Genomic DNA, 123960 nt, shown 5'->3' with positions numbered 1-123960 from the left:
AAAACCTGAGACAGCTATGAAAGGGGGGTACTGATGTGACCTTTGGCATGTGGAGGGGGGCGTAGTCGAGGAAGGCGGAAGTGAGAAGGGCTAGACATGCTAATCTGTTTGTGCTCAACTGCTCTGTTTTGCTGCCACGTTATAAATAAAAGCTTGCCTGAAGCAAGAGGAAAGTTTATTTCCTTCTTGAAGAGCTGTGCTGTGTTTTCCCTCTGACACGCATGATTCATAATATTACGACTATTTGTCTCGTAAATTTACAACTTTATTCTCAAGGTAACACTTAACAATAAGGTTCACAAAATTACAGTAGTTAATGAGGAACTAACTTACCTAACCCTAACCACTACTCATTAGTTACTCATTAGTTCTTCATTAGTTCCTCAGTAACTAGTCTACATTTATGTGCCTTAGTCATTTGTTCCTCATTAGTTCTTCATTAGTTCCTCAGTAACTAGTCTACATTATGTGCCTTAGTCATTAGTTCCTCATTAGTTCTTCATTAGTTCCTCAGTAACTAGTCTACATTTATGTGCCTTAGTCATTAGTTCCTCATTTGTTCTTTATTAGTTCCTCAGTAACTAGTCTACATTTATGTGCCTTAGTCATTAGTTCTTCATTAGTTCCTCAGTAACTAGTCTACATTTATGTGCCTTAGTCATTAGTTCCTCATTAGTTCTTCATTAGTTCCTCAGTAACTAGTCTACATTTATGTGCCATAGTCATTAGCTCCTCATTGGTTCTTCATTAGTTCCTCAGTAACTAGTCTAAATTTATGTGCCTTAGTCATTAGTTCCTCATTAGTTCTTCATTAGTTCCTCAGTAACTAGTCTACATTTATGTGCCATAGTCATTAGTTCCTCATTGGTTCTTCATTAGTTCCTCAGTAACTAGTCTAAATTTATGTGCCTTAGTCATTTGTTCCTCATTAGTTCTTCATTAGTTCCTCAGTAACCACTGTATTTTTGTGTACCTTATTGTAAAGTGTGACCATTCTCAAAATCTCAGGTTACGGTATTTTTTTTTCAATGTGGCCGTAATGCTCTGTGGTATAATACAAATACAAATATTAATACAAATGATAAAATATGATTAAAGAAGACAATATGGTTTGGTTTGGTTTGGTTTAGTTTATTTGAACATGAAGGTTACAATGGAATACATCTCATGAATCATTCTTTGACAGTTCCACATGTCCAAAAGGAGTAGGAAGAAGCAAAGCTTTTTAAATGTATACAAAGAAGTCAAATATTATTTTAGAAACAGTATATTACATTGAAAAAAAGTATATTTATACATGCATTTTGCTCGTGTCCTCCTGTAGAATACATATTGTCATTGCAATACACTTAAATGTACAGTGAAACAAAATCATTTAGATGTGTTGGATGCATAACAATAATAATAATAAGAAGAAGAAGAAGCGTAAAGTAAAATTACAAAAAAAAGTTAAAAAATACAGAACATACAGGTGCATCTCTGCACATTACAATATCTTTATTTCAGTAGTTGAATTCAAAAAGTGAAACTCTTCTACACTCATTCACTAAACACAGTGAAATATTTCAAGATCATGAACTATGTGGAGAAAGAGAAATGTGGACAAACAGTGGCAAAACTTGCAAATAGTCACATAATTTGTGCTGTTTTTCAAGAACGTGTGCACAAAAGTGGTGTGCCAAGGCTAATAAATGCTGTCCATTTTTCTTGTCAGATTGTGAAATGTTTAGCCGCACTTCAACGAAAACCGTATCTGTAGAAAGGATTAGCTTCCAAGACACAGCTAGTACGTCACCTGGAAGAGGTGCAATCTATTCACAGGTAACTGCAGTATTTGGGATTAGATTAGATGTCACTTCAGAAGGTGGTCATGCTCTTTTGTGTGGTTTATCTCATTTTATACACGTGTGTATTAAAACTTAACATGTCAGAATGTGACAAACATACGACAGCAGGTAGGGTCTATGCTAATCATTGAAGTTATATTCTTGGCTTTTTAGGAGAGGAGCATGGGAAATCAGTTTAGGCTCTTATCTGTTTATGGATTATCATTAATTCAGTCTTTGTTTCATTTTCACCAAAACTGTGTATCCAGCATATTTTCATCCAGATAATAATTAAGTGTTTTTTCACTCTGCAGATAATCTAAAAAACATTCTTAGTTTTATATACTGTAGGTAAAATGCATTTTTAGTTTTAAACCTGTCTAACATCGGTGTTGGGAGGTGTTAACCTGTAATTATGCCCATTGTGATATACTTTCACAGGCTATGAAATGTGCTATCCTGTATAGGATGTTTCCCGAGAAAGAATAACCCAAATTTGCAAACTGGATTAAAATGTCTAATTCAGTCATTCATTTTCTATGCCACTTGTCCTCATTAATGTAATGCTGGAGCCTATCTCAGCTAACTTCAGGCGAGAGGCGGGGTACACCCTGGGCTGGTCGCCAGCCGGTGGCAGGGCACATATAGACAAACAACCATTCACACTCACATTCATACCTATGGACAATTTAGAGTGGCCAACTGGCTGGTGACCAGTCCAGGTTGTACCCTGCCTCTCACCCGAAGTCAGCTGGGATAGGCTCCAGCATACTCCCGCGACCCTAATGAGGATAAGCAGCATAGAAAAGAAATGGATGGATATGGAGGTTTATGTCAGTATGCCTGTGCAAGGATGTGTTTCTTGTTGGTCACCAGCTCCACAGTGTCTATACGAGTGTGTATCTTTTTCCACTCAGGGCCGCATACTGAAAAATCAAGGAATGTCAGTGCAATTTGGATATTTTGCCTTTTATAAAAAAAAAAAGAAAAAAAAAAAGGCTAAAACCAATTAAATCTGCCGAAAAGTTAAATTAGACAAAAATAAAAACAAAAATCAAAAGTTATTGAAAAAAGGATTAGAGCCAACATTTCCTCCTCATATTACACCGTTTCCTCTTCTTTTCCCTCCTGTACTGTATTTTTACAATTTGCCACTGACCAATAAAAAATGAGCTGCAGGCCACAAAAGGCCGCCGGGCTGCACTTTGGACACCCTTGCACTATATGGACAAAGGTTTTGTTTTGTCATTCAAATGTCAAAGGTGTGGCCAGGACGGCAACAATTTTGTCTATTCATGAAGCATATTTGTGAGGTCAGAGGTCGGAGATGTTGAATGAGAGGAAACCCTTCCGCACTAACTAAATTGGAACTTTGGCATGTCTCACTCTCTACAGTTGCACTCAAAATGAGTCAACCTTCATTGTAAACTGGATTCAGTTGCAATAGCTTGCAATCAACCAACAAAACCAAAACAATTTAAATAGCTCAACACATATAATATTCTTTTGTTAATTGGTTGGACATTTCCACATTTCAAATGGGTTTGAGTCATTTTGAGTGTAGCTGTATATCTGGAGATTTGGTCAGCTGTAGCACGAAACCAAGTGAGTCATTTCAGCAGAACAATACCTAACCCCCAGTGTGAACACCGCTTTGATTTAAGGACCTGGTTTGGTGATATTTTATAGAAGACTAAATCTGCCAGCGCTCATTTGTAAAGCGCCTGCCTGCAGTAAAGCCTTGAGTCGGTGTTGAGGAGCAAATCCATGGAAACGAGGCTGGAGCCTGCCATGTTTGCCCTGCGAGGGAGAAGGGGCGAGGTCGCGCTTCATTCACTGGATGGATGAGAGGGATGATGAAGGACAAAAGAAGGAATGTCTCATGAGCCGCTTCAAACCCCAAAAGTCATTTGGGTATGTTTATTTAGTGCAGTGCTGTCACCCTCTACTTAAGCATGAAATAGACCCCCCAGGATTTCATGATCACACCAGCTAGAGAGATGAATCTTGGATATAATTTAGAGTAGTCAGTGTACAGCTTGGATATTTTTGGTGTTGAGTATAGAAAACCTGTTTATGACCTAAATATGGTTTTTACCATTATTTGAGCCATGCAGGCATGAAATAACACCCCTGTACTCGCATTACCTAATATAGTAGATATAAAAAGAGATAAGACATTACTCACACGTTAGCATTGAAAGTTCCGTGTTGTGTTGTGAACATAATGTGGGTTGATTGCACGGCATACAACACTTGATTAGCACTACTGCTATCTTTGTTTCCACCACATTGTGCAACTCCATTGCGCAGGCTACGGGATTTCCGCAGGGACATAAGAGACGACCGCCGCTCATAGCATATAGCAAGCTAAGTAGTTAGCCTCTAATTTATTTGTTCTCAACATAAAGTGTTTGAAACTCAGCAGGGAAGATCAAAGTAAGAAATAAAAAATGTACCACTTCTTGCAGTGCAAGTTAATATAGTGTAATCTGTCTCATGAATGTAACATTACTGACACCTAGTGGCCAGAATACCACATATGACTTGTCTTTCAATATTTTTGACTAACAATAGGCCATAGTCAACAATGAAACGGAGCTCATTTATTAATTCATTTTTGAAAAACCGCAATAGAGTGAGGGAGCGATGTTTGAAACGCAAAGTGGCAAAAGATGACTTATTTTTTGTGTGCTTTATCCCAGTGGTGTCCAAAGTGCAGCCCGGGGGCAGTTGTGGCCTACATTTCATTTTTTATTGGCCTGTGGAAAATTGTAGAAATAAAATAAAACAAAAAAAAACATGGGAGAAATAGTGTACAAAGGCACAATACAAAGAGAAAAAGTTGAAATGTTGACACTTATGATGCACACACAACATACTGCACATAATAACATACTATATATGCACTGCTCATCCAAATTTGATGTTGTGAAATTGCAAGAAATTACATTTTGCACTGTTGGATCTTAATGAGGTTCTAAGTAGAGCTTGAAAATGCAAAAGAAGAAATGGGAGTGAGACAAATTCATTGCAATTCATTGCAAACAAACAAAGGTATATTGCAATACATTACATTTACATTTCTACCAGGTTACAGTCTACTGCACTCATGTATAAATGAGAGGCAAAAACAGTGCTAGAAGTGCAGAAAAAAATTTTTTAAGGCAGGACAACAATCTTCTTCTCCAACGTTTGCTTCGGGAAGATGAGGCTTCTCATAACGCCGTCTAGCTCCTCCAGAGCGAGCTGGGCATGGAGTACCGCAACCTCATCTGGGTCGGAGCGAACCACCCACTTTAGAGCTCGGTACAGGTCCAACAAAACATCACTGAGGACCTGGTGGGGGCACAGAGCACAGATAATACTGTAGCTCCACTGCTGGAGTGACACTGAAGATTGGCTGCAAACGGATTAATACAAGCAAACAACTGTACGCACGCACAAGTCTGGATTTCCGAGCCAGGAAAGTGCATTGTGGTTTATAAACATACTGCCGTAACTATAGCACGAGTAGAAAGAAATGTAAATACTAGTAGAAAGAAACACTTTTTTCACACAGTATGCGAAAATCCTCCCTCACGTGACCCTTGAACCTCCACTCAGACCCCTACCTAACCTGTGTGATGTGTTCTGCCAGTGTGTGTTCTCATGTCAGCAGGTATCATTAAACTCTGCACAGCTGGTGCACTGCTGCCCTTCTGCAGCTGTTTAGTAATGACAGGCCCTGGTCTGAGATCAGCAGATGGCTGACTTTACAGGCACACCTAAGCCACTGGGTCGCAACACCATCTTTGGACCGCAAGACTTACTTGCCAGTGATTACAAAATAAAAAAAAATCCCAAGGACATCACCAACATTTTGAGGTTCCTCCCTGGAGATGCTTTGTCTGGCCTTCCATGCTCACCTTGAGCCAAATGCTACAAAGCTGATAGGACAGCACTTCACAACGCAGATGAATAAGGATCCGAAACATATTGCAACAGCAATGTGTTGTGAAAATAAAACTGGAATATTCTTCAATGCCCAAATAGAGCATGCTTTTCACTTTATGAGGACAAAAGTCAAGCTTCCACTAAGTGACTGTGGCAGCAATGAAGCCCTACGCATACATGAAATGGTTAGAATTCCTAACTAATAAATGCTACAGTATATTCAATCACATCTTGATGTTTTATTTCAAATCCATTGTGCTGGTCTCAAAACAAAACCATATAAAACTGCCATTCTCCATATACTGTACTTTTTGACCTAACTACTGTATGTCTGTGGAGAGTGTTTTGTTTGTGGGAGGGTTTTTGTACACAGTACTGTGCAAAAGTGTTCAGCTTAGTCTTAGGCCATTAGATTTGTTGTTTTAGCAATACTTAAATGACCATACTGGTAATGTATGGTCAAAGATGGCCACATTGTACCCCATCAGTTGTTGCTTTCCAAATGAAAAACGTGCTGTATGTACCATAGTCCCCACCCATCAATCACCAATACAACAGTCGTCTTGGTTACATACTATGCAGTATAATGAGTATAATCACTTGTAATACATACATATACTGTAGTTCGTTGAGTTGTGTTTTTTGTGATGACACTGTAAGCAAAGGACTGATGCAAACTGTGTTCTTTGCACAAATAAAACTCTACGGCTGACGACAATCAACCCCTGGTTTCCCCCTGTGGGATAGAACTAGAATGCCACTAAATAGAGTGCAGGCATCTACCAAGGGCTGTTAGCAATACCATCCATCCATTTTCTAAGCCGCTTATCCTCACTAGGGTGCCTGTTAGCAATTGTAGAGTGAATTTGTGTTCACTTGTCCATATGTTATTTAGTCAAAGATGGGGCGCACGATTATGACCTTTCCTTTGATGCCAGAGTGACTCAACTGTAATAAATTCACGTATAAATCATCTTTATCCAGATCCTCAACAAAATTAAATTGATGAGTCCTTGGCCACTATGCCACGTCTCTACAAAGTGACGCTGAAATTTTTTTTTTGTGTTTTTAGTGTAGTCTTACTGTGTTACTGTATCAAAATAACTGCTGTGGGAAAAAAAGGCCAATAAATCGATTAAACTAGTGGTGACCTAAAACATTTGATCAGTACTGTATAGTGGAGTTTCTATTTCAGGAGAGCAAAAATACAACGGGCCAGGATCAGAGGCCAAACAACTATCTGTGAATAACAGTCATTTTCAACGGCCAGTGAGAAAGAAGGAGAAGCAGAGTAATTGTAAAACAGGGTGGGAGTATCCCACCCGTCTTTTGTTCGGTGAGAAGCTGACATTAAGTCAAACCTTCCCAGGAGAGACCACAGGGACGTTGGGGTTAGATGAAAGGACCTGTCACTCTGATGGCCTCTCACTCTCCAAAGCACAACCCTTAGAGCTCTGTTCTGCTTCTAGTGCGAGCACACCAGATCAATAAGAAGTCATTTTGGTTATCTCACTAATTCTAATTAAGTGAAGAAAGCAGCAATAGGATATATTTGATGAGCTCTCTTGGACAGACATTCAACTATTCTGCATTTTTGATCAAAAACACCCTAACAAATATCAACGTGAAAATGTGCAAAATAAAAACAGGTAAATTGCCTATTAATCTTTTATTGTGTGCTTTTTGGCACAAAAAAATTAAACACCTAAATAAATGTTCTGAACTAATATTAATATAACTAAACTTTATCTTTGTCGTTTTTTTTTTAAGCACAGCATTATCTGTTTATCCACCTGTATCCTGTCACTCACTCACACACACATACGCACGCAAGTTATGTGTTTATCGTAAACATGTACCCTGTCACTCACACGCATGCACGCACGCTAACATGCTCAACTTGCCACACGCTGTGGGTTTCTGTACATGGTTGTATGTGTTACCTGAGTGGTCTTGTGACGAAGGCCTTGGATCAGCACTGTAATAACATGAACAGCAGCTCGCCTCACCTCTGCCTCCTTCTCGGTCTTTATCAGAGCCGTCAGACAGGAGCTCAGCTGCGCAACACACAAGGGTGAAATCACTGCAATGGATATTTGCAAAAGTAGCTATGCCAATGTCAGACCTTACTCAAAACAGACGCAAAAGTACCTTCGATGCATGTCTTATCATTATGTTTAATAGTGTCTATCGATGTGTTTCCACTCACCTCTTGAGCCAGTGGACCGAGAGCATAGTCCAATCTCTGGCAGAGTTCCCCCAGGTTGGACAGACTGCTGGCACGGACACTTTGGTCAGAGTCTCTGGTTCCTCTCAGGAACGCAGTCACCAGGGGATGACCCAAGTGGGGCGCTAAATCACCTACAGGAAGAGAGGCGAGAAAGATGAGGTTTATGTCAAATACTGTCAGAGAAAGAGAGTGCATACGCTGTTTCCCATACATTCATTTATTTGTGGTGGCCCATCATACATGAATTTGGACCGACACAGAAAGATTTGGCACTACTGAAAACATTTTTTTTTTTTTAGATTTGGCGCAGCCTGTTAACCCTTGCTCACAAATAAATGCATTACAATGGGACTGTACGTGTAGCTTTTCCTTACAACTCTGCACAGTAAATTGCACAACTGCTTCTTAACATGCCTCATATGCACATACCAAAACTATCTTGGTTGAGCATTGTAGCATATCTGTTCATCAATGTAGTGAGATATTAGATGTACAATGACGTGTACTGTACGTTATCTTTAAAACAGACACAACAAACAGCAAACACTTATACGGAGCCCAGGACGCATGCACATCTATCTCTGCAAGAAATGAAACCAACAGCTGTAAGTCAATAACGTCATTTTCTGTTGTTAAACGTGACATAATGTTGCACATTTGACACAAAACAAAAAGTTGTTTTTATCTGTCCACACAAACACCGAGTCTGAGTTAAAAAAAAAAAATCATCATTAATCCATTATGCAAATTAGACAATGATGCCACCACCCGTCAACTCAACACCACAGATAGATTGCAGTCCTGTGAGAAACAGCCGCATGTATATTCCCTGCAAAGCAATGATGGACAGGCGATGAGAAGAATGGATGAAAATTGCAATTAGAGCGATGACAAACGCTGAACATACAGTGTAGGATATGACCTGTGACCACAGCTATTTGCACGTGCCCTCCAGCACAATGAAGAATTCACAGAAGTTAGACAATAACGGCTGTGTGTTGAGTTATTCCAGTATATCTATAAAAGCTGTACACTGACTGCTCTAAGTTATAGCCAAGTCCCTTGAGAAGATATGATTAAATTGTTGCTTTTGTGTGATACTGTACATATTTAATAACTTAAGAACAAAAATTGGGTGCACAAGTTTGACTGTATTTGATTCATTTCGATCAAAAATGATGTGTATATAAACTGCTGACAGCTGTATGTCTGTTGTTGTGAAATATAGAAGAACAATGAGCCCCAAAAAATGAAGATGGCTTAAAAATTAATCCTGATAGTGTGTGTTTGTAGGTTCAACAAAGCAATGATTTCAAATGAAATAAGAACGCTACCCATGGTGTCAAGTTGTTTCCTGGCAACATGAGCTTTTCTGATGCTCCATTTGAGCTCACAGCAGCTGTGGCGTTCTACTGGCCAAATAATTCGTTATGAATGTTTCTCATTTTCTCTTCTCCAATTTGATTAGGAACCTCCGATTTGTTTCTTTGTCCCTCTTCAACATCCGGACATGGAAATATTAAGTTTCTAGTGCCATGAAGCATCACAGAATGCTTGCTGGTTTCCTCCAGATCACATAAAGACACATGGTGCAAGAAGAGGTTGTGTGAGAAGGAGACCCATTAACTAATCAGTGTACCACAAAACTGTTCTGAATGTTATTTTGTAGCAAAACTATCAAGCAGGAACTCTATTCCTCCATCGTGTACATCTGACACTTGACTACAGTGCCAATCCAAGCTGCCTGCCAAGACAGTTTCAGTCTTTATTTTGTACACGAGCTATAAATCTAAGTCCTTTTCAACAGGCTGTGATTGTTGTTACAATGGAAAAAAAAAAAAAAAAAAGAGAGAGTTGGCTATTGAGCCAATGATTGCCTCACAGTCATAGGATCTTTTAAATGTGTCTATAAATTACAATTAAATTGGCCCACTGATCTATTTATCCAAGATCACAAACAAGAATCAAACCAAAGACACAAGAATTTCATGTTTCATTGTGCTTAATGTTTACATGATGACAAAATGAAGGTCTACTCAACCTCCAGGCAAATAAGAAAATGACCCTCCCAGGGAAGCCAAACGATCTGGAAGATAAAACCCAGAAAAGGCAAGGGAGCTGAACAAAGGTTTTCGACACGCAGGGTCGCTTTTGTTATATGAATAAAAAGAACTAGAAATAATCCACAATTCAAAAAAGGTGCATGAATGTAGTTATGTATTACAAAGTGATCAGACACTCAAACGTGCAGAGAGGTATGAGTGCCGGCCAGTGAGGGACATACAGTAGGAGTAACCATGCCGAGGCCTCATGTGACTGTCCCCAGAACGTGACTTCCTTAAACACATCTGCAAGACTGCCTTGATTACAGTGGACTTGTGAGCAACAAAGTATTGGTTAGGTTACATGAAACAAAAAGCCCTCATCATTGGATTTGCCTCCGGTAGTGTCACAATGCATGCATGATTCTGAAGCTCACCCATAGCTCTGCTTGCCCTCATTAGGACTTCGCCAATTTTTAGGCGAAACTCCAAGGAGTGATCCGTGTTGGTGGTAGAGTGTGAAGGACCATCTTGAAAGTCTCTTAGGAGTCTTTCCAGGATCCTCTCAGGGTAGGAATCAGCCAATGAAGCAAGGCCTGCAGAGAGAATACTTTCAGTTCTCTGATCCTCAAGAATTATTAGTATAAAAAGCCTGGTATTCATTACAACAATATGCGCAATTGCACTCAAAATGACTCCACCTTCATTTAAAATTCAATTTTCAATTTGCTTTTAGCAGTAGAAAAGAATTTAAATAGCTCAACATGCATAATATTACAGTCACTATATTTTTTTGTAATTGGTCATCTATTGAAGGTTTGTACATTTTGAAAATAAATATACTTTACAATGAGGGTGGAATCATTTTAAGCAAGAAAAATGACATTCACAGCCAAACAGCTGCATTGTAATACCTTGAATAGCTGACAGGTAGATGAAGGAGTCCTCATTTTCCAGGTTTTCAAGGAAGAGCTGGAGTACATATTAGAGCTTTATTAATGATATCACACTGTGCAGTAAGTGATTTAAACAATTACAGTAGATTACGGGGGAATTACGGGGGTTTCGTCTGGGGACTGCCAACGAATGGCGAAAATCTGCGGGTATTTGAAACGCCGATAAAAATGTCTATTTTTGACACACGGCTCTTTTCCCCTCCAAACCCTCCTGCTAGCTTAACGTTGACATTCACCTCCGATTTCAGATTAACATTTTCAATAAAAGTGACTGTTGTCTTTCTTCAGTATGGCTCACACACTTATTAAACGCATTTTAAATGATAAAATATAGGTACTCACCACTAATGAACAGACGCAATCAGAGTCACGGTGCAGAAATTCTATACGTTGTACGTTCTATAAGCTTCACTTTTGTATCTCACAGCAACTATGGTGTGCTCAAGGATCGCCGAACAAAGTGCAAAATCTCAACGTTTGACAAAAAAACATCCGCAGTGAAGCATAAAGACATTAGTATGTGAAAATTGTGGGATTTTTTTTTAACAGCAGAACATGTATGCTGTGCATTTTACCAGTATTATCACCTATTTATGAATTATTACCAACTTGGGGTGAATTTTCAAAGAAACAAGAACATTTTTTGACCAAAAATCGGCAAATTTGTGGGGCTGTGAATGCTAAATTGCGAATATGCGGGGCTCCACTGTATTTATATTTTACTTTGTTGCATGACAGACATCTAAATCAAAGACATCAATACTGGTATGAACACATTAAAAACACTACCCAAGACTATCAAAGGGAATAATTCAAAATGTACCCCCAAGTACAAAGGGACCCTTAGGTAATGATATGGAAAAAAACATCCCCAAAATATGACAGACAAGAAAAATCAATACAGGGGGCTTCTACTGTGCTAACAAATGGTGGACAGCTTTTCAATGTGCAGACAGAGAGGGCACAGAGAATACTAAATGAGTTATTCTTTTTATGCTCAAGCCACCTAACAAGTCCCTAGATAACCCCACTGCTTCCCTTGGCGGGGCAGTTTCAAGCATGTCATTTATTATACACGTGTTCCAGTAGGCCCTGTCTTATCATGCCATACCAAACATATAACACGTTCCTGCCGCTTCCACCTTGCGATACTGCTGCATGCTGGATCCGATGTGGATATTTTGTGGGGAAAGGCAGCATGTCCCTCAACATGATGACGTCAGTAAGAGTAGTAGTGGATCCTTTTCCGCAAAGTCCACATGAGAAATTCGCCACTGCTAATACTATTAGCACAATGTCCCACAAGTAACTCATTGCATGAAAGTCAATTGAGAGCTCTGACGCTTTTAAGAGTTGATTGTTGAAGAAAACAATACCACACCACCACAAAAACCTACTCCACTCCAATGGATGCAAGATCACTTACTTGCAATTGAACTAGTACATTTACATAATCAGGGGCAAATCTGTAAAAATTATCCAATACGCAAATTTCTCCCTGATCATCACTTCTTTCCACTCCAGAGGTCATACCACTCATGGCCTCCAGAACCTCCTGTAGACCCTACCCATTCCACAATACAGCAGGTTTAAAATCCCCATTCTCACCTACATATTCTTCCATATTCAGGTCCATTATATTTCACAGACCTGCTTCACCACCACACATCTTCACTCTGTAACCACCAACCTATTATATCCACCTCATAGGACCAAGCATAAAACCGGGGGAGACAGAGTTCAGGCAAGAGGTGGGTTACACTCTGGACTGGTCAGCAGTCATTGACAGGGCACATTTAGACAGTCAATGACATCTATGGGAAATGTAGGTTCTCCAATGAACTTAAAATGCATGTTTTTGATCTACAGTATGGGAGGCACTGCAGTAGCTGGAGTAAAACCATACAAGCACAGAAAGCTCAAGCAAACCCCAAGTCTGGGACAAGATTCAAACCCAGAACAACCTGGCTCTGAGGCAGATGTTCTAAACCAAATTTCCACAATACCATTATTCAAATAAAATCATATAATCATTATCATTATTAATGATAACATTACAAAGATAATTATCTTATAGACAAGTATCTTAACATATTCAGAGCGAAATGTGTGTACTGTATATGCTGTATATACATAAGAAAATGTTGGTCTATGCTACACACAAACACAACTATTTAAAGAGTGGATGCTTCCCTTAAATGAACAATCTTTGAATCTGTTCTTACAATTCTGCAGTGCATTACTCTAACAAAATGGCAGAAAACCAACAACAAAAAACTTACAATAAGTACTTTCTCCAGGTCATGTAGAGTCTCTGGGTCTTTGCTTTGCACCTTTTGGGTCAAAGTCCTTAGAGCAAATGCTTTAGTTGGAATGTCAGGGTCACATGCCTCAAGAAGCCAATCTGAAAAGCCCTTAGAGGGAAGTGAAGTTTCACTTGTCACTGAGCCCTGAAAGGATGCTGGTTGTCTAATATGGGAATTTACATGATTGTTGTTGACCAACAAAGGTGTATGAGGACAAGTCTGAGATTCCTTTGTTACTTTGTTTTGGTTCTTACAGGGTACATAGCTCTTGGGTGACATCTCACTGTCTTTGGTGCCTGGAGCAGCAATGTTTGAGAGGTTATCTGGTCGGTAAGCACCCTGGGTAGCAATGACAGCTCTTAAGTTTGAGGCTAGCTCTTGGATGAGCACATCTGGGTGTTTCTGGGATAGAGTCCCTAGTGGCTGGAGCAGTCTTGACATAGAGGAGTAGACCTCCACAGTGAGCTGTAGATAGCATTGGAAAAAGGAAGGTGTTAGGTAAAGTAAGTTCCATGCTATCTAATGTATATTTTACCAATTTTATTACACATAAATAATTTCAAATAAAACTGCACATGTCATGAAAACAGCAATTTATAAAACAACATTCCTTTTCAATAAAATGTGAAATAAGATAAATGTAAAATTGAGTACCTGGGGTTCAGAGAGCAGAGTAGCCAACAGGCCGATCCCCATAGTCAGTGTTTGGCTCTCTATCGGATTTCCAATACTGAGACCATTGGCCTGATCCAGACCCACGCAAGCCCTCTGAAGCAGAGATACTATAAATCCAACCACCTGGAGATAAACACATTGACACACAAAGAAACAACTCAAACGTGTCATTTGTAAAAGGTAAAAAAAAACAAACTCTTAAATGCCACACCAAACTACACAAACCTGAATGTTTTTTCTCATCAGTACAGTATGCTGCAGGGATTCCACCATTACAGCCAGAACCTGAAGCAAAGCCAGCATGTGGCCTTGCCTTGTGACACGGCCATGCTGCTGCTCCACCTCCAGGAGTGTCATTGCCGATATGTCTAACTGCTGTCCGTCTTCCTCCTCTTCTTCAGCATCTGCTGTCGTCCACCTGGTTAATTCCTGAACACAAACACCATCTCTTATAAACAGCAACCTAAAAATGTCACAGTATTGATTAAAAACACTGTACATTTCAAGCTTTCTTATGAAAACATGACAAAGTCAGCAAAAGAATATTTCATGAACACATTTTGAAAATGGTTGGAGATGGTTTTGATATAGTAACATATTCATCTCGATAGACTTTAATCCTAATAGAATAGTGCCATAAATAGTGAGTAACGTCTATTTACAAATTTGGGGATTTCACAATCTTATCAGTTTGTCCTTGAGTCAGAGCTTTCAAAATAAATCTCAATGTGGTATTTAAAAAAATTGTTTTAGGGAACAAATGACGAGAGCTTGATTGCTCACCTGTAACAAGTCCAGGAAGAAGTCTCCTGGCAGATCATTGTCTTTGAGTTGAGATAACAGGTGCATTAGACACTCCAGCCGCCACTGCTCCCCAGACAGCTTCTCATATAGTGTGTTGTCTTCATCACTGGCCAAAGAAGGACAAACTATTGTTAAGCTTGTGATAAAGGTTTTTAGCAAAGACCACATTGTGAAGTGGATCTAGCACCTGCAGCCGTCTCTGCAACTGAGTTGGACACCACCACTGCTGCCAGGAGTGAAATGGAAGCCTGCTGCAACATCAGCATGCACCTGAAGACCTGACAGTTGCCTGAGTACTGATAGGGCTGCTGAAGCCTCTGTGTGGCTCAGATACCAGAGCAAAATTTCACAACATGGCGTTCTGTGGAGAAACAGAAGACAACATTTTTACTGTCCCATAACCCCCCATAATTGCTCTCTAGGGACTACATGGTATGGTTACGCAGGGAAAAGCTGGCCTTTGTCTGTAACTTTATTTATTATATGGACAAATCAACCAGACTAAGTAAACCATAGTTTAATTATTGTGCTCATGCCTGAACAAACCAACCACACCATTGGTGCAATCGAAGTAGTAGATGTCACTATGACTGAGCCACAGTGGCTCCATATCTTGTATAGGATTAGATGTCAACGATGGTTAGATTTGAGAGTGTTTCTCTCATTAAAATAAACTTCACACACACGCACTCAAGTTTATCTGCCTGTTGTGAAGAAGGCTGACCTTCATGCAGCCAGCACGGGGTCGATTCCCCCCTGTGACTGTAGCTACTTCTACTTGGTGTACTGTATACTCACTACGTGCAGCAGTTTAAACTGAAGCGGTGTAAAATTTTACAACAACTAAAGTTCACAAAATAAAACATACATACATTTATAAATATTATTAAAGTGCAATGCAAACCCATCCTCATTGGTTGAAAAAAATACAGTGTATTTACTGAAGAATAAAATGGATTTTCGCTTAATTTTTGTTCAAATGAACATCAAAATACAGACAAGAAAGGCATATTTGCAAGGTACCGATAGAAGGTAGCAGTAGCAAAGTGAAACCCCACAAATGTGGAGATACAGGTGATACAATGCATGTGACCAAAGTTGACAATCCTTGCTGATACGACAGAAAAGTACCGTAGGTTGGAGACATTCTGCTTGGTGAAACAGTAGAGTGTGAAGACAACAGGAAGAACCTCTTCTAACGCTTTGAGGAGGAGAGCAGACGACCTGTTTCCCACCACCCAGATCTGACCACAAGAAAAGAAGACACTGGGAAATTCACCTGGTTTGAATCAACTAATAAAGTTTTCATCCCCCAACGGGAGTGTGTCATAAAATTTTTTGAAATTGAAATATTAAAATAAGAAAGGTACAGTATATTTGTTTAAATACACAATTTCATCTGTACACACCTTGTTGATGTCCTCCACACATTGCATCAGTTCCCATTCCTCCACAACAACTTGGCAGTTAATATCTGGAAACACACATGAATCACCAGTGATGTGCGGTCAGGGGAGTCAGAGTCTTTGCTTTGCACCTTTTGGGTCAAAGTCCTTAGAGCAAATGAGTCAGAGTCAATAATAACATCAAGTAAATATTAATATTTGTCAATTTAACTGTATTATAAATGTATTTTTGGAAGATTTCAATCACTTTAAACATTTACTTAAGTAAAAGTCGCTGAATTTGCACGTTTCCTGATCAACTACAGCGTGGCTTCAAGGCTTAGTGCGCAAGCCTCGCCTGTCGTTTGAGTGCACATTGTTGAGTTGGCTCATGGTGCCTGTAGGTTTGTCTTTGTCAGCATGTCGCCAATAATATGATGTTGCAGAAACATTCATTGTGCACCATGACTTTCTACAGCCTGTGTAATGTCTTTAATGTAAGTATGACATCATTATTCTTGCTAATCGGACAATAAAATACACAGAAATGTCATATGGGAGGCACTTGCAGTACAGATGCATCCTGAAGGGGTCAGTAATGCATGAGCTGGAAGGTGCTTGTCATTGCCTTTTTTTCCCTGAGGAAAAGCCAGCAAATTTTTTTTAACTTTATTGAAATACACAAACAAGAGTGCCGGCTACAGCTAGATTTACAAACAAGTCAAATGCAAAATATTTTTATGCTCTGCTGAACGAATGAATGAATGAGACTGCCAAGATGGAGGATTATATACCCAAGCTCACCAGGGGGTCAGACTTTTAGAACAAAGTATCAGAACTTTTCCTGAAGAAGGACATGGTGTATGTACTCCATATACAGATAAAAGGTAAGAAGACAAATGTTTTTCACTTAATAAATAGTACGTATATACATGAGTCTAAGGAGTATCTGAAAATAATATGAATACATTTTTTTAACCAAACTGCCTCATTATCCCCTTTTTTGTTGTTATCCTCATAATGAGCATCATGTATTAACAAGCCTCCAAAAGAGTTAGTGCCTCACCAGCCATGAACCTCACCACACCTCACTGTGCATCACTCTTCTGTCTTATTGGCATCTTACTTCTTCAAAAGATGACAACTCCATTCTGTTCTCATGAAAAAAGCTTTTTCCTTAATGCGGGTCCCCCGTATTTCAAGACATACTGTACTGTTTTTTTCCTCTTTATTGTGTATCTATGAATGAACTACAAAAACGTACCACAGACAAACGTGAGAAACCTGTGTCTGGTCGAGTGTGGCAGAGCAACCTTAAGCATCTTGCATGTCCTTTCCGCAAGAAATGAATAGGCTTGGTTGCAGATACATAATGTATCCTATCAACCATCAAACAATTATAAAGTTTAAAACTCCCTCTATCCCAACTTATTCTAATAAAAGTCCTCTTTACAAACAGTACATAATTATTAAACACCTCATATGGGTCATAGAAGAAACACTAAAATCTCTTGATTCTTTGGGGGTTTTTTCATGTGTTGCACATTTAGTTTGTGTGCAACTGAACCCAACCCACACCACCCCACCACTGGTATAAAATTAACTCTGCAACTCTGGACAGAAACCCTCCATCCATCCATTTTCTATGCCGCTTATCCTCACTAGGGTCGGGGTGGTATGCTGGAGCCTATCCCAACTGACTTCAGGCAAGAGGCGGGGTACACCCTGGACTGGTCGCCAGCCAATGGCAGGGCACATATAGACAAACAACCATTCACACTCACATTCATACCTATGGACAATTTAGAGTCTCCAATTAACCCAACGTGGCCGAGTGGTTAGAATGTTGGCCACACAGTTAGGAGATTGGTTAAAGACCTGGGCTCGAGTACTCCGGTTTCCTCCCACATTCCAAAAAAAATATGCATGTTAGGTTAACTGACGACTCTAAATTGCCCATAGGTATGAATGTGAGCATGAATGATTGTTTGTCTATATGTGCCCTGCGATTATGTACCCTGCCTCTGGCCCAAAGTCAGCTGGGATAGGCTCCAGCATACACCTATGACCGTAATGAGGATAGACGGCATAGAGAATGGATGTATGGATGGAAAGTAACCATGCATGTTTTTGGAACAGAAAACAGCCTTGTAAAAATAATGTTGCACACAATGATTCTACCTTGAAAATAAGATACTGTATATTACATCCAAATGTGTTGTGGTGATTACTAACCAGCAGCAGTGATGCAGTGGTGGAGAGGAGCCAACAGAGGAACCAGCAAGTATAGCTGAGCATAATTGGGCTTCTCTTGCACCAAGTACAGAGTCGTGCTGGTGGCCACACGCTGAAACTGTTGCGCTGTGAGCTTGTCTTTAAGGTGAAGGAGCTCAAGGATCTGCACCAAAATAGACCAATGAGATTCAAGCAATGAGACCCAACGAACATATTTAACAAAAATATATGACAGTTGACCCAAAATTATGAGGTAATTGGATTCTAAACAGTTAAACAACAATTTTGTTCAATGACAAATTCTTTCAGTCACATAATGGGAGCTTCAAATGATTTTATGTGTGTGCCACCGACCTGAGAACAGATTTGCTTATAGTAAGTGTCTGCTGAAGCAGACTGCTGGGGGCATGCTGCCAGGATCCTGGCTATACCATCACATTTCTTCCAGTCTGACTCACCCCCTAGAAGGCATGACAAATATCACAGCTAACATGTAGAACCATTTATCCTGTCCTCCCTTGTCTCCATGGTCACCCAGTCCCGATCTTGCTCACCTGTTCCTCCCTCTAGGATGGCTCTAACTACAGCTCGAACCCCATTCGGCTGCATCAAACGCTCAGAAAGCAAATGACCACATAGTCTCCTCAGCCAGCTGGAAGCTGTCCTGTCTTTGGAAGCATTGGACCTTCCTACTGGACCGGGCTGGAGGGGAGAAGTAGACCTTTTAACATTACACGGCAAATATCTGGACTGACATGTTCTGCTAGTTTAACACACATTTGGACAGATTTTTGATAACAATATTTGAGCGAGATGGGCCTTTTGTGTACAGTTCAGTTCATGAAAAATGGGTTGCCTTTATATTTTTGTTGACTGTATTATGAGCATCAGCTCAATGTTTGGCTTGTGCGCCTGCATCTTTATCGTTTTGGTTGATTTGGGCCACTCTTGGTTGTGATATTGTCTCAAGGCAGGCAGAAATTACAGTGTAAACAACACTCCACAAAAAAAAATCTTATCATTGACAAATGAAACTGAGAAATAATACTACTAATAATAGTTAAAAGCCTACTGAGCAAACACGAAAAATTAAACATACATGAATATACTGTATATAAGAACATAGATAATTGGGGAAAAAACATTCAGCTGAAATATATAATTTTCCAAGTACAAAATGTTGTACTGACAACATAAAATTAATGGTAATATTTAACCTCAAGTTGAGAATTAAATGCTTATTGTAACTTTTGTTTGCATTCTTAACTTTTTCTTTTATTGAACACTAGATATGATTTTTTTGTTTGCAGAGGTAATTTTTAAGACGAACTTACAAATTGTATGTATCTAACAAAAGAAACCTCTACAGTACAGCCATACTATCTCACTGAGGTAATGAACAATATCGCATATCAGACATGAACACACACCTGTTTGGTTCCACCTTGTAAGATAAGGAGCTCCTTGATGACAACTGGCTGATAGACTTTTCCCAATAGATGTCTGAGAGCCTCCTGGCAGTTTCCACGTTCCTCTTCACTGAGGTCCTACAATCAAACAACTATCAACATGCACCTGGACATTATAATACATTATAATACTACAAAATATGACATATTAATTACTGGCCTTGAAGCTATTTCAGATTTTTTTTTTTAATTGAAGTACTCTTCAAACAAGATAATAAGAGGCCATGGGTGTCCTACCTTAACATCCTTTGAGGTGCTACCCTCAGACTGTTGTGGCTGGTAACCAAGCTGACAGAGCGCTGCCATCACATCTCCAAGGTGCCGGGTGAATACCAATGTGGCAAGAGATGACAGTTCAGCCAAGTGCAACAATACATTGGTTGTGGTTAGAAGCCGGTGATGCGCCACACAAGATGTTTGACCACAAACCATTTTCTCCACCATTGCACCAAATGCTGACCTGTGACCAAGTGGTACACCCACTCCAGGAGCCAAGTATGGGCAGAGCCCCAGGGAAACCACAAACTGAAGCGCTGAGCCAAGTGTTTTCTGCTGGGTGACACTGAGGACATCTGGGGGTAACGGTGGAGCCATCTCAGGGGTGTGTAGTCTGGCTGTAGAGGTAGGTGTCAGCTTGAAAAGCTCAAGTTCAACGGAAAGGTGGCGTGCTAAGGTGAGGAGCATAAGAAGACACTCCTGGACAAAGCCCCACATCACATCCTCTGTGTCATTTAAAAACCAGCTTGCCCCTGTCATCACATCCTCTCTAAGCCTCCTCACATCCTTTAAGCTGCTGTCATTGTACAGCTGCTCCAGGAGAGCATCTCTGTTGGTCAGCAGTGCTGCTTGAAACGCCTCCTCCTTTGAGGACGTTGCATCACGCCCAGATACCTCTGCAGACATTGAAACATGAAAAAGTTATTCTTTTCATTACACCCAGCTAAGCAGAATGTCTACAGATATTAGCAACTGAATAAAGTATAAGCTACTAACTAATGGACGTCATACTATAGGCTGCAACACAACTCCCATTACACTTGAAGGAATACACAAAGAAAAGAATTACTTCATTGTCACTCTGAAAGTGTTTCACTAAATTATGGAAACTACTGCAACATTCTTCTAATGTGCCCCTGTCACAATCTGCGTACATTGTTCATTACTTACCACCAATAGGCTTCGTGAGAACATTCAAAAGCGAAATTATTGCTGTAGTCATCCCTTACACCCCTAATTAGTGAACCAGTCTGTACATAATTTGGAGTTTTCTGCCTGACCGTGTTACACGGAACTAATTCGCAGCGGAAATGCTACGGCAACGCAAGTGTGACGCTCCAGCGGAAGTGACATCAGTCAGGACCTCATTTGTTTAAATGAAACCGCTATGAAATGGAACCAAACGAATTGAAACAGGAATCTATATTTTTTTTAGCCATGTCATTGCAAATAGACTTACAAATGAGCACAATAATTAAGTGATAAGCCTAAGTTTACCGTGTCACTTCAGCGTTAAAATACAAGAATCACTGTTTTATTATTTATATGCAGTATTTGTGTTACAATAATCTACGTAGAAATATCCACAGTCATGGAACCGCTGATAAAATACAGATGGTGTAAAGAGTATCTGGAGAAAAGTGACGTGCGGTGAGGTCCATGGCTGGTGAGGCAAGAACTACTTTGGATTTTTTTTTGTAACAGAAAATTCTTGCGCTGTAATCAATGTTTATGAATGACAAAAAGAGTAATCTACTTCTCTTAAAAATGTTTTCAAATATTTTTAGTCCCATTTAATTACTTTTTGTAAAACTGACTTTCCTGATCATCTTCTAAAGGTATGCGTTGCATTAAACTTTGATACTACGTAGATCCTTATCATAACAAATACCTTATGAACACTGAAATTGAGTTGTTGTGCATTGTAATTTCACACCATAGAGGTAGGAAAAACCTTAAACTTGAGGGAAATTTTAAGATTTGGGTCTAGTAAATTTACTGTTTCAATTGAATTTTTGTTAATTCGTGTTAATTTTTATACCGAAACATAAATGTAGTGAATGAAGATACATGTATGTCTATGCGTGTGTGCTTTTTTGGGTGAAGCAAGATGGCCGACCAATGGCTTCATGCGGTCAGCAGGGACGCCCCTTCCAGTAGTAGAGTTCAGTGGTCACAACGCACTCAACAACTAATGGGAAATTGCATTTCCAGGATAAACTTGACTGAACGCAGCGATGGTGAGCTTCATACAAAATAATTTCAGACAAAATCATTACTTTGTGGTTTTCTGTCATATATACCAAAACAAACGAAAAACATGTATAACCACTTTGTAATGGGACAGTGACTGCAAGTGCTCGGTTTTCCATGAAAGGGACCTTTCCCTGAAAGGCGAATTGTGAATAGTGTTTAGCACAACTGCAGTAAAATTAGTGACTATTTTAAAATGCTGTATTCACTTGTCCATAAACTTTCTGAAATGTCACAATCGTCACCTGATCCCATGATAGTTGGAACATACTGTACCCTTAATAGAAATAAGTACAATAACTATAAGGGTTTGACCCTTGTTCATAGATTATAACACACACACACACACACACACTAAGAAAAGACAAATTCACAAACAAGCTATAAATAATGCTTTACAAGACAAATGGATTTGTAAAATAAGACTTGTAAAAGAGAGTGGGTTTAAATCTTTTATGTACAAATTCTGATACAGTATATGGGGGGGGGGGGTGAACACACCCTTTTCTCTACATTCAATTGACCACTCAAACACCAGGGTGTGGTAAATATTTAAACTGGACCCAACTTCATCTACTATATATCTATATTGTATATACAGTGGGGAAATAATTATTTGATCCCCTGCTCATTTATTAAAGTTTACTCCCTTACAAAGACACGTCCTGATTTTTTTTTAATGCTAGGTTTATTCGAACAGAGAGAGACAAAATGTATTTTTTAAACCATTAAATGAAGGTTAAAAATTAATTTGTATTTGAGGGGAGTAAGTATTTGATCCCCTAATAAAACCTGATTTAGTACATGGGGAGAAATTCTTGATTTGCAAAGCACGGAGGCCCGATGTTTGTTATTGGTCACCACGGTTGGAGGAAGTTTGTCTCTTTACTCCTTACAGATACATTTAAATCCTGAAGGTTTTGAGGCTGTGACTTGGTACCTTTAAGATTACGCCACAGATGTTCTATGGATAACAGACTTGAGATTAGGTAGACCATTACAGGATTTTAATGCACTTCTTGAGCCGCTCCTTCATTTCCCTGTCCGTATGTTTTGGGTCATTGCTATGCTGGAAGACCAATCCACGACCCATCTTCAATGTTTTGGCTAAGGTCAGAAGGTTCTCATCCAAGATTCCACGGAGCATGGCCCTGTTCATCAGCCTTGGGAAGTCCTCTTGTACCCTTAGCAGAGCAACAGCCCCAATACAAAAATGTTTGCATCGCCATGCTTGACAGTAGGGATGCCGTTATTGGTGTCATATTCAGCAATTTAGATCATGTTAGATCATTAACCAGCTCCTCCATTGTATTCTGGGCCGATCCCTGATGTCAGAATTATTCATTCCTCACAGGGTGAGATTTTGCATGGAAATCCAGAGCGACAGTGACTCGTACCATGTAGTTCTTCCATTTTCAGATTCCAACAATAACAAAGGTCTCTAACTCTCTAGGCTTTTTGCTGTAGGGAGAGAACTAATTTGTGTGCTTCATGAGCACATTACCAGTCTGTGGGGTCACAATTGTTGTTGTTTGGTGGGTGATCAAATACTTTTTTAATTAAATCAATTACAAAATAATGTATTTAAAAAAATTATACAAATATGGTTTGGTCCTGTCTTTGTATGAGTTTAAACTTACAAAATCAGCAGATCAAATACTTATTTTCTTCACTGTAAACGTGTGCCACCAAAAAAAGTGCACTCTACACTGACAGACCTACGATGTAATGTAGAACTTACTGCATTTCATTTCCCTCCTCAAGCAGCCTTTGGTCTGCCTCAGTTTTGAGTTTTGGCCTGACTGCAATGTAGACAACAACCCGTTTGACAATCTGGGGCTATTCAGTATCAAATATAATTACAGAACAAGTTAAAAATACAGTTTTAAATTGTCAGTTATTTAAAATTGTCACCCCTTAATGTAATAAACATTACTGAACTGATAATTCAGGTCATACTGTGGTGTCTGGTTTTCTATGGAGATGTTCATAAAAGCAAGAGGGCGAAGGGAGGGGCTTCACAAAGGTTGTACTGTATTGTATTGTTAAACAAGGCAATGCTGGGGATTTGTGTGAATATCCATCCCTGAATTATGATTTACTTAACTCATTTACAGTCATCCAAACTTGTTTTGGGGTATGACATGACATGACAATGGATGATTTATATCCAAGCAACTAAAACGGTTTTACTGCTTCCACTTTCAGCTATACAAACTCACCAGACACTTCATTAGGTACAGCTGCACAATCAGGCTATGAATTAATGGCTGAAGCTTGCAGTGGTGTACAACTGCACTCCATCATACTGAGAGCTGTATGCATGTATAGGTAATTTATAGAATTTTGGTTACCTTCTTTTCTACACGAGAGGCTAAATAAGTAACTCTCAGTATGAACATGCAGTTCTATGCCACAGTAAACTACAACTGAAACAATTAACTACCATATTTGTAAAGTAAGACATTTGGATCCGGTTCTTGTTCTTATCCTGTTCAGAGTCACAGGTGAGCAACCAAGTAAACATTTACATTTACATTATGGCTCTTATATTACCGGTAGATATCATTAGATTGTGCACTTGTTCCATGCGTCCGGTGAGTGTCTGAATGAGAAATTTTCCAGGATGAACATTTGGAACTCTTCCTGGGAAAACGATACAACACTGACCACTAACGTTTGCTCACTCAAGCGAGACACCCATAAAAACTCATTAGCAGCATTACATCATTTGTTAATATATAAAAGAATAATGAATAGAATGGGACATTTCTCCAAAATGTAATATCATGCTTTGTTTCCTCCAGCAATGAAGGTACTCTTGTACTGTATATTACTGCGCATGTCCTGCATAAGTCTCCTCCTCCATTCTCTCCTCGTCCATCTCTAGACCTTCTTCCATCTTCTCATCCCCTCCTGCTATCTCTGTCTCTCCCTCATCAGCTCTTTTTTCTCCCTCTCTGGGCCCTCTAGGGCAGTTCTGTCGCCCTCGTTGTCTCTGGCCACGGTGCACTTTACGAGTAAAGCTTTTTCTTCTTGACCCCAAAGAAGAGGTATGAGTTTGGACTAGAGCTGGACTTGGGGACGGGGGTATTATGGAACATGATGAGGAAGGTGAGGTTGTTTTGGACCTTGACATGGGGGGGCTCTGGGCCTGTGTCAAACCTGGTGAAGGAGGGGACCCTACCGCAGCTGAATAGCCTGCACATGTTGATGTTATGGCTGCAAAAGGATGCGTGTGAGAATCTAATGAATTAACGTGTGCCTGTGATTGGCAACTCATTCCATCTCCTTCCACTCCTTCCAGTTCTTGGTCTGGAACGGTGTTGGAAGGTGCACAGACAGTGGATGAATCAGGGGCTGTAGAGCAGCGAGCTGCATCATCATCAATAACTCTGGATGGCGAGTCTAGAAATACAAAAGTAAAAATTATAAGCACACAGTGTTTGTTTAATGAAACCCATAAAGATTGCATTGTAGTTTTTCTCAATGAGCAAGAATAGTGTTTCCTCCCACCAGGGCCACTGCTGGTCTGAGACTCATCAGTCATTGGTGGCTCGGCCTCCTCTTGGATTGTTGGTACTGATGCGAGCAGACCTGACAGACACAGAAACTCACTACTGGTTTCTATATTTTACTTAATATTGCAAACAAAAGCACAGGTAAACAAAGCTCTCTGCCAAGAGATGGTGGTCTTCCTCCTGGCTTAGAAGGTTTACATGGGACTGCAAACTTATGAAAATAGATCTTGAAGTGCTCATGACACCAAAACACCTTAATCTTGTTATTTTCGCCACGGTGAAAAATAACATTGAAAAGTTTATTTCTTGTGTTGCATGCGTGCCTGAATGTTGACATATTTACCCTTTTCTACATTGTGAGCCACTGAAACCAGTCTCCAGTAGAAGACTGGAGAATAAGGAGGAAGTGAGGTCACTTCCTCTCGGAGCTACCCATGGAATACATTCATATAATTGTGGTGCATTTTTTGTTGATTTTCTGTTGTTGTTACAGTATATTATGATATTATGCCCACTCGTTCTTTGGCAGGCTTTTGCTGGAACACTCGAGCAGACAGAGTAAGCCTGTTCATATTTCCAAGACGCCATTCGCAGCGTCAAATTATGCCGTATTATATTCGGTACATTTTGAGGACAGTTTTGATAATGTGCCTCAGGTAAAGGAATCTTTGGGACTTAATCTGTAGTACAGTCGAGTGGTTAGCATGTTGGCCACAGAGTCAGGAGAATGGGAAGACCTGGGTTCAAATCTCCGCTTGGGCATCTCTGTGTGGAGTTTCCATGTTCTCCCCGTGTGTGGGTTTTCTCCGGGTACTGTGATTTCCTCCCGCATTCCAAAAACATGCATGTTAGGTTAATTGGAGACTCTAAATTGTCCATAGGTATGAATGTGAGTGTGAATGGTTGTTTGTCTATATGTGCCCTGCGATTGGCTGGCGACCAGTCCAGGGTGTACCCCGCCTCTCCCCCGAAGTGATCTGGGATAGGCTCCAGCATACCCCCGCGGCTCTAATTAGGATAAGCGGCAAATGAATGGACAAACACAACTGAACACACAATGCAGTTTTTAAATGAAACTTGTATTATTAAAAGGAGAAAAAAATCCAAACCTACATGGCCCTGAAAAAGAGATTGCCCCTAAACCTAATCACTGGTTGGGCCACCCTTAGCCGCAACAACTGCAATCAAGCGTTTGCGATGACTAGCAATGAGTGTCTTACAGCGCTGTGGAGGAATTTTGGCCCACTCATCTTTGCAGAATTGTTGTAATTCAGCCACATTGGCGGGTTTTCCAGGATGAAGCGCCTTTTTAAGGTCATGCCACAGCATCTCAATAGGATTCAGGTCAGGACTTTGACTAGGCCACTCCAAAGTCTTCATTTTGTTTTTCTTCAGCCATTCAGAGTTGGTCTTGCTGGTTTTTACTGTTGGTATGTGGCATTACTTTTACGCCAGATGTAATGGGACACACACCAGAGAATTTTCTTAAAGTACCACAGAGTATTTTCCCAAAGGTCTTGGGGATCATCATTTTATGGCAAAATTAAGACGAGCCTTAATGTTCTTTTTGTTCAGCAGTGGTTTTCATCTTGGAACTCTGCCATGCAGGCCGTTTTTTATGGTGGAGTCATGAACACTGACCTTAACTGAGGCAAGTGAGGCCTGCAGTTCTTTGGATGTTGTTGTGGGGTCTTTTGTGATCTTTTGGATGAGTCGTCGCTGCGCTCTTGGAGTAATTTTGGTTGGCCAACCACACCTGGGTAGGATCACCACCATTTGTGGATAATCGCTCTCACTGTGGTTTGCTGGAGTCCCAAAGCTTTAGAAATGGCTTTATATCCTTTTCCAGACTGATAGATCTCTGCTTTCTTTCTCATTTGTTCCTGAATTTCTGTAGATCTCAAAATGATGTCTAGCTTTTGAGGATCTTTTGGTCTACTTCGCTGTGTCAGACAGGTCTTAAGTGATTTTTTTCCATTGAGAACTGGTGTGGCAGTAATCAGTCTTGGGTGTGGCTGGAGGAACTGAACTCAGGTGTGATAAAACCACAGTTAAGTTTTACCACGGCGGCGGCGGCGTGTTTGCTGGGATAGGGGCAATCGCTTTTTCACACGGGGTCATGTAGGCTTGGATTTTTTTTTTTTAACTCCATTTTGTGTTCAGTTGTATTTAAATTTGATGATCTGAAACATTTAAAACAAACATGTAAAAAAAAAATGAAAACAAAAATGTTAAAAATAAAAAAAAAAAAAAAAACAGGAAGGGAGCAAACACTTTTTCACACAACTGTATTTGAACGTGTACATATCACTTTCCCCCTGTGTAAATTTGGCAAAATTCAAACTAGCGCATCTAATTTTTGTTTTAAAAGTCATTCCACACCAGAACTGGAAATAAGATGTGTGCTTTGAAGTACTAACTGGTAATTAGTTGGTATACATTGATTTAGTATATAGTGCACGTTTAAAAAAATAATAATTCAAGCACTCCATATTGAAGTGCTCATGACACCAAAAAAATGTTTGAAAAACAACAATAAAACAAAAAACAATAACAAAATTAAAGTACTCACTGAAAACATTTTTGTTATACAGCTGTCATAAATACACAACTATAAAATACAATCGCAATGAAGTTGTGATTTTCACACGATTTTGACATACCCCTCCCCAGCAAGCTTTCTGAAACACGGCCATCTTAGCTGTGACGTCATGACGAGAACACGTTCCGGGAACCAGATATGCTATCAAGCTGACAGGTATCGGCAGTCCAAGCGGTTTGCGGCTGTGGCAGTCAACGAAGCAAAAACTCGCATAGAGTGGCCATACTTATTTGCGGTTGTATATAAATTTCGCTTTGGTCCAATTTCATCACGTGGATAAACTTACTTAAATATGTCCCACTGCTTCAGTCTTTACTAATTCTCAGGTGTCACAACCATTTAATCTTCACCGCAGAACTAGACAAGGGTGTCCCTTAAGCCCCTTATTGTTTCACTTGGCCATAGAACCCCTTGCTTTAGCAATTCACAGCTGTGAGAATATCTCTAGCATCTGAAGGAACAGAGTAGAGCACAAGGTGACTTTATATGCAGATGACTTACTAGGCTTCATTTCACATCCGGACACCTGCTTTTCCTACTTCAGGATTTCGGTCAGTGTTCAGGGTATAAATTAAATCTGAATAAATCTGAAACTTTACCCGTCAACGAGGGGGCGCCGGCATCAGTGTACACAGCGTTTCCATTTAAGATTGTGGAAAATAAATGTACTTATTTGGGCATTACAGTTACAAAAAAAGCACAATCCTCCCAGACTGTGTGTGGCTTACTTTGTGGGTTTTTTGTTTTGTTTGGGTGTTTTTTTGTTTGTTTTTAAGTTATTTTGGATTTTTCTTGCTCTCTGCCCAAACGTCCAATCAAACATTGTGTACACTTGTTTTTGACTTTGTTAACATTTAATAAAAATATTTTTGATAAAAAAAAAAGATAGCTGTGTGTCTTGTTAGCTGACTTACTGAGTCCTCTGTAATGTGAGAGTTGCTGGTAAACTTGTTTCATCCTCTCAATGTTGAGTCTGCTGCCCTCGGCATGGTTGATCATTGGTTTTGGATAATCCACTCCCACCACACAGTTTGCCGCCTTCTGGACTGACTCAGGGGCGTTCCATGGCTCATAGATGTACCGGTTCGGGTAGTCCTTCAAGATGGGAACGTAACGCCTGCAGGATGATCGTTTAACTTAAATGCTGCTGTTGTCATTTTTAAACCACAGCCTTTATTGTAGCCTTTATTGTGAAACAAGCATCCAAGTAACATGCAGGAATTAAATATGGAAAAAATGGTCAATGTTGATGACTACCACTCCATTCCCCCACCTGATGTAATCTCCTGTAGGGTCAGTTCTTTTTCCAAAGCCAACAGGACAGTAGCAGTGGAAGAACTGTTGGAAGAAGGCACTACATGACAGCCACATCCAGCTGCCAGCATTTACACTCCAGTCTGCATCTAGTAGCAGCTCCTCAAACACCTGAAGGAAGAGAAGGCCATGCCATAAGAGTCTCTCCATGTGGACTTGTCGCGTATGCCACAGTGAACTCATTGTACAGTAACTGGTAGACACATGTATTTCATTAAATTTTTTTGTCCTACCTTCATGCCACTTTCCCAGCTGATCCACAGGTCCCCCCTGGTGAGGAAACAAGCCACAGCGTGCCGGGCCAAGTGGTGGATCCAGCCCTCCTGTCTGAGTTGTGTCATGATGGCGTCGATCCAGGGGAAACCAGTCCGGCCCTCAGCCCATTTGGCGAGTGCTTCTGGATTCTGGTCCCATGGAATCTAGCGAAAAATGTATTTGTTATAATTTTAACCCTTGTCCGGCTTAATTTTTTAGCAATGGACCTAACATCTTTGCACGTTGCTGTTAAACAACTGACATAATTAGCACAAAGACATATGCTTATGGCATATGGGGCTGAACGATATTGGAAAATAATCTAATTGCAGTCTATTTCCTCAATACCGTCGTCCCTCATTTATCGCAGTTAATTGGTTCCAGCCCTGACGATAGGTGAATTTCCGTGAAGTAGGATTAAATAATAATTAATGAAATATTTTCAGAGTTAGAGCACAGAAATCCTTTTTTTCCAACTAGTGTTTTGAAGCCAAGACATTATTATAATGATAACAAGAGAGCAAAGTTGTTAAATGACACTTTAAAAAACAAGTTAGCACATATCTCATAAACGTGATACCCACTTGTAGCTTCCCCCGAACAAAAATGAGCTCTGGACTAACCGCATTGCTTTTATCTTTTAAAGGCAAAATGTAATTATGGTTAAAAAAAAAGAAGTCACATTTGGAGTCCTAAGACCAGAAGCTAGGCGGAAAACTAGTAACTTCCGCCAATGTGAGAGTGACAGCCAGGCAAGTGTGTAAACAAAGATGCCAGAAAAGTCTATCGGCAATGAGACTGAAAGGAGATCGTTCACACGTGCTGGCATTGATAGGCTTAAAGCTGTCGTCAAAGGACTCTACCTTTTACAGACTGTTTTTAATTCTCACGGTAATAAGAAACAAAGTGCGTCCCTTGTCAACGTAATACAGGACGCATACTTTAATTTATTAAATACGAGGAGATTGTGTTTTTTAAGGGTTGGTAACACTAGCTGCGATGCTAATGTCATTGTAGTGTGTAATACGAGCCTCAAGGTGTCACACCAGGTATGTGTTTATTAATGATTTTGAAATATATATATATATATATATATATATATATATTCTAATGTTTTATTGTATTTTGCTGCTTGCTGTCAATCATTGCGACACCCGCAAACTCAAATTACTCATCTCTATTTTTTTGTTCCTCTCCTGCCTCAGCCTCTGACTTGGTGCTCTATGCCTCATTATATCACACTGTTGATCCACATATTCACATTGCTAATGACAGGCTCATAACATTCCACTATGCCCACCTGAACACAAATGGGGTTTCCTTCCATGCGGTCAAAGTTTGGATTATTAGTGGCAGCAGTGTAGAAGAATTCCCTCCATAAGAGTTGCCCAAACAGGGACAAAGGAGGACTGCAACGCTTCCGGAGCTAATAGCAAAACACAAGAGATGAGCAACAGCAATTGTGAATTGAATGTTCCAGAAAGCACAATGAACAAACACCAGGTACACGTCCAAACAAAATCTTAAACCCAGAGGAAAATTTGTATTTAGCAAATTAATATTTTGCACTGCTTGAATGTAGCCAGACTGTAAGGAGAGCATCAATATGTAAAAAGAGGAGCAATAGATTCAATAGATAGATAGTCATCTATTTATTATTATTTACCATTTACATTTACACAATCTTAAACGAAAACGCTGTGTACACTGATGCCGGTGCCCCCTCGTTGACGGGTAAAATTTCAGATTTATTCAGATTTAATTTATATCCTGAACACTGACCGAAATCCTTAAGTAGGAAAAGCAGAGCAGGTAGGGAGGTGTCCGGATGTGAAATGAAGCCTAGTAAGTCATCTGCATATAAAGTCACCTTGTGCTCTACTCTGTTCCTTCAGATGCTAGAGATATTCTCACAGCTGCGAATTGCTAAAGCAAGGGGTTCTTACATTTATAAGCCAGAGGATACGACAGGCTGTACACAACGACGCCGATCCTCAACCGACCCAAATTAAGCCCTGACTGATGCTGCCTGCAGCACAATAACCATCTGTGCGAGAAGGGCTAAAACTGGTACCCATTGCGTAAATCACGAGCTACCAGTCGATAGCAAAGGCAGTGTGGGTCGATTGCATAAAAGTCACTTTGTAGATGTCATATGACATCAGTCAGCTGACATTAAGCTCCCCTCCTGATTGGCTGTGGCTCCACCCGCGGAAAAGATTCAGTGGTCAACAGACGACTCAAGCTACACATGGAGATGCAAATTTCATCTTTATTATTCTGATTACGGATAAACTAACTCAGCAGTAGGACGCCTATATCTATCACAAAAGCTATCCGTTCACTTGTAGCATCGTTTTATGTCGAAAAACAGTGAATTGTTGCTTTACTTTTCGTGTCCATTGCTGAAACCCTTCTAAACTACTGCAATGACTTCAGCTGAATTGTCTTTTACATTATCATCTCATTTCTTTTACTGTCTATTTGTAATGTTTGACAGCAAACGCTAACTGGACTTATACATGAACTGTGTGTCTAATGAATGCTACAGTAGTTAGCTATTCTGACTGACATATTACCGTACTCAGGTTATATACACAACTATTGAGGATTTATGTGTAATTATCTTTATTGCCATATTGAATTGAATTGTGAATTATGGAATGCTATCAACTACTTTGATTACCTGTAAACTTCAGAACTGAATGTGAAATACTAATTATTAGTATTAGTATAGTAGTTTCAAAGTTTACTGGTTAGAGTTTATATATGTTACATGTTTTATAGTAAGAGATAGCTCATGTTGACTTGTAGCTTGCATGTTGAAAGTGAATGCTGAAAGTGTGTGCACCCCTGATATACAGTACATGTACAATGTCCATAAATTCTCATATTTATAAATATATATATATTCTATGTTTATAGTAGGAGGTAGATGTTTGGGACTTGGTACGTACAATTACTGACTTACAAATGTACTTACAATCTGGTTACAATCCACCAGCCCAAAATATGAATGCTTGCAATTTCGTTATTAAGATTTTGTTAATGAGTGTATATCGGTGGTACCTTCATGTAGAGTTCCCTGAGGTTGTAGTAGAGGACCCTACAGGACAGGCAGCCAAAACGCAAATATGGGCTCAGGCCGGTTGGACTGGCATACAAAGAACACATGTTGCCCCGAGGGTGCTCAAGATTAGCCACCCACACCTACACAAACAGAAACGTGCACACACACACACACATTAGCCAGTAGATGGGTATTACAAATGTGGTTGATTGCATGGAATTGATTGTTGATTAATCATGTCTGAAAGCCACTGAGGCAAAATTGAGTGGACTAATTGGCTGCAACCAGCAGAGGTGTTTATACATGTCATTTCAAAAAATAAATAGGGAAAGTTGAGCCACAACCACGCAGACTTCCAGTATGGCATCGACAAAGAAGTTCAGAACATTCAGAGAGTGTTCTCCCACCCCATTAAAAATAATGTTTAAAAAAACCTAAATAGATTATTAATTTAATAACTGTTTAATAATGTTTCCCCATCAAGGAAATGAAGTCAAATTGCCACCCTGATAATATATTACAGCAATATGCTTGTAATTGACTGTATCTAAGCTACCTTTTTATCCAGGTGTTTGTTTAGTCTGTCCAATGCCTCAGACTCTCCTCCACGCCACACTGCTTGAGGCAAACCCTCAGTCCTGAAACCTGGACATATAGTTTCACACATCAGTTCCAACACAGTGCATTTATCTGTCCTTGTAGCCGCCTCCACTCAACCACTCAAAGATATCAAACTATTTTGATGTGAACTTGCATATTAACATGACTTAAAACCAACATCCCAAAGAATGACTTAGCACTAGGGTTGGGGGGTATATCAAATTTTTAAGACATACACTCCTGATCAAAATTTGAAGACCAGTTGAAAAATTGCAATAATTTACATTTTGCACTGTTAGATCTTAAGGAGGTTCTATGTAGAGCTTCAAAATGCAAAAAGATGAAAAAGGAGTGAGACAAAATAAATGTGTGAGCAATTTAAGTTAAGTAGACTGTTCAACTGATCCAAAGTTGAAGACAAGTTTTTACAAGCCAAAATCGTAGCAAAAATGTGGATTCAATGTCATTTTCTGTCGGGTATTCACACTGTCAAGAACTCTTGGTGACAAACAAAAAAGCTTTCTCTCTTTCAATGCGCTTTCAATGATTGTTGAGCTGCATAATGAAGGCCTCTCACAGAACAGCATTTCTGCTGGACACACTAAGACAGTCGTTTTAAACGTCATATAAGATCTTGAGGGTTGTGAAACAAAAAGTCAAGTGGTAGACCCCCAAAAAAATGTCATCAGCCCTTAGCCGGATGATCCAATTGGCTGTCCGTCAAGACACGGGACGATCCTCGGTCCAAATGAAGCTTGTTACTGGTGCCGAGTACATTCCAATAGCCATCAGAAGGAATCTGAAGGGTGTTAAGAACAAAAACTGTTTCAAAAGGCCTTGACTCCTTCCAACACCACAAAATTGCCCATACATGAGACACTGAAAGATGAAAGAAAGTTTTATTCTTTGATGAGAATTTTTTTTTAACCTTGATGGTACTGCTGGCTTCCAATGTAACTGGCATGACAAAAAGAGCCCACCTGAGACACCATCATGATCTGGGGTGCTTTTCCTTCAGTGGAATTATGACGCTTCAGGTTGTGCAGGGGCGTCATACGGCAGCTGGCTATGTGGAGATGTTGCAGGGGGACATCCCTTATGAATGAAGGCCCTGGTCTGTGTAGTAATGACTGGGTTTTTCCAACAGGATAAGGGTGCAGTTCACAACGCCCGCATGACAAAGGACTTCTTCCAGAGGAATAACATCACTCTTCTAGACCATCCTGTATGTTCCCTGATCTAAATCCAATTGAGAACATTTGGGAATGGATGGCAAGGGAAGTTTACAAAAATGGACATCAGTTCCAGACAGTGGATGCCGTCCATGAAGCAATCTTCACCACCTGAAGCAACATTCTCACTAGCCTCCTGACAACACTGGCATCAAGCATGACCAATCCAATTTTTGAGGCGATTAACAAGAATGCCGCCGCTCCTCGTTTTTGGGGCTGGGCATCAGTCTCAAGCATCGATGTGAACCGGGACTAACATTCCCACTAAAAATGTTTTGGTCTCACTCCTATTTCTTCTTTTTGCACTTTGAAGTTCTACTTATAACCTCCTTAAGATCCAACATTGCACAATGGAAATTCTTGCAATTTTTCAGCTGGCCTTAGAATTTTCATCAGGAGTGTATTTATTTTTTTTAGATTTGTGAATTATGTCTGGTACAGTACAAAAGAACATTCAATTTAATCAATAAAGTAAAATTTCTGTGTACCTAATTCTTCCAGAGAAGGTATACTGTATAGCTGATCATGGTTGTCAGCTATTTTAGTATGACATTTGTCCATCTGCTGTTGGGTGATGGGAGGCAGGGGTCGCCTGGGCAACTCCAGTCTGCTTACAATTGTCTGAAAACGCTTAAAGGTCAGTGGAGGACTGTTGTTGTTCATCTCTATTATCCTGCAGGGAAAGAGGAAAAAATATAAATATACTTTTTGTCAATGGAAAAATTTCATACTGTGAAGTATGGGTGTCGCAAGATCTCGTGAGATTAAAACGTGACAAGATTTCTCGTTCAGAAAAAAAAAAAAGGCTCGGAAGCACTTTGCCTGGGAGAATAATAAAATAACGAATTAATCACACCATACATGAAAATGAACTCTAGAAGTTTTCTGAACTCTTTGTCACTATTCACTCTTCAGAAAATTTTCCAGCCTCAATATATTCCCATTTTCATGTCTGTCTTTTTCCTTGTCTCGCGCCCCTAAACAGGCAGGAAGAGAGTTCACCTCAAACTAATAAAAAAAAAAGTTTTTAAACTATCGGCATGCTCTCACAGCATGTTGTCTGCTTCACAAATAGATAAGGTTTTGAGTTGATCTACACAACTGGTTACTGATACTAATTTATATATCGAATATAAATTTTATAAAATATATATACTGTATATATATAATTAATTTTCTTTTTCTTTTTTTGAACTTTTATTTCATATATTCAAATTTCAGGATATTTAGAATAATTGTTTTAAAGGTCCTTTAGTCTGCACGACTATGAAAAATTCCCCAGTTTTATCAATCTGATGCATCAAAATTGGTAAACGTATTCTAAAAATGTCTAAAGTGTGGTTTATATAAGGTGTTATTTGCATTTCAGCATGCCTGGCTTATTTCTGTCTTGCCACTAGGGCTGAGAGTGACGCTCTGTATTTTTAGTTTCTATCTTATACAACCTGTGTGTATAACTGCCAGAACTGGATCCAGGGTTGGTGGATTTGCAGCAGACACGGTTTCCTATTGGTTACTTCACCGTGAGAGCTCTGAACGAATGGAGTAAGCACATGTCCACAAACGCCAGAGTAAAATCCTCCAACTCAGTAAGCACACACCAATGATAAGCTTCCTTCTGCCTCATCCACAAGTCCAGTAGTATATTCCAAATCATTATGCAATACAGAGCTGAATTGAGTTCTCTCCGTGTCACACACCAGACATGGGGAAAACCCTTGCATAAGTGTCATTTTCTTACTCTGCACTCTCGCTCTGTAATCTAGTCTAAGCATTTTAAGAGCAAGTTGACCTAACGGCAGCATGACATGCATTTCTTTTGGGTGTTTTAGCCTTGTATCTCTTCAGAATGTTGTGTGGGTACCAAAGCCAACACCTAAATTGTGCTCTTGGTCTTGGATATGAAGTGACAAAAAAAAGAAGAAGAGTGTAACTGTACTGTATGAGTATGTGTGTGTGTGTGTGTGTGTGTGCATATCACACACCTGTCCAGGTTATAGAGGGTATGAGAGTTTCTGACAACAGTCTCCACGCCAAACTCTTGGGCCATTTTGATAATGGCATTGTCCCTCTCCTTCCCATACGGCTCCGGGTCGTACTCAAACGTCAACCTTGTCATTTTCCATTCCTAGAGAGAGACAGCAACAATTATATTATTGCAATTAAATTGAATTTCTCAACAGGATTAAGTCAGCTTCAGGTAATATATTTTGTTCTAGGTGTACGTTTAATGTGAAGACACCTGAATATCTACCTCTATGTGGAAAAACACACTTTGTTCGGTATTTTCTGCCATCAGGAGAAATGCAACCTCAGGGCAAAATGTATTTAAAACACTTGTATCGCCCCACAACACAAAAAATGTTAAGCACATCAGCATGTGGAGTATAATTATGGAACAGTTTGGCAAGGAGCTGAAATAATGAACCAATATTTACCAATTCGAGTAACAGTATAAACAATGTACGTACATATGTCAAGTGAGGGACAGTCTGCCTAAAAGCAGACAAAAATGCGAGGCATTCGGTGAGAGGAAATATCGGTGACAGCAGCCTTGCGGCCCTGCCCATCTGTGTCTGCGATGTGCAGAGGTGATTCGGACCCGGCTGATCATCTCAGCTAAGTGCCCGCCGGGCCCCCCCACCTCCTGGCCCCAGCGTTGAGGTGCGGTGAAGATGAAAGCAACATTCTGTCATTGTTCAGTAGCGATGAGAATGGCTCTGCATTCTGCAACTATTAACTCTGCACTTCAGGTAAGGAACTTTATTACTAATAAAATAACCATCACCCGGTTGTTCAAACTCTTACTGTTGCACTTGCACCTTCCTAAAAAGAAAGACTGGAAACCCGTGTCCAAATTGTGGCCCAGAAGCCATTTTTGGCCCCCAAATTGTTTTTTTGTTCTTTAAATATTATTCGATATTAAACAAATTTGGTTTGTCACCTATCACACAAAGCTTAAATAGCTTATAGTCCAATATACTACAATGGATTGGTTTTAGCATCTTTAATGTAGTAAGAGTTTTCATGTCACAAAATGACGCGCAAATGGGCTGAGATTGACATCAGATCATGTTTTATACGTACACAACGGGCACAAAGGATCGTGTAGCACACGATACACACAGCTATCAAGAACTGCAGTCGCGACTGAAGAGACTGAATGTCTGACAGGAGGGTTCACTCACTCCATTCATTTCGCCATACAACCAATGCGCCAAATTGTTGAGACAGATGCACAGAGTGAAACCTCTTGTCATCCAGCTTGTTTTGTAGAGAGAGAGAGAGAAGGAAATCAAACATGCGTGCACATGTCAATATATCGAGGCTGGCAAAATAATCGAGTTTGTTTTTATTTATTGTGCAATTCATTGATTTATTGATTAGTGTGACAGGCCTAAATATAAGATTCAACTTACACCAAAACTGGATATACATCACAGTCGAGGAATGGAAGTCGTACGTAACCCGAGGATCACGTGTATTTAATAAAGTATTATCTGTCATACATTCTATACTTATTCATTGTGCAATGTATGAGTCAGTTTTTACTCCTTTGCTTATTATTTTCATTCCTGTATAGGCTATCTACTATTAATTCTACTATTACACATATTATCCTTTTCCTTTCCTCTTAGAAAATGGTAATATGGAAAATGTTAAACACAGGAAGTGAACAGACAGTCAGGAATTTTTCAGTTATTGCTGGGATGCGGAGAAAGGGCAGAATTGAATAAGCTCTGCTGTTTCCTACTCCTTTCCTACTCCTTTTCGGACATCGAATTGCACAGGTGTGAACCTGTATTCTTTAATGTAATCATCAGTTCAAATTGCAAGTCAGTGCAACTTATGTGGATGCGCTGCCACTTTGCCAGAGTCCACAAGTAGACACGTACTGCCACACTATGCTTAAAATCTTGGTCCAACCAATGTAAATGAACTCCACCCATTTTGAACTGTATGTAGAATTTTGACCCTGTTTAAAATAGAAAAAATGCCAAAAACATTCAAACTTGTGAATAAAATTCTTGCTTTTAAAAATCACTGAATATGTAGGTTGTCTAATTATGGTATTCCACCTGAGAAAAACAACAGTTCAAATAAATCATCAAGGGCCCAAAAGTGATACCACATATCTTCTGACATGTTAAGAAACCCAGTCTGTCAAATTCAATAAAGCTGCATTTCATTTGTTCAACATGGACCTCATGGGGCAGGCTGGGAGAGGGTGAAAAGGTCATTCAGTGCCTGCAGCGCAAATTCTTTCCCATTCTTGCTTAATATACAAGCTCTCTTTTATCTGTTGAACAGATGACATAGATTTTCTAAATCTTGAAGAGTGTTTACCTCTGACCACTTTTACATACATACGTAATCTAATGCAGAATAGAAGAGAATTTGGAATATTTCATTGTCACGTCAGTGCAAAAAGCTCCTAAGGTCTCTTTTCTAATGAGTCAAATGAACAGCTGCACAGCATTTAAGTTTGAGTAGTAGGTGGGCGAGCGGCACGGTAGCCTATTGGTTAGCATGTTGGCCACACAGTCAGCTTGGGAAGATCTGGGTTCAAATCTCAGTTAGGCATTTCTGTGTGGAGTTTGCTTGTTCTCCCCGTGCGTGTGTAGGTTTTCTGAGGGTACTCCGGTTTCCTCCCACATTCCAAAAACATGCATGTTAGGTTAATTGCCGACTTTAAATTGTCCATAGCTGTTTGTCTATATGTGCCCTGCGATTGGCTGGCCACCAGCCTGAAGTCAGCTGGGATAGGCTCCAGCATACCCACGACCCTTGTGAGGATAAGCATAGAAGATGGATGGATAGAGAGAAAAGGTGGTCTGCAGTTGTTAATTGCCGAAGTCATCCTTTTTACGGCAAAGAGTTTTCCAATTCATGAACCCAAAACCTTGTAACAATAAATGCAAACAAATGAAGGGAGGAGGAGGACAGAGAGAAATAAATTAAGATTATGGGAACTAGCTGCAGAACCTAAAGCTACTGAAAAGTAGGTCCATCTTTTGACATCAGAGTTATTCACACACCCCTTCTTGCTGCCTTGGAATGAAAATAATAATTAGTAGAAAATAAATATCAATGAATAGTAGAAAATAGTTAATAATATAATTAACATTGCGGCTAAATCAAAGTTCTCCTCATCATAATATACCATTATTGTCTCTACATTTCATTAAAATGATTTCATCAACAAATGAACCAACACGTTGGCGCTCATGGTTCAACTGAACCGCAACATTTTGTGCAGTGCAATATTTGCTAGTTTGACCACAATATGATCAGTCAGTTGCTAAAGTCATCATTGTATGCTCTTACAAGGCAGTAGATGGCTATGAATGGCCTTTATTCAGAAACACAAAAGACAGGGATCTGTGTGCTGGAAGCCAGTTAATTTCTGGTGCAACATAAAATACCGTCATTAAAGCAGTGTGGGGCTGTACCATTTTTAATTCTATTATGGAAATTGCTCTCATAGTTTGTGTATAATGCTGCTAAATAAGAATTTCTGAAGGTAACTAGTTAAGAAAGAAATTTGTATGTGTACATTTCAAGACTGTCAGCAAGTAATGCGAACATTCAGCAACCATTCAACCACAGTGAGTTCTAATGCTACCGACCTTAAACAGCCTTGGAAAAACCTCTGCAGGCTGCCCTCTGACTACAAACAATCGGGAGTTGAGCATCTTCAGACTGCAGTCCAAGTCCTCCAGCGCCTCCAGCAGAAACCTGCAGGCATATAAGTAAGAACTGTGCTTTAGAGACAAATTACAAAGAATGGTGACAAAGTGAATACAGTCATGTCTGCACCTATGCACTATGCTTTGATGTTTCAACTACACTGTATTGTGCATACCTTTTTACACTTACCATTCACTTTTTTATGAGTTTATTATTGCATTTGACCTTAAACAAACCAAAAATTATTGTGGTTTACTGAGAGCCAAGTAGCTCAGGTTAAGGATATGTAAATGTTAAACACAAATATACCTAACATCTGGAGGAATCACCATCTCTACTATTGTGCTTGCTTCAACGCCGATTCAATCAAACTGCGAATTGTCAAAGGTAAAAGAAGTGAAATGCTAGGTTTCGGTTTTGCTTATACATCTTTGGAGCATTTCCGCAGCGAGAATTACCAGTACTGCTGTCTTTTATTTATTCTGATTGCAAAAAATTGCCTGGCACAGCTGACATTTTCGCAGTTTACATAGCAAATATATTTCTATACTGAGATAACATTTTGATAAAAGAGCTGCAATAAATGTTTGCCAAAGGCTGCAAAGAAAAGCAACTATGCCAATAATTACACTGTGCTTGAAATTGTGTCAGTGGTCCATTGTTCCAAGATTTTTTTTTGTAATTAAAATCACATACATACATAACATATTTATAACATCATAACACATTTTTATTTTACATCTAAGTAATACAACAAATTGTACATTTTGAAAGCATCAGTGCCAACGCCTTCCAAAATTATGAAACCACCATTTTATGTGTTTACAGTACAGTATATTCTCTATGGACAATCGTGACGCAACAACCCCTAGTGGTATCATTTATTTAATTTCCTCTGATGATAGTACTTCCTCCGATGATAGTATTTTATTAGCTACTCAAGTAACACTGAGTTCCAACCATCTACCCGGCCCTGTGAGAAGTATAACTTATTCAGCAAGACCTAGTCAAGTAAAATATCATTACAAAACCCTGCCGAATCGGTAGTATTGCTTCAAACAGAACTAGCACCAACTACCATCTTAACAAATTGAGCGTTTATAAACGCTCAGTGCGATCTGTAACTTAAGACAGTTTTAACGATAACCATTTTTGGGTTTTATTCTTCAATTCAGGTAACAGAGTGGAAAGTAGGAATTTAATGATTAAATATATTCGAAGCACTAATGAAAAGCCGATTAATACAGACAACGTCAAATTACTTTTAGAAGTACTGACTAAGCTAGCGTTAGCTAACCGACGTTAGAAGGAGGCCCAAGTCCTAAACACTAGGTGCCGCGTATCTAGAACGCAGTGAGTGAATCATACTAATTCCTTATAGTTTGTAGGAATATTGGCATTACAATCAACAAATGTAAAGACAAAAAAAAGACACACAAAAAAATGAGCGTAGCAAACCTCCATCGGTTGATTCCCACGTTGGCGGCGCCAGCGAACCACGGGTCCAGGATATAAACACAACGCACTGTATTCGCTCCATTGAGGGCCTCCTGCAACGCCGGATTATCGTGTAAACGAAGACATTTGCGAAACCAGTACACTGAATTAACCACCATCATTGCTTTTCACTTCATCATAAGCGTAAAATCCAGGGCGGTCGGTCGAAACGATACCAAAAGAAGGGAAATTAATGGGAAACTACTGCTTTACAGTTTTGTAGCTGTCAAAATAGAAGCGACACTGAAGGAGGCGGGGACGTAGGAGGGGTAATGTCTCTCCCGGCTTCGCTGGTTGGCTGGCCGTAAATCATCAACAAAAATGTGAAAAATTGATTGGTTTGTCGGAATGCATCGGTGAACTGTTGAAAAAGCAATGTTATGCCTTAAAATGTCGGAAGATTTCCATAAACTACAGTATATTACTGTATATTACACACGCTTGTTGCCATCTATTTTTAATATATTACATTTTTAAGGGTATAGGTTTTTCAGTGGCGGAGCACGTAGTGGTGAAACTGATGGTCCTAAACTGGTGTGTAAAGACATGCAGTAGCCTACAGTATCCCCAAAGTCAAGTGGTGGCCATTTGCGGCCCACTGTTCATTTTTTTGTTGACCCTTGGCATATTTTCTTTAAATATACTTAAGTGCATTGCATATTTTGAATGAATGAATGAATTAGTTTTAGCATGTAATTAAGCGAACAGAAGGTGAAGAATATCACTGAAGTTGGCTCCGGTGTTAAAAACCAAGCAACAGCGTAGTACAACAAAAGCCCTCCGGACGCCCCACACCCGCACCTTAAACTTTCCCCAGTCCACTGAGCCAGTACACTCTTGATCAAAATTTTAAGACCAGTTAAAAAATTGCAAGAATTAACATTTTGCACTGTTGGATCTGAAGGAGGTTCTTAGCATAGCTTCAAAATGCAAAAAGAAATGGGAGTGAAACAAAACATTTGTAAGCAATTAACTGTCATCCCTTGCTACATCGCGGTTCGAACATTGCTCCCTCTCTCTATCGCGTTTTTTCAATAATTAATTAATCAATAAATGATTGCTGTTTCGTGGTTGACTATGGCCTATTATTAGTCCAAAACATTGAAAGACAAGTCATACTGTATGTAGTATTCTGTTCACAAGCCGTCAGTAATGTTACATTGATGAGACATTTCTTTACATTACAGTACCTTAGCTTGCAGCCATACATCCTTGCAGTCCGACATGACATTGTGAAAAAAAGTTCTCCTCTCATTCCGTGTGGAAGTGGTACGTTTTTGGCCCTTCTCCTCCACTCTGTGAATGGATGATAGACTGATGTCGATTTTTTTTTTTTAATGCCATGCGATTGACCCACATTACGTTTGAGATACTACAACAACATGGAACTTTCCCAATGCTAACGGTGAGTTATTATGTCTTATTGCTTATCATGTCTATTACAATAGGTAATGCAAGTATAAATGTGACCATAGGGGTGTTATTTCATGTGTACAAGGCTCTAATAATGTTAAAAACAATTTTTAGGTATAAAAAGATTTCCTATGCTCTAATTATTAAAAATACTGCATTTATTAATATTGAAGCCTACTTCGCAGAAATTGGCAGAAACCAATTAACCGCGATAAATGAGGGACAACTCTATTGCAAACAGCCATTAAAGTGAAATAGGCTGTTCATTAGCTGATGAAAAGTTCAAGTCCACAGCCTTTAAAAGCCTTTAAAATCTATGTAAAAATGTGGATTCAATGTCATTTTCTGTCAGGTATTCACACTGTAATGATCTCTTTATAGCAAAGGCAAAAAGGTTTTCTGTCTTCGAACGCGGTGGGATTGTTGAGCTGCATAAGCAAGGACTGTCTTGCTGCTGAAGTTGGGTGCAGTAAGACAGTCATTTTAAACTTCTTATAAGATCCTGAAGGTTATGCTTAGGGTTATGTTTTTTATGTCACCGACACTGAGCCATAGATTCCGATTGGCTGTCTGTCAAGGCGTGGAACGATCCTTGGCCCAAATAAAGGTTGTTACTAGCTAAAACACAGCTTAGAAACAGCTGACCAGACAGAGGAACAGAGTGAAGACCTACCATCATGGAGGGCCTCCATGGTGATTGCCAACAGCTGTTTTAAGTTAACAATCAATTAACATGTGCTTGAATCCTTTAAAAGAAGTTCTCTGGGCCTACAAAGGTATTGCAGACAGGCTGCCGTGGAAGTTTCTTGGTGGTCTCCCAGCCGGTAAGTGATAAAGCGCTTTTTTTTTTTTTAAATTGTATTTTTTTTTTTAATAAGCTGTGTACTCATGCTAGTCCATGCATACCGTGCTGGACTTGTGATTTCCCCTTCCCTACAGTATATTATACTTTGTGGTTAATCTTATTTCAAGATGTTCTGATTCATTATGTCATGGAATCAAATGTGAGGAACAATTGCATTGAAGTTATTCAATGATGTGATTAAACCAGTCAAACCTTGCTTGGCCCACTTCACACACTACTTCACCACTTCTGGCACATTTGGCAAGTGTGAGTACTCTGAGCCGTGCCCCTTTCCAGTACATTCCCCACTCCCCCCGACACGTGTGGCATCTGTGAGCTGTGGCTTTTGGTACAGTAGTCAAGTGATCTTGACATTTGTGTGCCTAATAAAGGTATTTAATGTAATTGCTTCTCTTGCAAGTAATAGCCACCATCTTCCACAATAGAACTAGTTGGGCAAATTGCTGTAATACAGCAGTATAGCCATGATGGAACAAGCAAATGGGCTTAAGCGCAAATGCTCAGTGTGAGCACATGGTACGAATGGCTTTGTGTATGATTTTTAAGTCTCACTGGGGCTGCTTTTGTTCAGATTTTTATGGTGTGCCTTTTGCAGGCATATCCTGATAACATCTCGTGAACCAACATGTGAGTAACTTGTCTGCTACAATGAATCACATTAACATTGGACTAAATGCAGTTTTTCCTTTTTGTCTGCAGGATGTGGGTTTCATGTTTGCTGATTGGAAGCATATTCTGTAATCTTTTACAAAAGGGTATGCTGTAAATCTTCAAATGTCATTGCTGCTGCCTTGTACTAAATGCAGTTTCATTCCAGATTATGGCTCTTATGCTGGTGCTGCTCCAGTAGCCCACCGGTCTTCCTCGGGACATTGGAGAAGAGGCTTTTCTGATCCACCTCAGTTTTATGCGCCAAGTGTTCTTTCATATGATGATGATACTGGCAGTTATGGGAGTCAAAACATGGATGATGGAAAGGAGTTTCAAAATGGCAATGGTGGTGTGGGGGATGTGCATTACTGGAGCCCTGATGTCTTTGGATATGATGGCTTCCCGGCTTACTCAAATGGGTACAACAAATTTCCAGCTGGTGGCAGTGATGGCTCAGATGGTTTTGTGCAACCTTCTGTTGAACAATGGCATGCTGCCAGCTATGGTTCCAATGATGAGGGCTCACATCCAGTCTTCAGTGACGTGTCAGATCTGAAGCCAGTCTATTCCTTTGACTCTCGCTCAAGATACCAGAGAGGAAGAGCTGTGTTTGCGCAAACGCATTACATCCCTGGGGAGCCCACACTTCCCTTTTGGCCAGTATCAAAGCGTGCCCGCAAACTTAATAGGAGGAGTCCTAAAGTCTCAAGCCCTGCTGACCTCTGAAAAGATTCTGCAGGTAGGCCTTAAACTAACTTCACCTAGTGTATATGGTATTGAATCGTGATTTGTTTTGCAGGTGTGGTGGTCAGAGGACGAACTGCAGCTTCTGTTAAGGTCTTTCTTGGAATACCAGTACATATACCCTAATAAAAACTTTAAAATTGAAATTTATTTTTGTTGACCGCCTTTTAAACTGGCTTTAAATCTCGTGACAAAACTTGGTCCTAAATGTGTTAAAGGGTGACCTGAGTAGTGGTGGCCTCAAAACACCCACCCTTGAGTGAACTATGCATGTACAGTATAGCATTTGTGCTGGACACAGGAACTGCATAAGATTCAGCAGTCTTGTCAATTCACCATATATCAAAATGACATGCCCTTCACAGTGCTGTGTGTGTATACAGAATTTTAAAGCAAGAGTGGACAAATGGTATACAGTATGCACTATCTACAAATGACGACGGTGTAAGTAATTGAAAATGAGGTACAATTGACAGTGGCGTGCAAAGGAGAATACAACAGTACAATGTTGTCCAGTCAGGTATTGTACCATGTATTACATGTTCATAGTTGATTTGCTACATACAGGCCAAAAGGAAGCAAAGTGCTGCACACGAAAACTTCTCTTGCATGCGAGGTGCAGCAACTCATACTTTTGTCCAAGTGCGTTGCCGTACCACTTCCGCTGATCGTCTGGTAGGGATGCAAATCAGGGAACCAACCAGTCAGCATTCCCAACAGCGTGTGAAGTCCTGCATCGCCCTCTAGTGGTGTACGACCCTTTCTCCTGTGTGACGCAAAAATGAGTCTCGAAAAGCCTAAAACACGCAGTTAAACATGATAGGTGTGCATCAAGAGTACATTTTTTTTTTTTTTTTTTTTTTTTAGTGACACAAAGCAAGATGAACAAAAATGAAACACTGTCGCTTTTGGTGAGTTTCCCACACATCTGGAAAGTGCCCATAAAATAGGAGCCACATGGCTTGAAAAACAGCTTAGCAGCCTAATTTATTGGATAAAATCCACAGTTGGGATATAATTTGGCGTAACAGTCTTACCCGTTTTAAATGATATGTTGGTTGTTACGTGATATTTAAGAAGCTGCTGGCACAAGTTGCACTTGATGAGCTTGGAATCATCTTTTAAACTTTTCAAAATACTTCCACATTTTGTATGTTATTTTAGTAGCAATTTTGAGCCACAGTGACTTGATGCGTAGTATTGGTCTTCTGCGTAAAGTTAAACAAGTCATTTTCAATTCTTTTTCAACCCCTTTGAACTGAATCATCGAATAGTCAGTTATTGCTCACACTAATTTACAGTGGATGCATCACATGCATTTGATGGCAAACAAAACGCTGCTTTGCGGCACAGCACGTCACTGTTATACCGCCGTATGCTACAAACATCTATGATCTTGTGATCTAACACCGTCATCTCTTTCCCACCACACAATAGTTAAAGGCGTTCACCAAGAGGTATTTCTAGTTTACACGTGCATGCAGACTGTGCCGTAGCTGACGTGTTTTCTTAAGTGCAGGATGAATTGTTGATCTAATGCCTTTAAAGTCATGACTGCAACCCGTCATTAAACCAAAAGAAAAGGCGATTCAATGCATCTTTGACTCGAATGAATGCTGATTAGTCTTTTTTTTTTAAGGTGCTTCCTTTGGTGTGAAGCATCTGCTGTCATTGACAACACATTGAGTTCTTTCTTGAATTCAGTGGTTCAAATTGCTATTAATCTCAACTTTCTTTGGCCCCATGGGGTGTTATTTAGCAGTATCACTCAATAAAAATGCATGGACAGTGAGTCAGCAATGCATAGGGTGCTTTGGTTTGGGGACTCGATTCTGCGAAATGATACAGTATAGGGGAAACGGACTAGTTTGTTACAATGTTGTATGATAACCGAGACAGTGAGCGAAAAACGTATATACATATTAATCCAAAATCGATCATTTGAAAACTGAGTTTCCACTGTATTACAATCATTTGCTTTGCCACCTTTAACACAAAGCTAAGATGTGGATGCTTTGTTCAGATAACATAACATATATTGATGTACACTGTATTGGTTTTAGCATCTTTAATTCACACAAAACGTATCAAAGGGGCCCCTTTGATACATTTTTCCAGATGTGGCCCTCGGTGGAAAAATAGTGGACAGCCCTGCTGTAATGGTAGTGACATATTGTAATTGCATGACAATTAGGCGGGGGTAATTAAGGTAAGTAGTGACCATTTGGAGGGCAGGTGAAGCCTGGGACTGTTTGTTTCCTATAAACATCTACATTGACACCTTTGTAGCTTTGCAGTGATGCCAAGAAACATCCTTTTCCGGTCATTCCAGTAGCATCTTTTTTGTGAAGATATTAAGTTGCCTTTGTTTCTAGAAGACATGATGATTTGTTGAATTGGTCAACCAGTGTACACTCTGCTTTCTCTTACAGGATGCAGCATAAGGAGGAGCTGGTGATGTCATACCTCGTGATGATTGGTTGGTGATGACTATCTATCCTCCCCCCTGCCTGCCTTCTTCTAGCTGTCCACCCTCATTCACCCCATCTCTCTCCAACATCACCCACCCCTCTCTGTCTACAGTATCTCCCATCTTCCTGCCGTCTCTATCTCCCCTCTCTGCTCTGTTCCTGCCATGAAGATGATGGTGACGATGATGATGTGAAAATGAGGCTGGCCAATGATCAGGCATGAAGGGCGTACAAGGGGCGTGCCCACAGTCCTAGCTTGGGGCTAATTCAGCAGTCAGAGAAGGAGGAGGAGGAGGAAAGAGTGAGGCAACGGAGAAGGACCATCTACACAGGCTTAAAAAAAGGAGGAGAGGAGGAGGAGGGAGGGTGGAGGCTGTCACCTCTCCACGGGGGTTCAATCTGTGTTGTCATGGACAAATATCGACCAAAGAGACCCACCACGCTAGCTCTTATGCCACAGCGAGCACAAGCCGGCACCCAGGTAGGAAGCGGGGAATGGGTCCACCCTGGTGATTTGTATGTTATTGAAATGAGCTGAGTAAATGTGTGTGTTCGTGTGTGTGTGTGAGCGAGAGAGAGGATGGGTGGCTCCTGTGCTTAGAAGCAGGCAGCATTAGCTCAATCTGTGTGTGTGTGTGTGTGTGTGTGTGTGTGTGTGTGTGTGTGTGTGTGTGTGTGAGTGAGTGAGTGAACCTGCCTTCAGCATGATACAGCAATGTGTGTGTGTCCGGGTCAGGTGTATATACACAGTTTCTGAAAGCCATATAACATGGGATACCAGTCCTGATATTGTATCATTTTTCTAGATGTGTTTATGTAAAAATCACACACAAATGCACACCATATTGTCTAGCACATGAACAGCAGATCAGTTGCAAGGGCTTTTAAAGTCAGGGCACAATGGATGGATGGCTTAATACTGACTGGGCCGTTTTCTCATCCTCAGCGCTCAAGAAATGGACATAGTACAATTCATACTACACTACATACGTGCATGTAAGTCAAGCCAGATGGTACATAGTTTCTGAAACGAATGCATGAATGTTAACAAACTTATGCCCTTTATGTGGTATTTATTAGTTTTAAATGATGAGTGGTGTCAGACTGGATGTAGCAGGAGTAGTATCCCTTTAAATGAGCTGCATCCTGTTTACTGTGTCAGTTCCTATCAGAGCGAGTCATCTCATATGAACCGCAGCATCCCTTTAGCATCAACATTTAAATCACATACTAGAAAGGAATTCACACAAATGCTAGATACAACAATAGCAATACTAGACAGATTGTTTCATGAATATGAAATATGTGATGGTGGTAGTTTAGTCTGTTAGGACATGACTGAGACCATAGGGCCTAAACCTGACACGTTTAATCGACTTTTTGTTGTCAGAGAACACAGAAAGGCTATTATTAGGTCAACAGTTGGAGACTAAAAAGTGTAGATTACATGCAAGCTTGACATTTTCAACAGCAGATGTGGCAATAGATGCAGAGGTGGACCATTGTATGTCAGGGTATTTCCACACCAAGACAGATATTCCAAAACCACCAATTTTTCTGTGTTTTTTGGCCTTTCGTCCGCACGCAAATGTAGGTTTTTATTCTTAAAGCTGGGGAAAAACTTGGAAAAACTCCGGCCAGGTTGAAAATTTTCAAAAACTCTTTGCAGCATGTGTGTGTGGGCAGACAAAACAGAGCTTTTTAGGTTGGGTCGTAAGACATTAAATCATGTATTTGAACCATATTTAATACAGAACACGTGTGCGACTTAAAAGTCAGGTGATTAAAAATGGGCATTATTGTGGTCATTCCAGTAGAAGTCATTATTGATGTTTCCTCCCACATTCCAAAAACATGCATGTTAGGTTAATTGACGACTCTAAATTGTCCATAGGTATGAAAGTGAGTGTGAATGGTTGTTTGTCTATATGTGCCCTTTGATTGGCTGGCTGGCAGTCCAGGGTGTACCCCACCTCTCGGCCAAAGTCAGATGGGATAGGCTTCCGGAATACCAGCTTTGAAAATGGATGGGTGGATGATTTGACAATGACATACACTTATGCAATGCTTCTTGTGTGTGACTGAAAATTCATCATAACAAAGGAAAAAAGCTGCGAGGCGGTACAGTTGCAGAACAAATAGACGTGCAAAGTCTCTGTAAAGAATATTGGTTGAAATTTGAAGCTGGCATACTGCTGACAAAAGCAAAATCTTCAGCCATTTTAAGCATCTTGGATCAGATATCTTCTTTTCATGGGTTCATATCATTCAAAATCAATTTGGTTTTTGGACTGATATAGAACAACAGTCCCAGGAAGGTTAGGTTTAAAATATGGTTGAGGTTTGTCAATGGTAGTGTGGTGATGAGAAATAGTTGAGTTGACCTGTGACCTGAGCCACCTCAGGCATCTTGTGTCATTGGGTGTCATTCCAAATCAATATAGTCCTTGTTGATTTGCCAACTGCATTTGACATGGCGCTGACTAAATGAATATGTATGTACCCTATCTGCCTAAGAAGCTTAAATATATACCTAAATTAGAAATGTTAGGTTTCACTTTGATACAAAGATCAAACCCTGTATTGTATGTTAAACTTCTAGGTTTAACTATCTGGAATAAATAATATATTTTCTAATATAAAAGCAACACTACCAGCACTATTCCCTTTTACAAGTAAAATACATATTTCAAAGGAATAAAATAGTGTTGACATGCACAGGCTACTTCATCACGGACATATTTATATATAACCAAATTAATGTGTAATTGACATCATCGTCCTGCATGGTCAAGATGTTTGACTGGCTGCTGTAAACTGAGTTCTTTCCAACCTACCAAACAGCCAGCTGGACTCACCCCAGGACCTGCATTAGCCAGATCACATGCACCAGTACTTATCATTGCTTTAATACTGCACTGACTTCTTTGGAGTCTGAGAGCATAAACATGTATATGTGCAGCCACTGACTTGTGGCTGTGAATGAATCTACTAATTCTGAGCTGTAAAAGCAGTGAGTAGAACAATGCTAAGACATGCTGGTGGTTGAATCCCCGTTGTAAAATGTATTGAAATTTTGTCAGGAAAGACGTGCACACACATAAACAGAACAGATCATAGATACACGTCATACACGTTCTGACAATATTTTGTTAGCACTGTTAGGCATATTTGGAAATGATATGCTGTGGATGCATTAGAATGAATTGTCATTTTATGTTTTCCACTCTCACACCGCTGCTGTCGTGCATCTCTCTCTAGGACACCATCAACAACAACTCTTTAGGTAAGAAAGACAGCTGGAAGGACTCCCGATCTTCATCACCACACATTACAGGTATGGACAGGTGTGGAAAAAGGTAAAGGATAGAACGTTATTGAACATTAGACATAAATATTACAAGAACTGTGCTAAACATCATCTTTCATCATCATTCACAGGGATGCGTACTGATACATTTTAGAAATTAAAATGTCTTTAATATTTTGTTAAATATATGTTGTTATATTGTATTTTGCCATTTGCTCTGGGCAATGCAATGCAAGGGGGCACCAGATAAAAGTTTGCCTTGGGCAGCAAATCAGATCAGCACTGAACAATTACGAACATGAATCTAAAGTTAGTTCATTATCAATGCATGCGCAACGCTACATCAGAGGAGTTCCCTCCATTACAAAAGTGATACAGTATGTCACAAAAGTGAGTACACCCCTTGCATTTCTGCAAATATTTTATTATATTTTTTCATGGGACAACATTGAACAATTGACGCTTTGATACAATGTAAAGTATTCAGTGTAGTTTGTATGACAGTGTAAATTTATTGTCCCCTCAAAATAAGTCAACACACAGCCATCAATGTGTAAAAAGCGCGTACACACCTAAGAAATGTTGAAATTAGGCCCAATTTGCAATTTTCCCTCTCCGATGTCAAGCGACTCATGTTACAAGGTCTCAGGTGTGAATGGGGAGGTACTGTAAATTATTATCTCTTTACTTACTAAAAAGTAAGTAAGGAACTTAAGGAAAGGGTGAAAATCTGAGTATTTGTCTCTTTTTGAAATATTTAGAATCCCTGTTGCATCCACATACTGTACATTCAATCCACATACAGTATATATAATAAATAATCAGATGCCTTTCTTTGTATTTTAAGGGGATCGAACGCAACCTGATAGTCAACCAAAAGCAGAGGACAAAGTCAGACCTTGTACCCGCCGCCCTGCCCCTAAAGCACCAACCAGCAATGGGTCCAACAGCAGAGCCAGCTCCCAAGCGGCAGCTGGCGGAACGCATGTCCGTCCACGGGAAAGAGAGCCAACAGGGGCCACACACACACAGTCCTTTAGCACACCGAGCAGCCAACGGAGAGGGGGCGCGGTGGGAGGAGGCAGAGGGAGAGGAGGAGGAAGAGGAGCAGGTGCGATGAGGGAGAGAAACTTGGGGGAAATCAGAGGAAAGGATGGGGTGACATCAGGGAAGGAAGAAAGAAGAGGAGGAAGACTGTGCGATGAGTCCAAGGGCAAGGAGAAAGAGCGAACATTAAACCACAGAGCTAAAGAAACAAATCGACTAAAAAGCTCAGGGGCAGATGGAAAGGGAAAGCTATGTGCTAAAGGGGAAAACAAAGGAGGGCGGGGGAAACTCAACCACTCGCTTTCTAACCAGGTTTACTTGACAGCCATGGTGGTCCCACGCACACCTGTAGCACCAAGAAAAGAGGACAAGACCAAGGTTCAAGGTAATAAACCATCTTTGGATGGTGCAATGGTAGAAAACTGTGTTTCAAAGTGGGGATCTGCTTGGCTGACGTGTCCTTGAGCCACGGAGCTGTTGACACACGACCATCTGTAGTACAGGGAACTTTTAAAAAATGCAAAACTACCATTATTGCTTGAAAATACAGACCATTATACTTAATCTTTTCAGAAATTCCCACTAGAATAGTAACTGATCATAGTAGAAAGTGTTGCTAACTTGTTTTGAGTCAGCATTTGTTACTCTACAATTAATTGCAGATATGTGTAAATATTTAATTTTATCTGAAAAAATAAGAATATTTGTCAGTAACATGAATAATGAATGGTCCTTATGCAGTATATTTTATTTTCACGACACCCAAAGATATTGAACGGGTTGAGAAAGAAAAAAACACATTTTGGGCAACTCAGTGCAATGCCTACAAATCAGTGTAGTTGCTGATATGGTTTATGATAAATGATGCTGTTGACTGGCCTGCTCCTAGTGACATAGAATAGAATTGACTTCAGCTTGACAAAGGCACTTATTCCTTTGCTGACAAGCCAAGTGATTGTCAACAAAAAATGTGTGCCACTGTAACAATGGTTTCTTCAAGTACCAAGTCATGTTTTGCTTGAGGAGCTAACACAGGGATGTCCAAAGTACGGCACGGGGGCTATTTGTGAGCTGCAAGTTGTTTCCTATTGTTCCGTGGCGTACTCTGAAAATTCAATGAATTCATTATTCAGTGAATGCATTATTAAATTACACTAATAATCATTTGGTTTGTCATCTATATCAGTGGTACCTAGTGTTTACTTATGTTACATGTTGTGCTGTCATTTTTGTGTTGGCACCGTGATTGTAGTTAGTGTTAATTCCACTGCGTGACAAGTTCACTGCGAGTTTTGTGTTGGCTTGTGCTTACCCAATTAAGTAGCCTCTTCCTTTAAGCAAGCTGAGGTGTCTCCGTCCAGCTCCTGTGCCCCACTAAACTGATGGCAAGTAGGAGGCCAAAATATTTGGTCCTGCAAGTTTGAGACACCTGTTATTGACCTACATGGGACTGGTTTTGTCATATTTAATGCCCCACATCCTTGACTTTGTCACATCTGGACACTCCTAATTTAATATGTATTTCCTTCAAGCAAATACAGATTGTTTTATAATTATGTAATTTTTTTCAGTTTTTTTGTTGATATGGTCGCTCTCTGTTACGATAGACCTACCATAAAAATTAAAGAGTGTTCAATGGGGGGGGTAAATATTTATTTTTCCACTGTAAAGACAAATAACCATTCACATGATCATTGAGGTATAACAAGAGTGTTGTGTTAACGTAAACATTTACATGTATCTACAGTCGTATTGTAAATCCTTTAGCACATAAACTTAGTGAGTATTTGTCTGTGAGCATCTCCATTGGTTACAGGGTTATTGTAAGGCTCCGTTTCTGTTACAAAAGTTTGGCTATGAAAGTGTGACGCACATGAACTAATACTTCTGTTCATTTGTGTTCCTAGGCCAAAACCATGACAGGAAAAGTTCCCAATCCAATAGCGAGGGGGGGTCCAACAGAATGTCCATTAGCTCAGACACAGAGGGACCCCCACCAGAACCCCTGCATCCCCCTCTATCCCACCGAGCTAACCCTGACATCAGAGAAGAAGAGGGAGAAGGAGCTCTATCTTCCACTGGGAAAGCCCATGATAGTCCAGAATCTTTCCTTGAAGGTGAAACTAAATCAGAGATAGACTGTCCCCCGTCAGAGGCTGAGCCAAGGCAAGGAAAGGGTGATGATAAGAGTGAGAGCACTGAAAGTACCAAATCTATCTGTACGAGCGATCCGTTAGCTCCACAGACTATACCAAAGAGTGAAGCCTCTGCATTGTTAAATTATGACTCTGTTAAATACACTATGGTGGTTGATGAACACGCCCAATTGGAACTGGTCAGCCTCAAGGACTGCTTGCACAGTAAGAGCGGACACAAGGAAGATAGTGATACAGAGACGGTCTATCAGTCAGCCAATGAGGAGGAAGACCCAGAGTATAAGGAGGAGAGGAAGAGAAAAGAGGAAGCAAAGAAGCAAGGTGAGACATTTTAATGCAAATTTTCCTAGAGGAAGGATTTCCTGATTCTGTAGCATAAATATTCTTTAGGAGATCACAAGAGCGTGAGGGTGGTGCAGGCCCCATGTTATCACAGAAACTACCATTTATCCAAAAATGTAGACACAAAGTCATTCTGTCATTTATTGCAATTTGGTTGGTCACTTTTTGTTGAGGCTGTTCAGAACTCAAACTGAAAGTCAATTTTTTTTTTTTTGCTTAAGAGTGGAGGAAAGAAGAAGAAATGAGAAGAAAGGAGGAGGAGAAGAAGATGAAAGAAGACTTGAAGCGGCGGAGGGATGAGGAGGTGAAGAGGAGGCGGGAAGTGGTGGCAAGGGTCTGTAAGCACCCCAAGGCAATACCAGCCAAAACATCGGAGGAAGAGGAATCTAATGGAGGAAAAGCAAGTGCACCCAGAAGCAAGAAGTTTCTAAACCTGTTCTCTACTGACAGCGACTACAGTTCTACTGGTTTGTCACTCCTGTATTTTAATAATTACTACAAAGTAGAGTAACACGTTACAACATTTTGTTCTTTGATTTGATGGGAATCCACTATAATGATGAGTATAGGAATACGTCAGAGTGACTGATCCATCAGGGTTTCTCCCAAGATTTTTTGAAGCTGTGGTGGTGGGCTGCATGGGAGGTGGAGTGCCACCATCTTTTTTTTTATATGTACATTTTTTAATATGTAAATTTACGGTAATAATGTCAACATTAGGGTTGTTTTCACAGGCTTGAACAAGAAATGCATAATTTAAATTTAAATACCTTTCTCTCTGTCTTTTCATCCTCTCCTTATCAGTCAAGTGCCAACAGGGCAGACAGCCTTACTCTTACTTACTACGCAGACATTCTGGTGCATGTTTTTCAAAAAAAAGCATGGTGAAACGTTTTTATGATATTCGATATTGATATTTGAGATTTGATTTTAAACTAATTGTGGTCAATATGTAAATAATAGGCTATACATGTATCTCTATAGCACAGGTGTGCTCACACTTTTTCAGTCTGCGGGCTACTTTTAATGTCCCAAAGATCTACCTCCTACTATAAACATTTAGAATATATATTTATATATATGATATATTTTTAAATATGAGTATTTATGTACATTGTACATATATGTATATCAGGGGTGCACACACTTTTTCAGCATACAATTTACAAATCAAAATGATCTACCTCTTACTATAAAAAAATCTAACACAAACAAATTGTAACCGTAAACTTTGAAACTACTATACTAAATACTATTATCAAAATAGTTGATATCATTCAATAATTCACAATTCAAATAAATGCGGCAATAAATGTAATTGCACGTAATTCCTCAATAGTTGTGTACATAACCTGAGTACGGGTCAAAATACCTACGTAGCGTTTATTATATACCCAGTTAGCATTTGCTATCAACCATTACAGATACTGTATACGAGAAATGAAAAAGATTATGCAAAAGAGAATGCAGCCGAAGTCAAGGCAACATATTAAAAAGCTTTCAGCAATGGGTACATTTTCCAATTCATCATTAAATAGTACTTTGACAAACAAACAAGTACAAAACATACATTTCTACAGTGGAGTTCATGATGCGAAGCGCAGCCATGAAACAACTGACTTTTTTTTTTCTACATAACTCGCTGCTGCAAGTGAACAGATAACTTTTCTTATAGCTATAGGCATGTTACCGCGGAGTTAGTTTATCTGTAATTGGAATAGTAAAGATAAAAGTTACAATATTCTTGTGTCACTGTCGCTGTTCTTTTTTGCTGCGGAGGCACAAGAGCGAATCAGGAGGGGGCTTAAATGTCAGCTGACTGATGTCATATGACATGTACAAAATGACCTTTATGATGTGGGTGACACGAGCTCGTCCCACACTACCTTCCCGATCGTCATAACGGGCACACCTGATATAGCATTAACACTGTTTTCACAAAAAAAACAACTCATTTTCAAGGTGTGGCGGCTTTTATTTTGCCTTGTGGTATGCCACGATCAGTTGCATGTGTCGAAAACCCTGTCCTTATTTTTCAGGTGCTGGCTCTTTTAGTATGTTTTCCTGTGTGTTGGATGGAGTGGAGAGACAGCAGAGCCACAGAGCTGTATACAGGTCAGCACATTTGAACAGGTTAACAATTTAACCGATGACGAGTGTCAACCGAGACTGAAATGTATCACTTTACCTGTGTTTAGGTTTGTTCCCCGCCATGCTGATGAGTTGTACCTGGAGACAGATGACCCAGTCTTAATTCTCAAGCAGTCTGAGGACCTGTGGTGTCAGGGTTACAACATGAGGACTGGGGCTACTGGAATCTTCCCTGCCTTCTATGCCGTCAGGGTGTCCAAAAATACCAACAAAGGTGAAATAATCAGATTGATAGGATATGTTTGATGTAAGTTTTTGAGAACTTTTAATCAGACATTGACCAGCCCGGTCAGTAGTATAATTTAGGTACAATCAGCAGTACAGTGCCTCGCAGCAAGTAGGTACAAGGTGAGAATGTTTTGTGTGGAGTTTAATGTTCTCCCTGTGGTTGTGGCTGCACAATGCTAACCATGCATATTACTGTAGGTTCATAGAACTAAATTGCCCATATGTGAACGTGATTGGGACTGTCTAATGCAGTGGTAACAGAATACCTGGCATTTATTTGCCTGTCTTGCAGGGCAAAAGGATGGTTGGATTGAACAGTTCCTGGTGCGATTCCTGGGTTCCGTTCAAGTCCCCAGTCATAAAGGCAACGATGTGCTGTGTGCTGCCATGAGGAAGGTAAACAAACATAATAGGACAAACTGTAATACCACCATCTTTGTCAGTTTTACAATCGTCCCTCGTTTATCACGGTTAATTGGTTCCAGACCCGACTGCGATAAAGTGAATTTCCGCAAAGTGGGATTCAATATTAATAAACAGAATATTTTCATAGTTAGAGCATAGAAAATCTGTTTATGGCTTTCTAAATATGGGTTTTCATAATGTTAGAGCCCCATAGTCACCTTTACACTACTATTATTCTTTGTTTACACCACATTGCTAACACGCAGGCTACGGGATCACTGCAGGGACATAAGAGACGGCCACTGCAAGCATAGCAAGCTACCAAGCTAACTAGTTAGCCTCTCCAATTTACTTATTGTAAACTTAGGAACATGTTTCAAACAGAGTGGGGAAGAATGCCAAAGTAGGAAGCCAACAACTTCCTACTTCCACGCGGAATGGGAGGAGAACTTTTTTTCACTCTGTCATGTCCGACATGCCATGGCTGACTCCATGCAGTGTGAGGGTAATGTAACATAATGTCATGTCTCATCAATGTAACATTACTGACGCCTACTGACCAGAATATTACATATAACTTGTCGTTCAATATTTTTGGCTGATTATAGGCCATAGTCAACCATGAAAAAACAAATAATTAATTTTTAAAAAACGTGATAGGGTAAGGAACTTATGTTTGAAGGGTGATGTAGCGATGGACGAATGTACTCTCATTAATGTTGCATTACATCAAAATAAAATAAAATCGGAAAAATGTATTGATGCTTATGTTTATTGTAAGCAGCTGTGACTTCTAGGGATTGCACTTGGTAGTTGACCTATTGGTCAAAGAGAGGTTTCGTTTTGGATTTGTGTAAATACATGTGTCTGCTTTTAATACTGTTCCTTTTGAATTGCAATTGGCCTAATTCACATTGAAAGAGAGGATTTTATTGTGCTTCTCAACTTTTAGCCTAAATGTTAACAAATAACACATTGGATATTCAGTATTACAACATCGTGACATTTCCTGATAATTTTACAGGAATTCATACACAGTATTATGGTTTGCTGCTTAGCTTTTTGATATAGCATAATTTAGCGGAAATGATTTCAGTTGAAAGTGTTAATGCTGCTGCTGAATGATTGCTTTAACAATGAACTCATGTGCCAACAGGTTGCATACAATAGGCGGCTAGCGGGACAGCCTCCCTCAGCCTGTGTGCTTGAGGTCAGTGTGAGAGGTGTGAAGATCAGTGTCCAGGACCAGTGTCACTCTGCTCACAGGGTAACTACATCTACGTACACACCTTGTCTGCATATTTCTTAACCTCAAAACGGTGTTTATGATTCAGGTGTTACAAAACTAACACAATACAGTACTGTATTCATTTTTGCTGTAGCTATATAAACTCCAACTCCTTGTGACGCTTACCATGATAAGAGATAGAAAATGGGTGGATAGACGAATAAGGCATGATAATAACATGGATCCATCCATCCATCCATTTTTTTCTGCTTATCTGGGTCCGGGTCACAGGTCTCAGTAGGGAAGCCCAGATTTCCTGGTCTTGGGGCCAACTCCGTGGGGACACAGAGGCGTTCCCAGGCGAGCTGCGAGACATAATCCCTCCAGAGTTTCCTAGGTCTACCCCGGGGCATTCTCTTGGCCGGGCATGCCCAAAACACCTCACCAGGGAGGCATTCAGGAGGCATCCGGACTATATGCCTAGCCACCTCAAGTGGCTGGATGTGAAGGAGCAGTGGCTCTACTCTGAGTTCCTCATGAATAACCGAGCTCCTAAGACACAAGACACCCTTTTCTGGCTGAGAACCATGGCCTCAGATTTGGAGGTGCTAAATCTCATCCCAGAATGTTTACACTTTGCTGTGAACCACACAGTGAATGCTCAATGTCACGACTTGATGAGGCTATCAGGATGAGATCCCAAGGCCCTCAAATTGGACACCTTGGCTGTGCCTAGAAATTCTGTCCTTTTGAATTCAGTCCATGTTTAATGTGGAAAAAAAAGTCACAGCAGGCCTTCACAAATGTGAGTGCAATTTGAAGCATTTACATATTTCTTTTTCTTCCTTCTCTGTCAGGGAGAACAGTGTTTCCATTTCTTCCATTTGAAGAACATCTCATTCTGTGGCTGCCATCCAAAACACAGCAAGTGAGTTGTAACACAACACAAGTACTTATTGTCACAGTCTATAAAGTGTAATTTCATGTCTCTGATGACTACAAGTGACCCTGATTATTGTGCTGCAGGTATTTTGGTTTCATCACCAAACATCCTGACCAACATCGCTTTGCCTGCCATGTGATGATGGCAGAAACAAGTTTACATCCTCTGGCCAAGTCAGTGGGGTAAGCTCTCTTCTACTCTGCTCTGACTTTCACTATTTTAGTCATTTTGATGGTGATGGACCAACGTATACACAGATTAAACAGATGGGATGCGTATTTATTATTCAGTCAAACTAAAATATCAACAAATAGTTTTTTATAATGAAATGAACCAGGGCGAAATGCCTCACTGGTTGCAACCTACTTGTTTATAAGCATAGCACTGTTTAAATAATGAGCTGGTAGTGGTCTTGAAAGCATCGATACAGGACTGTCAATTCATGTGCTAGGAAATCAGAATATTTCTTTCAATCCTCTTGTATGTCACATACCTGAACTCTTGTAAATCTTACAGGAAGGCCTTCCAGCAGTATTACAAGGAACACATTGGCTACTCTTGTCCTACCGAAGACATCTTCATTGAATAGCTCAGCTTTTCCTGTTTAGTGACACAATGTCCTAAATATTGGTGATGTGCATGTCGAAAACATCTGTTCGTGTAGCTTCATCATCCAGGTCATGGTAATTCACAAAGGCTGATTCAAAGGCAAGTGGACAAAAACAACAGACATAGCAATCGTTTGTTTCCGTACATAGCCAGCGTGTCACAGATCGGCAAGCACAGAATCCAGATGCACTGCAAACCTTGCAGCACCCTTGGTACTAACTGCTCTACCCTAGAAAGAAGAGCTCAGTCATGATGTAAATGTCAAGAAGCATCTGAGTGAGCATATGGCACAAAAGGGTAGCAGTTTTTATAGATACACAAGTACGTTTATGGAGCAGCAAACAAACTGCACTAGTCTCACCCACAGTCTAAGGTCCTCTTTATTCTCAAGTTCCCTTTTAGCAAGCTAACAGACACAGCAACATTAATTCATGCTGAATTTTTTTTCTTGGTCATGTTGGTGGGTAGAGTTCATAAGGTTTACACAGGAAGACTTTTGTCAGTGATGATACCAAAATATTAATTCTACTGATACCAAGGTTTCTGATACTGGTATCGATCCTCATTGTGTAATTCAATATAATTTTAACACGGCTACAGAGTCTTAATTGTACACTGGTACCGAAACCCAAAACAAGGCCATTTTTTCCATAGGAAATGATGTAAATCCAACGAATCCTTTCCAGACACCGAAAATATTAACATAAAATACATTTTTATAGAGAATAATAGTTTTTTATGCCGATAACAATACAAAATAATTATAAATGACAAACAGATGGCGAGATTGAATTCTATTGTGTTTTTCACCTTTGTCAAATTGCTCGCATCCTTTTTTGTCCCATTGCGGGTTATTTAGCAGTCGCATGCTATAAAAAAAATGTGGCAATGAGTCAGCAACGCATAAGGAGTAAGCGCAAACGGACTCATTTGTTACGTGCAGCACTGTACAAAAATTGGGACAGTGTATGAAAACTGAGGCAACATTTTTGAAGAAAACCGAATCATACAAAAACTGGGGCATACTAAAACCGAGGTTTGACTGTATCATGTTGATATGATATCATCTAGTGCTTCAGTGGTAAATGGGCAAAATTTTAACTTTATAGTGTCATAGAAACCCTGTGTGTCAACATCCCAATGGAAACAAAACATAAGCATCGTAAATTTGTATAAAAAAACGAAGTCAGAGTTTGTAATCAATATAGTACAGGCCAAATACACTTAAATATATGTATACTTACTGGCCAAATTTTATTTATTATACCCGCATTACTGATAAGTAAAAAAGTAACTACTGTATAAGCATCTATTTTTGCATAAAAAACCCTAATTAAATCGTTAGTGGTGGGTGTTGCATTTAGTATAAGCATTGGTGTCGGTATTAGCGATACCAAGCTCTCTTTTACATGAAAAATGCTACATACTGTTACATACTAACATGTATAGAGTAGTTTCCCCTCAACTGAGGTTTGTGTCATAACAATCGTCTCAAACTAACGAGACTCTCATGATTTTTGAATGAAAGGTCTTCAACTGCGAAGAAGTCCAATTGCCTTTGAGTCAACCTCTGTGTGTATGCAGCCATCTGCTCTCCAATTTCTCCCATAGAAATGTCTTGATGGATGATTGGGACCACATGTCAACATGTCCAATTGTAGCATACAGCACAACTGCCCTGGAACATGCATATGTGATACATATGCACTTTCTTACACCTATAATGTTCAGAAGAAAACAGTCATGTTTTGAATATCAACACAGACACAATTTAGTGACAGAAAGGTGGGTTAGCGCACCAATTTGTGAACTTGGCAAGCTGTATAGAATCATCTGTCAAAAAATACTCTAAACCGTAAATTCCGGTGTATAAGCCGCACTCACTAAATTTAGAGGAAAAAACAGATATGCAGATATACATATACATAGATATACTTATGTCTATAAGCCGCACATGTCCACGTCATAAAATGGCATACTGTGGCATGCACGACGGCATGTCTGTGAGGACCAGGCAGCTCTTTATTTGACAGTAGCCAACCATGAGCTATGAAAAAACTCACGACGAGCTCCGACCCATTGGAAAGTGCAGGAGGTCATTACTCAATATAATAGTCTCACAGGACTCGCAGTCATCTTACAAAGAATGCTAAAATCATCAAACAGCAGCTTAACACTTAAAAGGTATACCTAATAAATAAATGGATGGATGGCACTGCAAGACTGCCTCTGTCCAGCAGAGGGAGCCAGAGGAGCCAAGAGGGAGGCTGATGTCTTTACAGCGCCCAAGCAGGCACCAATGAATGCGTTCCTCAGATGCAATACATTATTGGTAAACAAAATTTTTTTTTTCATTTTAAACTTCTATTGGTACATGCTTGTATATTTCTCATTCATACCTTTGAGTGTTAAGTTGCTGTGTGATGAGTTTAGTGTTCTTTGGATGACACAGTGAGTCAGACTGTTATATTGTGATACTGATAATGACCTCCTGCGATTTCCAATGGGTTGGCATGAGTGCACTGATAGGCTCCTGCTAAAGAAAGAGCTACCGCTTCCTCACTGACTCACGAGCGGCACAGTATTTAAACAATTAGTGGTAGTTTTGAAGTAAAGGAAATGTCACGAGATTAGAATTTAGCCATAAATAGGCAGCACCGTTTTTATAAGCCGCAGGGTACAAAGTTGAAGAAAAAGGTAGCGGCTTATACCTCGGAAAATATGGTACTGTACTGTGCTGTATGTTCCTTTACTTTCCCATGTATTAACATAAGCTCCAATTTGCCATTGGTGCAATGCTTATACATTTCATTTTTGCATCATCAAAAAGGCACATAGTGTATACATAAGTGAGAAATGCAATCAAGAAATAAAGGAAAGCAAAGATATGAAATGTGCAGAGCAGCAGAACAAGAGGAAGGATGGGCAAAGAGCTGTCACGTCCTGACATAAATAAGTATCCCTGTATAATGCGTTTCAAGATGAGCACATTGTCCCTGTAATACGTAGGGATTATTGAGCAAATGTCAAACTAGCACATCCCTACGACAGCAGGAATAGATGATTCTTCAAGGAATGAGCTGTTGCACACTGTTCTTCATGGACTAAAATGGCCGTTGCAAAACAACTTTTGCAGGAGTAGTTTATCCAAAGGAAAGATACAAGAGGATCTTTGCTTGAAAGCAAAGTTAGTTTCAAATTTGATTAGAAGGGGCATGAAGCTTATCCTCCCGCAGGTTGCATTATTTTTCGTGGGTTTTCAGAAAAGTCAGGTTAACTGCTTCGACTGCAGCTTGCACGACAATTCTTCCAGTTGTCGTCGCTCTTCTGTCATTAAATTGTCTCTGTCATCGCCTCTATTGTTGAAAGACGTTAGTGCTTTTATTCATAAGGTACAAGGGTCCTGTTTGTTTCTTTGCTCGTATGAGAACAGTGTTTTAAAAAAAATCCATATATAAAAGTACATCTCTTCACCTTACAACTCCCAAGACAATCTACTGTCGTTCAAATGTCGCCAAATGACATTTGATTTTTAAGTTGTGTTCCTTACATGACCATTTTTCTTTAAGGCCCAGGTGACTCAGTGCAATCTAGTGTGATGTTCAACACTGCAACCTTTCTGCATCATCCTTAACACACACTTTATTTCGGTGTTGCCTGCTCAAATCTGATGATGCCAGGGTTACCCCATGAAGCACTCCCTATATGTAACCCATAAGAACCCATGTCGCTAACACTTTAAATGTCCTAAAAATCATCCCTGAACTGCACAGCTTTGGACTTAACTCATTTGTTCCAAAAAGTTTGACGAAAACCAGCACAATTTATTTTCATAGAAAATAATGCAGTTCATCCGTTCCAGACACCGAAAAATATTAACAAAAAATAATTTCATATATGACACTAGTTTTACATGCAGAAAACAATAATGACAAATGACAAACGATGGATGTTATTGGATTAGATGGAGGTTGTTGTTGATGCAGACTTCCCGTATATCTTCAAATTCAGTAGTGTTTCTCACCTTCTTTACCAAATTGCTGGCACTCACAACTATCTCTGGCCCCGTGGCATTGCACTAAATTAAAAAAAATGCAGGGACAGTGAGTCATCAAAGTGTAGGGTGCTGAATTTGGCCACTCGACTTCATGGAACGACACAGTACAGGGCAAACGGACTAGTTTGTTACGTGCAATATTGTACGAAAACTGAGACAAAATATTGGTGGAAATTTTAGATGAAATCGTGTGAAAATTGGGGCGTACCAAAAACGATATTTGACGGTGTACTAAACATTTTATAGTGGTTGTCATGTGACTATCCCAGGAATCGGGTATCAGGTAAACCAGGGGCGTATTAGTCATTTGGGGGCCCAAGTTACACCCAGTCATTGGGGCCCTCCACATCCTGGTACTGCACTGCCAAACGTTTTATTCTCACCACAACACAACATCTTCAATGTGGGCAGCAGCTAGATACATAGCCATGTTTATATACCCTTCCGAAAATGATTTTAAATATTCATGTTTAGCATCTACTAAGTTAGTTGTAGATTATTTCCTAAAGCTTATTTTTCATCACAAATATTAAACCCATTTAATATTTCTGAATGCTTTGATGGGGTGCCAGATATTACAAGTCAACTGTTATTCCTCTATTTCTTGAGTAAATTCTTAAATATTATTATATACATGATTATAGAATGAAATATCACTGTGATTGTATATGTCACGTGGGGCTATGGAAAGCCTCATGTGACATATTTGTCACAATAAACATGGTGGTAAACCACTCAATATATTTCATTGTTCAAATATTATGTTCTTTTGTGTAATTCAAAGGGCATTTATGGTAGTGAGCTGTCAAGTAGACTTATTTGCAAATGAGAAATAACATGTATATGTGCATGGCTCAGATCAAGGGTACCCAAGTGTTACATTTAAAATTTTAAACTCGTGGATAGACCTTGGTAATGTTCTCAACACAAACTTCAAACATTGCAAAACACACACCCAACATACCAGAGCTCGAGACATCTTCCATTTCCCATAGCAACACTCCGAAGTTCACGCTTTCTTAAATGTAAAGTACATAACTCGGTGTCCACTCGGTGTTAGACCTTTGTTCAAATCTTATTTTATACTCTTTTATACACAAAAAAATCACTTTAGTTGCAGAGTTGAGTAATTATTCCACGAATATATACCATTTTAATCATCATGGTGTTTGTTTTTCCATGGAATTATGTTCTTCAAAATTTTCATCGGCAGGCGGACACGAAGGTTATGTACTTTTCACTAATGATTACACAAGAGTTATTTTTTTTTACACTGAGAATATTTGAATAAAACACATTAGAAACCAATTTCGGACATCATTCTTTAATTCTAAGTACAAATCATGACAAAATTATCAAAGAAAATATTGTTTATTTCACAACAAAAGTAGACATGCTTTACATGTAACATTTCAATGTCCATATATAGACACTTTTTTAGAACATAGCCGTGCTAGCGCAAAATAAAAACATGAACAGGCTTAATTTATGGTTTGGTAAGCTTCCTCACTCTATAAACGTCAGAGTGATAGGGGTAGTACACAATGTTAGAACAACAATTTCTAATACTACTCAAGTGAAGTTGAAGACAGCAAAGGGTACCAGTATTTTACAAAATGTGTTCCACTTTTTGGGACATCCCCCATTATTTTCCTTTAAGCAGAGTCTGGATTCTTATGGGTTAAAGTTGAAATATTGACTGGAATGGAATATAAATTCATATCAGTGTATGAAAAATAACAGTGTAGTTTGGCCCTGTAGTTTTGGCCCTGTGGCGTGGCGTGGCTCAGGTGGAAGAGTGGTTGCCTCCCCACCTGAAGTGTTGGTGGTGAGATTCTCTGTCCTCCTGTGACCATGTCAAAGTATGCTTGGGCAAGATACCGAATCCCCAGTTGCTTCTGATGCTGCGTCATCAGTAGGTAAACGTGGTAACAGTGTCAAAGCCGCTTGAGTACTTGGAAGGTAGAAAAACACTAAAAAAAACATTTCCAAGGTACGTAAGTATTTATCATCAGATTTAAGCATGTAATACTACTAATAATCATGTTTTATACTAAATAGTGCCTAACTATTTTTCTTTGTATGATTATTTCTGATGTGTGTAAATTGTTGTGTTCTTGCAGGTTGATTACTTTGTACATTTAAGGTGACTGACAAGAATATTTATTTCCATGAATGATAAAAAAAAAAAAAAAATCCAGAGCTTTTCACAGTTGATCTATTTCCATGCCAGTCATTCCAGATTGGTTGTTGTGTGCACCAGAAAGTGGCTTTTTAATTTCACCTCTTTGATTTCAACATCTTAGGGATCTAATGTACATAATTAATATACATCATGTATAGAGGCTGTATGTATGTACGTATAGAAGCTATAAAATCTGGAGGAAACACTGCATGATATAGATGTTGATGATGCACAGAGTGGTGTTGATGATGGTTATTCTTGTCAATAAATCACATTTACAACAGCATATATTGAAATTATTTATTCTCTTACTGTATATAAACCATACAAGCATGGTAACCATCACAAGGCCCCATTTTTAAGCATACATGAGAAAACTCAATATCAGATTCACTGTTGCATTTTTAATAATCAAAGTGTAAGTGATGATCTATTTGTGTCATATACGCTGGCGTACGTCGAAAAAGTTATGGGTAAGTTTTGTATAAATTAAGAGCACGCTGAAGCACGCCGGCATACGTCGTACTACGTCCAAGTAGTCCAAAAATTTTGTGCATGCAAAAAAACTTTTCGACGTATGTCAACGTATGATTCATACGTCCCACATACGCGGGCAATAAGTTATGCATCATTGACGCCCGTTCACACACGTTATTTGTAAGTTACGCACAAGTCGTAATACTTCAACATACGTTGAGACAAAACTGTGTCTTGTTGGCTCTCTTCTTGGCAAGGGTTGGCTGAGAGGAGATGGAGGCTGTTGTGTTTGCAGATACATTATGCTATGCCTTGTAGGAAATCCATATTTATACTGCTACATGCTTGACCAGTAGAGGGCACTGTGACACTGGGAATGGAACCAATAGGGAAAGAGGCATTATAATCTGCGTCATCTCCATCAGAGCGAGAGTGTGAGGCTGTGGGAGGTGATGGATCCCTCCGTCACTGCCCTGATACGTCTTGGCAGCGGTCTTCAAAATTTTCTTCGGCATGATGGTGATGTTGACCCGGTGATGTCTAGTGAGGTGAGTCATCAAGCACTCAGCACTCACTTGCAGAGTTGTAATCACGAATTGTGATCACAAATTGTAGTCACCAAAAGTCACAAAAAGTTTAAAACTCCGGTAATAGTAGACGGAGCTTTTCCGTGAGCATCCTTTCCATACAACAGGAAGTGACGTAATAACCGGTTGTAACAGAATAATGTGTATTTTGTGTTTTGTTAATTTATGTTTTGGTTGGGTTTTTTTTCAACAAAACTAGGTAAAAGTGATTTTAAATGTTTAGTTGTCGTTTCATTTGTCATTATTTTTGCATCATTTTGTGCATGTAACACTATAATTGTCTATAACAGCCATCACCAAATGGCGGACATCAACTTCCTGTTGTGATTACAGTTGGTCAGTATGCACATACTGTACATTTTATTTATTTTATATATAAAGTATTTATGCATTTCTATACAGTAGTCCCTCGCCACTTGCCGCTTTCAATTTTGCGGCTTCACCCTATCGGGTTTTTTCAAAAATTATTTAATTAATAAATAGAGCTGTCACAAAAATACGTTAATGGAGGTAAGTCATTTATTTAATTAATTAAATGGAAATGTTTTAGTGGAATCAACACATGCACACCAAAGCAAGCATTCCTCTCTGTTATGGCAGACGGTAGCACAGGGCTGACTCTGGGTCAGTTGGGGGGCGTTCCTTTAGTTCTAAATAGAGCATCTGGCAACGCAAGTGAGTACACCTCACAGTGAAAATGTCCAAAATGTCAATAAGTGTGAGCACCATTGCTATCTAGCACAGCCTTGATGACTGACACCATAGATCCGGGAACCAGATCTAATTTAGCTGTAAAATGATTTACCCTTTTCAGGAGTCAACTGGGGTATTCCACCCACAAAAAGCTTGATTCTGATATTCCATCCTGAGCTTCATCAATATTTTGAAAGACAGGAAAATATGTAATGTTTTTCTCTCATTAAAAGTCATAACTCAGTTAAAACATTAAGACGTAAGAAATGCTTTCAAAATAAAGATGAGGATCGGAATCCCTTTAATGGGTAAAGGATGCTTATTAGTACCTGTAAAGGTGTCAGGGTCGGGATGTGGCGGCAAGGCAAGGTGGACCCAACTGCAGGGAAGCAAAGAAAGCAACAACACAATGCTGCTCAAAAAAGGCTTAATGCCCGGTACTGGGAAACTGGGGATCCAAAAATACAGAGATACAAAGTTCCAGTTTGTCCATCTATAATTTTCTTTTGCTTATCCAAGGTCGGGTCGCAGGGGCAGCAGCCTAAGTAGGGAAACTACTTTGACTTTGTCCGGCTCCTCACGGCAGCTCCCGAGGCGATTCCAGACCAGTTGAGAGACATAACCTCTCCAAGGTGTCCTGGGTCTTTTCTGAGCCCCACTACCGGTCAGATGCGCCCTGAACACCTCCCCAAGGAGGCATTCATCTGGCTCCTCTCAATTCGAAGGAGCAGCGGTTCTCGTCCGAGTTTCTCATGGGTGACATTGCTTCTCACCTTATCTCTAAGGGAGAGCCCAGCCAGCCTTATCTTTCCTTACTGGAAACGAGTCTGACTTATTGCTGGCAATGTTAACCAAGCTCTATCACCAGTCATACAGGGAGCAAATCGCCTGAATTAGGTGGTCTGGTACCCCATACTCCTGGAGTACTCCCCGCAGGATTCCTCGAGGAACACAGTCAAATGCCTTCTCCAAGTCTACAAAAGATATGTGGACTGGTTGGGCAAACTGCTATACAGTCTCAAAGACCCTGCCGAGAGTGTAAAGTTGGTCCACAGTTCCTTTTCTGTAATAAGGCCTCTTTCACTCTCTCTGCCAAACATACTCTGGTGAAGATGACCATACTCCCTATGTGCCATCAGCTTGCTGCCGTTGGAGTCGTAGAAGCCTCACAGCGAACTGGTAAAGCTATTTGGGGAGATGCTGCAGGCATGCTGATGGCAAGGAGGCTGACGGCGTTGTGGACGACAGCAATCATGCCGGTGGCATATGCTGGGTCCATTTTTGGTCGGCTCGTACTCTCACGGTTGGAATGTGAAGGCAAGGCATGGTGGACCCAAGTGCATGGATGCAAAGAAGGCAACAGCTGAATGCTGCTCAGAAAAGGTTTAATGACAGGTACTGGGCAACTGAGGATCCAAAAATACAAAGACGTTCCAGTTTGTGAAGTCTAAAATATGCAATAAACAAACATAGGGCAGATAGCAGACTCACCACAAATGACATAAGCCGAGCTGAGAAAGACAAGACCGAAAACTGGGAACTAAAAACTACACAAACGATATTGGATTATATCGGCCTACATCTAAGATCTCTGATATTGGAACTCCGATACAAGCAGTCCATTCTAGACTCCACGGCAGCACTTCTGTTCAGCATGCAGAGCCCACGCGATCACAACAGCATTTGCTAGCGTGTTTGGCAAAGGGCAGGAGTGAGTCGTGTGTCTGTGTTTTTTGTTAAAGTCCACAAAAAGACATTGCCGCTGAGTGCTACACTTCTGATGTACAATTTTCCCGTTGTGGCACAGAACAGGGGAAATTTAATACGACCAATCTCATCGCGCATTTGAAGAAGGATTTTCACAACACCACAGCTTCTTGAAACATCCACCACTGTTTTAAATATTTGCAAAGCGTGAGAAACTTCTGCAGGACGGCAAAAGGTCATTGACTGTAGGAGAAAAGAGCCAGCCCCTGTTGGTGATAATGTTGGGTTTAAATGCTTCATTGAGCACATCAAGCATCGCTACAGTATGCCTATGATTGATAAAACTATCCACCAGATGCATCAAGAAGTAAATGGGTCGGTTTTTCTCATATCTGCTGTTGCTGACTATTATTCTCTGTTTGAGTAATATCACTTGATCAATCTTTTTCTAACATCCCAGGCTATTAAACAAGTCGTACAAGTATATACAGTATGATCTGTACTAATATCGGATCGATATCGGCCGATATTCAAGCCTGCAATATCAGAATCTGATCGGAAGTGAAAAAGTTGTATTGGGATACCCCTACTAATTACACAATAAGACACACCTGGGCTATACACAAGAGGGAGGAAACACAGAGGTCAGGGCAAGGACAAAGAATCCAATCACGACACAAACAAAGTCACACAAAACACAGACAGCACCAACTACAGCACAAACAGAACGTGACAATAGACATACAGTACAAAGCAAAGAAATATACCAACAATTAAATATATTACAGATAATGATATAGAAATTAGCTCAGGTTAATAGGTCACACAGGTTAATATATCTTGTAACACTCTGCACTAATAGTACAATATTCCAATTATTGCAATAAATGTCATGTAAAGGGTTAAATAAAGCAGTGTTTTGATGAGTTAAGGTAAACAACTAACTCAGCTTCCAGCTTTGCCTCAAAATAAATGTAAACATAGTCCTATTAGGTATCAGACAATGACCACAGCCTTGCTTGACATGTTCATGCAACGTATGCCTTCGGACATGACATACAGTATGTAGCAACAACTAATAGAAGCTGTATCGTCATGCATGCATTAGAGCGCTCATTAAAGTAAATGGCAGTAGACATCTTGGTTGTCACGCTGGTTTTTCTGTGTCTCACCATGGATATTTCTGCACATATCATGCAGGAAACACTGCATGATATAGATGTTGATGATGGTTATTCTTGTCAATAAATCACATTTACAACAGCATCTATTGAAATTATTTATTCTCTTACTGTATATAAACCATACAAGCATGGTAACCATCACAAGGCCCCATTTTTAAGCATATATGAGAAATCTCAATATCAGATTCACTGTTACATCTTTAATAATCAAAGTATAAGCGATGATCTCTATTTGTGTCATATGCTATTGTAGGGGTGTCCAAACTTTTTCCGTCGAGGGCCATATCTTGAAAACCCATGTAGACATGCTAAGTTTTATATATATATATATATATATATATATATATATACATATATATATATATATATATATATATATATATACACACATACTGTATATGAACAAAAACTGCATTTCAGCTTTGTGATATAGGTGAAATTCTACTGAAATGACTTTTTACGAGTTTATTCTAATAAAACTGTGACTTTTTTACCTTAATATTTTGAATTGATTCTAGTAAAATTACAGCTGTTTATTCTTTGTTAAAATTCAGCCTTTTTCTATTACTATTTTTACTTCATTCTCATAAAATGTCTGCTGTTGCTTTTTTAAAATGGAATTTTCCAAATATTTGAACCTTCTTTTTGTAAATTTTCTTCCCTTGATATCATGTCTTTATTCCCATAATATTGTAACTGTTTCCTGAACAGAATTTTCAAAAAAATTATAACTTCATTGTTTCTCATATTACATCCTTTTCAAATTTATAGTACTAAAATTACATTATTTTATCCTCAAAATATTGTGAAATTTTGACTTTTTTTTCTTCATATTTTGACTTCATTCATGTAAAATTACCACTGATTTTTCCCACATTTGCTGTTTTTTTTTTTGTTTTTTTTCTTGTTAAATTATATTTTTATAATGTGTTGCGGGCCGCTCTTTGGACACCCCTGTGCTATTGTGTCATTTTTGTTAAATACAAGAAAATGAATAAATCTATGCACTAAACAGTTCAGTGTGTAGCTAATAGAGAGCATTCAGATTCACAGTGTTCTTACATAAGCTAAATTTGATATTAGTCATACTTTTTAGTCTACTTCTTCTGAAGGTGGACTTCCTTGTCTTGGTCTGTCACTGTTCTAACCTAATTGAAACTAAAGTGTGAGTTTCCACAGGCAAGAACGTTTGTAGCATGTCAAAAAATGTCAACGATGGAAGGTGACATGTCACAGGTAGGTCAAAGGTCACAATTCAAGTGTTCAAGTCTCAGTTCTCAGAGGAGTCAGTCTCCTCGGTGGAGCCATCACTCTCCACCTCCATCTTCCTCCTGTGGTGGATGCTTCTCCTGGGCGATGCCTTCCTCTGCACCTCTTTCAGCATCCCCACCGCACTGCCACTACTGTTGCTGCTGGGACTGACTGAGATCTGAGCAATGCTGGTGAGATGTTTGGCGCAGGTTGGGGAAAGAGGCAATGGCAGAGAAGGGAGAACAGGCAAAAAAGACGTGAGAAAGGCACCTGAAAGGCATGTTAAATTAAACACAGTGGGGGAAATCTGTTTCATTCCCTGCTGATTTTGTAATATTCCCCTTACGAAAAAAAACATGAACTGTAGTGTCCATCTTTTTGTGAGACAGAGACAGAATATTAACAAAAAACCCAGAACAGAACATTAAAAGTTATGATGTAAATGAATTTGTTCTGTTGGGAGGGATTTTGGTCAGTTTCTAGGCTGTTGCAGTCCCCGCCACAGCTTTTCAGTATGAATAATATCCGGAGATTCACTGGTCCACTCTGGGATCTTAATGTGCTTCTTGAGCCAGTCTTTTGTTGTTTTGGGTCATCGTCACGCTGGAAGACTCATCCACAACCAGTCTTTAGTGTTCTGATCAGGCCCTCAATGCCATGAAGTCTTCCTGTACGCTTACCACAGAAACAACTCCAAAGCAATTTGTGTGTCCCATGCGCACATGCGGGGTCAGAATTTGTGTTTGTTGGTAGATCAAATACCTATTTTGCTCCATCAAAAATAAATTTATGTATAATCATTATTTAACGTTTTTTTGTGTGTGAATATTCTGTCTCTCTGTTAAAATAAATCCACCATAAATTCTGGACTGTTCATCAATCAGCAGGGGATCAAAACGATTTTTTCCACTGTATGTATTTCTTACAGTTTGTCCAGTTCTTGGTCCATCTCTGGGTCGTTCAGTACCTCCGTCTTACTCGGTAATGCTCCTACAACCAACATGCAAAGACAGACGATTTAGGATTGTCATTACCCACCTATCTGATTTCAGTGTGAAATGACTACATGTAGGTTACATATGATTTAATCCATGGAATGATATACGGGTGTGGTCACAAGTGTATAACTCATCAAGGACACGAATGTCACAATTCATTTTTGGACTTAAATTTGAACAGTTTTTTTTTTCCAGTTGGAAGGATTCTACAATGTACAGCTTCAAAGATTTTTAAAGACACGAATTGGGGCGCACAACCTAGTCTTCGGTCTTAGAATAGAGCCACTGCTCCTTCACATCAAGAGGAGCTCGGGCATCTAGCCCGGATGCCTCCTGGACACCACCCTGGTGAGGTGTTCCGGGCATGCCCAGCCGGGAGGAGGCCCCGAGGTAGACCTAGGACACGCTGGAGGGATAATGTCTCACAGCTGGCCTGGGAACGCCTTGGTGTCCCCCCGGTGGAACTGGAGGAGGTGGCCGTGGACTGGGAAGTCTGGACTTCTCTACTGAGACTGCTACCCCCGTGACCCGGATAAGCGGAAGAAAATGGATGGTTGGATCAAGTGTATTTACATACATTCTTGCATATATTTTAATAAGTGGTGCTGAAGGTTGCAGAATGCCTTTTCAACTGACAAGGCCAAGCCCTATGAACTCATTAGTGATTAGTGAGTGCCTGAGTGCAGATGTTAGTTTCTCTTAGGCAGCATAAAAGAATTGGTTTGACAGCACTCATTGGATCCACTGATACTAAGAACAATGGGAAAGACCAATGAACTAACCAAATATTAAGGAGGGCGTATATACAGTATATACTGTAACAGAGCTTAAATGAATAATTTTGTCACTGTGTACATTTGATAAAATCCTAAATCAATTCAAACCCGTACACCCAATTCTCCTTTTTAAACATCATTGAAGATATAGGTTGTATAATGATCCCACCATAAAAAATGAACATTTAAAATGAATCATTAACAGTGACAACAGTGACAAACAGTATGTTAATCATTTAACATTTTAAACATTTTGTTTACATGCTTCAAACTGATCTGTAATGTCACCCTTACCAATGCTCTGGTTTATGATCTCATGTTTAGCCAGGCTCCCCAGCAAGCTGTACCACGACACCCTGCCAGTTTCTTCTAGTGCTTCTTTTATACACGACCTGGGAGGATGACTACATGCACACACAAACAGGTTTTTTGCGTTCAGTTTTGTGGGCAAGTGTCTCCACGGATGATCAACTGGGTTTGAGTCCAGGTACTAGCGAGGTCACAGAACATCACTCAGTTTCCAAGCTTGTGTGCTTGGGGTCAATGTTTTGTTGGAAGTTGAAACATCAGCTCAGTCTGAGTTTGTGAGTACTTGTAATAAATGCACGGCCGTACCTGTTTCATCACACCAGATAATGTTTCTCACAGTCTGGAAGTCATTGAGATGTTTCTTTTGCAAACCCCATGGAGACTTTATAATCGTATGCACTGCAGAGACGCTCCCATCGCCCAAAAGCCTAAAATTGCCTTAAAGTGCTTGTTCCTCTGCAACTTTAATACTCATCTTGCTAGATGATTTCTGGGGCGCCTTCGTTCTTGGTCACCTCTCAAATTCAAGCATCTTTTGATATATTTGTTCCGTTTGATTGGCTGGCTGGCATTAAGTGTTGTAAAAGTGTTTTGTAGCATTGCCATAATCCAGTCATCGCTCTTTAGTCAGCACTTTTGATCTTATGACATATTCGTAGTTTATGCTCTGCTATAACTTGCCATCTGTGAGGGCTTATGTAAAGAGCTTTAATCACACAGAGCTATACTCCAGTCAGGGAGTCCAAACATCTGAAAGATGATCAACAAAAATGCATGGTAGCAAATGGTCTGAATACTTTTGTTTAAGGGATATACTACTGTATTTGTTTTTCTTTTTTCACAAAGAAAGATTACTCTAGCTTTGTCAGTTTTGGGGTATTAGGCCTTGACCAACAATCAATTGAGGATTTCAGCACAAGTCTGCAACATTATTAGCCAGAGGTGTCCCTATCCGAAGTATCTGATCACATCTGCCTACATCTAAAATCTGTGATATTGACACCCAGATACAAGTAGTCGATTCAAGACTACGCCCTAGCACGTCTATCCAGAGCACCCACGTGATCACAACAACAGCGTGTGTTAATGTGTTAAACAAGGACTAGGAGTGATGTCGGCCGTGTCTATTTTTTGTTAAAAGTCCGATGTCACAGAACCGGAGGGGTTTAATACAACCATCATCGCCCACTTGAAGCAGCGTTACACAGGAAACTCCCACGGGACAACAAGAAGTCGTTAGCTACTTGTATAACAGAAAAGATGACCAACCCCTGTCGGTGGTGAGTAATAACTGGTTTAAATGCTTAATTGAGCACCTGGAACTTCCCTATATTATGCCAAGCTGCCACTACATTGTGGATGAAGCTATACCCCACATGCTTAAGGAAGTACACGGGTCCGTTTTTCTCATAGCCACAGTTGCTGATTATTGTTCTCTGTTTGAGTACTATCACTTGATCTTGCATTTTCTAACATTCCACACTACAAAATAAGTGATGAAAGCACAGTATGTATGATTTGTGCTGATACGATATTGGTATCGGACAATATTCAAGGCTGTAATATCGGTATTGGATCGTAAGTCAATAAGTTGTATCAGGACAACCCTATTATTAACGGGATACTTGCCTAGAACCAGCACACTTTGAAGAGGTGGCCACTTTAGGTGTCAGTTGAGCACGATACAGCTCCTTTAGTGTGAGTGCACCGTAAAATGAGTCTTACCTGTGTTTGAAGCGATCAAAGAGGGCATCGATGCACCCGGCCAGAGTGGAAGCCTCCATCTCAAAATCCCTTTTTTCCTCCTTGTTATTCTCCTCTGTGACCAAGCAAGGATGCTGCTCCACAGAAGTGGATGTGGGAACAATGACAGTGTTTGGACTCTTTCCAGATAACAGGTCCTGGTAGATTAGCAGCACACTCTCAAGGAATTCTACAAACACAATTGGGAGTAAAGCAATTAGAAGCAGAGTAGAGTAGAAGAAAACTAGAAATGTGTAAAAATTAGTTGGCAGATTTTATTATGCGTATTAGTTAATATTGGGTTTGTCCGATAATATCGTCCCAATATTGACATAAAAATGTAATATCGGTATTTGGATTTTTCCCTATAATGAAAGCGGATAATAAACATAATCTGTATATAGGCCTATGAGCTCCCGTATTTGCCGGTGCGCAAAAGATGACCACATCAAACCGCCTGTAAACAAACATGGGTGGCTACGAGGTAGCAAGCTAGCTCACTCCTTCCACCCATCCATTTTCTATGTCGCCTATCCGTGTCAGATTTACAATAAGTGTTGGACCACCTCGAGTCATACAAGTGCTTTTCAAGTTAAGTCCAACTTTAAGCCTTTCAAGCTCAAGAATCTGAGCTTCAGGACAAGATAAAAGATATGCAGGTTATAAATTCACTTTAATATCTATCTGCAGATGAAATTTTATTCAAATCTGATGGTGCCAAATATGTTTATTTTGGCCCGGAATTACTGTGAACATGCAATTTGTAGTGTGGTGTGGAAACAAATACAGCGTACTGCTGCACAATGGCGGCGCTACGTGGTGGCTACCCCTGGTCACTCTAGACATTTCAGGTATCAACATATTGCCACCCCTATGTGAGTAATGGTCTCACCTTGCCCACCCCAATGAAACATTTCTGGCTCTGCCACTGCTGCTGCACTAGGTGTGCTAGGCCTACATGAAAATTATGACACTTGATTTTCATCCCTGGACTTTTTGATGATCAAAAAAATGTAAACGCGTACTGGGTAGACATTTAAAAACAAATGTCACAGCCTAAGCCTAATTGCAAGTATTTCTCAGATGTTTTACGATGTTGTACAATGTTGCTTACAGCCACGCTGAGAAGCTAATTGCCGATGCTGTATCCATTCGCCTCACAACAGATATGTTTCAATTTCATGACAGGAGATATGTGATGTTACACATATCTGTATTGGCTGATATCGGTATTGGAAATTGAGAGCTTGGACAATATCAGCATATCGGTTATCAGCAAAAAAGTCAATATCGGACATCCCCAGTTAATATAGTTCAAAACAATTTTCTACAAGTAGAGTATATTAGCAAGTTGAAAAATAATAGCTCAGTATTGCCTTTAAAGAACACCAAAAATGAAAGATATTAACAGATAGATGGCTTGTGGAAAAGCAAACATACAATATGCGTTTGTTGACACAAAAAAAATGCATGCATGTAAATAATAACCTCACCTACCAAATCAAAGACAATAGAAATGCACTGACATTTTCATGTCAGATTATGTACAGTACTTTATTAAAGCAGATGTGATTACACAAAGGGCCTTGCCCTGTTAAACCCAGACAACATGAAACAGTACCTTGGTAGTAAAACTGCAGCTGGAAGGCGTAAAGGAAGTCTGAGAAAGACATCAAGCACTCTACACTCTCATCCGTCAAAACAATTCTATTGGGAGGAAAAAAAAAAAAAGAGTAGTTTAAAAAGCTATACAGCCAACCAGCTAAATGTATGTATTAACATTTACACTGTATGTATATTGAGTCAAGGCTACAGTAGTTAGTTATAGTTACATACTCCAAATATTATTCAAATTGATTTCATTAAAAGAGATTGTGGCAACATGATGCAGGTGTGATTACCATTTGACCTCATGGTTTAGTCACGTGAAAAAACTGTAACACCTCATGAGACATACCGTGTCCCAATTTTTTTTGTTTTAGCTATGACATGCTTCCATTGACGCGTGTGTACTGTTACATATCAGTTAACACAAAGATGGTGGGGGAGTACAAACATCTCAAAGATGGTGAAAAATGTGTGAAAGCAAAAGGTATTTTCATTTGGCATGTGATATCTGTGTTTATGTCCATTTTTCTGTGTTGAATGAATTAAACAAACTTGCCGGGTAGTTACTAGTTTATCAATGCATTTGACTATACTACGCGAGTTGCAGTTTTCAACTAATTTTCACACATCATTTTTATATATTTATAGTATGCTGAATATATTGCTCATGCCAACATTATATATGAAGCTGACATTCCCAGTGTTTGCATTCAAAGCGATGTTCAGTCGTTCATCCGTTTTCTGTACTGTTGTCCTCTTTAGGGTCACAGGTGAGCTTGAGCCTATGTCAGCTGACTTTGGGCGAGAGATGGGGTATACCTAGAACTGGTGGCCAATCAATCACAGGGCACATACAGACAAACAACCATTCAACCCTATGGACAATGTAGAGTATTCAATTAACCTAACCCAGTGGCTCTCAGTCATATTCTGTCATGCCCCACCTTGGGGACAGCGCCTCCCACGCCCCTCCCGACAATTCACCGCGTCCCCCACCAGGCGGGCCCACCCCACTACTTGAGAAGCATTGACCCAACCAAAGATGAAATGCGGGGTGGAAGCAGGAGAACCCGGAGAAAAGAACATGCCAACTCCACACAGAGATGCTCCAACGGAGATCCGAACCCTCAGTCTCCTGACTGTGACATGCTAACCACTTGGCCACCATGCGGTATCAATGCAATGTTAAGCAATACAAAATAATGACAAATAATCTGAGGGAAAGATGATGACTCACCTGGCAGCACTCTTTACTATTTCCACTGGGAAGTCTGGACATAGTAACTGAAGTAGGGAGCTATATTCTAATACAGACAGCATATCTGTAAACAACAAAGTCATTTTAAAAGAAAACACACAAAGAGTACAGATCAACTAAGCTGCGGCAATTTGCAAGAGGGCTGCTATGTACAGAAGCATCTTTTGACATGCATTTGTTCAAATTTTTGTTTTCATTGTTCAAATTTATGTTTTCAAAGTGTTTATTGGAGCCATTAAGACAGAAAAACAGCCGGATGATGTGTCACGCCTTTTCATATCATTATAATCCCATAAATGTCACAAAAATGTAACGACAAAAGTATCTTTATTTATTCTAACTTATTTATTTTCTATTTATTCTTAATAATTTTTTGTATTTTATTACTCCCATTATTACATTCACATCTTTATTTTCTATAGTCTTATTTCTTCCTTTTCCTTACAATTGTACAACCGACATACTGTCATTTTTTTAACTCCCATTTGCTTACTTATTTTTTATTTCTTCAACACCATCCTTTATTTCCTTTATCACTATAGCCACCATTTATTTATGAATTGTGTTTATGTCAAAATGTTTACTCCTGTATCTACTTGCTTATTAATTTATCCTTAATATCTGTACTTATTTGAACTTATTTCATTTTATATTTATCATCAATTCAATGTACTCGTATGATGTTTTTATTTTATGTTTATGTCAACATCTTCATTTCTTCGTACAAGATATGTGCTTTTTTAAAACTCATATTAGCTTATTAGTGTTTTAATTTTTAACCCCTGTTCTTTTCTTTCTTCCATCACTGCAAAAGCCATTCATTGCTACACATTGCCTATTCCGTTCTCTTTAATTAGAAAATGGTGACACTTAAACACAAGAAGGGAGCAAACTTTAAATGACAAGATGTAAGCAAGCTAAATATTGTAAGGGCCAACATGTAAGCATTGTCAGTAATAGATATGGAGAAGGGGTAGGCTTAAATAAGCTCTGCTACTTCCTGCTCCTTTTCAAACATGCTGAATTGTGAAAAAGTAACAACCTGATGTTCCTTAACAGAAGTAGTCAAGCATGTCTGAAGCAAATAAACCATACCATACCATACATTAAAAAAAAATCTGAATGAGTTGAACCACAGTTTTAAGATCGACACTGCACACCTAAACAAAAACATTTGCAACCCACAACCTAAAGAACAGTGCAACTGTTAAACTGCCACCATTTTCAGGGCCATGGAGAGGACGGGTAAAATGTTTCCTCCTCAGCCTTCGTGTGTCTCACCTCCACTCTTGCCAATCTGTCTGTAGCATCTCCAGAAGACTCTGATGAATGAGGCTCTATTATGAGGAGTGGCCCTGATGTAGTTAAACTCCCTAAAGAGGATGTGGTTACTATTCTTCACGCTGCTGAAACTGCAGATACACACACAGCAGCATTAGACAAGTATAACTTTGGAACACACTACACAAAATATATCTGATTTTGCATACATATGCACCACACATGCTACATATCCAAATGATAAGCGAGCATTAGTTATACAACAATTTAACAATATTATGTTAACTACTTTGTATCATTCTTGGGAAATAACACAACTAGGCAGGACATTAAACGACACTGGCTGTGAATGGGAATTTAATGTGACATACTATTCAGCGAAGTAGCGTATCACACCAAAATTAGTGTATTCTTCTTTATGTTCCAGCAGCTGGGCCAAAGCATCACTCAGGTAAAACAGCACATTACTCTCCGCTGTGAATGAAACAATAAGCTATTTCAGTCAAATGTTGTTTGTCAAAGACCTGCAGGGGTAAAAACACAACCAACCGAGGTATTCGTCAACCGTTACAGCTGGGTTAAAGCGGTTCATTTCTGGCGTCATATAGGGGCATAACCTCTCGAAATGAATACAGTAATAAAAGCAATATCAAGCTATCGACACACAGAAAATATTCGTTGTGATTTGCTAGCTATAACATTTCGCCCTATCCTGATATGGCGTTTTCTACGACAAACCGGATGTTGTGAGTCACATATTTCATTATCGTTCAGCAACATAACCGAAAAAATGTTCCTGTCTCTTCACGGTGACGTCATTACAAAAGGTTTATTTCTGTTATCGGATAATTATCCCAAATAATAAATCTGTAATATGATAATAACCTGGTGGCAGAAAAACAAATATGATGTAAAATGGCAACAAAATAAACCACTGTCCTGCCCTGACTCCAAAACACCCAGAGATTATTTCACTCTAGGGCGGGGTTTAATTTTAAAATTCGACCAATCAGTGCGAATGTCATGACGACGATTTCAACGCTAGCATCAACAATATGAGTAATTATAATTATAGCGAGAAGTGAGGTGTATGTAAAAGAGGTTGGTTGACGCCGTAAAAAAATCACGTTGTTTACTATAAATATAAGTATGTCAAAATAAATCCCTCTCTCAGACCCTCCCTCTTTTTCCGCCCTCCGCGACAATTCAAATTCATGAAACAAGTCAGACATCCACAACAAGTGACAGGACCGGAAGTAATGTTGCTTTTTCAGATAAAACAGTACATATTTCTTCCAGAAATATACATTACGTTAAAATATAGCACCTCAATGTATAAATAAAAATATTTAAAGTATGCACAAGTGATTTGACTTAATTAGCAGATAATACAGCGTCTCGTTTTATTGTGTACCGGAAATTGTATCCGGGTGGTACTGATGGTGATTGTATATAGTTTGATAGAGGTCCTCCTTGGAGATTGCATTTTCACCTACGTCTCATCGGACAGCTAGCATCGTATTGTCTCTTAAGTGCTCAAAACAGGTATTCTACCCACCTGAAATTATTGTCTTGTCTTGGTTAAAATGTGTATTCGACCTAGACTGGTAATGCTAGGCCGCTGTGTATAAGTAGATGACGATGTGCATTGCGTTGGTTGGCCTGTTTGTGTTGGCGCCGATGGTTAGCTCACATAGCAGCTAAAGGCGGCTACAGTCCGCTATCAAGGAATCAGCTTATACCATAGAACTTGCTTGATGACATGCTGTTTCACGCATGTTTGACATTAACTGTGTATTGTCAATTAAATGCATATACTGCTTTCTTTGATCTGCGGAAGTGTCTACCATGCAAATTAGCGCGCTGAGCGCTAATGTAGCATGTCCCTGCTATTAAATGTATGACGTTCCCCCGCCCTTAAACAAACCATTATTTGATAATCTTCACACAATTTTACAGTACGCCGACATAATTTATCGAGCCTTTTTATACTGTATAAAAGTCATTTAACAATATGTGATACTGCTTGCTTCCTAACATACGAACCTTTATGTTCAGGGAGATTGATGTCTGCATTGTCTTTCTTTTTATAATAGTAATTTACTAGGCATAAGTCAAGTTATTCACAGAGTTGTGAAAGCAACAAAAATTGACTTGTGCTTTCCAGTTGGTTTAGATTGTATTAAGAGTGTGTTCATACTTCTCATTTTTGGTCCAGTTAAAACAAAGTAGTGAGTTTGCGCTGCTATACGGTTCGTTTGGTCAAGTGTGAAAGTGAACGCAGCCCACTAAACCTAGGACGGGACCAACTGAGGATGTGTTCACACTTGAAGTCTGCTACTAAATTTGAACAAGATACTTGAATGTCACTTGAATTAGTTTTTGTTGCCCATCACATTTTGATGACAAAAATATGAATGCTAAAATATAATGCTAATGCACCCTAAAATGTAATACCTTTCGGTATGGATAAGAGCTGGTGTCAAGTCTTCATTGCACTTGAGGCTCATCGTGCATGCAAGTACAAACTTATTACATCCTAGGCCATTTCTGGGGATTTAATGCAAAACTGCACTTTTTGGGGGGAATTTTGCCCATCATCCACAATCCTTACATAAGACATGAACACACGTCTTTCTCTATTCTGTGCATTCTAAAGATATGAAAAAAAGAGACAGCTCATTACTGCACTTAATGGGACACACCAATTCTGCCTACAAAGGCCGCTATTAAAACACCTTCAAAAACCTTATGGTTTAAACATTAATGTTTTTATATACATGCTGTACCATGTAATAACAGGTACATTCTTGAGAACATGTAACATGTAGAATTTTGCTGTATTTTGGTCATTTTAAGCATCACCGGAACTTACTTCTTGGGTGCATTGATTTCAGATAGCAACATAGAAACGAACGCCTACACCTAATGTTAACTTTTCCAAACTCAAAAATAAAAACAGCAGCAGTGTTTTGTTTTTTTCCCGCTTGTGAAATTCTGTAGCGTGAAGTTGACATGCTTTGGCTAGTTGTATCCTTCGCCAGCAAAGCAGTGTCTTGTAAAATTGCTTTGTATTGCCTGAGTTCCACTGTGCAATTAAGTTTTCATTAAATTAAAAACATTCATCCGCACAAAGTTGGAGTCCTTCCACATCAGTGTCAACGTCAACTGCGCTTTTTCATAGCAGCTAAACAAATCTCTGATCTGTCTAGTTTATATTCACTGTGCCATTTTGTTTCTTTATTTTCCACGTCACTTTCATCCTTACAAGTCTTGTTGACTGCTGATGATAACCAACAATTTTAACAGTGTTGATTATAAATGTTTGTACAAGCACATGGCTGGCTATGGGAAGAAATGAGATGTTCAGCTGTTGTTAGGGCTGCCACAGACCCTTAAATGGAATGTGTGTCTCTCTTTGTTTTGCCATTGCACAAGTTGATAAATAGGTGCATCCATACCTACAGTAAAATGTGACAATAACATTACATTCAGTCAACCCGAAGGACATTTCACTGAATTTAATAGATGAGTAGGGCCCTATGAAATCCGTTACATTTTTTTCCATTTAAATTTTTTTAGAATTCTATTTTTTACCTTTTAGGGTTAGGTTAACCTGCACATCGTTTGTGGGCATTAGGGTTGGGCGATATTTTTTCTATACCAGTATAAAAATCAATAAACATGCTTTACAACTTGAGACAAGTGTATTTAATTATACGGGTTAAGGTTTGTAGTAGTGAAGATCGGATCGGGATTGGCTGCCGAGCCGCTGTATTTTGAAGATCGGATAATATCGGCTTCCGCCACAAGATCGTGCCGATCCGGTTGCCGTATGCTAGGTGCGGTAATGCGCCTCAAAGCTGGTTGCCACTTGACTCCCGCCACCCGCAAGATGAAGAAAACGCAACTCTCGTGATGACGTTAGTTTCACGTTTGGATGTCGGATAATCGACTCAGTTGCTACAGCGGTAGTTTCCCCTCACTGTGCCCAGACTGCTGTGCCATTGTGCGTGGAGCCTGCACGCTGTGGCCGGGCTATGTGGTGGACATGGTCACCCTTGGTCACCCCAATAAAAAATTTCTGGTTCCGCCTCTGCTTGCACTGGAAGTGCTGCTCTAACCGCTGGTTGTTTACACTAGGGATCGTCAATAAATTACTATTGCGCTAAAGAGCGTTCAAAAGATTAATACATGCAAATGGTTTAATCTTTTGAACGCATATTGTCTTGAGAAGCCGAAGTCTTTACTTAATTGTGGGGGGTAAGTCGCTGTTATTGGACTACAGTGCTGATGGAGATGTCATACAACTTCATGTAAAAAAATCCAAACTATCCCTTTTAAATTGTTTAAATGTTGATTGTTCTGTTTTGGTTGTTTTCCAGTTGAATACCTTTTTGGGGAAGCCTGCCCCCCAAGTGGCTATCATGGGGGACGATAGTGAGTGGATGAAGCTTCCCATCGACCAGAAATGTGAACATAAGGTACCTATTCACTGATATTTTCTGCAACCAAATGTCCCGAGTCAGGACAGGACAATTTTCTTTCTGCAAAAGTTTGGAAACATCCATCCATCTTCTATGCCGCTTATCACAAGGGTCGCGACACTCTTAAACGGTTTATTTTTTTATGATCATATGTACTATATTTGGTAATATGAATGTAAAGGTGTCTATATGGGTGTTGGTTAATGTATACAGGGCTTTAACAATGTTAAAAACCATATGTAGAAGGTTGTAAACAGGTTTTTTTTAAACCATAACTAGGAAAATATTCCATTTATAAAGAAGGAATCTTACTTCGTGGAAATTTACTTATCACGGTCAGGTCTGGAACCAATTAACCTGGATAAACGAGGGATTACTGTGACAATAAATGGCACCACAGTCGACTAGTGGTTAACACATCTGCCTCAGTCAGGAGATCTGAGTTTGAATGTCTAGGAACATCTGTGTGGGGTTTGAACGTTCTCACTATGCTTATGTGGGTCATCTCCGAGTAAGGTACTCTGGCTTCCCACATCCCCAAAACAATTTCTCTTGGAGATGAACAAAGTAGCTATCTCTCATGTTAGGCTAACTGCAGACTTCAAATAGGTGTAGGTAGTATAATGATATGTTCCCATATGAAACAGTGGATTCCCAAGAGGATCCGACACCAGCCCCAACAGCAGCCCAAAATGCACTTCCCCAATGTGACAATACACCCAACGTAGAACAATGAACAGAGACAGAATTGCACAAAGCAGTGAATTTACTGTCACTGTCACTATCACTGTTTCCCCATAAAATCGCACAGATGTTTACTGGCAAGAAAATATTTCCGCTTTCCTTGTTTTTCTTTATAAAGTAAATCTGGGTTAGCTAATAAGGCCCAAAATAGACCCAGGTTTGTACATCTTCCATAATTTCATTTATTTATTTACTTACTTACTTACTTACTTACCTTTTACAACATGACCCTTTTTTATTTTTCCAGGTTTGGAAAGCTCGTTTGAATGGTTATGAAGACGCTCTGCAGTTGTTCCAGAGGATAGATGATGAGAAGAGTTCAGAGTGGGGGAAGTTCCTTGGTCTGATCAAGAAGTTTGTCACCGATTCAAATGCAATTGCTCAGCTTAAAGGCCTCGAGGCGGCCCTGGCCTATGTTGAGAATGCCCATGTTGCTGGGAAGTAAGTAATAAGAAGTTCAGTTGTTGCACGGAAACATTTCATTTCCAACATTTGTGAATATTCTCAATCATTTCATATTAAGCCAGACTACAAAATGGAACATGTACACTACAACTAGTCAATAACCTATGGCACAGCTGCGCCAAAATCATGAAAATTGTGTTACATTCTACTTTTGGAGAATTATTAACACGTATGAGTGAGAGGGTACACCTGCTTTGACAAAAAGGCTCTGGGGGTACACATGGCAAAAAAGGTTGGGAAACACTGACCTAGAAAATGCACTCATGAAATAAAATTGGTGAACAGGAACGCACGTTTCCAAAAAAAGATCAAGTCACTTCACATTTCACAGCTAGAGTATATCTCACAGCATTATCTTTATCCTGTCATCCTCTCATGTGTGCTGATCAAAGGGTATTTATTTTTCTTTATTTTTGCAGGACAACGAGTGATGTCGTGTCTGGGGTGGTGACCAAAGTATTTAACCAGCCGAAGGCCCGTGCTAAGGAACTGGGCTCAGACATCTGCCTGATGTATATTGAAATAGAAAAGGCTGAGGTGGTGCAGGATGAGCTGCTAAAAGGACTGGACAACAAAAACCCCAAGATAGTTGTGGCATGTATTGAGACTCTCAGGAAGGCTCTAAGGTCAGTACAACACTTTTCCTTAGAGGAAATAATCATTTTAATGTAAACAGTAGGCTTCTCACACATTGAAAACATGCCATGCATTTAGACCAGTCTAATTGATTACATCCTGTTCATGTTGTCTTCCTTCCCTCAGTGAGTTTGGATCGAAGATAGTGACTTTAAAGCCTGTGGTGAAGGTTTTACCCAAGCAATTTGAGTCTAGAGAGAAGGCGGTGAGAGATGAAGCCAAGCTGCTTGCTGTAGAAATATACAAATGGATCCGAGATGCTTTGAAACCTTCCCTACAGAATATTAACTCCGTACTGGTGAGACATGCGCATATCAGAAAACATACGAAGCGTACAATCCTTCAGTAACATGAAATGAACCGTGTCTGTCGGCCAGCTGAAGGAGCTTGAAGAAGAGTGGGTGAAGATTCCTCCGACCCCACCGAAGCAGAGCCGGTTTCTGCGCTCCCAGCATGACCTGAGGGCAAAGTTTCAACAGCAACAAGCACAAGGAGAACAGTCTGATGGTATTTATTAACTTAATATCAAAAATACTTACGTATTTTTAGGGTTGTACCGTTTCAATTTCCATGATTCTCAATGTTTATTCGATACCATGATAAAAATAAAAAAACAAGTCACTGCTTTAGTAAAAACTGTTTCAAACTGTCAAATGTTTAAGATCACTGTGCTTCCAACTTCTTTTTGTACAGAATTTAAATTTGCAGTACCAGCTGCCGAGAGGTAACTGTAGATTTAAAAAAAACAAAAAAAAACAGCAGTGGCCAAAATCCTCAAAACAAGAAACAATACTATCCTTATAAATATGCTCATAAATAACAGTAGTCAACTATTTTATATTAAGAAAAAAACAGCAGTTCTTTTTAATATGATATTTTATATATTTAAAGCCTCAAAATCACTCCTGTTCGTTTTTCCTTTACCATTTTTTGTGCTGGCATCGTGGTGGTAGTGGGCTGCAGTGTGGGCCGCAATTGGCCCACGGACCGCGAATTTGAGACCCCTGCTTTACAGTGGAAAGGAAAAATTAAAATAATCTTAGTTCAAATAAGCTCATAGACCAGGGGTGGGCAAAGTTTTTGACTCGCGGGCCGCATTGAGTTAACAAAATTGGCCGGGGGGGCGAGACTATATATTTGATACATGTACTCTATTTTACACTTAAAATTATAACAGTCAATCTGGAATTATAGTGTCATAGAATCTTGTATGTGCTTGTGTCCCTTTTTTCAGGAGCACTTTAAATATCAGACCATATCAAATGACAAAATTAAATTTTACAGGTTTTTTTTTTACTAAATAAGGCACCCGGAATTTACATGAATAAAGGATGTGATATACAATATGAACTACTGTATGAACGCTAAACCATTAACCATTAAAAGAGTATGTGAATGTCCCTCCTTTTTTACTTCCCAGACTGTGCAGTGGGTAGGTTAAGTTGTGTGACACGTATTTTTTACTTTTGTTTGTTTGGCACCGTGCGTGAGGTAGTTGTCTGGATCACTGCATGTGAAAAGCTACTAAAACCATCAAAAGGTTGTCTCAGATTGACAGACTACTAGCAAGTCATGTTGCCAGCTTGTATCTTAAAGATTGAATTACTTTGGAAGCAACTGGCGGGCCGCATTCAAATGCTTGGCGGGCCGGATGTGGCCCCCGGGCCATAGTTTGCTCACACCTGTCATAGACCTTCAGAGAGCGTCTTAAGTCATGTATCACGACTGTATTGTTACATTATTAGCTAACCATCTCTGACTTAAGGGAGCAAACAAGTATTAGAAGCCTCTATAAGCATAGTAAGATGGCTCCCAAGCCCAAATAATGGATCTTATTGGGGTCATGGATAAAGTGACACCAGTGACAGTAAACTGAAACTTTCTAACATTTAGAAAAAGCAATCTTCACTCACTCAATGTACTGCAAAAAAGATGGGCGCGCATAGAGAACATACAAACGTTCTATTTTTAAAATCACAGATCTTAAAATTTGCTGATTTAGTACATTTTCAAACTGCTAAAATAATGCATAAAGTTAACAATAACTTGTTACCCAAAAATGTCGTACAGTATTCTCTGAGAGGAGAAATATGATTTTAGAGAAAAATTAAAGTCAAAACACTTATATGCGAGAACACTGAAAACCCACAGCAATTCAGTATGCGGAGTTAAATTAAATTATGGAACGGCTTGAGTAAGGAAATCAAACAAGGCACCAAGACGAGCGAATTACAAAAACCCAATACAAGCAGTTGATGTTTGCTAAATACAACGCAGAAGAGTCTTGAACTTGCTTTATTATGCTTGTCTTCGTCTTATTTTTTGATTATTATATTTATTGTTCCGTCATGTTTTTATGTATTATTACACTGATTATTATATGGAATAATATTACGTGGAATGCGGGAAGTGAATAATATGTAGTGCACAAGATGTGAAACGGATGGGGGGGTAGGATTAAATAAGCTTTGCTTCTTCCTACGCCTTTTGGACATGTGGAACTGTGAAATGATTCATGAGATGTATTCCATTGTAACCTGCATGCATGTTCAAATACAATTAAACCAAATCAAACCACACCAAAACCCTATATAGTTCCCATTATTGAATTGCTTATATATCACTGACATTTCATGAGCCGCAAGACGTTCACGTCCCAGATGTTTTGCTATATTAAAAAAAGGTAGGTGAAATTTGGAATAATGGGGAAAAAAAAGCATGATATGCCTCCTTTACAGAAAATTAGTTTTGTATTCAGCAAAGGGCTTTTGATTGATGGTAAACCATTCTCATGTTGAGTCTCCTCTTACCCATCTCTTGCAGGAGAAGACGAGGAGGAAACTGTGGCCGCAGTAGATCCTTATGAGCTACTGGAAGCCGTGGATATTCTTTCTAAGTTGCCCAAAGACCTTTATGAGAAAATTGTGAGTTACATAATCTATAGTATGTGAAAGTTATGTTTATTGAGACAAGCATGTTTCAGATCGTTCCGTTTCCATGCATAGTTTGGTGTCATTTGTGTAACTTTACATTTTAACATGTTAACTTTCTTTTTTGTTTTTGTAGGAAGCCAAAAAATGGCAAGAGCGGAAAGAAGCTCTTGAGGCAGTTGAAGCTCTAACAAAGAACCCAAAACTAGAGGGTGGGGACTATGGAGATCTTGTTAGAGCACTCAAAAAGGTACTTAGTCAAGTATAGGTCATCTGTGATCGCAGTTATATTTCTTTGAGTTATTTGCCCAATATATATTGAGTGAAAGCTAGGCAGTAAGGTAAGGGTTTAGGTGACTCTGGTAGATACCGGTCATTTTGGATACCCTAAATCAGAAATGTAGAACAAGTGGATAACGCAAATTAGCAGCAATTATTATGCATTTTCCTACACATGTGACATGGATACTAGGGCTGGGAATCCCTGGCCACCAGACTTTTGCTGTATACAAAGTCAAAAGCAGCTTTAATACAAAATGTTAATTTCTGTACCAGTGGCTCTCATACAAGAATAATGCTTGCATATGTCAGAGTAAGAATAACCAAAAAAAACTAGACTGCCCTTATTCACAATTGCAGTGTCAGTGAAATAACGTTGCGATGGGACGTTGTATCTGGGTTCCAAAGTACGCAACAAAGCACGAAAGCCCTGCTTCTCAACAGTTGAATACGGCCACAAATCTTTCGCAATAAAAGCTGCGATTGACTTTGTGATTCGCTTTTTCTGAGTTGGTTGGAGAATTAGTTATCACCTGCTCGTTGGTTCTCTGGTTGGCAGCAACTTCAGCTGGCTGTTTTTCCTCCTGGTTCAGGTAGAAACGTGCCATGTGGTTTCTCATATTTGTCGTGTTCCCAACATTTTTTAAGCTTGTATGACAAAGCTAGCATATTGTCAGGCTCTTGTCCAGCTCATTTTTACCTTCAACTACGTGAAAGCCAAAGTGCTTCTAGACGCTCGCTTTAAATCCGGCGTGTGCAAGTCGGAGTTTACCCTCAGTCATTCTGGTAGCGTCTTACACTTAGGTGCACCACCATAAACTGTCCGGGCTTCACTTCAGCTTTCCATCTTTTTGTTCCGTTTTTTTAAAATTCTGTAAGCATCTGTTATTTACATCTATGAATCGATTACTAATCGTCAATGTCCACATTGTGACGCATCTAAGAATCAATTATTTCCCCCACCCCTATTCTTCTGTTTGCGCTTAAGTGATTTTTCTATGCGTTGGGAGTTAAGCAGTTTCCCTTATTCATTATCTCCCATCCAGATTCCTGACACGCCCAACGCGCCTAGTGCTAGCTTATGATTGTATGCTGCACGAAATGAAACCAACCTTCCTAAGTCAGTAACTTTGTGTTCTGTTGTCTTACGCACATGGTAGAAAAGGGCCCATAGTCAACAAATCACTTTGTCAAACTTGTACTGTGTGAAGCTTTGCTCAAAACACACAATATGACCAAAGTGATACATTTGATGAAACACAAAGTATGTAAAGCAATAACTTTGACAGTTCGACAGTTTACAACTGATGGAAAGCAGCACAAGTATGTTATTTTTTTGCCCGAAGAGTGGTATTACAACACCTGAGGATGCATGATAATGTCGCAGTACTGACTGTCGTGTGTTGCAGGTTGTGGGTAAAGATGCCAATGTCATGCTGGTTTCAATGGCAGCTAAATGCTTGGCTGGACTGGCCTCCGGTCTCAGAAAGAAGTTTGGAACATATGCAGGACATGTAAGTTGGAAGAATATATTCATTTTAAAGCAGATATTTCTTTGGGAGACCACCCACAATACACAAATATAGTGGATCCTCGCATTCAGCGTTCGTGTCCTCACAAATTATCTATTTATTTCTTTTGGTAGGAACATTTTTGTTTTCGAATTAAAATTTTTTCCCCCTGAAAATACGCTTTTTTTTTTTTTTTGAGAATACATGTCTTATTCAACGTAAGTTGGTAACTTATAAAGCGTTAAATGGACAGCACAATAGTACAGCACACATGTATGACATAACATGACATCAGTTCAAGATGGCAGCACCCTGTGTAGCTATGGAAGCATTAATGCCAGCTTTGAGACCCAGTGGTCTGTGGAGCAGCAGAACTGTTTACTATCGCTGGTCACTGTAGAGGGAGATTCATGTGGAGCCACAGACTGAAATGTGGTTGTAACATAGACTAGACCGGGACTGCGATTCCATCTGTTTTATTGATACTCTTTTTTTTTTAATGAATATTCATTAGTAGTGGTGAGTACCTACAGGTATACAGACTTTGAAGGGTTTTGGAGCTGAATCTAATCCCATAATTTAGATTTTTAATACCAATCACTTATTTCAAATGTTGATCCAAAATCCAAAAACGTCAAGGTAACAGGAGAGTTTGAAAGGGGAGGAGCGAGCTGACGTAGTCTCAATGCAGTAATATATTCCATGCTTTGTTAGAGTGTCAAAAAAGAAATTTTTATGGCCATCTCAATTACTCACGTTTATTTAATTCGCTGGTCGTCTCGGGCCGTACCCCCAACGAATAGCGGGGATCGTTTGTATACCAAGACGTACTTGCTGTATTGACATCTAAAAGCTGCAACAGTGTTCTTATTTTATTTTTAGTTTACATTATTTTATTTAGTCATTTCACCTTACTGCCGTATATTTATTTTGCTGGTTTGACATTTCACCGTTCTAGTAAGTGGTCCTGTATTGTTCTAAATGTGCATGTAAAAGTGCACCATGTTTTTATATGTATGGGAATAGAAATGTGCAGACTACACAAGAATCCTATTTTCATTTTTTTCATTCCAGTGGGGGATTATCAGTAAATATGTTGCTTAATTATGTAATTCATTAAATCTGATTACTTGTATTTGATTTCCCAGGTTGTTCCAACTATTCTGGAGAAGTTCAAAGAGAAAAAGCCTCAGGTTGTCCAGGCCCTGCAAGATGCCATTGATGCCATCTTTCTCACTGTACGTTTGTGCCAAATAGTTTTCATCAATAACCTTACTTGATCAATTTCAGTTAGCAAAATTGCTGAGAGTGCATTAAAAGTCACAAAAGGACCTCAATATGACAGACAAGTGACTTGCAGCCTGCTAATGAACACTTCTATCATTCCCAAACCAATATGGTCCTTTTCTTTTATAATGTTTTTTTTGTCTTCTAATTTCATTAAACGGTACAGGAAAAGAAAAACTTATTCCTGTTGAATCCCTTGCATTGATTGATTGACTTGATTCAGTCTTGCCTGCTGCAAACCTTCATCTCCACAGCCAACTCAATGAGTGACAGTTATGCCCTTCACTTAATCTCCCAAGTGTCTATTAGTGCAGTGGAAATTCCCTTAAATCAACCGATTTATTGTTAGATTTTTTTATATATATATAACTGTCTTCTAGACTACGTTGCAGAATTTGTCAGAGGACATCCTGGCTGTGATGGATAATAAAAACCCTTCTATAAAGCAGCAAGCCTCTCTGTTTTTGGCCCGCTCCTTCAGACACTGCACTCAGGTCACACTGCCCAAGGGTGTTCTCAAACCCTTCTGTGCTGCGCTCATCAAGGTATTTGTTAATAATAGTATTGGGAGTCATTATACAGTATGTATCCAATGTTACAAATGTGCTTCCTCATCTTTATTACTCCATCAGCAAGTGAATGACTCTGCTCCAGAGGTGCGTGATGCTGCCTTTGAAGCTTTGGGGACTGCCATGAAAGTAGTGGGCGAGAAAGCAGTGAACCCATACCTAGCTGATTTGGATAAACTCAAACTTGACAAGGTAAAAAAAAACAAAAAAAAAAACGCTATGGAATGTGATAATCAGTTTGAGTGTAAGAGTCATTTGCTAACTGCTGTCCGGTGATTGTATGTTGACAGATAAAAGAGTGTGCTGATAAAGTTGAGCTTCCTGGAGGGAAGAAAAGTTCTGGAGGGGGAGATAAGAAGCCAGCGGCTAAAGCACCACCCCCTGCTGAAGCCCCATCTAAGTCCTCTGCCCCACCCAAGAAGACACCAGGTGCAACCTCCTGCAAGGTAAAAACAGTAACTGTTGAATTGTTAAAACATTTGTTGATAGATCATCTAACATGATGGAACATAGCTTACAGCAAACGTTTTAATAAAGTCAGCCGTGGTAATGTCTACTACTGTTGTGGCAATTTAAACACAACTGTGTATTTGTACGATAGGTAGATAGATACTTTATTAATCTCAAGAGAAAGTCATGTTTCGAGCAGCTCTCCAAAAATGTCATAATAAACTTGATCACAAAATAAAACAACCAAAGCAAGACAGCAGAGATAAGAAAAGGAAAAAAAAGAAAATAGAATAACTACATAAATAAATAAATACTGTCCACAAACAGAGTTTATCTCAATGATGCTATATACTGTGTGTGTGCGCTTGTGTGTATACTGTACATATACAGTATGTGTGTGTGTATACATACAGTATACACACACATTACTCAATGTAACAGTCTGACTTACGGTGTCATCTTACAAAGAATGCTAAACATCATGCAGCATCTTAACATTAACAAGGTAGCTAAGAAATATACAATAGAAGTACCAATACGAGTTTAAAATAAAAAACTATTTTAAGTTCTTCCCCCCGAGAGTTTGTATCTCGGTTTTGGGCATGGTGGAAATTATCATGTCATGTCATTATCAATGTCTGTGTTGATGCTCAAGAAACAATTATCTAAGTATATGCAAGAACAAAAAACTTATTCAAATAGTCATATTGCTCCCTTACATGATTGTTAGTGAGTTTAAATAACAGATATGTAAGTCCCAAAATCCTAAATAAAGGTTTTTTTATTTGGTTTTTTTTTTGTCTGTCAGTCTGCTGGTCCACCGAAGAAAGGCAAAGCTGCCTCCGCTGCACCTGGGAAACCAAAGAAGACCACAGACAGTAAAGAATTAACAGAAAGTGAACTGTCAGTAAGTATAACATTTTTGGGCCATTGTGGCAATGCAGCCCCAGAGCAGTCATATTGTTGCTATTCAGCGACAACCCCTTAAGTCCTGGATACGGTGCATTTACTCAGCTGGCTGCAAGAAGTGTCACACATTGAGTTTCTCTTCAGAAGACGTGGAAATGTATTGTGTGTTACCTTGCTACTTATCCTTAAAAGATGGACAGTAACATAGTGATAACTTCAAAGAGATGTACATTTTGAATACTAAAAAATGCTAATGGGAGTGTCATACAACTTCATGTCAAACAATCCAAACTATACCTTTAAACTAAATACTCAATTGTGTACGTGTTGCAGTTTTTGCCTCACCTCACACTGATGTTTCCCGTTTACTCTGAAATAATTCACATGTTGTCGTATTTTCATGTCAGGCTGAGGTTTGTGAAGAACAGGCAGCCAGCGTACTTCCTTCATCCTGCATTCAACAGCTGGACTCTGCTAACTGGAAGGAGAGACTTGCCAGTATGGAAGAATTTCAAAAGGTGGTGTCTTTGTTTCATTTAAGAAGTCTTCATCATTTGGTGTGGCATGCAGATTAAACAAAGGCATTGATTACTCAAATATGCCAGAAAGGAAGCACGTAATGCACTCATATTATGATGAAACCGAATCTTATCATATTAAATACTGAGTGTGCAATTCTTTACATTACTGTATTTATTTTTGGTGGCTGTTTGAGACTGAAAGAAAACAATGCAGGAGGTTTAATTAATTGATTGATTGATTATATGTCATAATTGCGCCCAGGCTGTTGAGACGATGGATACAACGACAATGCCATGTCAGGCCTTAGTCAGGATGTTGGCCAAGAAACCAGGCTGGAAAGAAACAAACTTTCAGGTAAGTTTGTTAAACTACATGTTGGCCAGATTCTGGAAGAAAGAAACAGCTGTTTTGAACTTAACTACAGTTATATGACATGTTCTCTGAACCTGCAGAAATCTTTACAAGGATCTTCTATTCTATGTATATTTTGTATTTGTTAGTTGTAAGTGAGAAATTCGATGGTTGTAATTGTTACATTGTCGAGGTTTGGTGATGATACAATGAATCTTAGATAATATTTGGTCTTTTCTTGATTGATGATTTAATCCTGGATATTGTGGGGTGGGGAAAGCACATAACCTGACACGAATACTGCCATCCCTTGTTTATCGCGGTTAATTGTTTCCAGACCTGACCGTGATAAATATTTGTAAATGGAATATTTTCGTAGTTAGAGCATAGAAAACCTGTTGAAGACCTTTTAAACATATATATTTTTTGTTGCATTATTAGAGCCCTCAAGACATGAAGTAACACTCCTATAGTCACTTTTACACTTGTATTACCCGATATAGTTGACATAATAATAGAAAATAGGACGTCTTAGACATAAATAAGACATTACATAGACTCACACGTTAGCACCGACAGCATACTTTGTAGCTATTGTCTCATCAGTGTAAGGTTCCTGACACCTACTGGCCATTGAGTAGAATATTACTGCAATTGCGCAGAGAACACACGTGCAGTGAACATTTACACAGGAGTTACTGTCAGCCACAACTCACACCAGTCATAGGCATTCTCAAATAGTGATGGTCGAGTGGTGACCGAGTCGATCAAAACTTGCAAGTTTTTTTACTGGACTCGCGGGTGTTCCTCTGTCAACTTGTTCACTTACCCTGCTGCTGCTAGCTAAATTAAAAAGGGAACTTGATAACATGGCATTAATTGTGGAACTGTTACTCTATAACTGCATTTGTACAAATGTATTAACCCCTTGGAAAAACCAGCACATCTTGTCCTTGCCTCAAATCAACACTCCTTTCCACTTCCTGTTCCTGTCTGAGCTGCTCGCTCGCTAACGCCGAGCCCAGCACTTGAACTCGGGAACTCTCAAACCTAGACGCACTCGCTAATGCTGCATGCGGACGCTGAACCATATATCGACGTCACCGCCATATTTGATGTGGCAAGAGAGAACGGGGAAAATGCCTAATTCGTGTTCTGCATAGAATTATACCAACCAGTTTACAGTCCAAACAATGGGATTACCTTTCAATAGTAAGGCCTAAAAAATACTTTTGACTGACTGACGGAGAAAGTGTCGTCATAATGTCAAACCAGTTTAGATGTTGGACAACGAGCAATCATAAAGAATAGAATTTATGATCATCATTCTGGCTTTTTCTTTCCTTGTTAAGGTCATGCAGATGAAGCTCCATATTGTGGCTCTTATTGCTCAGAGAGGGCAGTTTTCAAAGACGTCAGCCTCTGTGGTTTTGGATGGCTTGGTAGATAAGGTTGGAGATATCAAATGTGGGGGAAAAGCCAAGGAGGGAATGACTGCAATTGGGGAGGCCTGCTCGCTACCCTGGACTGCTGAACAGGTTTGTTAAAAAAATAAAATTAAACACATTATTTTTTTCAACCCACTCCATCCCCAGAAAGCGATCCATAAGATCATATAGGCTCATTATGACACCTGTACTGTATAACGTTTTGTTTTCTAGGTTGTATCATTGGCGTTTGCACAAAAGAATCCAAAGAACCAAGCAGAGACTCTTAACTGGTTGGCTAATGCCATGAAGGAGTTTGGCTTTGCTGGGTAAATAACATTTCATTATTCAACTTTTTTTTTTCTTTTTCTAAAGCATCTTCATCATCACCCATATTATATAAACTAGTTAGAGTATATAATTTACAGAACAATCAAAAATGAAATCGATTCAGTAATGGTAATAGTTGAATTTATGTTGAACACGCATACAAGTTACATTAGAATACATCACATAGTACAATTCACAGGTCTACATTTCCAAAAAGGATGGGAAGAAGCAAAGCTTATTTAATCCTACCCCCCATCTATTTCACATCAATTGCAATACATTTGTTCGCTTCCTCTATTCCAAATGTACTCTTTGCCCATTTTGAATACATAGGAAAGCGATAAGGCAGTATAACAATGTGGTAAAATACGAGTCAAGGTTATAGTCACTGTAAATAATGTAACAGTAATAACTGATGAAAGGATTAATGGTTAACCGAAACATAGTTGGATAATGAGTGAGTACAGACAATGTACTCACAAAAAGAAAATGAAGAGTTAGTAGTTAGTGTAATAGTGGTTAGACATAGCATTTTATGTACACAGTGATTCAGGTCTCTTCTTGCTTGTACTGTTTCTGGAAATTGCTCATTTGAGTGCAATGTTTGAGTTCCTTACTCAATCCGTTCCGTAATGTGATTCCACACACTGAAATGCTGAAGGTATTTAGCGTTGTTCTCGCGTATAAGTGTTTTGAATTCCATTTTTCCCTGAGGTCATATTTTTCCTCTTTTGTTTAGAAGAATTGTATAACATTTTTGGGTAGCAGGTTATTGTTTGCCTTTTGCATAATTTTAGCTGATTGAAAAAGAAAGGAAAGTAGGAGCACTATAAAGGAGTTTGCTGACTTATCATACTTTGTCTTTCTCAGTATCAATGTAAAAGGTTTTATCAACAATGTCAAGACCGCCCTGGGAGCGACTAACCCAGCTGTAAGGACCGCTGCTATTACCCTGCTGGGAGTTATGCATCTCTACATGGGAGCACCACTCCGCATGTTTTTTGAGGATGAGAAACCAGCTCTCCTGGCACAAATAGATACTGAGTTAGAGAAGGTAATGTCTCTTTGTCGGGCTCACAGTGGTAATCTTTCTCTTGTTACTCTTGATTTTCTTGCAAATGTATCATCTCTCTATTTAACATAATAAATTATGTATATAAAGAGTCAATTGTTTCTTTTTATGTGTTGTGCATCACAGATGCAAGGTCAATCACCTCCAGCTCCAACAAGATTCACCAAGAAGACAAGGAATGAGGAAGAAGGGGACAATGTAGAGGAGCAAGAAGAAATAGATGGAGGAGGACAGGACATTATGGACTTGCTGCCCAGAACAGATATTAGGTAAGGTTTGGGGTGGGTCGTGTAGGACACTAAGTGTTTGTAGATACACATGTGGACAAAATCGTTTGTACCCTCTGTTAAGGAAGGGCAATAAGCACCGAAGTAATTTGAAATTGACTAAAGTGACTTTCTACTATTAATAATATTTTTTTAAATTAACTGAGAATCAGATATTTTGGACAGGTGGAGCTTTTTTTTTTTACAAGCCACATTAGCTCTGTTTACAGAAACAAAGCTCATTAAGAGTAACAGAAATAGCTGGTAGATTGCAGTTATTACCTGCAAAGGGTTGGGCAAAAAACATTAAGTTAGGGGTATCATCATTTTTGTCACAGTTTTATTTGTTTTTTTTTGTAACTATGTTGGACTCGGAGTCAAAAGCAATGTCTAATTGTCTGTAAAGTAGTTAACTTTCAATAAACTCAGTATTTATTTATATTGCCATGAAAAACTAATCAAAAAATAAATACGCATTCTTCTGTGCTCTCTGAACCAAGCTAATTACATTTTTTTTTCTCCAACATTTCAGTGACAAAGTCACTTCTGACTTGGTTTCTAAAATTGGGGATAAGAACTGGAAGATCAGAAAAGAGGGTCTTGATGAAGTTGCAGCTATCATTTCAGAAGCTAAATTTGTCACAGCCAACATAGGAGAGCTCCCTCTGGCCTTGAAAGGACGACTTGGTGATTCCAACAAGATCTTGGTTAGTAAGAGTTTGCATGGCCTGCTGTATTTACATTTGATGGTGCTGTGGCTTGTACAAGGTAAACTTGATGGTTTGACTACTTTTGTTGTCGATATCTGTCAGAAACGGAATGCGTTCTGCAATGTAACTATATGACTACACCCAAGGGGCAAACATTCCATTGTTATATGAAGGTGTTTTGCGATTTTCCAACTGTGTGACTAAAATATTGTAATAAATCTTAATGTATATTAATAATAATAATACAACATTTGTTTTCCAGGTCCAGCAGAGCCTGACCATCCTGCAGCAGCTGGCCACAGCCATGGGGCCTGGACTTAAACAGCATGTGAAAATACTGGGATTTCCCATCATGACAGTGCTTGGAGACAGTAAGGTACAGAATAAGCAGGGGTGCAAAGTTAAGAAAAACAATAATACAACACTAACTTTTTAATTTTGAAACGCAGCAAAAATCATGATTTATCTCTAGATACAGTACCTCACAAAAGTATGTACACCCCTCAAATTTCAGTAACCATTTTATTATCTTCTTAAGGGACAGTCTTACGGAAAATTTAGCTTGGATATACTTTATAGTAGTCACCGTGCAGCCTGTCTTAACAACATAGCTTAAAGGAAAACTACACTTTTTAAAAATTTTGCCCATCATCCACAATCCTTATGAGACATGAACACACGTTTGTCACACATTTGTCTTTCTGTGCTTTTTAAATATTGAAAAACTGCTAACACGAGTCAGCTAATAATGCATGTAACTGGGGATTCACCTATTGGTCCTATAAAGCCCTCCATTTAAAAAACAAACCAACAAAAAAAAATCCAACAATGTTTTATGGTTTTATATAAATGCTGTGACCATGTAGTAACAGGCACATTCATGACACCATTTAATACTTACAGTATTTTGGACTTCTTTCCTGGGCGCATTGATTTCACAGAGCCCATAGCAACAAACGTTACTTCCGTCAACAACAGCACAGAGAGTGCGTTTGCTACCACTAATCGCCATGATTAGTGAGAGCCGCCGGCAGCGACTGGTTTTTACTTTTACTCCCCCCAGGCAGATGTTTCTGGGTGCAAAGCAGATCCAACTATAGTGAAACACTAAGCCATTCTCTTAGCGTTATCATCTAGCGCTAGGGCTACACGTTTTATTGACAAAATAAGAACATAATAAAACAGTCACTTGGGTGCTATCCACACGGAAACGTTTTCAGGCCAGAACGACAAAGTATTTTATCGTTTCAGCCTCTCATCCACACGGACATGGTGTTCTGGGTGCACTGAAACAGTGTATATATATATATTTTTTTAAACGGCTTCCAGAGTGGGGAAAATCTGAAACCACTCAAAATTACATCGCCAGCGCTTAGCAAAAGCACTTGCGCACTTGTGTGTTACCTGGGGCACAGGAGGAGGGGGGGGCGATATAATACTTGCAACATGTTCAAAAGTTTGTGCCCTGTAGGCAGCCACCTAAACGTTGCAAACAGTCCCTTTTTTAAATAAAAAAATAAATGCAATTTAATAAGATATTTGAGAAATAACTTCAAATATTTCCGCAGTTTGGGTCGGCGATGGTCATTGAAGAGTGATGGTTGGTCCCGTAGCCAAACCAGTTGAGACCCACTGGGTTAAATCATGTCCTCACTATACTCTGTATCCCCTATATCGGGGTGTCAAACTCGTGCCATGGATGGCCGAGACACTGCAGGTTTTCTTTCCAGCCAGTCACTAAAGCAGGTGATTTTAATGATCAACACCTTCAGTTTAAGGGAAGGAGCTCATCAATTAAATCACCTGCTGAAGAAACTGGTTGGAGAGAAAACCTGCAGCGTCTCGGCCCTCCAGGGCACGAGTTTGACACATGTGCTCTATATAGACCAACTTACAAAAATATTAAAAATAGGGCTCATCGTAAAATGTTGTGTGGTCGAGGAATGTAATTTGGCTTTGGAAACTTCTTTTTTCAAAATAACTCTTTTGCTTTAACCCATAATATATAATCAAATGTTTGCTGAAATGTGAGAGGAGTGCTAACTTTTTAGAGATACCATGTCTTTCTCTAGATACACGCTATTAACAGCAATATTCATATTCCACAGCCAAATGTCAGGACAGCTGCTATGGCCACACTGCAGTCCTGGGTGGAGCAGACTGGGATGAAGGAATGGCTAGAAGGGGAGGAGCTATCAGAGGAGTTAAAGAGGGAGAATCCCTTCCAGCGACAAGAGGTACAAAGACACACAACTTCTAATTCAAAGCATTTCAAGGTTATATACAATGTTCTAAAATGAGACCATCTACTTTAAGATATTAGGCTGGCTGGCTGAGAAGCTACCCACCTTGAGGACTGTACCTGGGGATCTGATGTTATGCGTGCCCCATCTGTATGCCTGCCTGGAAGACAGAAATGGAGATGTGCGGAAGAAAGCTCAGGACGCTGTACCCACATTTATGATGCACCTTGGCTATGACAAAATGAACAAAGCTGCTGGCAAAGTCAAGGTACTAATCCAACTTATTGAGATATGAATGAAATACATTGGTTCACTGTCATACTCAGGATATTTCTCAGTTGCTTCTACAATAGTCAATGATGTAATGCTTGTATCCTCGCAGCCGGCTTCAAAGGACCAAGTGGTAGCCGTTTTAGAAAAGGCCAGAGCAGTGGTGCCAGCTAAACCTGCCGCTCCTGCCAAAACTGGAGGAGCAAAAGGCGAGACAAGTAGATCTGCTTCAGGTTTGTATGACTCTGTGACCGTAAAACTGTATACAGTAGATCCCTGCATATCCGCGGTATAGCGTTGAGGTCCCTGCAAATTTGCAGATTTTTGATCTTTTTTTTTCCTCTCAGAAAAAATGTAATAATTTTTACACAGAAAACACATCTCATTCACAAAAACCGACCGGCGTGCGGCGGCAAATCCTAAATGTTTGCTGTGTCACGTAGGGCTGCCAACAAAGGACGCGTCTTGTGTTGAGCTTGACACAGGCTATGCCAATTGATGCCAACGTTTTTTATCACTCCCTTAGCAAACCTGTTGCCGTTCAAATGTTCTTGCATCTTTGTTTACATGCTTTGCCAGTCTGTAACTGACTTTTCTTTGCATTGGCGGCAGCTGGCTAGCTCGTGAGCTAGAGTTATCTGCCTAGCTTCTGGTCTTCGGACTCGAAATGTGACTTTTTACCACAGTGACATTTTGTTTTTAAAACAAACGAGCGATGCGTTTAGTTCGGAGCTGGTTTTTGTCCCATGGGGAAGCCACAAGTGGATATCACCTTCATGGGGTACGTACTAACTTTCAAGTGTCAATGAACAACTTTACTATCTTGTTGTCATTGTACTAGTTATGTTTTGTCCTCAAAACACGACTTGTGTGTGGTTGTTTAATGAACATAAACACAGTGTCCACCTCAAAGAATATCTGCTTCAACTCTTAGTAGTTTTTTATTATAACTGTTAAATTCAGACTTCATACCTTTTTTTTTTTTATATATACAGGTAATGACAAATGACCACAAAATAGCATAATAAACGGTGGTTACACTCAGTGGAGATCTGCTTGGTAAATAAAGCAGTGTACAATTTAAATGTTGCCAGTCATAAACAAAACACAAATAATTGACAGCTGTAATAGTGATGAAAGTTGGAGACCCCTGCAACCTGGACACTGAATTTATTCTGTTTTAAGCTGAGCAGGACAGATTTTAATTTAATAAAGATATTTACAGTAGACCCCCTTACAACGTAAATAATCCGTTCCGAGAACGTTTACGTGATAGAGTTTTTACGTTATACGAAGCGTAAAATACATGTAAATAGCCTAATCCGTTCCAAGATCTTCCCAAACTCACCCCTTTGGCACTTCAAAATATTCAAAGTCCACCAAATATGGTGGGAAAATATAAGAAAACGTTAGCATAAACATAGTAGAGTAACATTCCAATATAAAATAAGGTAATAAATAAGATTACTGTAAATGAATAAAACAGAAAAACAAAAACAATCTTACCGTTCACGAGATGTCTTGATCAGGAGCGCAAGAGGAGGCAGGAGGCAGGAGGCAGGAGGCAGGAGGCAGGAGGCAGGAGGAGGAGGAGGAGGAGGAGGAGGAGGAGGAGGAGGAGGAGGAGGAGGAGGAGGAGGAGGAGGAGGAGGAGCTCAGAGTCTAAGCACACGCACTAGGGCCCATGATTGCGGTAATTTTACGTTAAGTTAACACAAAGAAAAGTAAAAAAATTAAGAAGAGATTTCCATGCGCGTGAACTAGTTTAAGGGCAACTACGAAGAGGAAGGGAGGTTGAAGGGAGAAGCCTGTCTCTCACACAAAGTCACGTACGCACTGTATAAGTCAGCCAATGAGATGAGAGCGTAGGCGGTGCCCCGATAATCAGCCAATGAGAGCGTGACGCGTCAGAAGGCGTCACCGTGTTAACCGTGTTAAATACTGTTATTTGTGTCAACTCCAACTTTGTTCATTATTATTTTTCGTTTTATTGCTTTTAGCATGGTTATTGCACATTATTGAATTGAAAGTTCCTGCTCCTAAAAAAAAAAAAAGACTACTCGCATTGATTTAACATTGTGCATTTTACAAATGTCACATTTTTTCTACAGCCTCCAGGTCTCAACCATCCGTTGAGGAGTTTGTCGATAATAAACCTGAACCTAAAAAGGTCAAAGGGGGATTAGCTGCCAAGAAGGTATGTGTCTGTATCAACACCTGCTTAAAACAATAATTATGTACATTTCTAATGGCTGCTTTTAATCCAAATACTGTTGTATTTGTTGGTGATATGGTTTAATTCATTTTGAACATGCATCCAAGTTACCCTGGGGTACATCACATAGTACAATTCGCAGTTCCACATGTCCAAAAAGGAGTGAGAAGAAGAAAAGCTTATTTAATTGTACTCCTCATCCGTTTCACATCAATTACAATACATTTGCTCATCTTCTGTATTCCAAATGTACTCTTTACGAATTGTAAACACATTGGAAAATCATGAGGTCATATAACAGTGTGGTGCAATGACAGTCTAGGTCTATAATTACTGTAAAGAAATTATATAACAGACTTAATGATGATAATACATTAAATATAATAACTGATAAAAGGTAAGGCAATGTAATAGCATACATTGAAATGTCAGTTTTGGGGTACAAATTTCAATTCCTGAAAATAGTAAGTACTTTAATCAGTTTTAGGCCCTGAGATTCAGAGGGAAATTGTTTTAGATAACAAATGCAGGAAGTTGATTGATAATACTTGAGCACATCTGTGAGCCCACAACACATTTAGATTAGTTTAAACCTATAGAAAACCAAGCAGGAATCCTAATCTAAACGAGTAGGTGCAATAGATGTTTGTGCAGCTCAATGGTATTTTTAAAATGTTGTGTTTGCAATCAGATGTACAGGATGGTTTCAAATTCTATGGTGTCATAAAATCTGTTTTCACCACTCATCTCACGTTTTTATTTCAGTTAACACTCATGAACCTGTCTGTGTACATTATTTGTTACTTGTCAGTCAGTTTTTGACTGATTTGTCAACATGACATGGTTTTTCTGTTCGCTCAGCAACCCTCTGCCCCTGAGGAACCTGACCCTTCCCCTCTCTCCAAGGACAAGGACATTATTGCTAGTAAAAAGCCCCTCAACAAAGGGAAGACTGCTGCTGGCAGTCAACAGGTAGATGTGGAAGAAATGGGCTCCTAATAAGACAATAGTTACTACTACTACTAATGAAATGCCGTGAGCTCTCTAGTTTGTGGAATAGTCCAGCTCACATGGATGGCTTTTGATTGCAAATAAATGCCATCCTTTTAAGAGCCGAGACCACATTGCCTCATGTTTACACTGTCCAACCGTCGTCACTAATGGTGTTACTATTCAAATATGTAATCAAACTAACACACTCCTCTCTTGTAGGTGAAATCTAACTAACCTATCCACACATTTTAGCTCAATATATAACCGGGTGACTTAAGATGTACATGCATGCTTATAAAAATGGAACACGGGCAAACACCTCACATGGTTTTCCTGTCAGTCCACTGCTTGAATTTTTGTAAGTTTTGGATCATCTTAACACCCCATGATTTTATTTCCACTTGTTTTGTCTGTCACTTGCTATATTTTTTTTTATACAATGTGAACCACAGCTGAAACAACGCCTATTTCTGTCTGACAAATATCTGTCTAACATTTTAATATTGCTTTCCTTTTCAGAGTGTTTCTAATAAGAAGCCTGCAGCCAAAGGCATGAAAGATGATGATGATAGGTCTGGACCCCTCTTTGTCCTTATCCCCAATGCTAAGGAGCAGAGGATCAAAGAGGAGAAACAACTGAAGGTACCTAATTCTTGTTTAATTTTATTTGGACATACATACGTTTTACTTTGGTATACATCACACATTATAATTCACAATTTCACATGTCCAAAGGGTAGTAGGAGGAGTAGGAAGAAGCAGAGCTTATTCAGTGCTACCCGCTTTTCGTTTCACATCAATTGCTAATAGATTTGTTCACTTCCTATTCAACATGTGCCCTTTGCCAGTTCTGAAATAACATAAGAAAATGATAAAGCAATATAACAATGTGTTACAATGAAGTTAAGATTTGTAAATCAATATAAATAAATGGTATGACACTCATTAAAAAAGAAGTTAATTGTATACACATACACTTACAGAAGTAAGTGCAGTCAGTTGTCATTTGACATAGCATTGTACAGGTATTTCTCTGTGGTTCAGATTGTTTGACGTGCGAGTGTTTCATTACTCGCTGAGTGACAGCTGCCATCTTGCACAATAGAAGTTAAGAGGTAATGAAGCCTAGACAGTAAAACTGTCCCAATGTGACTGATTTTAGGCAGTCTGTCACACTGCTAGTCAAGTCAATAACTGAGAACGAACATCCATCATGTTGCAACTATTTAGATCAGTCTACGTGTACCATCATTATTTGTGAAAATGCATGTTGCAGCTGTCACTTGTTGCTATCCGTTGCGGACAGTGCATTTAGTACCTGGGCCTTTAGTGGGGACTTCAGCGACCCAATCCACCTCTTGATACCACCACCATCACGTCATAATTATACCAACCATCAACAATATGCCAAAAGACAAAATAACAATGTGTGACATCATAGAATTGAGGATGAATACAGTATTACTAAAACAAGAAACCCAATTACCTTTTATTTTCAAATACATCGTCTCTAAACAACTCCAAACCTCTACACTACATCATCATCTGGAGCAATTCAGATTCAATATTTATCTAATAACGTGACAAAAGCATAAACAATGTAATAAAATACATCACACTCACCACACTCTCGTTTGCGCTGGTCTGAAAGACTTCCAGTGGAAGGGGTGAACAAACCCTTTCACAGGCTGACTAATATTTAAAATACACTCATTATCAAAATTTTAAGACCAGTTGGAAAAATGGCAATTTACATTTTACACTGTTGGATCTTAAAGAGGTTCTAAGTAGAGCTTCTAAATATAAAAATAACAAAAGGAAGTGAGACAAACATTTTTTTAGAGGAAGCAAATGGGCTGCGAGAGGCCTTGCTTGCCCAGCTCAAAAATCCAACTGCATTCATAGAAAGATTTTTGCCTTTGCCATCAAGAGATCATGACAGTGTGAGTACTTGACAGAAAACATTCAATCCACATTTTTACCAAGATGTTGGCTTTTTAAGGCTGTGGTCAACTTTTTTTCTGCCTATTTCACTTGGATGGATGTTTGCAATAAACTGCTTGCTCAAAAAAATTATTTGTGTCTCTCCCATTTTTTCTTTTTGCATTTTGAAGCACTGCTTAGAACCTCCTTAAGATTCAACACTGCAAAATGTAAATTCTTACACAATTTTTCGAATATATACCCACTTATTTGTTCATATAACACGCACAGAACGGTGGTCAAAACCATGTCGGTCGTCTTTCTTTGTGTCTGAACAGGCTCATTTAAGTGCTGTGCTGTTCATGTATGATGCTTTCAAGCACTTTGGCGTTTTGTTTTGGTGTTAGGCATAGGCTTTGATACTGTACATCAACCAATCGGACAGAGAAATGCTAACATTACTGTATGCCTGCGAGCTGGACCTATGAGGCGAATCTGAAATGATTTTTTAAAAACCAGCCTTATTACTAATAGTATTTAAGTGACATGGGCCAGCACTCTTGATTCTGAAGGCCCTGGGCAGATTACATTGACATGGCAGCACAATGAAGCAGAAATCAGAATATAGGCCAGTGCTTCTTGTAGTGTTTAGACCAGCAGAGAAGGCTTTGCCTGCCCTGACAGCACACCACTGATACAGTATATCTGAACTTCTCATGTGAGGTGGGTATACATGGCCATATAACCTAAATCTGAGAACTATTGATATTCAGATCTTGAAGTGGAACTTCATCACTCCTCGAGATGAGTATGTGGAGCAGCTTAAAACTCAGATGTCTACCTGCTTTGCCAAGTGGCTTCAGGATGAGCTCTTCCACATGGACTTCCAGAGACATGTTAAGGCCATTAGCGTCATGATTGAGGTGAGTGCTCTTGTGTTTCTCCTTTTCCTGTGAAATTGTTGGTAGAGATATGGGTCTTTTATTTTTGTGGATGTATGGGAATATACTCTGCTTTCAAAACAGTCATTACATTTATATATCATATGTATTGCACAGAGGTTGGAGAATGAGAGTGATGCCACCATAAGCTGTCTGGACCTGATTCTCAAGTGGTTCACTCTGCGCTTCTTTGACACAAACACCACAGTCCTGATGAAGGTGCTGGAGTATTTGAAGCTATTATTTGCCATGCTCAACAGAGAGAACTATCATCTCACAGAGTATGAGGCAAACTCATTCATTCCCTACCTTATACTCAAGGTCAGCACACATCGCACTTGCCAAGATAAGCCTGCTCTTAGAATCATCTTAATTGTTGTTTAATTTTTATTTATTTATTTATTTTTTTTAAGGTTGGCGAGTCAAAGGATGTGGTTCGTAAAGATGTTCGGGCAATACTCACCATGCTGTGTAAGGTTTACCCTGCCTCCAAGGTCTTCCCTTATCTCATGGATGGTACAAAGTCCAAAAACTCCAAACAAAGAGCTGGTAGGTCCCAACTCACTGGAGTTCCATTAAATCATTATGTTTCACTGATCCACTGTAAATACCTTTTCTCACTATATGGTGTCTTTGGGTCAATGTTTACAGAATGTCTGGAAGAGTTGGGTTGTTTGATAGAAGGCTATGGAATGAATGTATGCCAACCAACTCCAGCCAAGTCTCTAAAAGAGATTGCAGTTCATATTGGTGATAGAGACACATCTGTCCGCAATGCTGCCCTGAACACAGTAGTGGCTGTCTACAATGTCTGTGGAGACCAAGTCTATAAACTCATTGGAAATGTAAGTTTAACAGTTTCAACAGTCTAGGTCAGTGTTTCCCAACCTTATTTGAGCCAAAGCACATATTTTACATTAGAAAAATCTCACAAAATGTTACCAAAAGAATGTGTTCTCCTCCCATTCTGTGTGGAAGTGATAGGTTTTTCGCTTCTTACTTTGTCCTTCTTCCCCACTCTGTTTGAAACCCTTTCGTAAGTTTAGAACAAATAAATTGGAGGCTAAGTAATTAGCTCGGTAGCTTGCTATATGTTATGGGCGGCAGCTGTCTCTTATGTGTAGTGGTCCGGTAGCCTGTGCAAAGTGTTGTAAACAAAGAATAATAGTAGTTTAAAGGTGACTATAGAGGTGTTTTTTTAATGTCTGCAGGGCTCAATGGTAAAAAACGTATTTTGAAAGTCATAATCAAGTTTTCTATGCTCTAACTACGAAACTCCATTGTGGAAATTCACTTACCAAGATCGTGTCTGGAAGCCATTAACGGCGATAAACGAGGGACGACTGTATACACTACACAACACAAGTTGTTTACATACCTGCAGCCATAGCGGAAGAGCATTTAATTGTTCTGCCTATCACTCTTAGTTGCTGCCATAGATAGATAAGAGATAAATCATTTGGAGTAAAGAATCATTTCTGGACTAATTAGGTGAAGTTGAATAATTTTCTGCAGCACACCTGATGATCTCACGACACACTATTACGCAGAGTGGTTGGGAATCACTGGTCTGGGTGGACTACAATCTCAACCCCAAAATTGACTGCTTCCATCCTTCCCAGTTATCAGAGAAAGATATGAGCATGTTGGAGGAGAGGATCAAGCGTTCTTCAGCAAAGAAGACTGCTGCTGCTCCAGCTAAGCAGAGTGCTACTGAAAGGTCTCAAAGAGATCACCCAGTTAACCCCAATGGCACTTTCCTACGCAGGTCTACTCCACAGGAAGACCCCAACAAACTCAAGTAGGTCATCGCTCTGCCGGGGAACGAGGGAGTGGGGGATGACTGGAAGTAGAAAATTCGTCCTTTTTGTGAAGCGTTATATTTCCAGATAAATACTGTACATATTCATGTTTCTATCATGATGGTAACGGTGACTTATTGAGCCTTAGATCTTTATAGATTTGAAACAAGTCATCATTAAGAAAACATAGTTTAGTGACTATCTGAATTTCCACATACACAATATCACCATTTCTCTCAAATATTGTTCACAAATCTGTCTAAATCTGTGATAGTGAGCACTTCTCCTTTGCTGAGATAACCCATCCCACCTCACAGGTGTGCCATATCAAGATGCTGATTAGTGCACAGGTGTGCCTTAAACTGCCCACAATAAAAGGCCACTCTGAAATGTCCAGTTTTATCACACAGCAAAATACCACAGATGTCGCAAGATTTGAGGGGGCGTGCAATTGGCATGCTGACAGCAGGAATGTCAACTAGAGCTGTTGCTCGTGTATTGAATGTTCATTTCTCTACCATACGCCGTTTTCAAAGGCCTTTCAGAGAATTTGGCAGTACATCCAACCAGCCTCACAACCTCTCTTCACTTCCGATATGATACCACAATTGCAGCCTTGAATATCGGCTTACACCGATATTGATTCGATATCAATACGACATACATACCATTTATTATTTTTTTAAGTGTGGAATGTTGAAAAAGCACAAATCATACACAATTTTATTACTCATTTTGTAGTTTAGAATGTTAAAGGCTTGATCAAAGTGATATTAGTCAAACACAGAATAGCACGTAACAGTAGGTATGAGGAAAAACTCACCTATTTATTTCTTTATGCATGTGGGGTATAGTTTTAATCATAATGTAGTGGCCGCTAGGCATAATATGGAGAGATTCGAGGTGCTCAATGCAGCGTTTAAAGTTGAACCTGACATCTCTCCCTACCGCTAGGGGCTCGCTCTTTTCTGTTATAGCCAACGACTTTTTGCCGTCCCGTTCATATGCGCGATGAAGTTCGTCGTATTAAACTGTCTCAGTTCTGTGCCACCACGGGAAACTTGTGCATGACAAGTTTTGCACTCAGCTGCAACTTCTTTTTACTGCCACACAGCTGACATCACTCCTGCTCCTTGCTAGCATTCAAGCACATGGGCTCTATCCGGTCACTGCTTGATAGACATGCTGTGGCAGAGTCTGGAATCACTGCCTGTACCCGAGTGCCAATATCGGAGATTTGAGATGCCTGCCGATAATCAGATATTGTTTTTCTGCTGATATCGCCCTGATATCAGTTATCAATATTGGCACATCCTTAGTGCCTACTTGAGTTGGAAGCTGAGCAGCATTGCTATTAAATCATAAAAGAACAAATGAGCATAGTACTAAAACAGAAACTGCTTAAATTGAATAAATGTCTAAACTGATTGAAGCGCTTGTTAAATGGTATGGTTTAGTGCTATAGTGCAAGTGCAAGTTACTATAACCCCAATCAATTGTATTGCGCATACTATTATCACAAACAGTTGCATAAAAACATGTTGACCTCAGTGTAAATAATCACTGCTTAATCTGGGCGGTTGAACTTTTATAAGCACCCCCACACCCACCCCATTTCTTTCACCAAGACTAATTTGGTGAAATGCTGTTTATGTTGTTGGTGTCTCTCTTTTCTTCTTATCCTGTTTTTAATAGTCTTGCATGTTTAGATGCGCTTAACACATGTGCTACATGGACAAAATCATTTCAGGCACTCTAGTTAGGTTGCACTTTGTAGTTTGGTAGTCTGGCCCAGACCAAACTATGTATTTAAAAAAATATATATACATGGTTTACACATTTGAGATGTTTTCCGTATCTAAGGCTGCAAAATTTGAATGCATATGCATGAAGTCACAACCTGATTGGTCTTCGTTGACGTATTACATTACAAAACAGATTTTCCCTTTAAAAAAAAACAACAAAAAACAAAAGGGCTGCTGTCTTTTTAAATGTTGAATACATTTACATTTAAGCGAAAGTGAAATGGACCAGAGTTTCTTTCCAAGTGGAGCCAGCTCTCCAAGCTGTGCGGTTCTGCTTGTTTAGTGCACAAAAGGGTTCAGATGATAGCATTCACACATGACCAGATGACCCACACTAGCAGAGCAATTGCACCAGAGTTTGTCCATATGGCATACTTAAGGCTTAAAAAGCCAACTGTCTGTGGAAGCAAACATTGTGTGTCTTTTACCTGCCTGAATGGTGGACAAGTTACCTGCATGTCTCTTAACCCCTCATCTTTTTTCCCTGTGATTTCCTCCTTTCTGTATTCTCCCTGCCTTCCTTTCTGGAGCAGAATTATGTATCGCACTTATAGGATGTGAGTATTTTTTCTTCCTCTCTCATGACTCTGTGTCCATGGCAAAAAGTTCAGAATGCCATTCCGTCATCAAATATTAAATGAACACAAATGCTGTCATTTTAATATTTTTCTTTTTCTTTTCTTGTACTGTGCAATGTTCATCTCTTCCCTTGATGCGACTTTTATTCTGTCATCACTCATAATTTTAGTTGCTCTGTGTAGCGGTATCAAAAGGTCCATGTACTATTAGGTCAAATAGTTAATTTACGGTATGAATGCCTAGGTTTTCTATACCGTAATTTCCGGTGTATAAGCTGCTACATTTTTTTTTAAACTTTGAAACCTGTGGCTTATACAGCAGTGCGGGCAATTTATGGTCATGTTCTAATATCGTGACATTTCCTTTACTTCAGAACTACTGCTAATCGTTTAAATACTGTGCTGCTTGCGAGTCAGTGAGGAAACAGGAGCTGTTTCTTTGGCAGGAGCCAATCACGAGCTATAAGGGAACTCACAATGAGCTTGTCAACGCATCCAAAATCATAGGAGGTCATTACTCAGTATAACAGTCTGACTCACCGTGTCATCTTAGAAAGAACTCTAAAATCATCACAGCAACTTAACACTGAAAAGGTAGGTGAGAAACAGAGTACCAATACGCGTTTAGAATAAAAAATATATATTTTAACGGCTTCCTATCATGCATTTCTCCCCAGCAAAGCATTTCCCTGGCTGTGGCCATGTTCTATCTAATATGACACCGTCAGTCAGGCTGTTATGTTGAGTAATGACATCCTGCGATTTCCGACGGGTTGACCAGCTCATCGGGAGTTTTTTTCATAGCTCACGATTGGTTCCTGTTAAATAAAGACCTACCTGGTCCTCACGGACTTGTGCGTGCCACAATATGCCATTTTATGACGTGGACATGTGCGGCTTATAGTCCGGTGCGGCTTGTACAGTATATGTACTGATCTGTTTTTCTCTCCTAAATTTAGTGGGTGCGGCTTAAACACCAGTGCATCTTATACTCCGGAAATTACGGTACTTCATCTAAAAATGTATGATGTCTGGTCGTGGTGGTATTAAAGCTAGTGGAACCACAAAAAAATGGGAATGGAGGACTAGCGCTGTGTGATATGGTAGTATGCTAATAGGCATATCCCGTAATATGAGCGTGGATGAAAGGATGTTTAGTAAAAGTAATGTTTCATTAGTTGTGTGGCGGTGCGCACTCAGTGTGCACATGCATGACTCTTTTACATTACACATTATAGCGATCCCTTTTTATAATACGCCACACAGAGTGAACAGCAGGAAAATGAGGAAAAAGGCAAACGCTCCCACACCCGCACAGCTTTCCAGGAGAACCAAATTCATTTTTTTTAACAACTTACACTGATTGTTTCTAAATGGTATTGTTTCATTTTATATCAAACCTTTTGGTACTGTGAGCAAAGAAAAGGGAAAGTCTTGTTGCTGTTTGATTCTTAGCGTTAGCTGCTTGAAAAGTAGCAAAATTTGTATGATTTGGGAACAAATGCATTTCTTTTGGAGGTAAGATGCACTGATTAGTTAACAATCAGACCTGAAATATTGTACCTTTTCCCTACCTATCTCAGCCAAGCCCGTCAGAATGCCCAGCACAGCGAGTCCTCTCACATGCCTATTCCCAAAGAGTTCCAGTTAGACCTGGACATGATTGAGACAGACCACAGCAGAGTGGGTGAGCTGCCAGACCTCGTCCAACACAAGCTAGATGAGCTTCTGGAGCCTTTTGTCATTCCTGAGCCCAAGTAAGTCTATCTGACATGCTCTGTTTATAAAGCAGATGTTTTAATGCTGCTTTGTTTTGTCTTACCAGGATGCGTGCCGTCTCCCCACACTTTGATGACCTCCACAACAGCACAGCTTCCACGATAAACTTTGTTATCTCTCAAGTGGCCAGCGGGGACATCAACACAAGCATACAAGCACTTGCACAGGTACGAAGCACGGGTTTCCCTTTTGTGTGTGTGGTACTCTCAGCCTGTTATCTCAACTACGATGCTTCAAACACTTGGTACTGCTTACAATGCAGACCAATAAATATTAGATAGGCTAAAGTGTTTTGTCCCCACAGATTGACGAGGTGTTGTGGCAAGAGAACAAAGCAGAGGTCATGTCAGGACACATAGACCAGTTCCTCATTGCTACCTTCATGCAGCTCAGGCTCATCTATAATACCCACATGGCTGATGACAGGCTGGACAAGAAGGACATATTTAAATTATATAGCTGCATCCTCGGCAACATGCTGTCTGTGAGTCTCCTCATGTGATTCATTTACCAGCAGAGCCTGAGTTTGAAACACTTGATAGACCACCTTTTTCTTGTCTGTCCTCAGTTGTTCTCTTTGGAGTCTTTGGCGAGAGAGGCTTCCATGGGTGTGTTGAAGGACCTGATGCATGGTCTCATAACACTGATGCTGGACAGCAGGGTGGAGGACATAGAAGAAGGGCAGCAGGTCATCAGATCTGTCAACTTGGTCGTAGTCAGAGTCCTGGAAAAGTCTGACCAGACCAACATTACCAGGTTAGTGTGTCCTGATTGTTAACCAACAGAGAAATGAATGCTAACTGTTATGCATGCTGAAGTTTTACAAGACAAATCTTTTGCAGCCTATATGGGTGGCATCAGGATGTTGATGGCACGTCCACTACTTTTTAAAATAACTAACATTAAGTTTCCTATCATACGGTCCCATTCCTATTGCTCAAAGATCATGGAGTACATTTGCATGTTGCTGTGATCTGTAAAGTAGTGTTAGTCTTCATTTCATTTGCCAACAGGATTTCTGGGGTCACATAATTTATCAGATTCATTACCGCCGTCCCTCGCCACTTCGCGCTTTGAATTTTGCAACTTCACGCTCAGTTTTTCAAAAATATTAATAAATCATGCTGTTTTGTGGTTAAATACAGCTTATTGTTAATCAAAACATGCATATTTAAGAGACTGTTATGTATTTTTGCCTAAATTAAGCATTTTCAAGCATAAAAATGATTCAATGAACCAAAATACAAATACAGTCAAACCTGTCTTTAGCAGCCACTAAAGGGAGACGGCAAAATGTCCGCTATAGGCAGGTGACCGTTATAGACAGGTTGGCGGCCATTTTGAATGTTGACCAGTAGAGGGCACTGTGGGACTGCAGATAAAAGTTGTAAAGAACTACATGTACTACTGTAGGTTAATAAACCGCTGTTAATAAAGCGATTAAAGTGCATCGGCGACGTGAGTCTCTCCTTCCCCACAACAAGGGGCATTACAGTATTGACCAGTGCACATTGTCTCACACCAGGAAATAAACGGTGTCACTGTCTGCAACAAGCTCCACAGAAGACGGCTTTTTTTATGTCGAACTGACAGTTTGTGTGGATCTTGTGATTGATTGTGACAGAGCTACGACTCAATAATTAAAGTCTACACACGACGGCTTCATTGCTTAAAAAAACAAAACTTTTTCGTGCATGAAGCTTCTGCTTGAGTCGGCATTTTGGCTGCTATATGCGGTCAGATAGTGACCAAGGGATACAAAATGTTTTGACTGTACAGTATAAGGCTTTTAAAAGTCTTCTACACTGGTCCACTAGGTGTCAGTAATGCAGGGGTCACCAACGTTTTTCCTTGTGAGAGCTACTTTTACAAAAAGAAAATGGCCAAGAGCTCATTTTTGTAACATTTATTTTCAGAGCTTATTTTAAACCCAAACAAAGCGAATACGCTTGTTTTACCAGAACGTTAACAAAATGCTGGTGTCCACAACTCACATTTTGTATTTCAGAATGCATTTCTTTCTACTGTTCTTTCATTATTAACTGAAAACCTGAATGAAAAGAAGGCTTGCGGGCACCTCATGTGGTCGTGGGGGGCTACCTGGTGCCCGCGGGCACCACGTTGGTGACCCCTGCAGTAATGTTTTGGTGACACACACGTGCCAGACTTGATTGCTGGAACAGGCTTTTATTATAGGATTTGAATTATTTCACAACAGGCACAATAATTCCTAATAAAAATCCCTCATAAAAACACGTGCTGCTGTTGTGACCGTACCCCACGGTAAGCTAAACTCAACTCTGAACCTCGATATCACTTCCAGTCTGCCTTTTATTCATCCCCGAGGGACATTTTTTTCATACTGCTCATAAGCAAGCAACTATGAAAGAGGAGTGAAATGAAGTGGTGATTTTGACATGCCCCACAGCGAGTTTTCTGAACCAACGCCACCTCGGTTGTGACGTCACTGCCAGACTACGTTCCGGGAACCAGATTCAAACACATGCAGCCATGAACTCGCAGCAAAGCCAAAGAAGTGACATTCAAAACAATAACCCAATAATAACATTCACTGATATTGTGTTGTGATAACCATGATATAACACACACTGTCAGTATTTGACACTGACACCTGGAAAATGAAAGACCAGTTAACCCTGAAATGAAGCCCCATAGTATCATTCTAAGATGTGTCGAATAGATATAGTAAAAAAAAAAATGTTAAAAATGTAAAAAAAAACAAACAAAAAACAACTATTTACTTACTGAAACTGACAAATCGACTGCAAGCAATTCATGTCAAGAACACTTAAAGGTGACACCGGCAACCAGATGCAAACAAGCACAGCCAAGAACGCACACAGGAAGTGACACATTCACAACAGTAATAACATTCACTAATATTGTGTTGTGAGGAGTATGGAATGTTTTCCTGGCAGTGATAGCTACAACAGATTAGCCGCCTCGCAAGCGCGTCAGTTAGGAATTAGCATTGCATTAGCCGTCAGCACTAGGCTGGCTACCATGGAGCATATTAGCAGCGGAAATGTGAAGTGACTTACTGCCACCTTGGCACGCTTTTCCACGCCTTGTGTTTTTTTTTTTTTTTTTTAAAGCCCAAAAAAGGCATTGCAGCTGCGTGCAAAACTTGCCATGCACGAGTGTTCCCGTGGTGGCACAGAAGCTGGGGAATTTTAATGCGATCAAACCCATCGCGCATTTGAAAAATGCCATGAAGATTTTCACAACACCATGTCTCCTAGAACATCCACCGCTGTTTAAGGTCTGGCCTTCCCTGGTTAGGCCGCTGCCCCTGCGACGCGACCTCTAATAAGCAGAAGAAGATGGATAGCTGATGAATGCATTAATTTACATGTTTATTATTGAATTTGACTTTTCCTTGCAGCGCCCTGCTGGTGATGCTTCAAGACACTTTGGTCTCAACAGCAGGGTCTCCCATGTTCTCTGAACTCGTGATGAAGGCAAGTGTCCAAGCTGAGGACATTAACCTCTTCCAGTTTTAGAAACCCAAAGTGTTAATGAGCAGTTTGGAAAGACGTCTGAATGAACATGTGCTTGTGTGTGTACACCCAGTGCCTGTGGAGGCTTATCCGCCACCTCCCGGAAACCATCAACAGTATCAACCTTGATCGGATTTTATTCGACGTCCACAACATCATGAAGGTTTTCCCCAAAGAAAAACGGAAGCAACTGAAGAGTGATGTCCCACACCGAACCCTCAAGACTCTCTTACATACCCTCTGCAAGCTTACGGGAGCTCAGGTAACAAGCTCAGTCTATGCAAATTTGGAAGAAACTATACATTTTTTTTTCTGCTTCTAGGCTTCCCAGCAGTTAGTTTGAGTACTGTGAAATACTGTAGAAATAAATTGCAGTAAAGTTTTTTTCATTAACTGACAAATACTTGAGGCAAAGCAGACAAGCCAATGAATGTATGTGCCAAACTCCTTTGTGTCAGAATTCAAATAGTCAATTATAATGTTCAGCACAGTTTATACATGCACTGCACCTTGTAAGGAGTTATATATGCAGTATATATGTTTGTCTTTAAAATTTTGTTTCTTTGTAAATAATTGACAGATCCTGGACCACCTGTCCATGATTGAGAACCGGAATGAGTCTGAATTAGAGGCCCATTTGAGGCGGGTTGTCAAACACGCTGGTAACCTGTCAGGCAGCAAGAGTGACCGCGGTAATGAGAAGACTGGTCTGCACACGGTGAGAAATGCACGAAACGCAAATTTGTGCAATTGCGTGTTCAGTTACTTTTGAGTAGTAAATGCGGTAGAGCTCAGAGAGGACTGGTATGTGATGATTTTATTGTTTATGCATCCCTTGTTTGTGTGTCCTGTTGTCTTTTATTAGACTGATTTGCTAACATTGCTGTGGTGAAATTATTTTGATTGGCTACTTTCATCTGTTTCTCCTCATTTCATTGTCAGCTCTTGATAAAGAGGTGAAGTGTGCCGTAAAGTTAAAGAAAATCTACAGGAATGAGGTGTCCTTTGTTTGCAATGTTTTCTTCCCAGGAGGATCGGTTGTCAAAGGCAAAGGTCAGTGACATTCTGTCCGAAATCTTCAAGAAGATTGGCTCAAAGGAGAACACCAAGGAGGTGAGTTTCAGAGCAGTACTGAAACGGCTAAAACATTCAGATGTGTTTTGAATATTGTACGCTAATGACCCCCAGGGGCTAACAGAGCTGTACGAGTACAAACAAAAGTATACAGATGTGGACCTGGAACCATTCCTCAAGAACTCGTCCCCATTCTTCCAAAGCTACGTGGAGCGAGGACTTCGAATGATTGAGTCAGAGCGAGAGGGCAAACCTCGCATCCAGAACCCAACAGGTGAGACTGGAGACGAAAAGCGTCACTCAGCTTTTTCACCCGATAGGAGTGTACAGTCATGTGTGGTTCTGCAGTGATTGCACAGCACGGTGCTGACAACACTCTGAGTGGAAACAATGAAGATCTAAAGCCTGCTATGTACTACGAGAGACTCAAGATCCTCCGTCAGAGACAAGGCCTGGAAAACACCTCTAGAGTGAGTTTCTAATGCACACTGAGACCATTAACATTTTAATATCATACAGTAATGACAATGACAATGTTTTGGAGTTTTATAGCGCTTTTCAGTATACACTTTACAATACAGCCTGCTTATTTAAACTTAAGATAAAGCAGTGGTTCTCACAGTCCTGTACCCCTTCATACAGTTGACCTAAAGTCATGCAACCGACTCCTGCACACTTTAAAAAAAACAAACCACAATAAGCACAAAATAAAACATCTTAGTTTAATATATTTAATTAATTCCATGATTATATCGGGTTTTTTTATTATTAGAAAATGAAGTCTTTAGAGAAGCACGTCCTCAATTGTTCCTTCATGAACGCAAGCACATGTACCAGGAGTCTTCAAGGGCTCGTATGTGCTGGAGAAGCTGCTTTAAAACATATTATTCATAACAATTGGTGACAATCTGCGGTAAGATGTGAACTGTGGGCTTTTTGCTATTTTGCTGTGGTTGGCCACAATATGGCATGCAAAGAATAATCAGTAAAACAATGCAATTAACACAGACATAATTGTGAAAACAGTACAGAACTCAATACAAGGCTTCTTACTGAGCTAAATGGGCATATCAGCTCAAGTATCTTATGATTGTGCACCAAACAAAAATGCACACTCGCACTCAGCACAGAGCATAAATGACACATTATACGCCGGCACTGTTTATCACAAATGAGCCTTTATTCAAAGTATGTACATGTTGCAAATAAGTTTACAATGGGAGTTGAATAGTGCATCTGTAATACTTCCTGATGTGATTAACGAAGAATTCACTTTTTATATATATGTATCTTCTATTTACCCTTTGCTCACCTTCTGCAGGGTGTTAGCGGAAGTGACGATGAGGCCAAACGAGCCCCCATCTCCTCCCTGCTGTCTTCCAAGCCATCGGTGGCCTCTTCCACCGACATGCTCCAAAGCAAGCTCTCGCAGCTCAAAGAGTCCCGAGAGCTCTGCCAGCAGGAACACAACAACGCTCAGTCCCGCTCCCCGTCACACGCGCACACCCGCTCGGCCTCGCCAGCAGGCAACCTGGATGACCTGAAGAAACGTCTGGAGCGCATCAAGAGCAACAGGCAGTAGGAGCAACACTTCCCTGTTGTAGTTGTAGAGCCCTACTGGTGAAAAGCAGCCTCCTCCAGTTACAGCACATTGTGTGTTTCCTCTTCCTGCTCTGGCTTGATGGACTGAAGAAGCTCTTGGAACCTAAACACAACTCTTCCCTCTATATGAAAACAGTAACGGATGTTCAAGTAGTCAAAAATCAAACATGTTTGGCTTCCTTGTAGTTTGGTGCGTTCGGAATGAGCCATGACTCAAATTCAGTCCACACCCCTAGCTCCACCCCTTCCTCGTACTAACACACATCTTTCTCTCACTGTGTGATGCCTAAAATCTTTCTTTTCTTTGTTATGTCAAATTACAATGTGTGTAAATATTTCAAGGTCATTAACAGCATAAGTCATTCGTTGGTTCAAGATAAACAGTTTCCTGCTATGTGTTTGTGGAGATACTTGATATTAGACTACACGGTTGTGATTGCTGTTCAGATGCCGCTTGTGACTGTCCCCTTGTGGCCAAACACTGTCAAGACCTACAGGAACTTGTGTGGTGATCTGAAGTTGTTTTTGCGTTGACGCCACTTGAAGGAACATGGCTTTTACCCGCAGGGTGATGACACATGCCAAAAGGGCTTTGAAATTCAGTTAATTGGGTTTAAGTGTCTTGATTTCAACTTCTGACCCGAAATCTATAGTATCTATGTAATGTTTCACAGAGTGGCTGTAAATATTGTATGTAATGTCCTCATTTAACACCCAGACAAGTTATTTTGGAAAATGAGTCCAGAGGCAATGTGTGCGCCACTGTAAAGCTGTGTGTTCAGCTCTTCATCCCATTTGAGGATGTTTTCTTGGCCCTGGTTGGAGAGAGCATGGCATGGTGTCAGTGATTTGTATTTTCCCATGTAAATAACATTTGCTTTGGTAAACCCACTGCTTAATTGCAACAATGTTATTTTGTAGGGCTTCTTTTGAAGATTAAAGTGATTATATTTGTTCTGTAGCTGAACGTTGAACCTCTGCAACAAATAACATTTTGTTTTTGTATTTAATTACAATTTTGGTCATCTCTTAACGTTGTCTTGCGCCATTGTTCCTTGCATAATCCGTGGGGGGGGGGATGGCAATAAAGTGATGTTTTTTTTTTATTTTAAATGATACTGTGTTTGAGTCTTACATCATTTCAAGTGTGCAGGAATTAAACTCCTAACTTCATTTCATATACGTCACGGCTGTCCAAACTTTTTCCACCGAGGGCCACATTCTGAAAGCTGAAAGGATGTAAGGGCCACTTTGATATTTTGTAAACCAACACAGAGAGATATGCTAAGAAGCTATATGGAGCTCAAGAAAAACTGCATTTCAGCTTTTTTAATGTAGGTGAAATGTTACTAAAAATGATGTGGTTTTTTTTTCCATAATATAAGTTTATTCTTGTAAAATTGCTACTTTTGTTCTTTCGATTATGACTGTTTTTCATAATATTTTGACTTTATTCCTGTAAAATTACAACTGTTTTTTCAAATTTTTTTTTTTTTAATTTCCCAACTATTTCATTTCAGCTTCCCTCTTGTAAATTTTCTTCTCGTAATTATAACTTTAGAACTTTAAAAAAAAGAAAATGTATTTTTTCTTTATTTCAACATTGTTACTAAAATATATTCCCTCATTTTACATGTTTATTCTCATAAAATTGCTTTATTTAGTTTTGTAACTTTTTTTCTCATTACAAAACTATTTTTTTCTCTTAATATTTTGACTTTACTCTGGTAAAATTTCAGCTTTTTTTTCAAAATATCTCAACTTTTTTCTTGTATATTTTCTTCTCCTAATATTGTGACTTTATTCCCATGTTATAAATTTTCCCCCAACCTAAGTTTCCAAAAATTACAACTTTATTCAGTTTTTTACTTAAAAATCAAAAAATATATTTTTTTCTTTAATATTTCAACTTCATGCTACTAAAATGACATTTCCTCATACTATGACTTTATTCTTGTGAAATGATGGCTTTTTTTTTTACCTTGCAAGATTACAATTCGTCTCTTAAATTAATACTTTGACTTTCCAATTTTTGCTGCTGTTTTTTGTTTGTTGTTGTAGTTTTCTTGTTAAATTATATTTTTAGACAGTGCTGCGGGCACTCAAATGGCCCCAGGCCGCACTTTGGACACCCCTGATATACATGGTTTACTGCCCCGCATATTTACCGCACATTTTGCTTGCTTTTTTACACACTGTTCAAATAGGAAATGACCAATCAAAAATTACGCAAAGGTTCTCAAGTAAAATGTCAAGAGTATATCCACCATTGTAAAGTGAAGACTCTTGTAAAACTACAGTCAAACCCCTAATAGCATCAGACAGACATGGAGAAAGAAATAATCCATACAACAACATGGAAACTGAAATGAAATGTGTACGTCATTGCTAATTTTGTGTTTTAGATCGCTACGATTTTTATGGTAGTCCAGCTGGAATTTATCCAGACTGACCATTAGAATCTTCATTCAATCTGCAGAGGTGAACAAAGCTGCAATGATGTACTTGTCCACTGGATGGCAGCACATACCTTTCTTCAAGTTACAACTTCAGCTCAGTACAGTGGTGTGGAAGTGTTTTCCCCCTTCCTGATTTTTTTTTATACTGCATGTTTTCCACACTTAAACGTTTCAGATCATCAAACAAATGTAAATATTAGTCGATGACAACACAACTAAACATAAAATGCAGTCTTTAAATGAAACTTATTATTCAGGGAGACCAAAATCCAAAGCTACATGGCCCTGTGTGAAAAAGTAATTGAACCCCCTAAACCTAATAACTGGTTGGGCCACCCTTAGCAGCAACAACTGCAATCAAGCGTTTGCGATAACTTGCAATGAGTCTCTTACAGCGCTGTGGAGGAATTTTGGCATTTTGTTCATTTTGTTTTTCTTCAGCCATTCAGAGGTGGACTTGCTGGTGTGTTTTGGATCATTGTCCTGCTGCAGAACCCAAGTTGGTTTCAGCTTGAGGTCATTAACATTGAGGCCATTCTCCTTCAGGACATTTTTTTAGACAGCAGAATTCATGGTTCCATTTATCACAAGTCTTCCAGGTCCTGAAGCAGCAAAACACCCTCGGACCAACACACTACCACAACATTTTACTCTTGGTATGATGTTCTTTTTCTAAAAGGCGGCATTACTTTTATTATCTTCTGTGTTTCACTTGGGTCTGTAGTACAGTACATCACCCATCATTTTCCATTAGACAGAAATGGGTCTGGGTCTTAATTTAAATGTGTCACTACGTTAACGTTTACTTCTGTTTTGATGTTATTTTTTCACTTAAGTTACAATGTAGTCCTTAACCCAGTCCTGAACAAAAGAAGGTAGGAAAAACTGATGCACTGATCATGGACTGTTGGTTTCAGTCAGTGGTTTTCAAGGATTGTTTTTCAAGGATTTATTTCAGAAAATAAAGATGACAAATAGAGTCTGTAGAATAAGCAAATGTACTATACATTTAGAAGTTAAAACATAGTCTACAGATATGAAATTCATGGTTCAGTACATATTTCACAAAGTGTACACGGTATACTACACTACATTTTTAAAAAGTCATATACAAAAACTCTGTACAGAAATATGGCACCGACTTTCAGTAGATGCTGATAGAACACAGCCATTTACAAAGGAAACAGAAGCACTTGTGATGTTGACCTCTAGTCAGGCGTTTCTTACACCTTTCATC

The 123960-nt window shown here is 39.5% G+C and overlaps 6 protein-coding genes across 12 annotated transcripts in view; 2 read left to right on the top strand and 4 right to left on the bottom strand.

Moving 5' to 3' along the window:
- Positions 1-2414: 2414 nt before the first annotated feature.
- tango6 (transport and golgi organization 6 homolog (Drosophila)) lies at positions 2415-23986 on the bottom strand. Of its 2 annotated transcripts, none has more exons than XM_054776090.1 (18): positions 21032-23986; positions 20102-20757; positions 19826-19942; positions 18950-19097; positions 18750-18856; positions 18396-18558; positions 16185-16249; positions 15907-16019; positions 14963-15136; positions 14755-14881; positions 14197-14400; positions 13951-14094; positions 13273-13761; positions 10949-11006; positions 10472-10630; positions 7972-8123; positions 7772-7819; positions 2415-5165 (listed from the first exon to the last, which is right to left on the bottom strand). In XM_054776090.1, the coding sequence occupies exons 1-18, from the start codon at positions 21081-21083 to the stop codon at positions 4989-4991; spliced, it is 3153 nt and encodes a 1050-aa protein (XP_054632065.1). In that variant the 5' UTR covers positions 21084-23986; the 3' UTR covers positions 2415-4988. The 2 variants fall into 2 exon arrangements, with proteins under 2 accessions (XP_054632065.1, XP_054632064.1); XM_054776089.1 differs by having other exon boundaries at positions 2418-5165; positions 7706-7819.
- Positions 23987-24137: 151 nt separating this feature from the next.
- On the bottom strand, positions 24138-42150 carry cry2 (cryptochrome circadian regulator 2). Of its 2 annotated transcripts, XM_054776092.1 has the most exons (12): positions 41858-42150; positions 40339-40447; positions 36694-36836; positions 35197-35381; positions 33433-33521; positions 32876-33016; positions 31107-31232; positions 29785-29970; positions 29511-29662; positions 29152-29354; positions 25631-25711; positions 24138-25522 (listed from the first exon to the last, which is right to left on the bottom strand). In XM_054776092.1, the coding sequence occupies exons 1-12, from the start codon at positions 42016-42018 to the stop codon at positions 24948-24950; spliced, it is 2151 nt and encodes a 716-aa protein (XP_054632067.1). In that variant the 5' UTR covers positions 42019-42150; the 3' UTR covers positions 24138-24947. The 2 variants fall into 2 exon arrangements, with proteins under 2 accessions (XP_054632067.1, XP_054632068.1); XM_054776093.1 differs by lacking the exon at positions 25631-25711.
- A 5882-nt stretch (positions 42151-48032) lies between these two features.
- On the top strand, positions 48033-66987 carry LOC129181855 (C-Jun-amino-terminal kinase-interacting protein 1-like). 2 transcript variants are annotated; one of them, XM_054777543.1, is made up of 13 exons: positions 48033-48048; positions 48153-48521; positions 51302-51377; positions 52198-52782; positions 54305-54874; positions 55117-55362; positions 56935-57010; positions 57094-57260; positions 57567-57670; positions 58836-58946; positions 59765-59835; positions 59934-60032; positions 60367-66987. In XM_054777543.1, exons 2-13 carry the CDS (start codon positions 48450-48452, stop codon positions 60437-60439), a joined length of 2250 nt encoding a protein of 749 aa, XP_054633518.1. In that variant the 5' UTR covers positions 48033-48048; positions 48153-48449; the 3' UTR covers positions 60440-66987. The 2 variants fall into 2 exon arrangements, with proteins under 2 accessions (XP_054633518.1, XP_054633517.1); XM_054777542.1 differs by lacking the exon at positions 48033-48048 and having other exon boundaries at positions 48124-48521.
- Positions 66988-71433: 4446 nt separating this feature from the next.
- On the bottom strand, positions 71434-81374 carry cstpp1 (centriolar satellite-associated tubulin polyglutamylase complex regulator 1). The gene is made up of 9 exons (XM_054777829.1): positions 81123-81374; positions 80945-81047; positions 80574-80704; positions 79272-79356; positions 78048-78133; positions 76409-76616; positions 74669-74778; positions 73527-73590; positions 71434-72788 (listed from the first exon to the last, which is right to left on the bottom strand). Exons 1-9 carry the CDS (start codon positions 81175-81177, stop codon positions 72620-72622), a joined length of 1011 nt encoding a protein of 336 aa, XP_054633804.1. The 5' UTR covers positions 81178-81374; the 3' UTR covers positions 71434-72619.
- Positions 81375-81999: 625 nt separating this feature from the next.
- On the top strand, positions 82000-121730 carry ckap5 (cytoskeleton associated protein 5). Of its 4 annotated transcripts, XM_054776950.1 has the most exons (45): positions 82000-82118; positions 84959-85057; positions 86052-86245; positions 86689-86895; positions 87032-87203; positions 87283-87412; positions 89729-89829; positions 89972-90085; positions 91524-91628; positions 92774-92863; positions 93293-93457; positions 93545-93673; positions 93772-93927; positions 94740-94838; positions 95248-95358; positions 95624-95716; positions 97066-97251; positions 97375-97469; positions 98341-98524; positions 98669-98811; positions 99341-99515; positions 99781-99894; positions 101627-101755; positions 101835-102029; positions 102144-102264; positions 104143-104228; positions 105108-105218; positions 105759-105881; positions 107936-108085; positions 108221-108424; positions 108517-108652; positions 108755-108948; positions 109726-109904; positions 112244-112267; positions 113872-114045; positions 114114-114234; positions 114372-114551; positions 114636-114823; positions 117474-117549; positions 117662-117850; positions 118169-118306; positions 118618-118701; positions 118777-118936; positions 119011-119132; positions 119984-121730. In XM_054776950.1, exons 2-45 carry the CDS (start codon positions 85001-85003, stop codon positions 120242-120244), a joined length of 6165 nt encoding a protein of 2054 aa, XP_054632925.1. In that variant the 5' UTR covers positions 82000-82118; positions 84959-85000; the 3' UTR covers positions 120245-121730. The 4 variants fall into 4 exon arrangements, with proteins under 4 accessions (XP_054632925.1, XP_054632927.1, XP_054632926.1 ...); XM_054776952.1 differs by lacking the exon at positions 105108-105218 and having other exon boundaries at positions 119984-121729; XM_054776951.1 differs by lacking the exon at positions 112244-112267 and having other exon boundaries at positions 119984-121729.
- A 2090-nt stretch (positions 121731-123820) lies between these two features.
- The window catches only part of LOC129181646 (homeobox protein DBX1-B-like), an 8170-nt gene continuing 8030 nt past the window's right edge, over positions 123821-123960 (bottom strand). Inside the window, exon 4 of the mRNA XM_054777105.1 lies at positions 123821-123960. This exon is cut by the window's right edge and continues 348 nt beyond it. The gene's annotated coding sequence lies outside the window, so the exon portion shown is untranslated.

This window comes from Dunckerocampus dactyliophorus, chromosome 5 (assembly GCF_027744805.1).
Source record: "Dunckerocampus dactyliophorus isolate RoL2022-P2 chromosome 5, RoL_Ddac_1.1, whole genome shotgun sequence".
NCBI classification, from domain to species: Eukaryota; Metazoa; Chordata; class Actinopteri; order Syngnathiformes; family Syngnathidae; genus Dunckerocampus; species Dunckerocampus dactyliophorus.
The sequence above is the reverse complement of the archived record's forward strand: the minus strand, read 5'-3'. Positions and strand labels throughout refer to the sequence as shown.

Excerpts from the sequence above, each read along its gene's own strand:
- tango6 (XM_054776089.1), bottom strand. The coding sequence starts at position 21,083 with ATGACTACAGCAATAATTTCGCTTTTGAATGTTCTCACGAAGCCTATT. Across the intron at positions 20,758-21,031 it reads TCTCACGAAGCCTATTGGTG|AGGTATCTGGGCGTGATGCA; the intron begins GTAAGTAATGAA and ends CAATGTCTGCAG. Across the intron at positions 15,137-15,906 it reads CAGAATGTCTCCAACCTACG|AACGCCATGTTGTGAAATTT; the intron begins GTACTTTTCTGT and ends GTTTCTCCACAG.
- cry2 (XM_054776092.1), bottom strand. The coding sequence starts at position 42,018 with ATGATGGTGGTTAATTCAGTGTACTGGTTTCGCAAATGTCTTCGTTTA. Across the intron at positions 36,837-40,338 it reads TTTTTCCAAGGCTGTTTAAG|GAATGGAAAATGACAAGGTT; the intron begins GTCGGTAGCATT and ends GTCTCTCTCTAG. Across the intron at positions 35,382-36,693 it reads ACCCTCTATAACCTGGACAG|GATAATAGAGATGAACAACA; the intron begins GTGTGTGATATG and ends CTTTCCCTGCAG.
- LOC129181855 (XM_054777543.1), top strand. The coding sequence starts at position 48,450 with ATGGACAAATATCGACCAAAGAGACCCACCACGCTAGCTCTTATGCCA. Across the intron at positions 48,522-51,301 it reads GAGCACAAGCCGGCACCCAG|GACACCATCAACAACAACTC; the intron begins GTAGGAAGCGGG and ends ATCTCTCTCTAG. Across the intron at positions 59,836-59,933 it reads TGCCATCCAAAACACAGCAA|GTATTTTGGTTTCATCACCA; the intron begins GTGAGTTGTAAC and ends ATTGTGCTGCAG.
- cstpp1 (XM_054777829.1), bottom strand. The coding sequence starts at position 81,177 with ATGACGCCAGAAATGAACCGCTTTAACCCAGCTGTAACGGTTGACGAA. Across the intron at positions 78,134-79,271 it reads ATAGTAAAGAGTGCTGCCAG|AATTGTTTTGACGGATGAGA; the intron begins GTGAGTCATCAT and ends TCCTCCCAATAG. Across the intron at positions 73,591-74,668 it reads GATCATAAACCAGAGCATTG|GAGCATTACCGAGTAAGACG; the intron begins GTAAGGGTGACA and ends TGTTGGTTGTAG.
- ckap5 (XM_054776950.1), top strand. The coding sequence starts at position 85,001 with ATGGGGGACGATAGTGAGTGGATGAAGCTTCCCATCGACCAGAAATGT. Across the intron at positions 90,086-91,523 it reads TTGTTAGAGCACTCAAAAAG|GTTGTGGGTAAAGATGCCAA; the intron begins GTACTTAGTCAA and ends CGTGTGTTGCAG. Across the intron at positions 104,229-105,107 it reads GGGGATTAGCTGCCAAGAAG|CAACCCTCTGCCCCTGAGGA; the intron begins GTATGTGTCTGT and ends CTGTTCGCTCAG.